Source organism: Tympanuchus pallidicinctus, unplaced genomic scaffold (assembly GCF_026119805.1).
Source record: "Tympanuchus pallidicinctus isolate F22 unplaced genomic scaffold, pur_lepc_1.0 scaffold1, whole genome shotgun sequence".
Taxonomy (NCBI): domain Eukaryota; kingdom Metazoa; phylum Chordata; class Aves; order Galliformes; family Phasianidae; genus Tympanuchus; species Tympanuchus pallidicinctus.
In genome coordinates this window covers 14,121,469-14,264,659 of record NW_026294618.1, presented here as the reverse complement: position 1 = coordinate 14,264,659, position 143,191 = coordinate 14,121,469, and the positions used below count along the sequence as shown (strand labels likewise).

Below are 143,191 nucleotides of genomic sequence, written 5' to 3'. Positions count from 1 at the left end.
GGACCATGCTGTAGATATTTTGTACCTAGCCACATTTCTTCAATTTCTTATGGTTCCTCTAGTCTTTATTTTTGTCTTCTTCAGTGAGGATGGGCAGCAAGCCCTTCTGGTGTATCTGGGTTTGTGCTGCATAAAACTTCTTTGTGACAGTCTCTACTTTCACTTCATTGTATCATGTATGCTGTTTACCTGATTTTTCTCCCAGTTGCGGTTTGTACTGCATTCCTTCAGGTTGCTGTTTGTGTGTGAAGAGAAAGAGCTGTGTACGTTATTCTAGACACTGGTTATCATTGCTTTTCTGACCGCGGATGGTTGAATAGGAGATTTCCTTAGAGATTGCTTCAGCAAACTTTCAATGTGGTCTGTGGTGACACTGAAGAAGATGCAGACAACATAATGAGCTCTAACAGTGTTGCTGCAGCTTCTGCTGTTGCAATTAAATAGTCTCAGTTTGTTATTCACTGTAAACAAGATGAGCTAGGTGCGGGTAAGACCCAAGTAAGCCTAACTTCTAATTGGTTTGCATAAGCACACCGAGTTCTTATTGTTGGAAATATCCAAATAATACATTATCATATAGGCTCCTACCATTTAGAAGGAACTGAAGCTGCTGACAGTGAATCTAATGGCCTGAAGACTGATAACTGTGGATGTGGATACAGTTAGATATTACAAATGTTGGTTTCAGAAGTGATACTAAAGGCTGAGATGCAAAGCCCTGAGCTTTTGCAAACAGTCTGTGATATGAGACTCCATCAGAAGAGGGGTGGCCACCAGGGACAGGGAGGTGATTGTCCTTCTCTACTCTGCTCTTGTGAGGCACCATCTGGAGTACTGCATTCAGGTCTGGAGCCCCCAGTACAAGAAAGACGGGGAGCTTTTGAAGAGGGTCCAGAGAAGAGCCGAAGATGATCAAAAGGCTGAATCACCTCCCCGTTGAAGACAGGCTGAGAGGGCTGGGCTTGTTCAGCCTGGAGAAAAGATGGCTGTGGGGTGACCTCATTGCAGCCTTCCAGTACCTAAAGGGAGCCTACAAACAGGAGAGGAATCAACTCTTTGAAAGGGTAGATAATGGCGGGGAAAGGGGAAATGGTTTTAAGTTGAAGGAAGGAAGATTTAGGTTGGATGTCAGGGGGAAGATATTAACTATGAGAGTAGTGAGGTGCTGGAACAGGCTGCCCAGAGAGGTTGTGGATGCCTCGTTCCTGCTCTGCTGCTGTACTCTTTGGAGGTACCCTGCTCAGGTACCTGTTCTTCTGGAGGTGCGACAAACGGGGTGGAAAACTCATGCCATTTTCCTTGTGAAGGTCAAGAAAAGTCACTCCTGAGAAACTGCAGAATGGGCAATAATGAAAAGAATAAAAGTAATGAAAAGAAAAACAAGCAAGTAGAGCAGGTGCTTATGAAACAAGAATGCTTTACCCTATGCCATCAGAAGAACCAAACATCTTTTGTCTAATAATGCAGTGGCAAACTGGCACTGGTAGGAAATGGTGTTTCCTTCCCTGTTGCTTGATGTGGGAATGGAGGGGAGTGGGGGAGGGGAGGTACAGGGTAAGATGACCTGGTGGGGGAAGGTCTTGAGCCCACACAGTGCAGTGGTCTTCACCTTATATCACTGTTTGCTCCACTCAGCATCTGGGTTTCCAAAAATTGGAACCTGTAGTCAAAGTACTGAAAGAGGCTGCACAAAGATATCGAGTAACTGTGCTGGCTAAGCATATATACGTAGTGCAGGAACATCTGCTGCTGTGGATTGCTGGCTGGGATTCTGTCTGGTGCACTGCAGCTGGGCTGCTCACAGATGAGAGTTACAGTACAGACAGGTGTGCAGTAGGACTGTGTGGGTGCAGCTGTTGTGCATTGTTTGGTTCTGCTACAACCCATCATTTCTGCCAGGCACTAAAGCTAACAGCAGAGAAACAAAGAGTAAAAAATGTGGCTGGCATATTTCCTAATCCCTCCCTCTGCCCGTAACTCTTTTTGACTGTAATTTGGGACAGTATTTCTTGTTGAAAATCTGCTCTGTTGTTTGCTTTAGTTCTTTGACTCGTTACTTGAAAAGCAGGAACCTTGGTACACTACTTGTTTGTACATGGCAGGCAGTTGATGAAGAGTTCTCCAAACAAAACTCTTGTTCCTCCACAGACAAATGAAGAAGTCCACTTAAATCCTTTCCTGATGTACCTCTTTTTTTTTTTTTTTTTTTTTTTTAACAAAGTTTCTTAAAAATATAGAATTTATTAAAATCATTGAATGATTAAGCTTGGAAAAGATCACTAAGATCATGTGGTCCATTGTCAGCTCATCACCCTATAAAATGCAGTGGGTCCTCCCCTCTCCTTTTTCTTTTTTTTCCTGGAAGCATTATGCAAATTCTGCCTAGACATTATTTTTTTTTCTCAGTTTCTCCAATTTTTTCACCACTTCTGTCCATAGATTGCTGCACTCTACAGCAACTGTTGCATTTCACTCCAGGTGGTTGCAACAAGTGCCTGAAAGCCTATAGGAGAAATATTTGTGCTTCAGTGAACTTGATTGCTGTTCAAACATCAACCAACCACGCTGTTTGTTTTAAGACACTATTGTTAGCATGATGCCATTAGCTACAAATGTGCCTGTTATGTTCTCAGAAATCTGAACGATCATCAAGGGGAGGTCATGAACTCTGGAGAAATTTATCTTCTTCATGTAAAATAGGGAGAGAAAACTGGTTTGGCAGGGAGAGCCGCAGTACCCAGGTGATGTCGGGATGTGGCTCTGGGCAGCCTGGTCTTGTAGTTGGCGACCCTTCACGTAGCAGGGGGGGTTGAAACTAGATGATCATTGTGGTCCTTTTCAACCCAGGCCGTTTTATGATTTTATGAAATCGTAAGGAAAATATCCTGTCTTAAAAAAAGAAGAGATGGGGTCAGGGGTATCCACCTTGTGAAAATTTGGCTGTAAATGGTTAAAGGTAGGAAGGAGCAAGCTTCCTTTGTTCCTGCTCTTTACTGAAAACACTTGCAGTGCAAGACAATAAACATGACTGAAAAAGGCAGGAATACTTCCATTAAAGCTATTTTTGTTAGAACTTATTTTTCAGAAAATCCTGACCTGTACAGTTGGTGGGTGGTAGAAAGCCAAAAATGCTTCTCCCCATCTCACCAAAGCACTACGTAACGCACTCAGTGTTTTGGAAAGCAGTAGTGGTGGGGATGTCAATGTGGTCATAATACACATCACCCAGATGGGTCTGTTTAAACATGATTATATTGCATGCATCGCTGGAGCAGTCACACATGTTCTGATTCTGCTCTGGATGTGTTCATGCTCTGCAGCTCCTCATAATATTTGGGACTGTGTTAAGTGGTGGGACTGACGTTCATCACACACTGCTTGTTAGTCTGTTCCTTTCTATGCCAAGATAATTAGACGTAGGAGGTTTTCACATACATGTCACATACATAACTAGAGGTCATTGGAAAGCCTTTTACAGGTTGAACTGAATGATTAGTTTCTTTTTTTCTTCTTTCCAGAAAATACTGTAGCCTAAATGAAGTTCTGTTGCAGTCTGTGTTATAGCAAAAAATAACTGTGCTGTAGACACAGTTGAAAGACATCCCTAGTTGACTACAGTAAAGCACCTGCATAAATCTATCCAGATTATTTACTGAGATACTGTGCAGCCTCAGAAGGAGAATTGTTATGATCTTTCAGCATCACTTTATCTGGGCTGTCTATTCTTTACAGTCTTGCAGTTTTTCCTCTGCTGTTGTATGTATCTGTGTAAACTGCTACACTATGGAGTGCCTGGAATGATAATGCCATGAATAAATTAACAGAGTTTTCATGAAAATACACAAGGAGAGGTTTTCATGGCGAGCTTGCTCTGCACTTACAAAAAAATGACATAGAACATGGTATGGCTGGAGAAAACAAGGTGCTGGTAGTGTAGCAAGCAAGCCCAGTTTGGATCTGGTTTTGTTTTTTGGGGGGGTTGGGAGGTGGGTACAAAAGGTGTGCTGTGGAGGTGGTTTGGCTTGGCAACATGTGTTGTCATCATACAGGCCCGTGCTAAGCATATCACTGCTCTGTGTAAGGCATTTCTTCTTACCCCTCAAACTTTGTCAAATATGACAGATTTAGAGCTGAGTCCAAACTAAAAAATTTGCTTCATTTCTATGAAGGCACAGATTTCATTGCCTCAAAAGAATGTAAAAGAAACTAAACTTCAGTTTGGAAATATATAATCTACATGTCTTAAAGACCCTTCTTCTCTTTAGGACCAAGTGCCACACTTATCCCTTTTTTTTTCATTTCCCTCCTGAGCATGTCACTGAAACAGTCTGAATGAGGTGGCGTTCTCACTTTTTTTTTGCCAAATACCCAAATTATTTAATCCAACCTTGACTTTCGTAGAGCACCCATATGTTAATGATACTGACTTTGCATTTCTGTGAGTCTATTGCATTAAGTAACACGTTATGGGATTTTGAAGGTCCTTGCTTTAAGATGTCTCCCCAGAACTCCATCTCTGGCTTGGAGCTGATCAACGAATGTTAGTGGTATAGGTGGAAGGAATCCAAATGTTTTATCTGATCTTCTCAGTTCACCTGAACAGTTAACTATCTGTTCTGCAGCATTTAAAGGATTTTCACAGTTCGCTTCTAAGCATACCCAGTCCCTTTTTTTTTTTTTTTTTATCTTTATACAGCAGTAGTAATAAATTGTCAGATCAATAAAAGGGGATTTTGAAAAAGGGTGAAAATAAATGTCATACTTCATAATTTCTTTCAAGACACCACTATCTTTATTATTGTATGTCACACCTACGCTTTGCTAAAAATAAGCACAGGTTAGAAGCTGGAGTAAAATTCATTTTCTGAAATGTCCTTTCCATGTGATCTCAAAGAAATATCTGAGACTGATATGCATCACTGCTGTGCCAAGTTATGTATCTTCAGAATCTCGGAGGAGATGAATCTTGTCCAGGCTTCCAGCCCAAAGGGATCATGACATTGTCACTCCCTGTGAAAACGTCTGTAAACCTTTCATGAACTCATATCCTCCCAGCAGAGGAACAGTTGCCTGATTGTGAATTTTGAGGGTGAAATTTCTAGTGTCTCTCTTGGATTTCCATCTATACAAATACCTGCTGGGGAGGAAGAGAGGAGTATAGAAGAGAAAACCGGGTTCTTTTCAGTAGTGCCCAGTGACAGGACAAGAGGCAATGGGTGTGAGTTAAAACACATGAAATTCCACCTGAACATATTTGTTTTGTAAGGTAAGGGTGGTGAAACATTGGAGCACATTGTCCTGGCAGGTCATGGAGTCACCGTCAGTGAAGGTACTCAAAACCTGACTGGATATTTCCCTGGACAACCTGCTCTGAAAAGGTGGGGTTGGAAGAGATGGTCTCCAGCAGAGTCTCAGTTGTAATGGGCTGAGCACCTAGGAAGTGTGTATGTATTGCAATGCTTCAGTACACTGACGTGTATAACACGTTTCAGCATCTCTAAAGTTGTGTTATTGCTGCCTTGGAAGAAAAGTTCACATCTGCCTGGGAGTCTCACAATTGCTCGTGGAATTTTTTTCCTATGAAAGATGCTGTGTATCTACCTTAAAGCTCACATTGCTCATACTTGAATAGACAAATATAAAGAAAGAAGAGGAATTCTTGCTGAGCTGCAAGCTTTATTGTGAGTAATAGTATCCTGCAGTGGTTAATGAAAGTAGAGGCAAGCCTCTTCCTGTCATGAATTACCAGATTGAACCCTTCATCTGTAAAGAGTAAAGTTGTAAAGAGAACCTGCAGAGGTTATATTAGAGTTATAAATTGAAATCCCTCATGTGACAGCTTGGTGTCTTTCAGTTTACAGGGGCATCTAATTTATTGCATCAGGATGACATTCCTTTGAATGGCTGTGATCCAGCTGCTGAGAAGTAGTGCAAATGTGTGCTTTAAAATGTTGTACGAAAGATCTCACCTAATTTAAGTGCTCTCTTGATATTAGTTCTGTCTTTTAGGGAGGATAGGTTACTGTTTGTATGTGGATGACTTTCTTTTATAAGTGCCCTTGCTATACCTCTTCACAGGGTATTTTACATGTGGTGGGGTAAATTAGAGTCTGATCAGTCTAAAGGAAAAACGAAGGCTACAGAAATAGCACTTACTGGTCCCTCCTTTATGGGTTCAATGCCTGCAGTCTCTCTGGGGACACTCCTGTGTTTTATAGCCTCATGGGACAGTTCCAAACCAGACCCTGTTTTTGCAAGTGGGATGATGGGGATGCAGGGTGTGACTTGGAAATGCCTAGGGAACTCTAACCAGGAGAGAGGAAGTCAGAAATGGGGAAGTGAGTGGGGGTTCAGGGACAGAGAGATTGCGTGGGGAGGATGCACCAAAGTGAACCTATGCCACCCGTGCTGTCAGATTATTTGTTGTAAGGAGAGGCTGGAGTTCAGCATGCATTAAAGCACAATAGACCTGTCCACCTCAACAAAGAGCTCTGCTGTCTTAGATAGAGGAAGCTGAGGGAATTTGGCATGTAGCAAAAGAGGGACTTTGAGATGTCAGAGTGCTCCCTGAGGGTGGACAAACAGTGCTTCTTCTCTGACCTTTTCAGTGGTTTAAGCTCACACTTTCTAAAAACTTGTTTGCACCTTCAGTAACACCGAGTTTAGTTTCCTCCTGTCACTGGTAACCATGTCTCATCCTTAAACACGTGGGTTTCTTAAAATGGAAATGGATGCTCCTTAGCTTCACTACCCAATCTGCAGGGCTGGTAATCATTTATTGGTGTGCCATCTTTAAACTATCAGATGTTTGTCCTGCTTATGACTTGTCCTGTGATGTATTTAGAAAGTGCAGTCATATTTCTTCTCACTTAGGGCTAGTAAAACAAGCTGCCATTTTTTGTTTTTCTGTGTAACAAGTTGTGGTTTCTTGCTCACTCTAGTTAACCTCTTTTTACAACAGCCCTGCTTTTAATCCCTCTCCCTTGTGTGCTGTGGGCAGAATTAAGCATAAAATTGCAGATTAGGTCTCATTTTCTGTTAATGCAGCTTTCTCATTCTTGCAGGATATGTCTGATGGCTTCCTAAATGTCCCTTGGACTCTGTTGAGATTAGTGGGGGAATGCAGAACAGGTGTCATAAGGCTGACATCAATAGCATAACAAAACAAAGACAAGTTTTGAAGAAAAGAAGAAAATGAATGGAATGAGGTATGAAGTAAGAATGGATCGTGCTAGATTAAGCCAGCCTATCCTTGGTAAATGAGACCAAGCACTGTGAATATGTGAAACTGAGTAGCAGGGAAAATTGCTAGAGAAGCAGAGGAGTCTGGTGCTGCTTGGGGACTGCATGAGGAACAGGCTCATAGGGAGACAGCTGCAGTGAGGATGGAAGGTTTGGCAGCAGGCATTTGCTGGAGGGCTTTCCCAGGTGTTTCCCTCTGGGAAATCACATGTTCATACTTTCATAACAACCTTGGCACAAAAATGAGTGTGTTAATGAACTGGGCTTTTTGGCACCACTAATAAGTAAGAATGAACGATCGTAGAGGAACAGACCTTAGGAATGAGTAAGGCAGGTGGGTGAAACAGAACCATACAAAAGTCAGGACTGCACTTTATGAGCATGTAAATATGCACGGAAGATTAAAGAGCCTAGGCCTGCTGGTGGTGTCACTCTACCGACACACCACTAAGATAACTGAAAGTTCTGATGGGGTGTAGGCAGTCTCACTGGCAGGTAGTAAGGTTGTGTTGCTCTGGTTTCTGACTGTAATACTTCACATTTCCTGTCTTTAAAAGATCTATTCCTTCTTAGGAGGGTATTCATACTTGTTAATATTTCCCAGCAAGGTGGTGTCTGGTCCTTACTTTAAGTCATTCTCAGGATGGTGCATCAACCGAAGTATCTTCTGCAAAGCATCACTCAAAAAAGTAGCTTGGGGAATTTTCATTTGCACTACAAAGTCATCCTGAGAAAACCTGGACATTTAGTAGAGGAAGGAGAGCTTGGAAAATAGTGTGTAAGTGCAGGTATTCTTCTTTTGATCTTAGATCAGATTCTCCTGCACTGCTCACCTGAAAAACATTCAGGTTGTGATTTCAGGTGGGAAACATGATAGGGAGAATGTGAAACATGCACATGTCATGTTCTTACTGGATTAGAAGGAAGGACCATTAATGGCTGCGAAAGCAGCAGAGACTTGCCATGAGTAGCTGCTAGCACTTTGATTTTAGCACTGGTTATGGTGTGTAGGACAGGACAAGACTTGCAGCGATGATGGGCAGAGACAGGACTTTAGGCAAAGGTTTAAGCAGAGCTGCAGAAGTGTCTGAGCAGTTCTGACTGAGAAATCCATGGGTGGCTGAGCCACCAGTTCACCTGCCATGATTCAGGGGATGGCAGCAGGTGCTTCGGGATGGATTCCTCTGTAATCCAGGGAACAGCATTGGAGGGAAAGGGAAAGGAAAAGCTTATGTGCTGAATGAGAACCAAGGCACAGCAGGGAAGGGATTCTGGCAGTACTCCACCATGGCTGCTGCTAGAAGGCTGAGGAGTGTGATTAGGGTCAGGTACAGATCAGGGAATGACTGATGTGCCCCTGAGAAAAGAAATACTTATTTCTGAATGACTCAGCCTGTAATACTGTTGCCCGGGGCTGTTTTGTTACAGTTTGTTTATGCAGTGCATTTGTATGCAGGGGTGATCTTAACAGCCACCAAGAGGCAAAGATACACCTGTAATGTTTTTTTTTTCCAGGATGAGTCAATCTTCCCAAGAGCCCCTATCTGGGATGACTATCAGCATGACTATTTGGTACCTGAAGGTGTCATTAACTCATCACCTTGTACCATACTCTTATTTCTGGATGTATGCGGGACAGTCTACAGGATCTTCTGTCTTAGAATGAAGAGGGTATGAAACAAACAGGATATAGACTGGAATCTAAGTGTCATTTTACAGTCAATAAAATGGCAGTCACACCTAAGTGATGACCATGGCACTGTCTTGTTTCAGCACCTGACGTCTCCTGACAGGAGAAGAAATGCACTTTCCTGTAAGCTAAGAAATCATATTCAGACCTGTTAAAACAGGAATAATACACTTTGTGCAAATTTTACATATTGAAGTATGCAACAGGGACACATGGTGATTCTGTTATCCTTTAAGATCTAAACTCTTACATCTTTTTACTAAGAAATGTGTAAATACAAAAGCTAATGATCTACAGATACAATGAAAGGATGCCATGGATTTTTCCACTATTTCTGTATAGGTCACTTGATGTGACAATAAATTGTAAATGGATTTCCCTACATTCACCACAGCTCAAGTCACACATCTTAGCAGGACAAAAACCTCAGAATGATGAAAGAGAATTCATTTTATTACTTCTTGAGCATATAGAAAAGTTAAGGCAAGGCACATTCAGTTGAAAGGTTGTTAAATGTTTTCTATTAAAAATAGTTTTAGGTGAAACTTATTCCTTGCAGTATTAAGTTCTTCAGGGATTTTTTCCCTTTCTTAACCGCATCCAAAACAATAGGGATGATGGACAGATATGTTATTGCTAAGTGCTATTACCTTTTTCACAGTATCCTGAGTATGTTCCTGTTATAGAAATATAGAATAAAACTGAGTTCTTGTGTTGAAATTTGACATGAAAATTGCATTGAATCAAAAATGATTGGAAAAATATTCATTTAATAAGCCACTTATTCATGTTTTCATTTCAACTGTGTTCATATGTTTCAGGAATCTTTGGATTAGGAGTCATTTGGCATTTTTATCTTCAGCTTCTAGCAGTCTCCACTTCCTGGAGCTGATCAAAGTTACTGCTTTCATTTCTGTTTGAAATTCAGCAATGAAGAGACTTTTTGGTATGATAACAGTCTTGGACAGATTATAAAAAACTGTAAAATATTGATTCTACAAATTCTGAGTGTCAAATTTGTTTGAATTGTCCTTTTAAAGAGCTTAGGTACTGATTCAATGTACTAAATGCCATTTTAAATAATAAATTGATCATCTGAAGAATTGTACACGTTAATGTAACTGCATGTTTGATGATGGTAGATAAGTATGTATGGCAGTAAAATGCATGCTCTATTAAGGGGAGTTCTTTAAACACTTTTAAACAGCACCTCCTGTTTCTACCCTATCTCTTGCCCAGAGAAGTGGTTGATGCCCCATCCCTGGAGACTTTCAAGGTGAGACTGGATCAGATCCTGGGCAACCTGATCCAGCTGTGGTGTCCCTGTTCATACAGGGAAGCTGGACTGGAAGACTTTAACAGGTCCCTTCCAACTCTAAGGATTCTATGATTCTACCCAAGAGATGTAAAGGTGCTAATAGTGAGCAGTCCTTTTAAGCACTACTTTCATTGGTAGTGCCAGATTCTCTCATTTCTAGCTCTTGCCTTCACCCAGTGCCTCTTTTTCTATCTACTACAATGTTGCTCCTTAAGCAGACAAAATTTTTTATTGAAGTGATATCTCAGAGTATTTCCTTTCCTTCTGAAGCCCAACTGGAATTTTCTTAAATACCCCTTATTATCAGGGCAAATAATAATCCTCCATGTCCTTCTCCATACGATATGACAGAACAATACCAAGCTGATAGCACAAGTTGTTCCTTCAAGTCAGCACGAGAGTCAAGTGAAGGAGATAAATTATTTAGTGCACTTCAGATTTACTCATGCAAGTAAGAAAGCTCAAAGCTTTTGATCCAAGGCTCAGAAATGCAGTAGCAGTTAGAGGGTTCTGCTGCCAACCTTTCTCTTCTAAAATCACCTTCTTGTTCCTCCCTGTATTCAGTGCTGCATATAATGTGAATTGCCTGGCAATAAAACACTGCATGCAAGGCTAGAAGTAGAACACAATGTGCATTACACTCTTACCGTGCACTTATGGAGATCTTTAAGGGAGCACTTAGATTCCTTCCTCTTGGAGGTAGTCTGGAGGAGATGCATGTTCAAATCCCACAGCTCCTCCATTTAAAAGGGGAAAGACCCTTGAAAATACTTATATTCAGTCTTACTACTGTTGTCTTACATTCTTTCCAAAGTTATAGATTTTGGGGACAGGAAAAATCAGGTTTCTGGATCTCAATAGAAATTGAGACATTGCAGGGAGTAGAGATCACCTTCCTGGAGTCCAGGCTTGAAGCAAATGCAGGGCAGTTAAATAAATCCCTAATAAAAGTTGGAATACGATACAAACTAAGATTCTCTCTCCCATATGGATTCCAAGGAGGTTGGTTAAGAAATCCCCCCAGTTGAGGGAAAGAGCAGGATTTTGAAGTCAAAGCAGAGATCCAGTAGAAAGGGAAAACAATGTCCAGAAACTATATAACAGACTGTTTGCTTACTCTTGCTAAAAAGTGAAGTGATTCATCCTCTGATTAGTTCAGAAGAGGCATTCATTTTGAGGAGCCCTGGGATGAAACCCTTCAAGATCAGGGACATGAAGTGTATGGAGCTTGATGAGTGATCAAGGAGACAGCAGCTTAACTAAGGAGGAAAATGAGATATGGTGCCTTGGACCCAAAGACATTAAAGCAGTTATGTGGTCACGAATTCCCAAATCTCATACCAATAGCATTTGCTGACAATTTAATCACAGAAAACAAAGGTAGTTGGGCAGCTACATCCCTTCTGAAGGTGTGGGCCAAAGTTTTTATTACCTCTTCACTACCTTACTTGGATGACATTCTAGTTTAATTCCAGTCTCATTTCAATTTAAGAGGCACAGAATCACAGCTGTAACTGCTGACATTTACTCTTCTTCACAGGGACACCAAGTACAGCGCTGCAGCTAAGCCCAAAGTTTGTCAACTTCTGAAGTTTTCCAAGCCCCAAGTTAAACACATGAGCATAGGCTGTGAGAAAGGGAAAATTCAGTGATGTGTGACAGAACCGGATAGGATGAGCACTTGACTGCCCACCTAAGCTTGACTGGTCCAAGTCATGCTTGTTTAGTGATGCTGAGATGTACGGCAGCTTGGCTGCCTTTGTGGAAAAGAAGGCATGTTCAGTCTCCAGAGGTGGTGCCTCAGTACTTTTTGTAACATTTAAATCATTTTAAAAGGTCTTTAAGAAGTTATAGTAAGCCCTTGAGTTCTTCCACAGGCCACAAATTAATTAACTTGCTCCTTAAATTCCAGCAAGCTAAGTGGAAATGCTTTAGAGGTTCCTCCCTTGGAAAACGTAAAACATCCTCTGATTAACTCCCCACTTTGTGATAATGATGGCCTGTGTTGCTTTAAAGAGCTTGATGTGATTTTTAAAATTTATTAAACTATCAGAAGAGGCTTCTAGTTAGTGCTGGAGATTAAACTTGTGCTCTACTTGAAGTTAGAGGGAAAGGAATTAGTTGGCCACCAGCAAGGATAGGCCCTTCTTCTATAAGAGAAGGAGCATCCAGCTCTGCCTGCTGGCTGAGGTGATCACAGAAGTCTGCAATAAAAAGCAACATAATGCTTCAGGCTGCAAATGGGGAAGAGCCCAAACAACTGCTCTCATACCCTCAAGGCAGCACTGTTTTTCATCTCTTTGGCTTTTGTTTCTAAGGTATGTTCTGCTTCGTGAATCCTCTGGCTGGCAGGTTTGAAGTGAGATCTCCTTACAGATGACAGTAAAGGAAAATAAATCTGTTTCTTAGGTAGCTGCTAAATGCAAAGGTCAGATGAAATCTTAAAGGACTTGAGAGACTACAGTGAGAGAACATGATCCTTGGGTCTGATAAAAACCATGTACTGCCCAGTCCCAGAGCAAAGAAATCATTCTGGAGACAAAAGAGTCAGAAAGGAGTGAGATTTCTTGCAGAAAGCCCAGTTCCAACTGGCCAGCTGAGGTGGGTTCTTTGCAGGCTCCTGCGAGTGGGTCCTGTGGGGCACGGACAACATAGTCAGAGAAACGGGGAAGTGTGACATTTCCCTGGTTCTGATGCTGAAATCTCTTCAAACGGGGCTTTGGAACAACTCATTGAGGGTATATTGCAGTAGGGAATTGCCAGCAGGTGCAGGACTGGTGTATCTGTGCCAAAATACACGCCGTCACTGAAATAGGCAGCCAAAAGCCGTATCTGATCCTAATGCCAGGGAGTGGCTTCCCACAAGAACTGGAGGAGCTGGCATAGTTGGTGCAGTTCAGAAATCAACTTTTCCCCATCACAGCACAGAACTCCCTGTTCTTGGATCCCCAGGACTAGCAAGAAATCTCCATGGCCTTCAGTGTTTGTGATCATTCAAACATTTCCCACACCTGGGGTTTCTGGTGCATTTTTACTGAATTCTCAACATGAAAACTTTCCCACTAAGTTCACTGACATTTTTCCTTTGTAAATCCTGAAATCCTTCAGGACTGAGAAATACTACACCTCTAAACTGGTGGTGTTTATTTTATGTCAGCACCTGTAAGCTCTGTAAGTGGGTGATGATGCCACAGAACGAGGTGCAGCACAGTTATGGCTGGCTGGACTTGATAAGCAATGGGCTACCCTACGATTCCTTAAGCACTTAGTGCTTGTGTTGCTCCACAAGATACACGAGTTCCCCTGCGACGTGAGAAGACTCATGCCTGCTGTCTGAGCTGCAGTTGCCTTCTGCCCCATCACTGTTTATTTCTCAGCAGAGTCCAGGGTGAGATGTCCCTACTCTGCTCTCTGCCTTCTCTTGTTGGATCCTCATCCCAGATCCCGGCTTTCTCACAGCATGCAGCTGCATGGATGGCTTGGGTCCAAAACTATGCCAACTCACAGAGATGCAGTATTTTCCTGAGGTTCCAAATCTTGGCAATAATTTTCAACCTTTCAAACAATGGGTGGACCTTCAGCAGTAAATCTTAGCTGCCTAACAATAGCTTTGTTTTACTTAGTTACCTTGTTTAGCCTAGGCAAGGCAAATCTTGATCTTGGCTTGTTAACTGTTTATAAGTGTTTGCACAGTGTATAGTGAGCAAGCACCTCTGCAAACTGTACTGCTGGTTGCACTGTTAGTGTACAGCCTTTAAGGTACAGTTCTAAAAAGGACACGTTTCCTGTGTCACTGGCTGCTCAGTGCTATGTCTCATTCCTTTTTGTTTAGTGCTTTATTCAACCAAATTTCAACTGAAATGGCTTTCTGTTTATTTCATATGCCACAATAGTTACAATTTGCTGATGATCTGGCTCATAAGGGTTGAGCAAGAGGAAAAAATTCTACCTGATCCTCACTAATATTTATATATTGAAGTATATAGGGGAAGTAAAATGTGCAGCTGCCTAGAGTGAAGGATTTTTGTGTTAGGGATTTGAGGGGATGGATGAAATTAAAATCAATTGAAGCCTGAAAGATGTTCCCATAGGGTAAATAAAACAAGTGTTTGAGCAGTAGGTTATGAAAGTCTGGAAGATGGCCAGATCAGCAAAGCATTTTATCTTTACTGGATGGTTGTTTCTTTGTTACAGCTGTTTCATAAAATCATAAAATGATTTGTATTGAAAGGGCTCTTAAGCTCATCCAGTTTCACCACCATGCTATGTACAGGGACATCTTTCACCAGAATATGTTGCTCGAAGCCCCATCCTACTTGCCTTGAATGCCTCCAGGGATGGGCTACCCACAGTTTCTCTGGGCAGCCCATGCCAGGGCCTCACCTCCTTTTGAGTAGAGAATTTCCCTTTAACATCTAATCTGAACTTCCCCTCTTTTAGTTTAAAACCATTCCCCTTTGCCCTATCACCATCAGGCCATGGAAAAGGTCTGCCTCCATCATGTTTATAAACTCCCTTTAAGGACTGGATGCTATGAGATCTTGTCGGAGCTTTCTCAGGCTGAACAAGCCCAAATCCCTTGGTCAGTCTTTGTAGGGGAGGTGCTGCAGTCTCCGGAGCATCTCTGTGGCCCTTCTCTGGACTTGCTCCGACTGCTCCACATCTTTCCTGTGCTGGGGGCCACAGACCTGGATGCAGTACTGCAGATGGGGCCTCATGAGGACAGAGCAGAGGTGGACAATCCCTTCCTCTCCCTGCTGCCCACTCCTCTTTTGATGCAGCCCAGGTTGCTGTTGGCAATGTGTTGGCGCATGTTGCAAGGTCATGGTGAGCTTCTCGACAGCCAGCACCCCCAGGTCTGCCTCCTCAGGGCTGCTCTCAGATTTAAATGCTCTCATCCATTATCCAAGTAAAATAAAGTAAAAATTCTTTCATGCTCTGAAGTCAAGATGTCCTGTTATATTTTTCCTTCAAAGAAGATATTGTGAAAAGTTATGAAGTAGAAAACATCTCTTTACTGCTGTATCAGCTCCCCTTATTTCATAACATAGGGCAGTATACAAATTGTGTGTTTCAGTGAGTGTATTATCTATAAAGATAACAAAAGCCCAAGTAGCTGAAAGCAAACTACTCAGCCTCTTTATAAAAGGAAAACTCGCAAAGTAAGCGTGCTACAAAAAAAGGCGGTTGTACAGTCTCAGAAAGTAGGTTAGGATACCCAAGAGACAATTTAAATGAGCTAGGAAGGAAAAACAGATGTGGGACTATTGTAAGACGTTCCTCTCTGTTAATATCGTAGGAATGAGTAAATCCATGGGAGAAAAAACTCACACTTCATATATACTGTTTCACATTGTGCTGGCTTTTTAGCACCTCGGTGAATCATCTGTATCTAAACTCTGCAGGAGGAGGGGATGCCAGGAGGAGGCTAACATTTGTGATCTGAGTAACAATATTATATCTAAGTTTATGGGGGAGGACTGGATTTTGTTTTGCATGAGTAAATGTAGGGCAATGCTTGGACGTCTTTGTTTTTGTCATGCATCGTATCTATCTGTGCCTAACTGTTATTGTTGCTGTCAACAAGCATGAATAAAAGTCTGCCCTGACTGGGATGTCACTGTTTAGAAACATATACAAGAGGAGTTAGCATGATTAATTGGGAGGGTGAAGGACAGGAGTGATTCATGGCACCAGCTGTATGAGGAATGTAACAGCAGCTCTGCGGCTGGGAAAGGCTCTTTCTCTAAGCACCATACCTGCGGCTCCAGCAGTGGTGTTTGACGTAGAAGCTCATATGGAGCCAACAGCAGTCCAAATTTGGCAAGTGGTGCACTGCAAAATATAAGGCACAAGTTTTGGCTCTTCCTAGTCATAGGCAAATCTTGATGCCTGAGATTGCTAATGGAGGGGGCTGCAGCCAGCCTTGGTGCAGCTGGGGCTCAGAGCATCTTGGTGGGTCTGACTTCTGCATGCTCGTATTTGGGCCTCCTGCAAAGAGTTGAGCCTCAAATCTTTTCAGTCAGTATGCTGCTAAATTCCTTCCTAATGTAGAAAGAATTCTCCATTTTAAGCACTGTAAATTACCGAGAGGTCAGAATAGCCAGTGGACTTAGAGCAGCTTTTATGCCTCTGTTCAATTACGCTCCAGTTGCTCCTTCAGCTGAGTACTTGCTGTAGGGGAAAAAGCTACTTATGCCATTCTTCTACCTTCATAGCATCCTCAGGTGAACAATGCTGTTAAGATATACTCACTAATACCTTCTATCTTGTTTATGACATGGGTCACTCACCTGAAAATAAAACCCTATCTGTTGCTAAAATTAGAAGCCTTTGTGTGAAGTCAAAATTATTTTTAGAGTGGTTTGTAGCTACTTTACTTATTTCATTTGGGATTCAGTTCAGTAATGTCCAAAGCAGTAACTGAATGCTGATGAACCTTACGCAGCAGAACTGCAGTTCTAACTTTATTACAGTCTATAGCAAATATGTCAGGGACTGGGGTAGAGCCAGGATTATAAAAATGAAATAGCAACAATACACAGATATTCCCAGTTTTAACTGTCTGGTATCATCACTAGAACAAAAGATAGGGTGTACCTATGCAAGTTTGCATAGACTACACAGATCCAGAAAATAGAACTCCAAACCTCAAAAGAATTATAGCATCGTAGAATCACAAAGCTGGAAATGACCTGCAAGATCATCTAGTCCAACTTCCTCCCACTACCATTGCTACCACAAGCCTCTAAACTGTATCTCGTAGCTCTTCATCCAGATGCCTCTTGAACACTGCCAGGGACATGAGAATCCTGAAGAAAAGAACATGTTTAAAAGCAGAGAAGGTGCCCCATCCAGCAACAATTAAAGGCAGACAGGCTGACTTTTCATTCCTCAGGATTTCCAGAATCAAGTGCTGCCCATAGTTATTGAAAGAGAAGAAAAAGACCTGAGCAGACTGTGTGTACTGAAGGAACCTGGATTCCTGTGGATTTGTCTGCCTGTTGAGCACTGACAGCAATGGTTGCCTTCTTTCTTGGGAATAGAGACCTCATACAATGGTCGCGTAGTTGGTGCTCAATGTGTGGGCTTGGGCTACTGCTTTTCCATTTGCCAAGGCACTTACAGTACACTTTCCATGTTACTTGCTCAGCCCCATGTACTCATTAAGCTTAAGGAACTAAATTATCACTGAGTCTTGCTTTTCATCTGCCAACATGTGGTTGAGATGAGCCAAAGGCTTCACAAGTTATTAGGAGAAGATGAGAAGACAGCGTGACTACTTTAAGCCTTGTTCCCATAGAAACATGTCTAAAAAGTGTATTAATCTTCAAATGGCAGGAACAGAGACCTGTAGGGGATGGCTCCCTGCTTCTGAGAGCTTAGCTGTGGGCAGGGTGAGATGTGGGAGCTGCTTGGTTTGTGTCTGCTTGTGCTGGATTCAGTTCTTTGTCTGAAGTTCATAACTGGGCAGTGGGGAGGAAGACTGCTTGATTGCCTGTTCTGGCTGCCGATTCCGGGTGAGATGGGAACGCTTTTTAGGAAAAGTGCACATGTACCCAGGGAAGGCGTATGTTCAGTGTGGTCTCCTGGAGAGAAAGAAAGAAGACAGAGGCATTGGGAGATTTGAGAAAAGCATGATCCCAGCTGGACTTCAAAAAAGAGGGAAAGTCGGTTTTCCTTAGGGCTCAGAGGAACTGCACAGGGCTGGCTGCAAACTGGGAGCACTCTGGAATTGACTAAAGGTCAGCCCAGCAGGTGGGTGCAAGGCATGGGTGGCAAGAAGGAGATCTGTTCCCATCCATTTCATTGAATCTTACCTGGCATATTTGAGATTTTCTACAGAAAAGCTTATTTTCTGAGTAAAGCTCAGCCTTAGAAAGCTAAGACTTCTTCAGTGGTTTTGAGTGTTCACACTGGATCCAACACCTATTTTTTGTGATAAACCAGCTGTCAGAGGCTCAGAAGTTTGCCACCACACAGATTCATGACAGCTTGCAGGTCTGCTGTAGCAAAAGCTGCTTAGTCACGATGCATGGCTGCCCTGAGAGGAGAGAGGACAGCTTTACTGCATTTTGGTGACAAGGAGCAGGCAGGATGCCATAGCACGGCAGTGCAACTTTTGCAGCCAAAGTTCTCCCATATTCGTTCTCCTAAGGAATCTTAACTTGTTCTGCACGCTAAGGATGGCCTTGGAACTCCTGGCCAGCTGCACGTCTTGTGTCAGCATGCAGAGTGACAGCCAGGCAGTGAGCAGCTGGAGATGCAGGCTGTCAGTTCTGCAGACAAGACCCTACTGGCTCTACACCACTGTGCAGTGTCCTCGCCAGTCATTTGATAATATAGCATAAGTTGTGGAGTAGGGAAAGAAAGGGAAATAAAATACATATGACATCCCTCAAAGGAACACTCCGTTTTGGGCTAACTCCATTGCTTTTGCTGAATATCTCTTTCTAAACCATATCTCCTACTAAACAATTCTGGGATCACATCCTATTCAGCAGAGCTCCTCTTTTTCACATCTTACATAGAATTTCAGCCCTTGGGTAGACTGTACTTAATATAAGTTGGCATTTCTGTGTAAATCCAAGCTGACATTCCTGTATGTGAGTGCTTACCGTGGTCATCTGATCTCCTTTTGAAATTAATCTTTGTCCTTAGTGAGCAGAGAAACTGAAACCTTGGAATTATGGAAATGAGATGCAGAAAAATAATTAAATGATAATAGGTATGGGTCTGGTTCATGGTTTGATGAGACTCCTGTTCCAACTTCGACACTATGATTCTGCTGCAAACACTCCTTGTCATCCCACTGGGACTGTGTTGTGGCCTGGTGATGATCCAAGCTGGCAGGGTGGAAGTGCCAGCCATTTTTACCCTTCTTAGTGGCAATCTCGCATCCAAGATGATGAATAGATCTTCTGTATGTGTATATGGAGATGTGGTCAAGGGGTGAGGAGTTAGTGTGCTGTTGATAATGCTGATAATGCTGAGCCAATTAAAGATAATTCAGGGTACTTAGATTCTGATTCAGTAATTGCAGGCTGAGAACACTCTTTGCAGAAAATGAATATATTCTCTTTCTCAACTGCTTGGACTCTTGTTACAGAAATTTGTTTTATATTTAAGGCACCTTTCTGAAGCAGTGGTCTTTCTTTTCCCCTCTGTCACTTGAACATGTTAGCTGCACATTTATTTGGGTAAGACAAGCCTAAGGGCAATTACTTCTTTATGTTAAAGTTCTCATAGCTTATTTTCTATTTGTCTCTTTGGAATTCTAAGGGTTTTTTTATTGTAACCAGTCTAAACTTGAAGATCCAATGAAATCAAGCAATTTAAATGTACTTAGAGCAGGATGGGGTCAAAAGTTTTGGCCTAGATTGTGCTGCTGGGTTTTTTTAGCTTACTTCCCTCTGTTCTGTCTTCTAAAAGATTAGAGTGGAAATCTTCAGGTTTTCAGAATTGTATTTCATGTGCATAATTCTTTTTTTAATGTCAACAGTTGTTTGTGGGTGTAGCTCATAGTTTTTGGAAAACGAGCTCCCTCTCTTCCATCAGAAAATGTCTTTATTATTGCATATACTGAATTCAGTAAATTGCACCTTCTGTGGTAACGTAGGCTGAAGTGAGATCTTTCCCAGACTATACCCAACTACCTTTCTGCACAAGGGACTGTTATTTCACATTTGTTAAATGTACTTTCTCTTCTCTCCCATGCTTCTGAAATTACATCTATACACATACTGACATTTTACAGAGCTCACAATTCTTTCTATTTTTCTCTCCACATTAGTATTTTGGGTTCACCACAATGCTCTTCATCTAATGGGTGCTCTTTGCTACCCGAACCAATTGCTTTGAAATTGAACATCCCTTACGACATGGTTAGTGGTCATGATGGTAATGGGTTGATGGTTGGAGTAGCCAGTCTTAGTGATCTTTTCCAACTCCAATGATTCTGTTTCTAAAGATCACGGAATTACAGGAAACAATCACTTCTGAACAAAACCAGGCATGAGTTCAACTTTGATGCTCCTGAACTGGCCAGCATTTCTGTTTAGAGGCTGACTTCTGCACTGCAGAAATTAGAATTACAGAATCACAGAATCCCTAGAGTTGGAAGGGACCTCTGAGGGCACCTAGTCCAACTCTCCTGCAATGAACAGGGACACCACAGCTAGATCAGCTTGCCCAGGGCCTGATCCAACCTCACCTTCCAAGTCTCCCGAGATGAGGCATTAACCACAACTCTGGGCAACCTGTTCCAGAGCCTCACCACCTCACATAATTCTTCACTTATATCTTAGTACCTCAGGGTTCCCCCTAACTGTGTCAGCATCAATGTAACCTTAATAGCAATTCCCTCCATGTTATCCTCCTCTGTTTTGGACTCATCCACAATTTTATGAACATCCAATAGCAATAAATGAAATGGGCCATGTAAGACTTGCTCATATTCCATTTACGTGCATCCAGTGGAATTGCCTCTTCAGTTATTAAAGGTATTAAAGTGCAAACCTGGATGGACAGCCATTCCTGCATTATGTCATGCTGACAATCTGTCATCCATGCTAAAACAGAAACAAAATGTCCTCTGCTCCACAATATGAATGTTTTGGAGAAACCAGATGGTTTCTAGAGGATATTTTTTGAAGAGCTAAGCCAAAGGCCAGTAAGTGAAATTTGGGGCTGTAGGAAACCAGTACTGCGAATTCGAAAATGTTGTTGAGACAACTTCTGAAGAAAAATATTTGAAACACTGATTTTAGAAGCCAGGCCACTGGAAAGGAGTGCTGGATACTTTGGTATCCATAAGGAACTCATGAGGAATAGGTTTCTGCTCTCCACAGCTGTTCCAGTTTTAAATGAAAATCACAGTCTCTAACACTGTAACCACTGGAAAGTTTCAGGGTACCACTGTAGTATCTTTAAACTCTATTAGATTAAGAATTTTTCTCCTGCGAGGATGAGAACAGAATGTCAGAACAATATGCATTTTTTAATTTGTTAGAAGAAATTTTAGCTTGCTGTAGCGATGAGTTTTCTTGTTCTTTTCTATTTCCATTTTCTTTTCTCCCTTCAAAACAAATGAAGCATTTCTAGAGGCACAGAATGAGCTTAGAAAATGAAGGCTGATTCAATTAGCCCCCGTATTCACTTGATTGTAGGTGCTCGACTGGTGTATCTCAGGTCTGCTTACCATCCTGTAATTGTTCCATTTCTCACTTTCTTATACGAAGTTGAATGAGAAGAAAGCATTTTCTTCCATTGCTGCCGCAGTGAATAAATTCTGAGGGAAAGAGCAATAAAAACTTCAAAGAAATAGATGGCAGAAATATCTTAGTTCTGCAAATGCATACAACATTGTGTTATTATTATTCCTGAAACAAATTCAGGCATTAAATTTGTGAGGTCCAGGGACGGTGTTCCCTGACTTCTAGCAGTAAAAATTTGAAAGCATCATAAATTATCTGATGGGAATGAAGGAAAAAAATACGTGCTAGAGAGAAAATAGCAGGAGACTATAGAAAGCCATGTCCAGAGGGGGAAAGATGGGCTCGCAATTAGGCAGCGTGTTGAGACTCCAATCTAAAATCAGTTCTTGGCACTGTCACAGTCCTTTTTAAGCCTGGGAAAATTAATTGGTTTCCATCCCTCACTTTCTAGTCCATAAAATGTCTTCAAATACCCAGCAGGAATTCAGGCACTATTGTTACAGGCTCTCTGTAAAAACTGAGATATTTGGGATTTAGACTGAGTTTTTAACAATATAGAAATGTTACCCAATCCATAATTCTTACAGCACTGTTGCCTCAAATAGTGCCAGGAGACAGCCTCATCTTTTCCTATATACTTCAGGAATTTTATTTGGACACCCCTTCTCTAGTGAGAACAAACAAAGGCCCAAATTTACAGTTCTAATTTTAGTTCATCTCTCTTACAAAGTCAGGATTTTCTGTTTCTTTTTTTTTTTTTTTTTTCTCTTTGTATTGTTTTTAATGGGAGTTCTTCCCATGATATGTCAATGGTGAGAGGAGTCAGATGTGATACACAGTGTGAAGGATGCAATATTAGCAGCCCAGTTATCCTAGTAGCTCATAACTGCAGAGCAATTAATAAACCCTGACAGCAACTGGCTGGGATGGGAAAGAGAAGGATGTGGTGAGGACACAATTATGTCAAAAACAAACAAGCAAACAGAAAAAAAACAAAACAAAAAACAAAACAAAACACAGAAAAGATGAAACAATCAAATAAACAACAACAAAAAAGAAGCCCACCAGCATTCTTGTTTTCCTTTAGGCAATCCCACAGCACTTGATACTCCAGTGCCTTTCTTCTGTAAGTAGCTTCCATTAAAAAGACTTGCAAACTTAAAATTATTACAGTTTGCAAAAAAAAAAAAGTGCTAAAATGAGATGACAAAGATTGAATCAATAGTCTACTGCAATAGCATGGGGTGGTTTAGATCTGTCCATGGGATGGAAGAATTAGGATGTTATTTCTTCTCAGAAAGAGCAGTGAGGCAGTGGCACAGGCTGCCCAGGGAGGTGGTGGAGTCACCGTCCCTGGAGGTGCTCAAGGGATGAGGAGATGGGGCACTGAGGGACGTGGTCAGTGGGCACGGTGGGGATGGCCAATGATTGGACTAAATGGTCTTATTTATATAAAATGCATAAATGTGTGGGTGTGCGTGTACGTAGGTACACCATTAGGTACCAAGCAAGAGTTCTGAAATAGAGAAAAGCCCTAGATTAGACTTTGGTATCATGGCAGTGTTAGGAAAGATGTGAGAGAGCTGAGTGGACAGAGCTATGTAATTATTAGAGAGCAGGGTCCAGATTTCAAAGGATTTTGGCTACCAAAAAAAAAAAAAAAAAAGATGCTGTGAAAAGTATGAGTCTGCCTTCCTCTGCCCTTTTCCCTAATGACTTTGCTGTTATTCTGACATGTCAAGCACAGGCACTGAACTTTTCTCCTTTTATTCTCTGTTTTCACTGAATTTTCAATGGCTTTTTGCTTTTTGTACCTGAAGTTCTTTTTTAATCATAGGTAAAGCTTTCTCGACCTGTGGAAAGAAGCTGACAGGGAGTGAAGGAGCAAGAGAACAGACGTCCTGCTGACAGGTTGAGGCTGAGCATTTCACTAATGGCATGGCATGGCTGCCTGAGCCCACGTATCCCCTCTGCCAGGTACTCCCATTAGTGGCTACAGGTCACCAAAGCTAGGAAGTCACATCCTCCTCCTCTCCCTAGAATAACAACAGCAGCAGTGGACTGAAGGAAGAGGTCATGTCGAGGATCATGGGTTGTGAATTTAGGTGATGCTACCAAATGAAGAGAGTTAGTCCAGACATTGTGCAAAAGCTGCATAGCTGCTGATGTTTTACAGCACTGCTATTCTTTGTTATCTGCTGTCACCTGGAAAAACTCCTCATACATATCAGCTGAAGCTACTGCCAAGCTGGGACAAGTTCTTGGATCCAAATAGTCCTACCAAGGCAGCTCAGTCCTATTCCTACCTTGAAGTGACTGGTTTCAGCCACAGTTTCCAACTGGAAAAGTTGCTGTCTGTATCTTGGTGTGCTTCTTGAGATGGTGGCATCTTGACAGGGTTGAGGACAATGTCCCTTCAATGCAAAGTTTTGTTGTATCATTCACTGGAGAGTTAAAATAGTTTTCTGATTAAGGGGTTTGCTTTGTGGTCTAAGTTTCTGACCTAAGAAAGCAGGGGCACAACTTACTAGCATTTCTAGCCACAGACATCTCTAGACTTCATTTAGAAATTGGAATTACTTAAAGACAGACTGTGAATACTGATTTAGTGATGTTATAATTACTGTACCAGACAAGGTGGCTCATTTTAGGAAGGGGAAAGTAGTTGTTACTAACACAGCATCTCTTAAAAAAGACTTTAATTAAGTCAAGAGGCAAAATATAATAACAATATACTTAATGTAGGTATGCTATATCAATGATTCCCAGACTGACTGAGATATTAAGTTGGTCATTGCTTCTACATCAGTGTAATTGTTGATTTCAGCACTTGACAAAATAAAGCCTGGGTCATAAAACAGGTGAATTCCCATACAGCAAACTAAGGAAAGTTTTCAGCACTTTTTTTTTTTTTTTTTAAATTGAGTTACATTCACAGCAAGTGGATTAAGACCACGTGCATTTGTATAATGTGAGATAGAAGATCTTCAAACTAATGGAAATTACCTAGATTCTACCTCAGTTCTTCCCAATGCAATTAAGTACTGGCCACACCTATTCAAATCTACAATGTTCTTCATTAACAGAGTGTGCTATTTGTATGTGCCATTCTTCACAGCAGCCTCAATGGCCTTTTCCTTATCCTGTGGATGTCCCTTAGTGGTGGCCCTATGTGCTGCCCCTCCCTGAACCCCAGTGATGACCCTAACCTCTGTGCTTCCCTGGGCTGGCTCTGCTCCCACCCCAGCTTGGAGCCTTCTCCTGCAAGGAAAGACAGATTGACCTTCTAATCCATCTCAGGATGACCTTTCCTCCTGCCCTACATCCCTGCAAGGCAGCAGGGCTTCTTTTCAGGTGGGGTGCAGTAACAATCTCGGAAGCAGCAAGTCAAATATTTTCATGACCTTCTGTGAGTAAGCAACAGGTTTCATGAGCTGGCAATGCCCTTCTCAGGAGCACTGAAATCACATATCCAAACAAAGACGACAGGGGACACTAATAATGAAATGCCAAAGCAGAGGGTAGATGGTTCTAGGTGAATGTAGTGGGTCTGAGGTTAAGCATTCAAAGGATTATGTATTTTGTTCTGAATATTGCAAGCACACTCATTTTTGGATTAGAGAAGTGCTAAAATAGATTAACTTGTAGTCCAATTAGTAGCCATGTACATTAATTTAAACGAGCCTTTCTGATTTTATTGATCACTGGTTCTAACTCCCTTGAGCTTTTTTTTCACTTTAGGAAATGATTATCTTTTATTGCTGACTATTGTTTTGCTGTAAAACCAAACCGTGAGAATTTTCTTACGGTTTGAGGGGAAAAGGTTAGTGGCTCTGTGCCCAAGACCAAGGTTTACTCCTACTTACAGGAACTTTCAGTTTGATCTGTTGTAATGAGTAAGGGCCCAATACCAGCTGCTGAGATTTCCTTGCATTAACATGATGCAGAATAGATATGATTACTTCAAAAGCTGTGGTCAATGATAATTGTTTTATGTCATGTTGGGTCTCCTGTGTGCTTTCCTCGCTGAATTTCATCCCTTTATTGTCTCAGCTACTGGAAGCCATAATCATTTTGTCTGCAGTACCTCCAACCCTGCAAGCAACTGATCTGTGCTCAATTTAGAAAGCTGAGGTGTGCTGGCTTGACCTCTAGCCACATCTTTGGAGCAGATGGTCCACCTGGGCTGGCTCATGGACATCCCCACTGCTTTCATGTCGCAGTTAAAGCCCCTTCTTTGTCCTGCTCTAGCATCAGGTGGGAATACCAAGAGCTAATGCTTAAACTTGTACTGTGGGCTCTGAAGGAAAGAATGGGCTATCAGGTACCTCTTGCTCTGTAGGCTTGTGCTGCCAAACACTTAAGACCCTGAACTGAAATCAAGCAGTTCCTACCTCTGCTGTAGATTTTTCTTTCCAAGTCAGATAGGCCCATGTCAGTAAAAATAGTTTTAGGAGCTCAACTCCACTAAGAATGTTATTTATTTCTGGTTTATGACAGTATGATTCAAGCATTCGAATTTAGGTCTTCTTTTGGGCTGGATATAAGGAAAGACATATTCTTCAAAAGAGTGGTGAGGCACTCGCACAGGCTGCCCAGGGGGTCACCATCCCTGGAGGTGTTCAAGGAATGCAGAGTTGCGGCGCTGAGAGATGTGGTCAGTGGGCAGAGTGGGCATGGGTTGGTGGTCTAGTTGATCTTAGAGGTCTTTTCCAAACTTAATGATTCTATGACTCTTAATGTCTGATGTTTGGCTCCTTTATCTTTTATTTCCAGAATCTGGTAAGTCTGTTCCCCAAAGAGCAAACCCTGTGCACGTTAAATACTTTATATAATAGGACAAAGCTACTAGCAATTTTGAAACTATTAATTTTCAGTAGAAGTGTGGCACAGATATAGTAAATGAGAGTTGAGAATCCCCATCTGCTTATACAGCTTCACTGGGAATTTAGAGAATCTGGTAGTACAGACTAGACTGTAACTCCCGATTATTTTGTTTGTAATGGTCCTTTTGACTGAAAGATATTTTGTGACTATTATTTGCAATCGTTCTATACTTCAGAGCCACCCTGCTATTCCTGACTGTCATTAATGGGGAAAAGCAGGCCCTTGGAATTCAAATGAGATGCAGAGAGCATCGTTCAGTGGGCTGATTCCACTTCTGTTGGCAATCTATCAGATATGCTGCCAGTGGGAGTCTGATTCCGCAAGATGAAGAGTCAAACCCGCTGGCCCTGCCGCAGCCCACGCTGTTTTTCAACCAGGCATGGAGATGAGTTACTAAACATCCATTCTCAGCCACAGCTGGTGGCGGGGATGGTCATGGCTGCCTGAAATTCTCTCCAAGGTAAGAATGTCTCATTGGCAACGGGATTGCTGCTAAAGGCTCCCGAACTGATGACTGCAACATCATCAACATTTTAATCAAAAAGATCCTCTGATAAACAATTGCCTCCACCTGTCACATTTCTGTAGCCTGTGTTGGTTTGGTTTGGATTTTTTTTTTGTTGTTTTATTTTTGTTTTTTATTCCTTGGGCTTAGTAACCTTTTCTGGTTTGCTGATTTCTTCCAAGAAGATTAACTTCCACTTAACTGTGAAATTACAGGGAGGTATTTGGCTTGCTTGTAGTCCAGAAAGTAGATTCCCAGGGCCTGTGCATTTGGGTGTGCTGTCTAGGCACAGCCTCACAGGTGGAGATGCTCTATTGGGACACACAGGCAAAGCCACAGTGCGAAGAACAGGATCAAAGAATGAATTCCTGGAGTCAGGAGTTCATTTATCTTTTGCCTGGAATATAAAGCAATGCGAGGGCCATGATGGACGGATGGGGAAGTCCAGGGACCTGCAGGTGTACTGAAAGGAAAATAAAGGAGATGACTTACAGATGAGTCAGCAGAAGGTGCCTTTCCCACAACAGTGCAAGAGGAACATCAGACTGCTTGAAAGCTCCTGGATGGACAGTGAGGCAAATAGCAGCAAATACAACCTGCTCTTAAAAACTCCCATGTGTTTTCTTTTCATAGTTAGGTAAAAGACACGTCAATGGGAAAACAGACACCAGCAATGCTGTTCTTGGATTTTTGATGTTACACTTAAATGCTGTGTCCCATCAGGAAGGCTGAACGTAACATGGGAGAGGTGTAAAGTTAATTGATAACAGTGTAAAGAGAACAGCAAAGAAAGATTGGAGCAATGCGTTAGAAAGAAACTCACACCACTGTGAAAGCAAGGTTGTGGCAAAGCAGAGGAAAGAAATGTTTCCTTATGTCTCTGTTCTGCCAACCACCGAATTATTAACAGCTGAATTATTTCTGATGGTGGACGGTCTTGTTCATCTGAATTGGTTTCAGCTGAGCAGCTCTTGTTTTTCAGAGCAAAGTGCAGAGATCAGCGCTCAGCCGTCTGTCTCCATGACAGCAAAACACTCGGTTTGTGGGAAGGGGAACGCTCGGGCAGATTTAAATCGAGAACCTTTTGGCTTATGGAAGCTTGAGGAAAAAATCTGGGTTTGTTGCTAGTAGTTGTGTTAGTTATTCTCTTAAAGGGAAGGAGATGTCTGCAGGGCAGCAGGGAGTGCTTGGGCAATGTGGTCCCACCAGCACAACGTGGCTGGAGGAGAGGGAACTGTGCCTCTTTCCACAAAGTGCTTGAGAACTGATGACCTCACAGAATCACAAGGTTGGAAACGACCTGCAAGATCATCTAGTCCAACCACCCTCCATTCCTACGACGCCATGGGCTGAATAGGAACCTGGTGATGTTAGGGCTAGAAATAAGGTGTTTAGGCAGAAAAAGAAAGAGATCGAGTCACTCAATCCTCTTTGTACCTTCCTTTCCACTTGGCATCCTGAGCTTGCTGTGCGCATCATGCCCTTTCATCAGTCACATCCTTCTGCAACTGTCTGCACTCCATCCCTGAGTGGCTGTGCCCAGGTAGGTAGCAGGCAGCATTGTGTTTCTATTGCATCACATTCCTTCAAAGCTGCTGCCAGATTGGAAATTTAAATAGAGCCTGTGTGTAGGTTTCCAGTCAAGCTGTAGAGGTGTCATCTGAATGCTAAATCTAGGGGGTTGGAGTGTGACCCCTAGAGAAGCTGAAATGCATTTTATGAGATGGAGTCAGACAGTGGTCAAGTATACTTACATTTTTAATGACTTCTTTGATAAGTGAGTCTTTTATTGCTAGTCTAGCAATCAGGCTAATAGATGGAGCTTTCAGATCACTTTCTGCCATCACTTGCCAATGCCAAATGCCCAAGAACAGGTTCTGTTTCTTCCAGTACCAGAATTAACTGAATTAAATACAAACAAATGTAAGCCTTGCTCGTTTCTCCTTAGGAAGCATTTCCTATTTAATTTCTGAGATATTACCAGTGTTTGCCTGGCTGTTCAAGTGCTTACTCTTGCCCTGATGACAATACAGCCCTTCCCAGAAATGCTGTGGTTTGCAGAGTACGGGAACAGTGAGCATGTGTCAACGTGTTCCCACCTTCTTTGCACCGTAACCTATGGCAGACATCCAGAGAGGTTTCGTAATTGGGAATTTTATGCATGCTCACCATTTCATCCAGTGTAGGACCTGGAGAGCATTAAACAAATGCTGGCTTCAGAAACAATCATCTCATCTGTCTTCCCTGTCCCACCGAGACTCTGCAGTTCTTCTGATCCACTGGCTTGTCCCATCTGAAGCCTTTGTCATCCTCTGCACCTCTCCCAGCTGCAGGCTATGGAGAGGGACACTCAAGTCATGCGCCACGTGCCAGAAGGAGACACTCCCTGCAGGGCTGCAGTCCCACAAGGACAATTGCTTTTCTGTTCTTTACTTCTCTTCTTTATCTTTGTTTCTACTTGTAACATCAAATCTGTTGGTTTTTTTTTTCCAAAAACTATCCCATCTCTTGAGCATATGGAAAAAGATAATTTAAAATTCATCGTTGTGTAGGATTATTTCCATGTGAGTCACTTTGCATTTATCCATAAATTAACCACCAACTTGCTGCCCAGGTGCTACTGATGTCCTCTTGAAACTCTTGACTCTCTTCTGTCATCTTCAGATTTCTCTGTTCTAAGTAGCTCTGTATCACCAGTAACATTTTTCACGCCATTAATCAAATTCTTTACATCTCATTGCATCTACTGTAACTTCAGGATCTTGTTGCTGGGTGGTAATGGTTTGCTCAGAAAATGCTGTAATAGAAGTAAAGCAAGAACTGTTCTTCTCGTATTTATTTATTCACAGTGAATTTAATTTGTCATTCTAGAAAAATATGTTGCTCTAAGAAACAGAAGACATTTATTTAAAACAGACATTTTTCATAAACAAACTTAAAATTAAACAATAAAGAAACTGATGATCTGTTTTAAGACATGAAACTATGACGAGTGCATTAAGATATAATATCTGAAAATCTACGTTGACATAAATGAAACATAATATTTAAGAATGACATTGCTTATTTCCAAAGTTTGCAAAAGAAAGAGCACTAAGCTCATAAAAGTCACTAGACAAACATCCAAACCTGTTTTTTGTCAAAATAATAAGACAGTTTTACAACTATTTCATCTCAGTGGGAATGCAGTGGGGTTTTTGTTTCAGCTCATCTAGTTCTGCTCAATGATGAGTTAATTGAAAGCTGAAAAATTGTTTGGAAATGGGAAAAGCAAGGTGTGATTTTCTGCAGTAACACAGAAGTAAAAGTGAGATGCTTAGAGTCTGGCTCCTCTAGTTTTATTGTTCCATGGACGCTGTGGTTAGTAATGGCTAGTTCTATTCCCTTGTCTTAGAAAACTGTGCTTGTAAATAAATCAGACATTTCTTCAATAGCAATCACCACGAGGATTTTAATAATTTAGTATTTAAAGAGTACACAACCAAAATAGTCACATATTAAATGTTTCACGCTTTGTATGCGTGTTTTTAGGCAAATACAGCTTGACTCAATTTGCCTAGGGAAAAGTCACAAAAAATAGGAAAATATGACCTACACTTATCCAGATGTACAAATGCAGTCCCCCAATTCTCAGGAAGTACCTTGTGTACCTTCATCTTTGTTCAAGTTGCAAAATGTTGCATCATAATGGGTGCCAGGAAATAAGAATTAATTTTTTGTTTGTCTGTTTGGTTTTGGTTCAAATAAAATATGCAAAGTGTGATTAAAATTGATTTGTTTCTATCTGCAGTTGGCAGAATTTCTTGAAATGGTAAAAATTGCAAGCGATCCAAGTCAGCTCTTTAGGAGCTCTCTGTTGCTGTATGTGTGTACTTCAGCCAGCAGCTCTGTGTGCACTTCTGCATGGCCAAGGCAATCAGACTAATTTTGTAATATTACTTCTATGTCTGCAAGCAAAGTATCAGAGTTACGCAGTCATGCATGTTAAGTGAAATGGAATGCTTAGATCTGGATGAATCAAGCAATGTATTTGGGTCCTATGCAGTTTATCAACCATTACAGGCATGCCTTAGCATTTATAATAGAGTCTTCCAGATTGGGAAGTGAAAAAGGATTCCTTTCTTGACAACGTCTCCAATGTACAATCAGTAGCATGGCTGAAGCTTGCAGGCTCCTCTGAGTCCACCTGGCCCAGCTCCTGCTCCAGCAGGGACACCCAGAGCCACCCAGAGTGTGCCAGCACCATGTCCAGGGGCTTTAGGAGACCTCCAGGGAGGAGACCCCGGTTATTGATGGGCATCCCACTAAAAGATGCCTTTTTGGGACCCTACATCAGTGAGCCTGCCCTGCCCTCTGCTCCGGGGCCATGTCCAATAGTGGGCGAACTCTACAGCTGTCCTAAGGGTGAGAGCTGGCCCACTGCTCTGAACTCACTCAGAAAGCTTCGTAATTTAGGGAGAGTCCCTCTTGACACTTCTGGCATCAGTCATAGTCATGTGCAGGGCAGGTTTGTATAGCCCCAAGGACTGCAAAGGAGCTGCCACAGACTCAGTCTTGTTTATGCATATGCCAGTCTTTTAACTCTGATGTAAAGGAAATGGTTATCACTCATGTTGATGATGGCCTCCCCCTTCACCTACCTTCTCTGTGCTATGAATTAGCTTTCTTGCTTCTTCTCTGATGAGCTAAACAGGGTGGCCCTCTCAAAAGAGGATTCAATTAACATGCAAATCTCCAACTGTATAGAAAATAGCTGACACCTCTGCCTAGACCTTTGTGAACTCGATTCACAAAGCACTGTAAGCAAAATAATTGCTTCTTTTTGAAGGCAGTAATAGCTGAGTACATTACATGTGGTGTTCAGGAAGAAATTATCAGTGTGCTATCAGACAAAAAAATCAGGAATTAATGGGCAACTCACCATTTTATGTCAAGGAAAAACAAAACAAGGTCATGTCATTTCTGCACGTAATTGCAGTAATGTAAGGCCTAATTCTGCAGGACCATGAAATTCACTCACTGAAGAGGAGCCTTGATCACGAGGGTAATTCAAAAGTGGGCTTCTTTTGAAATAATGGTTGTGAATAGCACTCCTAACTAGGTTTGAGTTAGTGTAACTCAGAGCTGCGGTAGGAATTGAGCTGCAGCTCAACACACATCAGATTCAATCATAAGATGCACATGTAGATAATGACATTTAAAAGTTTCAGGGAGCCAGCCACCTTGCTTTTATTCTGTGTAGCTTTTTAAAGCTAGCTATAAAAGACCGCCTCAACAGGGAGATGGATCTCAGTGCTGATTTGAGGCAGAGCGTTAGACTGGATGTTCCCAATCAGTGATCTACTACAATCAGGCAGATTTCTTTTGGCTGCGGTATTTTTGTGGTTCCAGACCAAGGAGGCAGAGCCAGTCTAAAAGCAGATAAAAATCACAGAATCACAGAATTGTAGGAGTCGAAAGGAATCTCCAGAGATCATCGATTCCAACCCCCCTGCCAAAGCAGGTTAAGTGCAGTATATGAAATAAATTGCTTTTTAGAAAGAAAAATATATAGAAAGCTGTGTTGGAAATGGAGCATGTTAGATGCTGAAATATGTAATGAACTTGTCTGAACAACATGTAAGTAAAAGGGTTATCGGCATCAAGACAGGGTTTGTATGGGTAGCGTGTCTCTGCAAGCTAGTGCAGTTCTCATGGGGGAGCTTAAGCAGTCAGACCACTGTCAGAATTGATCCTTCAAAACGTGAGGTGAGGAGGAGAAAAAAGACATCTTTTAGAACAGTAATGGCATGTGAGAAAATAAGAGAAAAGAACAGGTTCACTTGCTGTTCGCTGCCTGCCTTCATGCCTTGTAGTAGGTCAGCATGCCCCTCGACTGAGGTCTGCCCACGCAAGGCTCTTTGATGGAATTAATCATAGGATGACAGGATGATTGGGTTGGAAGGGACCTCACAGCCCACCCACCCTAACCCCTGCCATGAGCTGGTTGCCCAGGGCCCTCCCAACCCTGCTTTGAGCTCCTCCAGGGATGAAGCTACTGGGAAAGTCATGTTTGCTTGTGCCAGGCGTTTTTAGATGCACTCAAATGAAGGAAGAAGGATCTCCATTTTCAGGATCCACTTACTGTCTAAGTACTGCTTGCTCTTCCATGTCCTCCACTCACGACTTGGGGTCTGGTGGCAGCAGCTCCACTGTTGGGGCAGCTAAAACTGCAGCTTCTTGAACCATGAGACCCCAAGTCAAGGCATTTGGATACTAGCATACGTAAACAGCAGCACATGGGTGGTAGTTCATTACTTAAAATATTAGAGAAAGAAGTGTTGATACAGTTGTGAAACATTTGCCACCACAGTCTTGAACTTCAGCAGTGAACATCTCTGTGTGCATGCCACTCTGCACCTGGGATTATTGACAGAATTTTAATTTATATGTTAAATACAGTGTGCTCAGAGTAATGGTGTGATATTGCAGCAATCTGCTTATCTTTCATTATCAGCACCAGAATCAAAGAATACTTTATGCTGGCATCTGTATGAATTGTAAGATGTTTTCTTTGTTCATCACAATAATTTTATTCTCTCCTTTCACGTGCATGTGCAACTTATCAGCAGGGTTTCACCATTTCTCTCTTATTGTTTGAGATTAAATTTTTTTGAATTTTATTTTCCCTTCCAAATAAGACTGACCATGCAGTCTGATATTGCTTCTTTTCTGAGAGTATTAGATTTCTCAACAGATAAAATATGGATGCTATTAGATGGCATTGACTTTTTTAAAGCCGTAAGTAGTAACTGACACAATCAGTAACACAGACCATTTTAAGCAACCTTTCATCTTGTTCTGATATTCCTAATAATTTTTTAGCTCAGTCTGATACGGAAATTAATTTTACATAATGGAAGAAGACATTTATGGAGTTCTGAAAGAACATAACTTCTTCTGAGTTACTGAGGAGAGTAGCTCTATTGTCTTTTTGAAGTTTGTGTCATTCTTCCTGGTAAATGACTAATGATGCTATTGGGCCTACGGGGGCTTTGTGCAGTGGAAGAACTGGTTAATCTGGAGAACAGTTATTACGGTCACTCTACGCAACTTCTCCAGTTCTATGAGGGCCTGCAAAAGGAAAGGGTAGCTAATTCTGAGGTCCTTGGCTACTTGAAGGTGGTATTGGCAGGGGATGCTCTGGGCAAAAGCAACACCCTGACTTACAGCACTGACATCTCTTAGGGGAAGGCTGTGGTGCTAGAATGGCCAAGGGGCTGACGTGCTCCTGTGAGGCTGGGACAACAGCTGGAGAAAGTGTGTGTGGCTTGTTCAGAGTTGAATATGGGGCTCTGCTTGTGACAAAGAGGAGTGAGGCAGCCTGCAGCCTTAGGGTCAAGACAAGACCTGCAATTATTGCTGTGCTGGTAACAGAGAAGTAATTTCGTTGATTCGTCTTGTTGTAACACTCAAAGGACAAAGCCTGGGGCTCTGCTGTGTTGAGTGCTAGGTAAATATGTAATTGCCATGAGCAAATGGGAGCAAACATCAGCTTTGCTTTGAGGTGAGAACCCCTTTCTAATTAAGGGTAAGCCAAAACCTCTAACAGGACTGAATTACTTGGGTCATTTTCTGCAGTGTGATGCAAGGTAATGCAGAGATATATTTTGGGCATAATTAAGCAAGGGATTCCTGAGTTATAACGTGTGATCATGAAAAGCCTTCTTTCAGCTTGTAACTCAATCTTGCATTTTTCATTTTTCTGAAGTTTGAATTGGGTATTTAGGCACTCAAAATGTCCTCTGGGAACAAAACTTGGCAATTTTTCTGACATTTAATGGAGTTAAAGCTTAGAATCATACAATTATTAAGGTTAGAATAGACTTCTAAGATCACCAAGTCTAACCACAACTCATCCTCACCATGGCCCCTAACCATGTCCCTCAGTACCACAACTCCATGGTTCTTGAACACCTCCAAAGACAGAGTTCTTCCAAGTAGGTGGGCCTTCTGCTTGGCTGTGAGGTGGCTGTGCCTGGCTGGCTGCACAATGGCAGAAGCTAATGTCTCATCATAGAATCATAAAGTCATAGAATGGCCTCGGTTGAAAAGGACCACAATGATCATCGAGTTTCAACCCCCCTGCTATTTGCAGGGTCGCCAACCACCAGACCAGGCTGCCCAGAGAAGTAGGTCTCAGACCTACCGATGTGAACATACAGATGTAAGGATAGCAGCAGAGCAGGAGAGCAAGTGAGATTTTCTTGGTGGCAGAGGAAAATCACGGGTGAGGGGAGCAGAAGAATTAAGCTTGTGTAGTCTCTCATTTTGTGTGCTACTAAATATGAAAACTACTATGGATAATCTGTATTTCAACAAAGTTTATGTTTTCTCAATGCCTTAGAAGAGTTCTAGAAGAGAAGGACATTTTAAGTACCACAGCTGTATAGACTTAGAGTTACTCAATAATTTCCATTCTCATTTGGTTTTGAGTTGCTTGTGCCTTGTGAAATAAGATTGAATCCAAGTGGATTATGTATTTCATTGCTTGTCTCAGATGTTTGTTGGTTTGCAAGCTTCAGCAAAATTCAGCAAAAGAGCTTCAGCCTAATCTGATCCAGCAAATTTGGAAGAAGACTGACACAAACAAGTTTAATTTCCTTAAGTAAGAATTCTTGGAGTTCTTTTGCCCAAACTGCAATGCTTCATCTTTGAGCAGGAACTGAAACTCAAAAGGATTTGATTTGGACCTGGATCAATTACCTGTTTTCCCTCTCACCAAACTCTGACAAAGACAGAAACCTCTGAAAAAAACCCCCACTATTTCATATACTCTTTAGATATCTGGTAAAGTAGGTACATTCTTGGATGATTTCCTCTTCAAACCTAAGGCTCAAGCCCAACCTAGTCTCTGCAGTTCTTCCTTCATGATTGAGCATTCGAGCCAAGAGCAAAGAAATGCTACACCCTCAGCAGAAGCATATGCATGCATGAAGGAGAGTTGTGAAGAACAGATGAAGATAAGGCAAACTAGTGAGTAGAGAACAGATGTAATGATAGACAGAGGTGATCTGGGCATCAGAAATAGGAACAAGTTAAGAAGCATGGAAGGACCTGGGACACAAAGCATGAGGAGATGGTGGGTCTGCAACCAACAGGGCATGTGGCCTCCCAAGATCAAGTTCAGGACGAGTGGGTTTCCTAGCATGTTCCACAACAAACGGACTGGAAATAACAAGTAAAACATAGATCTGTACGTATATCAGAGGGAAGAGTCTTGCTGTCTCTGCTCCACTAGATTAATTTGAAGGGATTCACAGATCAAAACAGTATAATCTGGGTGAGGACTGGTGAAATCCTAGAGACACCTGAGGAGCTCCATAAATACAAGTGGCAACAAGCCAGTGCATCAGAGGGAAGCAGAAAAGCTTTGAGACATTTCAGTGGGAAGTCTCCTCAATTGCCACCACTGAACAGGGCTTCCTCCAAGGACCACAACCAGGACACTGAACTAAGAAGCTAAGGCCATGGTGACGGTGTTTAAGTAACACCATCAAAACACTGGCAGGCACGTTAAGAGTACTTTGATATCTGATACAATACCCGCCAAGGACTGAGTTGCTTTGCCAAATTTCATCACTGCAACTGGGACAAATTGGCAGAGAACACCACACCACAGGAAATGTGATAGTTCAGCAGAGAGAAGTGCAGGAGACAGCACATTGAATGTAATACCTTTCGCATCAACACTGCCATGCAGAAAATAGAGAGCACTGCATGTCTCAAAGCCAAACTTGAAGCAGTCCACTCAAATGATATGGTGAACTCTGACACTTACTGCTGTCTGAGATAAGGACTTGTCACAGAGAGGAGAGACAACTTGTGTCACACGGACAGGTCAGTGAAGGGTTGTTGGTGTTTGAGCAGAGTCTATGTAGGGATGCAATGAAAAGTCTAGATCCAGGCAGGCACTGAGCTCAGTTGTGCCAAGGGGTGTGGATTTCAGGATGCATCAGACCTACAGCTTGAGCATAGGCTGGGAGTGATTTCTGGGCTGGGAGCAATGAAAGAATAAGGAAGAGCTGGGGGATGGATGTAGCTGAGTCATGAAGGGAGGAGGATGGGGGTGTGTGGGGTGTTTTGCACTTCCATTCAGAGATATGTGAACAACAGCATTTCAGTTATGAATGACTGACGTGGGCTTGTTTGGAAGAAGCAGCTTTGTACCTCTGCAAAACATAAGTTGGAGGTAATATTTGCAAGAGGAATCTGTTTCCAATATCAGATGAGTGCTCTTTTGCCATCTCTGATGAGGGATGCCTTGCTGGGACTAAGGGGTGCACCCTCATGGGGAATGAGACTGGGAGACCAGTGGCAAGTGGGGCACATCCCCAGGAGCATCACAAGAGGCTGTTTGAGTGCAGTGGTGACAGTGGTACCAGGAATCATAGAATCACCAAGGTTGGAAAAGACTTCCAGATAATCCAGTCCAACCATCCAACCATCCACCTATCAGTATTTTCCACTAAACCATGTCCCCCAGTAAAATATCTAAATGTTTCTTGAACATCTCCAGGAATGGTGACTCTACCACCTCCCCGAGCAGCCTATTCTAGCACCTGACCACTCTTTCAAAGAAGAATTTTTTTCCTAACATCCAACCTGGATCTTCCTTGGTGCAACTTAAGGTCATTCCCTCTCATCCTATCGCTAGTTAGATGGGAAAAGAGCTGAGCCTCTCCAACCACAAGTTGTAGGGAGCGATAAATTCTTCCCTGAGCCTCCTCTTTTCCAGATTGAACAATCCCAGTTCCCTCAGTTGCTCCTCATAAGATTTATGCTCCAGACCCCTCACAGCTTCGTTGCCATTCCCTGAACCCTGAGCTCCGGGTCCTCAATGTCTTTCTTGTTGTGAGGGACCGTAACTCAACTGTAACTCAAGATGTGGCCTCAGCAGTGCTGAGTACAGAGGGATGATCATTTTTCTGCTCCTCCTGGCAATGCTATTTCTGACACAAACCAGGATGCCATTGGCCTTCTTGGCCTCCTGGGCACACCACTGGCTCATGTTCAGCTCAACACTGACCAAGACTCCCACATCAGTTTCTTCTACCCAGTCTTCCAGCCACTCTGCCCCAAACCTGTAACATTGCCTGGGGTTGTTGTGGTCAAAGCGCTGGACCCGGCACCTGGTCTTGTTGAACTTCATCCCATTGGCTTCAGGATCCCTCCATAGGGCCTTCCTATCCCCAGTGAGATCAACACTTCCTCCTAACTCATTGTTATCTGATAACTTACTGAGGGTGCACTCAATGCCTTCATCCAGGTTGCCAATAAAGACACTGAACAGAACAGGCCCCAGTACCAACCCCTGGGGAGCACCACTCATGATCAGTTGCCAGCTGGATTTAACTCCACTCACCACTTCTCTCTGGGTCCAGCCCTCCAACCAGTTCTTTACCCAACAAAGAATGTACCTGTCCAAGCCACAGGCGGCCAGCTTCTCCAGAAGAATACTATGGGAGACAGTGTTGAAGGCTTTGCTGAAGTCTAGGTAGACTGCATCAAACAGCCTTTCCCTCATCCACCAGGCAGGTCACTAGATCATAGGAGATTAGATTGGTCAATCAGGACCTGCATTTCATGAATCTGTGCTGGCTGGACCTGATCCCCTGGTTGTCCTTCACATGCTTTGTGATCTCCCTCAAAATGATCTGTTCCATAACTTTTCCTGGCACCGAGGTCAGGCTGACAGACCTGTAGTTCCTCGGACCTTCCTTACAACCCTTCTTGTAGATGGAAGTCACATTAGCAAGCTTTTAAGCCTCTGAGACCTCCTCAGTGCTCCTCTAAGCCCTGAGCTTGGCACTGCGATGGAGGGCCATGCCATGGCCGCACTGTCAGCAAGTGTTTTTCCGTAAGGCAGCTAGAAAATAAATGTGAAGGATTTGCAAGGGTAAATTTAAATAATTGGGTTTACTCATTTGGAAATTTTTCCTAGAGCCCAGTTTGACTTCTGCATGCTTTTAGCATGTGCATGTCTTATAAGTGCCAGGAGAAATTCTCTACGCAGATCATGAAGTAGAACTTTGGATGGCCTCTCAGGGAAATGTGGGGATATTTAAAACAGGACTGAAGAATTACTCCTGTGGGGCATTGCTTTTCTGGCAGAGAGATGGCTTCCTTGGCTACTTTGATCGTTGCATCAACATGAAAAATTATTTCAGAGTCTTACTTTTAAAGCAGAGTAGACTCCAAAATTCTCAAATCTTGGATTTAGCAGAAATGTAACATTCAACAATTACATGTAAAAAATATACTATCATATATTGCATATTGAGGGCTTCTTCATCCATGATTTGCACCTAAAACAAGGCACAGGTCTGTGGTCCATCCCTTGCAAGCTCAGTTCCCCAGTCCACAGACTGGGGCTGCCCTGAGAGTTTCCTTTCCATGGACAAAGATAGTTGACACCCACCCCTATCCAAGCACTTGAGTAATATTTGGGTTCCTCTGCAACAAACAGAATCTAAAATGCATAGCATGCATCACAGCTGGCTTTTTCTTGCCCTGCAAAACCCTCATAAAAGAAGCTGCCCTTGAAACACTTTCAACAGAAGAAGAATGTGCTCAGCAAGCAGGGGCAGCTTCAGCTGTGTGCATAAAGTCCTCCTGGAAACAGCTTTAAGGGGACAGCCTTTCAGTTACTGTTAATGATTTACCTAGGATAGGTAGTTCTGTAACTCTACTACAGCTCTCAGTATGTGTAACAGAAGATAAATTATGTGCTTCAGAATCTGAGTCAGTGCAAGCTGGTAACATCTGAGAGGGTTTGCAAACCGGTTCTGGTGGTGGCTGCCGCATGTTTCTATAAATGCTGGGTTCAGTGCTGAAACCATCAACACCATGTAGGTCTACTGCAACACCATGTATCCACAGTCAAAACCACCAGCATGACTTTGGAGCTGAAACTGACTTTTTCCTCTTCTTTCAGGTTCATTGTTTTTTGTATCGCTCATTTAATTCTTTGGTCACTCTCCAGGAGTTCCTATGGGGCATTTTGTCTCTTCCTTTTTCTGGGGGAAGGCTACACAGGCATTTTCCAGCTGTGCTCTAGTGCTGTGCAAATATGAACTTTAAAAAAATCCATCTTTTTAAAAGGTGAGAGCCTGGCATCCCTGCAAGGAGCTGTGGGAAATGATGGATGAGGATTGGAAGCCTGTTACGAACGCGGGTGGTTCTGCAACTTGATCTATTTGTTTTGTACTTAATTGTTGCTTAGCTTTAAATGAATCTAAATGCCAGAGCTGTCAATCTAGAGCAGAAATGGTGCAAAATCTGGGAATCCAACTGCAAAATTCACGTTGCTTGAGGCAACCTGCAGTCATGGTCAGAGGAAAAGGTATCCTGTCTTGCTGCTCCTACAACGCAGTTAGCTCTTTGCATGATGTATGTGCTGCTTTCTGCTGTAAGTGTTGGCGATGCTTTCTGTGTAGAAAATGCCATCGGTGTGACAGATATTCTCTGCCAACACATTGAAATGGAAAACCTGCTGCAATCCTAATAGAAATATCCTGGGAGATTCTCAGTTGTGTTGAATGAAGGAAGAATAGATCAAATATTTTTTTTTTTCTAAGCTCAGAGCTCCACCAGAACAGGACACAGCTGTGAATCTCTTAAAGGCAGCACACATTCTCTGCCAAGTTAGAAGGCAATTATTCTTTGTAAATCTGTCTTTTTAAATTCAAGCAGATGATTGTCTCGTGCATCTTTTCCCTAAGCAGGAAGGCTCTCTGAGTCCCACCTCTGGGTACCTTGAGTACTGGGTGCCCTGCTTATCAGGGGAGCTGCACCATGGGGTGATGACAATCCTGTCAGTCACACATACCTTGTATAACAGTGGATGTAAGGGTGTGTTTAGATTTGAAATGTTGTAACCAAAAAAATTCCTGGCTTGTTGTACCTGACATCTGTGCCAAAAATAAAAAATTAAGAAAAGAAAAAAAAAAAAAAAAAAAAAAAGAACGTTCCTAAAAAGTGACTGTCTATTTAACAGGCAGCAAAGAGCTGTAAGGAAGGCAGGAGAATTACCTTGTTCTTATATCATGGTTGCATCAGAGTTGTGCTCACTTGGCTTGGTTACAGTCATCCCCTAACAGCCCTGCTTTGCTACATCACCCTGTCTGAATGTCACAATGGCCCCTGCCCTTCCCAGTGACCTGCCATCACTGCTGGGCACTCAGCAGGAGCAGAGAAGCAGCACATGTCTGGTGCCATTGTATGCAATGGCTGCATTACAACATGTGGGAGTTGGGTTGTGTACAGGGCTGTAAGGAGCTCACTGTGACTTGTGTAAGGTTTGTCTTGATGTTTTGCCATTTTTTTTTCCAGATAGGTATAATGTCTTTCATTCTTTGTAATGTGTTTTTTGAGGCTGTACTGATTGCACCACTACCACGGTGTGTCTTCTCTGGCTGCCGTTTGGTGGATTTAGTAAGGCCCTCAAAAATCAATAAACACCATGAGAAGGGGAGAGGAATTAGCATAAATTGTCTTCTCCCACGCTGAGGTGGGACTGTGTCATTATACATAATTCATTTACTCTCCGTGGTAATAAAACAAAACAGGTAATCAAGATATTTCTCCTTGTCAAGCTGTCTTAAGCCCAGCAGCAGAAATGACCCAAGGGATTGGATGTGGTTTGAAACGGATCCAGCAGAAAGTTCTGGCTTGGCTGCCTGGGGGCACTGGGTAGGACTGGGGCAGCCTGGGGATAAATGACACTTGTTGCACACTTTTTCAAGTGAAAAGGTATGTTCTAGGTATTAAGAAGTATAGAAAATTCTGCTGGCATATGGGAAAGTCCTGTTTTACCTCTACTGGCACTGTAGAAGGGACCTCTAGGGTCTTAGTCCTGCTCCTGCAGTACAACTGGCCTCAAAGCTAGGTGTTTGTCTGGGACCATTACTGCTGATACTTAAGTTCTGCAAAAACTGGGAAGAAATGCTTGGATATTGTTTTCTCAGCTCCTGAATGTGTCTTGCAGGGGTGCTCCAGGCATGGCTGGAAGTCACCTGACTTGGACAAGAGTGTCTCGTTTATCTTCCAACATCTTCAGTGCAGTGCTAGAAAGCTGAGCTGCATTTAAACCCTACAAATACGGGAAATTGTAGCTGTGAATCCTCTGATAAATCACAGCAAAACAAGGCTGGAAAGATTCACTGGGGCTCATTTAATCTTTTCTCCAGCCTCAAGGCAGGTTGTACTACTTTATCATCTCTAACCACCACTTGTCTGACCTGTTGGTAGCTTGATGGAAATGTCAATCCCCTCCAGCCGTCCAGTCTGGTGGTTTAATGCCCTTACCTATAGAAATTTGTTTCCCTGTGCAGGCTCTGATTCCTACTTGCTTTAATTTAAGCTCATTGCTTCTGTTCACTGCAGGCATCCTCTTCTGCTTAAAACAACACATTACCACCTGGAGGAGGATGTTTCCCTTCCAGTTTCTCATCCTTCCAGCAGCCAGCCCCTGCTCTCAGCTTACTTCCCACCATCCTAGCCCTTCTCCCCAACTCTACAGTCACCTTGATGGGTGTGCAGAGGTAATTTCACATTTCACGAGCTTTTCTCCTGCTTTATCTGACTTGTAACATCTGGCATTTCCACAAAAACCATGGCACTTTTGATTCTTGCTGTTGTGCAGTCCACAGCCGTTTTTTTGGCAAAGCTGTTGCAGCTGAACCCAGTCTGTGTTTGCACAGCTGACCGTCCCTGTCTGCCCGACCTGCAGCTTTACTGAGCTTCAACTTTTTCTCCAGTTCTCTTCCCCAGCTGCTCATAGCATGTATCTTCTTTTAAGCATTTTTTAAGTTCAAGGAATGGCATGGGCGTGTAGGAAAGCCTTTCACTTTGAAGGATGCTTATGCTCTTAATAAACAAAGTATAAAGGAAGTCATTGCTCTCCACTATGGAAACAGCACTTGTTTAGAGCAGTGTGCTATGACTACACCCAATAACTTCATACAGGGAATGAATGTCACCTCAAGAGAGAGGTCATAGAAATGTGAGCTGACAGAGAACAGGAGGGTTAATGAACGCTGGCCATCATAAAACTGGCTTGAGATCTTTAATTAGCAGAGATGATTCCAACTTGTCTTGACATCTTCTTGCCTTGTCAATCCAGAAAACCTAAAAGCATTCTAGAGATTATCCAGCCTGGCCCTCCATCCAGAACTAGCTATGAAATTGCTCCCAGGCAGCCACAGAGCTTCTGTGGCAAAGCAAAGTGTCACTGGCAGCACGGTGCTGCTGCCAAAGGTGACAGGGCAATTATGTCAAGAGACAGCTGGGAGAGTGCAGATGCTCCTGCTTGCTTGTCCTGAATCACTGAATCAGATAATGGCTTAAGCTGGAGGGGACCTTAAAAGTCATCTAGTTTCAACCTCCTGCCATGGGCTGGGGTGCCAACCACCAGATCAGGCTGCTCAGGATCCCATCCACCCTGGCCTTGAATGCCTCCAGGGATGGGGCACCCACAGCTTCTCTGGGCAGCCTGTGCCACGGCCTCACTGTTTTCCGAGTGAAATGTTTTTTAATATCCAATGTAAGCCTAATTCTTTTAGTTTAAAGCCACCCCCTGTTGTCTCATCACTATTAGACTGTGTGAAAAGTCAGTCACCCTTCTGCTTGTAAGTTCCTTTTAAGGACTGAAAGGCTGCAATGAAGACTCAGAGCCTTTTCCTCTACAAGTTGAATGAACCCAACTTCCTCAACCTTTCTTTGTAAGAGAGGTTCTTCAGCCCTTTGATTGTCTTCCTGGCCCTCCTCTGGACCATCTCCAACAGCTCTGCATCTGGGGGCCCCAGACCTGGATTGCAGTACTCCAGATGGGGCCCATCAAGGACAATCCCCTCCCTCTCCCTCTTGGCTACTCCTCTTTTAGTGCAGCCCAGGACACTGTTGGCTTTCTGGGATGCAAGAGCACACAGCTTTTCATCCATTAGGACCTCAAGTCCTTCTTTGCAAGGCTGCTCTCTCTAAGTTCCTCTCCCAGTCTGTACTTCTATTTGGGATTGCTTTGACACAGGTGCAACACCTTGCGCTTGGCCTTGTTAAACCTCATTAGATTCTCATCTTATTACTCCTGGTGTAACTTCTATTCATTACCCCTTTCTTTCTCCATGAGGTTCACCTGTCCTATTTGTGGCTACTCTTGAGTACTGGAATGCTCTGATGATGTCCCCCTGAGCCTTCTCCTGTGTGAAAATATCCAACTTACAGAATCACAGGATTGTAGGGGCTGGAAGGCACCTCTGGAGGTCACCTAGCCCAACCCCTTGCTAAAGCAGGTTCCCTACAGTAGGTCACACAGGAAAGCATCCATTCTTGAATGTCTCAAACCTCTGTGTTTGCTTGCTGGTGGCTCAGGGTTTCAAACTTCCCAAGCAAAACACAGGATAGAAATATAAGTACTTTGAAAAGGCCTGTGCTCTCAAGTAACACATGAATTCCAGCATATGGAGCTTTAAGAAAGCCCAAACACAACAAGTTTGTGAAACAGATTTTGTTGGGACAGTTGTAACACAGTAGATGTGATAACAGAGGATAGGAGGTGAGGACACTTAAAGCAGTGCCACAACACATCATGGCAAGGCACTGGCACAGACAGCCCAGGGGGGTAGTGAAGTCACCATCCCTGGAGGTGTTCAAGAAACATGTAGATGCTGCACTGAGGGAAGTGGTCTAGAACAGTCACAGACATGAGTGGACTAGACGATCTTAGCTGTCTTTTCCAACCTTACTGATTCTATGATTCCATCATTCTATGATAACAAAATATTTTGGAAAATATCACTTCCCATTTGCAGCTGGAGCACGAATGCTAACCTGAAATAATTCCAGTCATGTCAATGCTTTCTATATTAAGAGGTGCTATTTTTGACTTCTGCTTGTTCCTTCCATCCAAATGCAGGGTCTGCCTTTACTCCCTGAGCTGGATCTGTCCCTGAGGAGCTCTGCAGAAGGCTCTGCTGTGCTGCCGAGTGTGAATTTGACCTACTGTGCTTGGCCGTCCTACTAATACGTCTGTCTTGGGTCCAAGTGTTCTCCCCATTTGTGCTATAATTATCCTAAAACTAGATTTTTCTAAATTCCATTCCCTCATAGCTTTTTATAGTTCTGGGATTTAATTATTCAGAGCCATGGAAGTTCTCAGCAGTGCTTTTTCCTGGCATTTATGGGGAGAGTGCATTTGTCTAATGCAGTGCACTTCAGGCAGAGACGAAGGAATGGCTTAGCGTTCAACATGCTGTGTTTGGTGCGTTCTTCTCTGAGAGCATCTTGTTGAATCTTTGGGTGGCACTGGTGGTCTCTGTGCCCAGTAATGATTGTGTCTACTCCTTGCTGTTCATGTGAGATGTTCATGTGCTGTTCACTGAGATGGGAATGAAGTGAAGCAGGGCTGCAGGGGAGAACGGGGAAGATCAGCAATGCCAGTGGGTGGCAGGGGGCTCCAAGCAAGACCCGCTCCCCTGCACATGGCTTTGCAGAAGCAGTGCAGCAGCAGCAGCAGCAGATGAGGCTGAGCCTCCCACATCCTGCTCTGGTGAGAGCAGCGGGTGTACTTTAATTAGCGATGATACATGAGGGAGACAGGAGATGAAGCAACATTCAAATTAAGTAGCTGCAGAGCTGATGAGAAGGCAAATAAGAGCTCTCATACCTGGGGGATTATTTTTAGTCATGGCCAGCCCCATGCTCTCCCCAGGCATTTGCCCAGCTGGGGGTGTCAGGGCATACTCTTGCCCCATCACTGCACACACCCCTGCTTGTGCCACGAGGGTGTAACTTGCAGCATTGCACTTGTGTCCTGTGTTCTCTGTATGACAGTTTTGCTTGCTTTTGTAAATGATGGAGTATTTAAGCATTGGGTAACGGCTGCAATATGGCTTAAAGTGTGTTTCAAATGGGTAAACACCAATTATTCACATCCCCTTTGCTGTGATGTCACTAAAGGCTGCTCCCAACAGAAGCCCAAGGCAATGCCACGTTGATTTGTACTGCTGGTGGGAGGGCATGTCTGCGAGGCAGACACGTGCTCTGTGCAAAGTTAATCACCCAGCGCTGCAGTGCTTTATGCAGAAGGTGACCCTGGGCAGCACTTGTTAGGAACTCATCTGGTGACCTTTATTACTTCTTAATCTGCCAGCAAGAGGGAGCAGAAAAGATTACTTTGAAGGTCTCTACTGGAATTAACACAGCTCAGATCCTCCAGCTTGGGACAAGCAAGCAGACTTGTTAAACTTGCTGGAGTATCACTTTAATGCTCAGGACTGCAGAACTGGGACATCCATGTGATGACATGGAGGATCTGGTGATGATTTAAATGTGCAGTCAGTGCCCTTATTTAATTATTAGCGGGCACTTGTCAAACACCCAACAATGTGATTGTCCTATATAAGTATTTTCTCCAGGCATAAAACATCTTTTTAAAACAAAAATTACTTTTTTCTTTTTGAAAAAAGTTATTAATTAATACTTTTATTGTCCTCCCCTGTGATTTGTTTTCCCTTAATTACCAACAGGAGCAATACAAGAGCACTCCATTGCTGGTGCCAAAATTAACCTGACTTCCTCCACATTGCAGTGAATGATTCACATGGATTTGCCTTTAGATATGGACCCCAATTCCGTGAGAAATGGCACTTTGCTGTGAACCTCTGATCTGGGGGTGGATCTGTGCATCTGGGAGAAAGGTTTCCAAAAGCAGTAGCTCTCTGGGCAAGAGATGCAGCCCATCATCCTGCCACTGCCCTGCTGGCTCTGGGCAGCATCCCAGAACACACAGCATGGCACAGAACTGAAATAGCATCTTGTTGGCTCAAACATAGCAGAAATCACTGCTGGGTTTCCTCCTCATCCTCTTGCTCAGCAACATAAAAAAAAAAAAAAAAAAGCAGTTTCAGCAAAACTGGAAGTCACAGTGAGGAAACATCAGTTTTACTATATTATTATTTACTGTCCTGATTGAATTAAAATGCTTTGTTTTGTTTTGCTTTTTTTTTTTTTACAGCTGTTGTAATGCTGGCCTAAATCATTGATTTCCATTTAGATACACTGGTATTCTTCATGGTTAATTGCTGGCTTTTTTGTTTTCCTGAAACAAAGAAAATAAACAAGCAAGTTATTTTCTGCTGTGTAGAAATACACAGCTTTTCTTACTCTTTCCACCTCTCTCTGCGAAAGTCTGATGTTTTGGACCACCAACACTAAGTAAATTCCGTTACATCTCCTGTCAGTGAGTCCTGATGTGGGCGCTGAAACAGGTACTGTTTCCTGTGCATGCATCCATGAGAGAGCTATGCTCTGGTAGGTGCAGCTGGAAATAAGCACACACGGGCGATGGAGCAGAGGAAATTCTGTTGTTTCTTTTCAGTAGGTGTAGTTAAGACACCACCATCCCACCTCCCTCGCTTTGTTTGATGGCACATCTCAGCGTGACCAAGCACTGCAGTGCAAAACTAACATAAAGCACCACAGAGAAAAACTGTGCTTTTACATTTTCCCTATTTAGCAGGTTTTACCCATTCTGTGCAAGAAGCCTTTGTATTAATACCTTATCTGAAGCATCTAACTTTAGTGTCTAGCATAGCAACTGCAGCCTTGGAGGCAAAATGAAGTCCTTTTTAGATTCCCGTGTAAAAGACTGGTAGACAACAGTCGATGAAATGAAAATGTGCTGGTTTAATTCGTAAGCTCTTCCCCTCTATTTATTTTTTTTCTGTTTTCTCACTCAGTCCTTCTGCTAGCTGAGAGGAAGATCACACAGCCAAATGTCTTTTTTATTGTTTAATCGTTGCTCTCTCTGACTTAAAGAAGACACCAAGTGTTCTTATATGCATAAATGTGCCTGATGCCTTGGCTGTCCATATGCTAAGTCACATGTAGGCACTGTGGCTATCTCCAGAGCAACTTTAATACAGCTGTAGGTAGGAAAGTGTGCTTTTGTCTTAGTACAGCTGTACAGCTTACATCTGCTGTTCCCAGCCTCACTGCTGGTCATCACGGCTCTCACTATTCATTTTTCTTCAGAGGAGAGGAAAGCAACTAAAACAAACTCTTGCTAAGGGGAAGAAGAGCAATGACACAGTGATGGAATATTGCAACTATTTTTTCTTTCACACTGATGGAGTATTGTAACTGGTTTTTCTTTTGCATCTATCTGCTTTTACTGGCACAGCAGCAGGCATAGCAAGTATGTTGGAGAGGAAAAACCATGCAAAAACTCCATTATATATTGTGATGTAACTACATTTTCTGAACTTGCAGTTGTTCCGTATTACATCATTCAAACCAGACAAAGAAACTCTCAAGGGCATGGCAAATATCACCATCTCATCTCTCCTCACCCTCCAAGGTCTTGAAAACAGGCCAGGAAGATACTGCAGAGAACAAGCTTCCTTTAGCAGTGGAACACACTATAAAATCTGACCTGCTCTTTTCCACCTTCAGATTCTGTAATCCAGATGACTGGCAAAGCCCCTTGCCTATTTACTTTGGTAGTACATTAAATACTGGCTCTGCCTATCAAAGCAATTCTCTTGTCCACAGATGGCATTTCTCAAGCAGCCCAGGCTGGGAATGCAGTGGAAAGGAGCACTGATGGATGAGACTGATGCCTGCAACAACCTGAGCCCCAGCATCTGGTAGCAAAAATTGTGGGGCTCAATAGATGTTTGCAGTGGAAGCAAATCCTGGCACTTGTAGCTCCCATCTGGCCTGAAAATGGTTGGAACAGTCAGCTGCCTTCAGAGAAGGAGCTCTGGGTCCCCACAGCCATCACAATTATCAGGAGATCCAGAGGGAAGGAGCTTGAAATCCTTGACAGCAGTTTCCTCTGATAGTTTTTGGGTAGAAGTAAGAGGAGTTGAAATCCCCAGAAACATATAGGGCTCCAGGTCTGGCTGATGAACTGCTCAAAAAAGGTAAATATTGCTTTAACACCTACCCAGAATCAATCACACCAAACCCAGCAAGGCGGGTAATAGCTGGAGATTAGCAATAGCCTTAATGCTACCACCAGAGCTCATGTTATAATGGCAGATATTTAAAGAATAGCAGCGTGCCACACATCTCGACTTTCGCCTCCACCTAATCCCTTGGTGATTAAGCACTGGACAGCAGAAGGAATTTTGCATGGTAATTTCAGATTCAGCAGAGCTGGAATCATCCAGATGAATCTAATTCAATCCCTCATTGTTTGTCTTCTGATTATAGAAACAGAATGAAAAGCAGAAAGAAAATCAACTGAAAGGTGAGATGCCAAAGCAGCCATGGCACCATGGTTGGTAAAGACCCGCACTAGGTGAGTGCAGGGTCTTTAAGCCAATCTACTAGATTGGCTTAATAAACAAGGAGAAATGGTTTTAAACTAAAAGAGAGATTTCGATTGGATAGAAAGGAAGAAGTTTTTTACAGTAAGGGTGATGAGGCACTGGCACAGGCTGCCCAGAGTGGTGGTGGATGCCCCATCCCTGAAGACACCCAAGGTCAGGCTGGATGGGGCTCTGAGCACCTGATGGAGCTGTCAGCATCCCTGTTCGTTGCAGGGGAGTTGGACCAGATGGCCTTTAAATGTTCCTTCCAACTCAAATGATTTTATGATTCTAACATAAAGCATTAAACAAAGAACTTCACGTAAGGCAGACACATCCAATGGGCCCAGTCTTGCACAACAGGACATGAAGCTCTTACGTAGGTGGGCTCAAGTATGTTTAAGCATTGATAGGAGAAACCGACTATGAACATACTAACTTTAACTTCCAAACACAGGGCTTGCTGTCCATGTATGTGGGTTTGCAGCTTCTCCTCATCACACAGGGAGCTGTGTGCAGCCAGCAGCTCTGGGAGGCTGTCCTTCCTTCCCTGGTGTTTCCCAGGAGACTGTTGTCAGTCAGATATTGCTCCTTATCAGGAATTAGTGCTTAACATCCTCCAAAGTCTTGGTGATGACTGTTTGACTAACATCTTGTTTCTGGTGACAGCTGGAAGGCTGCAATCATTGAAAAAAAGAAGTTGAGTATAAAAGAGTAATGCCTCATTTGGTTCTTGCTATGTGTTCCCCAATAACATCTGAAAGAAAATTATTTCAAGTATTTCTGCAGTTAATCACAGGTTAATATACTGAATACTAGAGGGATCAAAGAGAGGAAATGACTTTTGTTGAACTGAGCAGCCACGGGTGCTTCTTGAAGTAGTTACCTACTGACAGCAAAATGCCCTGGGTCTCCCAGCATGGAGAGCTCCTGACTGAAACATCCTAGCGCTCTGCCACGTGAGTTCAGAGCCACATCTATCAGCACGCATCTCCATTCTCAGCACCCCATGGATCAGCCCAAGTGTGCTCACAGTCCCCGAGCCCCAGAGGTGTGCCCTGACAGCCAGAAGGGCCAATTGTATCCCAGGCTACACCGGGCCCAGAACTGCCACTGGGCAAGGGAAGGGGTTGTCTTGCTCTGCTCTGTGCTGTGTGGCCTCACCTCCTGCACTGTGCACAGGCTGAGGGCCACGGTGTAAGAGGGACATAAAGCTATGAGAGCATCCAAAGGAGGGCTGTGAGGATAGGGCTGACAGTGAGGCTGCCTGCCTCGTGTGAGCCACAGCCCCAGCACCTGGCAGCACTCACCCAGGGTGTGCAGGGAAACCGAGGGGATTACTCATGTGTAACCACCCCCCGCGAGGAGGAGCGGGCTGCAGGCGTGTGAAGTTGGCAGTGACAGTGGTTGCATACAGTTTTCCATTCTGTGTTCCTGTTCGAGTTGCTTCTAGTTTTAACAGTGCAGGTTTGCCAGTTTCCCAGCTTGTTTTTGCCTTGGGCTGACTTTTTTTTTAATGTATGTATTATTTTTTAAGTTGGCAAAATGGTTTAACTACTCTGAAAGGGGCTGGAGAAAGTGGTTATTGCTGAGTAACACTTTCAGCTTTGCATCAATAGTTTCAGTGTATTCCATCTTTGCAATAGAGGTGAAAGGTGTTTTTTTTTTTTTTCTTTAATTTTCTGCCCTCACAGAAATCTGCAGACGAGGTATAGAGATAAGCTTTGAAAATCTGCAGCTTGGAGGCAGTGGGCTTTTTGTGCCTCCCAAGGTTTGTTGCTGAAATCTCTCAATATCTTTTTTTTTTTTCCTGGTGTGGCCCTGATTGCAGCTCTGCTCGGTTCTTATCTCTTGCCCGCACTGAATATGCTCGCCTGCGCTCCTACGAGGGAAGGCAGAGTGAAAGCTGCCGATAAGGCACAACGGGAACGGTGTTCAATTCTCCATATGTTCCTGACTCGAAAGTGTACTGGGCAGGAGATGAGGGAAAAACAGAAATCCTGAAGGAAGGATTCATTCCCCCGTGCGCTCTGCAGGCCTTAGCTATGAAGAAGGCTTCCCATGACCTCTCTCGAGAAGCAGCTTAGCACCGAGCCCTCAATCCCCTCCATTTTGTGGCGGGGTGCGCCGTGAGGGCAGCTGTCCCCGGCCAGCGGCACCGCACCCGTAGGGATCCACCTGCCCGGCACCGTGTGACACGACTGGGACGGGGAGGGGGGGAAGCGCTGGCTGCGGCGGCAGAACTCGTTGTAGGGCCTGCGGCAGAGCGCTTCCTTGTTCGCACTGGGGTTAAAAGGAAAAAAAAAAAAAAAGGAAAAAAAACCAAAAAATAGATTAAAAAAATTATTAAAAAAAGAGAATTACAAAAATAGAAAAACAGAGAGATAAACTTTTCCCCGCCGCCCCGCACTTCCTGCCCCGCGGCGGCCGGGCGATACCAAGTGGCGGCGGGCGGGCGGGCGGCCCCGGCGGGGCGCGGCGCTGCGCAGGGCTGCGGGGTACTGCCGCGCTCCGCCCCCCGGCGCCGCCGCTGCCCCGCGGGGAAGTTGCGCTCCTTGCCTCGCTTTCCCGCTCGCTCCCTCGGCGGCGGCTCCTTCCTCCCCCTCCCTCCAATGCGCCTCCCGCTCATTTCCTCTTTTCCTCCCCGCTCGCCGCCGCTCCGCAGGCGTGCGGCTCGCCCGGGCTCCGCCGCGGAGTTGTAGCTGCCGGGAGGCCGCCGCGGGACCGCTCCGCAGCCGGGTGAGGGGCGCGGGCTGCGGGCGGGACGGGGGGCGGCGGGGGCAGCGCCGGGGATGCGCGGCCGCCGCCGGCCGTGGCGCTGCGTTTTCGGTGCGCGGTGCCGAGCGCCGTGCGGCTGCTGGGAAGGACGGACGCGGGGATCCGCGCGTTCCGCGTGCGTTAGGGGGATCTTAGACCTGGCGAAGTTCGCGCCGCACGAGTCAGTCGGCTCCCTAAAATCTTACTTCCTACTGCCGCCTCCCGAACCGGCCCTGGCGGAACGCCGTTGCTGAACGACTCCGCTTCGGTTGCCTCCCCGCCCTCTCCCCCCCCGGAGCCGGGGGCAGCGGCCGATGTCCGCGCGGTGCCCCGCGCCGGCTTTGCGGGCGCTCCGGGAAGCGGAGGGAGCAGCGACCGCAGCGGGCGGGGGCTCACGGGCGGACTGCCGGGCGGGGAAGTTTCGGCTCAGTTTGGGAGAAGGCGGCTGGGTAGTTTGTGTGCGTATGAGAAAACGCCGGTTTTATTTCCGCAGGAATATTGCTAGGCGAGTGGTGGAGCCGAAGGCTGTACTGTAGTCCCATTCACAAATGTAAATGTGGCAGAGAGACGGAGTTTTCTTTGCGGGGAAAACAAACGGAGGAGGCAATTGTTCCGTCCCCGACGCGTTTTCTCAATGGGAGCCGTTTTGTTGTGGCTGTGGGTACAAACGCACCCGGCGCCTCTCGGCACAGCCCGGCGGGCGTTCGGGCAGCAGCCGCCCTGGGTGGGTCCCGCGGCATCGCGCGGTGCCGAGGATGCTGCGTGTGCCCACGCACGGGGACCGCATCGCCGCCGGTGCTGAACCCCGGGGCCCTTCCCTTCTCCGCACGCGAGCGGATCGCACAGTAGCTGCGTGCCTCGGCTGTCATCTGGTGCGGTGAGGCTCGCGGAAAGGCAGTCTGTGCGCATCTTTGCCTACGCGAGATGGGGAGATGCCAGCCGGCAGCGCTGCCTCTCGACCACACCTGCTTTCTTCTGGTCTTCGCTTCTTGCCTACAGTGTAATGGTTTTGTCTGGCTTAAAGTGTAGGAAACTGTGTAGTGGAGGAAAAAAAAACGAACCGCTTGCTGCTCTCGAATGGATGTCGCAATGCTGGCAGCAGTGCTAGTCTGCTGTCAGCTACCCTGGCAAAAAAAAGCGCTTTTTGTTGGCGTGGCTTCATCTTCTTGGGGAGCCGTGCTGGGTGGGGAGAGCTGTGCCAGCTGCAGGGGCTCTCTGTTACAGCTGGGTGCAGGGCTGGCACCGGGTTCAAGAGACAGGCACAGACCACTGGTTCAGGCTGATGTAGCCTGAGCAACAGTCAGCTCGGGGACTGTGACTGCAGAAGAAAAAAAACACAAAAACAAAACCCAAAGAAATCCGACTTGATCTGTGATTCGGAATGGTTGTGATTAAAAAATATTTGTGCAGCGTCATTTACTGTATTTTTGAAGTTGCGCGATAGTTTCTGATGTATTGATTGCCTTGATTTGACAGGGATGGGAATGCTGATAAACCAAGTGGGCAGTTGAGTTAGAATTCTACTGTAGGGATTTTTTCTTGCTCTCAGTGACACGAGACTGTAAGGATTGAGCTTGTGCTCTGTGTGTGTGTGTGTGTGTGAGATGCGCTGATGCTCGTGGGAAGGGGATCTCTCTCTTGCGGAGCTGCTGCTCCTTCATTCAAACCTGACTCCTTGGTCGGCTTCAGTAACAAATGCCAACAATTTCCAGCAAGTGGAACAAAAACTGACTATTTTTCCTGAAATGTTCTCTTTCCCTTGTTCCTGGTGTGCTTCCCATAGTGGTTGTACATGGGATCGGTTTCTTTGTTCACTGTATCACAGAATCTAAACAGTTGCAGTGCCCAAATTGAGTACCTTCATGAGGCTTAACTCAGAGCGAAGCTGCTTTCTGTTGGCAAGGGGTAGCCCATGCTGGCTGCGTCACTGCATCATGTGGAATCCCACGCTATGAGTTTTGGGAGGCTTTGCTCTTGCAAAATGCTTGGGGTTTAGCTTTAATGAGCAGAAAATGTTTTAAATCAATGCCTGAAATTTCCATCGTTCCAATAATCCTCTGCCATCCCAGAGAGTATAAGGAGTGCAAACAATTATCTCCACTTTATCAGTCTTCTGGTGAGTAAAAGCCGTTACGGTTGGTTGTACTTTGCTAATCTGCTAATTAACCCATTGATTTCTTCTTTGCCTGACTTTTCCATATAAATGTCTGCCTGTTGTCACACTCCAGAGGCAGTGATCCCATGAGCCTTAAATGGTGGGACTGCATTCTCCACGAAGGAGCTCCAGGTTCTTTTAGCAGCTGGGAGAGTGAGTTCTTCAGCTGAACCTTCTGGAAACGATTCTTTTCTGGAAGTCCAGTGCAAATGGCTGGATATATAATAGGATGGGCTGCACAATGAATGATGCACTCCCTTGCACTGTCTGTGCTGCAATTAGGAGGCAGGAGCCAGGAGGCTGCATCCAACTTGTAATGTGAGAGATGTTGCATGTCTCCTGGGCTGCACAGCACAAAATGTGCCACTGACAGTAAAAGATGCTGCTTATAATTAGGGGGTTTATAGGGACTTGCAGATAACCAGTGCAGAAGTAATGGCAAATGGTTCTTTGTGCTGTTCCAGCATTGCTTGTTCTGTAGGTGTGTTTCTCTTTAAAATCAAAGAAAGAAGCAAGGAGTTTAAAGAACTTGTGTTAGTTGAGCTCTGTAGAAACTGACATTGGCAACATTCGGTGCAAAAGATACCCTCTACAACCCGATCAGCTTTTCTCTTCACTTGCACGCTTAAACATTTTTCCTGATGACTGAACTACCTATATAGAGCAACACGGTCAACTTGATATCTGTCTGGCAAAAAAGCAGGACGACAACCTAGGCATAGCTATAGTTACGTACAGCTAACACACCGTCCTTTGAGACCTGCCAGTTTTGTTGATGACTTCTACAGACACGATTTTAGGAGGCCATCTTTTCTTTTCTGCCTAGACCTTCGTAAGGAAATGAATGCACTTTATGCAACTGAGAGAAAAAAATGATGTCTGCTAGGATTTCAGTGGCTGTGATCTTAACCTCATCAGAAAGGTGTCTGGCTGATGGTAAACCTTCACAACTCCAGCTGGATTAGAAAGCACTGGGTTTGGCTGGCAGGGACAGCTGGAGACCTCAAGGGCGGGAGGCCAAGTCCCAAAAGGCTGCTTTGGCCTCAGAGATGCTCACTAGAAGCAAGGCATACTGAAATCCTGATGCTTGTGCCAGGAGGATTGGCTAAGCTGAAGCAGCTGGTTTTGCAATTAAACTGAATTTCTGTTTCAGACAATGTGTTTATCATAAGGAATTAACCGGTGTGCTAGTCAGAGTAGCAGAGGTGTTTGTTTCCAATTCTGCAGCCATGCAGCATGCCAGCACTGGGAACGTGCTTCCCACAAGTGGAAGTGCAGGAAGCATCTCAGAGAGAGCAGTGGAGTAAAAGGGATGTGTGTGTGCACTTGTGTGTGCTGGTGTGCAAATACCAAACTTGTGTTTTGAAGGAATTATGAACCTTGCTCCTGGCTGTGATCATAGAATCAGTCATTAAAGTGAAAAAGACCACTAAGATCATGTTGTCCAAATACAAACCCATCTCCACTCTGCCCGCTGACCACATCCCTCCGTACCACATCTCCTTGTTCTTTGAACACCTCCAGTGACAGTGACCCCACAGCCTCCCTGGGCAGCCTGTGCCAGTGCCCCATCAGTTTTTCTGGGAAGAAATGTTTCCTAATATCCAACCTGAACCACGTCTGAGACAACATGAGGCCATTCCCTCTCATCCTGTCACTGTTACCTGGGTGAAGAGGCTGACCCCCACCTCACCACAATCTCCTTTCAGGTGGTGATGGATAGTGTACAGCTTGGGCATGGGCTTGGGAAACAGATCTTTCTGATGCTTGGGAATTGGCACGTGGCTCCTGCAACATCATTTTGCATAGGCAAGGGTGGCTGTGGTGGGAGGTAAAAAAAAAAACAGAAAAAGCCTTCTGGTGGCCGTGCCTTCTGTGTTTCTAATTCACCTCTCTGAATGTGCCTTGTGCAGAATGGATGCTTTTTGCTGTGCTGAGGTAGTAGGATTTTTTCTGGGTTTCTCTAAAGGGCACTGTGAGCAGGATTCTCTCTTCTTGGCAGTTCTTCTGTTGTGTGAAGGGAGAGAGCTTGCTGCTACTGATCCTGCTGTGCTAGCTGCTGTCAGAGCAGTTAGCACTGGTAGGGCAGTGTTTGCCTTTCCCCTTTATCCAGGCTTTTTTTAAACAAGTAAATAGTTTCTCAGAGAGTATCATTTTGCATTTCTTAGAATGAAGCTTCTCAAGGGGCAAGGGCAGCAGTCTGCAAGCTGGCAGCAGGGGTGAGCAGGGAGGATGCTGGGTGTGCATCTCCAGCAGCATGGAGCTCAGTTATTAAACTGCGTGATCGAAAGCAAACATACAGAAAGCAAGAGTACTTCATGGTGCTTAGGAAAGGGCCTCGGAGCAACATCTGTTAAGTCTATTAGAAGACACTGGAAAAACCTTTATCCCCTCCACCAGAGCTGAAAAGAGCACTGCAACTTAAAACTTTGGCTTGGAAGCAGCTGCTTGGAAGGAGCTGTCTGGCTCACTGCATCGTGGCTGCTGCATCTCGAAACGCTCCCAAAGCGCAGCCCAGAGCAAGCTCCTGCTGCTGCCTCTTTTGCTCCTGCTGTTGCCTCCAGCTTGCAGAGCAAGTGTCTTCTGAAATGATTTGTCCGTTTTGTGTCACTGCTTGGTTTAATTTCCTCTTGCTGCTTTTTGTCCTTCTAATGCTCTTGTGAAGAGATGGCTACAGTTAATGTACAGTAGAGAGAAGAAAGTGGAATCAGCATAAAAGCTCTCAGTGATTAGGCACTGCTTTGATTTCCACTGCACTGAGCTGTGTTGTTCTTGAGCTGAAGTGTGTGAGGTTTGTGGTTGGAAATGCAGATACTTCAGTCACCTTTTGTGACCAGTCTGAAAGCCATATCGACATAAATGAGCAGGAGTTTCTACATCAGCCCTCTCCCCGATCTTTGTGCAATAACACCTCAGTGGCTGCATCCTGCAGTGGAGCAAGGCCCGGAGGGGTGATGAGCCAAACCTAGCACTACAAGGAGCCCAGTACTTCAAAGCCCACAGCAAACACAAGGAGACTTGTTCCTCTCAGATTAGGCTTGATTTGGAGCAAACCCACTGAGATGGAAAGGCGTTGTCAGCTCCTTTCCCTTGGCTTTCTTAGGGACTGTGGCTGGATCCATGCTCAGGCTGTGGGAAGCCATTCTGCCAGGCCGAGCTGGGGCTTGCTTTGATTGTCAGAGGATACATCAGAAGCTTATTATGGTTTTATTTTATTTTTTTTTAATGGAAATTGGGTTTCCTTCCAGCTGAGGGTAATTGGAGCTGTGGTAATGGTTTAAAAGCAAGTAAGAGTGAGCTCTGAAGCCTCCTGCCACAGCTTTCTGTTCTCCTCATGTCATGGTTCTTAAAATGGCGTTTGTTCCTGAACCTCACCATTATGTGCCCTTACAAGAGCTGCCTTTCCCTCAGGAGACACACAGGGTGAGGGAGGACTGCTCTTCAGCTTGAACCTCCCCCCAGCCCTCCTCTCCCGCTCTGCAGGGCTGTCTTGATGCTGCAGACAAGCATGCACGGCCAGGCCCCAGTCGTGGTGGCACTGAAGAACCTGTCCTTTTGTCATGGCTGACATCTACTGAGGTCCTATTGGATCCTCAGAAGACACCGACAGGGGCACCGTGCCAAAACGGTTCGCTGCAGGCAGGTTTTGTCACATTCAAGCCTTTTAGCATTGCTAAAGGTGTCTTCTCCACTCTTGGCTCTCTTGACACTTGCCTGTGTCTTTCATCGCCTCCAGCTGGGACTGTCAGCAAGCTGTTTGCAGGGCATGCTGCTGCTTGCCAGAAGGCTTGTCCTCTCAGTGAAGTGCGCCATTACAAGCTGAGAGCACCAGCAACAAGTGCATTTATCAGGTGCTGATTTTTATGGGAGTAATTCAGAAAGACAGCTTTGATTTTGCCATTTCCAGAGCCCTAGCTTGCTACAGGACACAGTCAAGAGTCCAAACTAACTTGAATTACTAAATCTAGATAAGAGGAGTTCTCTCAGGGGAGATCTTATCGCTCTCTACAAATGCCCCCTGAAAGGAGGTTCTGGTAAGGAGAGGGTGAGCCTCTTTTTCCAGGTAATAGCGGTAGAGTAAGAGGTAATGGCCTCAAGCTGTGCCAGTGGAGGTTCAGACTTGATATTAGGAAACATTTCTTCTCCAAAATAGTGGTCAGTCATTGGCACAGGCTGCCCAAGGAGGTGGTGGAGTCACCGTCCCTGGAGGTGTTCAAGAACCGTGGAGATGTGGCACTGAGGGACGCGGTCAGTGGGCACGGTGGGGATGGGCTGGAGGTTGGACTTGATGATCTTCAAGGGCTTTTCCAACCTCGGTGATTCTATGATCTTCTGCCTTGACAGTTGGTGTGGCCCTTGTCTCCTGTTTCTGGGTGCTTCACAACTAAGGCCCATCTGTAGTGGGAGTTTGGACTTTGGCTGCTTCTTGTTGTCCAGCCTTGTTTGTAGGTGCGTGTCCCATGGCTGGCACTGGGGTCTTATGGGTCTCTTTCTTGACCCCACTGACACTTCGTGGTGAGGCACATTTGTTTTAAAAAAATAAAAAATAAAATAAAGTAAAATAAAATAAAATAAAATAAAATAAAATAAAGAAGTTCTTCATTATTTTCTCAAGGGGGTTTCATTAAAGCTTTGCAAAACCAGTTCTACTGTTCTTTTGCAGGTTGAGCTGTATGCATGTAGGCTTAGCAGACTAATATTAAAGTCTCCTCAGGGACTTTGAACACGCACGTGTGCTAGTGTAACAGCAATTGTATGGAAAGACAACACATCCTGGCTTGACGTATCACCAGAGGTAGGACTGTGTATATCACTCTCCACGTGAGCTTGCTGTTCATCTTCTGACCTGTGCCTGGAGAGACTGCGACAGGAGCAGGCATGTGGCTCACTGTCACTTAGGTGTGTGACAGAGTTTGTGCCATGCCCATTAGTCTGTTTCATGTGCCAAATTTGGCTTCACATGGCTTCCACAAAAGCACCCTTAGTGCCACCCTGCTACAGAAAGAAGGGACTTCCAGTGGTGTCACTTGAATGTTGCTGTGGAGCACAGATTGCAAGGGCTTAAAGCAAGCAAGGAAGCCCATCAGCCTCAACTTTGGCTGATATTTTACAGTCTGTAAAGCAGAGATTGAACTGTACGGGCACTTTTGCTTTTAATGCTGCTTCCCCAGCTCTCTGGAGGGTTAGTAGGAAACTAGAGCCTTGTTTTATTGCTTTGCTTTCAAGATGTTTTCCCCTTTGTAATTATAAAGTCAAGAATGTGTTATTTTTTTAATGAATAAATGATCTGTCCAGGAACACTAGTTTGTGATGAACTCATTTTAAATTCAGCAGCGTATTCCACAGCCAGAGAGTGCAGAGAATCCACGTTTTCATGTGGCATAAAATAGTCTTAATATACAGAGAGGGTTAAGGTTACTTGCAGCAGCTTCCTGATGCTGTAACAGCACTGATCACTGTAGTTTTATTTTTTAGTACGTTCATGCTTCAGTCAGTCCTTGGAAACTGAATTCTTTCAACTACTGCTCTGTTGTGTCCTTCCACCTGATAACCTTAGCAGATGCAAATTTGCAATCTCTTGTTAATAAAAAGCAGTTGACACTATGCCCTCTGTATCTGCTAAATTAAGATTTGCTAGGCAGCTACCTCCCTTCCCACGACCTCCCCTTGTTGCTCCATTCCTCCCCAGTCTGTGTCGTGTAACTTGAATATAATGTTTAGTTTAGAGCATCCTGTGAAGCAAGGAAATGCAAATGAAAAGGAGGACTGAAAGGGGAAGAGAGAGATAAACTTCCTGGGCAGTGAATGTACAGTGACATAATTTTGTTAATTGTACTGGGAAAAAGTTGAGAAGAGGAAATAGAGTAAATAACGGGCACTGTTCTGGCCTCAGCTGCCTGTATCCTTCTAAATGGCTGATCGTGTGAGTCTGAGCCTGACCTGGCAGCGTGTGGCATCAGTCACTAGTCTTTCTGGAAAAAAAGAAACCCTGCAGTTCAGTAAGGGAAAAATACTTAATTGCAAATAATTCACCTTGTTCTGACACTTTAAATTAGAATTAATAAAATCTAATGTGTTTAGTCACAGTGGAGTACTAAATTTCCATACCTTTCTTCCCTTCTTTTACACACGCACAGCTTCTATCGGAATTGAGTGCAGTATGTGCACTTACATGTTTTACTTTGGGAATCAGGTATGTGATAACATCAACTTACCCAGCTTGGCGTCCAGTATGAAGCCCTGGCTCCGAGAAAGCCTTCCTCACCATTGTTTGCTTGCCCTCAAATTTGTAAAGCTTCCTTATGTCATTATGCTTTCCTTTTAGTTGTTTATGTAGAACTCAAGTTTGGGCTGTGTTTAATAAGCCAAATTGCTCTGCTTATGTGAAACTGGGCTGCAAATATTGATTACTCGCTTAACTTGGGTGGAGATGTTTGTATGGCATCCTCACCGTCCTGATGTGGGTACAGTCATCCCCGGTGGCCCGTGTTTCTCAGCCAGCTTGTGAGAGTCCCTGGCAGGATGTACGTAAGCCAAATGTGACACATAATACAAAAAAAAATGCAGTCTTCAGCTTTGGCTGAAGTGAGCAAAGCTCCTCTGAAGCCAGGAGAATTGTGGCTGTGAGATGGATCCAGTGCCATGCAGCCTGTGGCGTTTGTTGGCATGCAAGTTTTCCCTTTGCTTGGGTATTTTTCTGTTTCTGTTGGTTCCCTGTTGTTTTCCTGAGCCTGGCATGGATAATTGTTTGTGTTGTGACAGCATCAGCCAAAGATAAGATTCTTGTACCACACACTTCAGGCTGTTCTTCACTTTAACCGCTCCAATGAAGCTGTCTTCAATAAATAAACCTTTGGGGATGCTCAGAGTGCTTTTTGGAGATGGCGCAACACTTACTCTAGACTTTATCTTCTACCAGTTTAGGTGCAAGCTCTTTGAATTATCTGGGAAATGTATCTACTCTGATAATAGCACATCGGTGTGGCAGGTATGCAACAGAGCGTGATGGCATGGCTTATTTCCTAAAATTTCACCCTGAAAATGGAGGGATTGGATCTAGAGTTTTGGGTTGTCTGGCCCTGTTTGCCCCAGTGCATGTGTCCAGGTTGATGTGTGCAAATTTAGGTGTGTTTTCTGTTCATAGTGACTGCTGAAGCAGGTCTAGGACCTATGGACTCTGCTACTGGGGCTAGGATGAGAGGCTTGAAGTTACACCAAGGGAGGTTCAGGTTGGATGTTAGGAAACATTTCTTCTTAGAAAGAGTGGTGAGGCACTGGCACAGGCTGCCCAGGGGGGTGGTTGAGTCACCGTCCCTGGAGGTGCTCAAGGTCCGTGGAGATATGGCACTGAGGGATGTGGTCAGTGAGCATGGTGGGGATGGACTGAACTAGATGATCTGAGTGGTCTTTTCCATCCTTAATGATTCTGTGACTCTTATCTATGATTTTGTGATGGAGTTGCAGCTGGGTCAGTGACCTGAGGGAGTGAAATTCAATCCCTGACTTAACCAGATGCTTCTGTGATACTCCTTGAGAACCTGTACATCTGCTTCCCATTCAGTGCTTAGATTATTGTGCACTTCTGGGGGTGTTGTAGGCATATTGCTGAGGTGAAGTGGTTGTAGGAGAGGTACCATGGGCAGCATTCAAAGCAGAGAAAGTAGGGACGGCGCTTGAATCTGGTGAAACACAAGGCATCTGTCTAAGCACTACTAGCCCCTCAGGGGACATACAGCTTGAGATGTACCTGCACTACAGTCAGAGCAGGATGCTGAATAGAAGACTTGAATTAGCTTTTAAATTAGCCTAGATCTGTAGCTGTAGCAGCCTAGAGCATGGTGAGGGCTGCAAAACCTGCCCAGGAACCAGAAAGAATTAACCTGCAGGCTAGCTGGGAGCCACAGGCGTGCCAAGTGATGCAAGTGATCTGCTGGATTTAGGCGAGCTGGAAATGAGCCTGGGGAGTGAAAATCCTCTGACAGACAGGGGAATGCCTGATGCCTCTTCCCTCATTGAAAGGCCTTGAGGAAAACAAAGCAACCTGCAGGATACATCCCTCTGAGAGTTTCTTTGTGCCATGGGTAAGAAAAAGAGGAAAAAACGCCCACATTTTTGTGAAACTGCAGATTCCAGATGAAAAAGAAATTGTAGTGAGGAAGCGTTGCTAACAAAGCACAGGCAGCATCTAGCGTTGGGGTTTATTTCCAAAGCTGCACACAGGGATTGCAGACAAGTTGCACTGTTCTCAAGCACGGCAGTGTCACTAACAGAATTCATTTGACCTAGTGCAGTTACGAAAGCTGGACTTTGGAAGTGTGGGAGGGCCTTACTGGTAGTCGGCATTGAGACTGATCAAGAGAAATATCAGCCTGAGGGAAATAAGTGGAGGCTGGGATGGAGCAGGGTGAAATGGCTGCCCTTTGAGAATGAGAAGCACCAACACTTGAGGCTTCTCCGTTGTGTACAAAGAAACTACATTTAATGTCTGTGACATGGCGCAATGGAATGGGGCTGAAATCATCTTGGAAAATGAGAGCAAAAAAGCATTTGTCACCTTCATTTCTCTTACCCGTCAGTGAAGCTCTTTTTCCGAGGAATGTCTTTACAAATTGTTCTTTGAACGCATCTCTTCCTTAAGCTTTCTGCTAACAGAACTGAAAATAGTAGATTGATGCACTCTCCTCTTCCTGCCCAGCCTCCAAAAGTTACTGACATCTCTTCCTTTAATTCTGCTTTGTAGTTGAATTTCTGCCGTAAGTTGCTTCTGCTAATTCAATTATACCTTACTTTTAATTGGCAGTGGATTTGAATACTTCTTGTGCTGTTAACATGGAGATTAACATGTGCTGGCCAGTTACCCTCTACTCCTCAGGCTGGAGCAAAAGTTTTGGATAATTATAAGAATATAGGCAAGGTTTGTTTTGTTTTGTTTTGTTTTGTTTTCCTAAAAGTTTTGGAATGCAGAAATATAGTTGAGGACTGGGAAATGGCTTTTTGTTTTATTAAGCATATAACTACAGCCAAATCATCTTGATGTGCTGTTCTGTAAGGTCTCCTGAATGTGACACGCATGGGGAAGGCACGATAATTTGTACCAGTGGCATAGAACAGAGATGAGAAGTGCTTCTGGTTTGCATTTCCTCTTTTGCTGGTGACCCAATTTGGTTCTGACGTTGTCTTTCCATTGGGTTGCATTGGTCAGCAGCCTGAAGCGCTTAACATCCGTTCCTGTAAAAAACGAGAATAATGGGTTTTCTTCTAAGAAGATGTTGAGGCTGAAATTCTCTGTTTAAATGCCTGCGTTGCTGCCAGTTCACAACTGTGAGTTCCTGCCTGGTGATCTTGGGAGTAATAGAAACTTTAGTAGAGTCCTGATCTTCCTTCCTGTGAGCAGTAGACTGATGGAGTTCACATCTGCACCGAAGAGGGAAGATGCTGGCATAAAATAGGACGAGAACCAATCAGGGAGCGCTCACATAAAGGGTGTGGGCTTCTTTCCCTTCTTTATTTTTCTTTCCAAATTCTCTGGGCCTTGGGAAAAGGTTTGTATAACACAGTCCCCAGCTGCTGGGAAGATGTGCGCAGCAGGGTTGGGTCTTTGGTCAGAGCCGCTCAGCCAGCATTGCAGGCGGTCGGGGCAGAGGGCACCTCATGGCAATTGTCTTCTTCTGATGGTTTGTGTATCAGCCTGATTTCAGCTGCCTGCTTGACTTTGGTGTGTTTCAGTTTCTCCTTGGTGATTATTTCTGAAAACATGTAGAAAATTATGGAGGTTTCCGTAATGATGTAAAAGGAAAAATATAGTGCTGAATGTTTTAAATGGGAGGAGATGGAATTACAGTACAGTCTGACTTTTATTACAGTATTTTCCTGGAAGTTAATAAATTATTTCCCACCTAAGCATCTTCCGGGTGCTTATGAGTAATAGGCAGCGTGGATTAATCTGGAACAGATTGTGTCAGACATGCTGATTTCCTTTGATAGCAGGGCAACCAGTTGTGTGCAAGAGAGCAGATGATACCATGTGCTTTGATCTTAGCTGTCTTTTGCTACTGGTGTTCTCAGAAGGAAGCTGGAGAAGAAGAATTTTGGTGAAACTCTTTCCTTATGGATGGTGCAGAGATGTGCTAACTGTACTCCAGGCTTCTGTCCAGTACTTGGCCAAGTCATGTGTGGTCAGTCTCCATAGGCTGTTGGTAGGGGGTTGCAGAGATGGGCCTGCTTGGTCAGTCAATTTATCAGCATTGTAACTGATGCTTTTGATAAAATACTGGTTGAGATTCAACAGGTAGTGTCACAGTGGGGAAAATGGCTAGTGCTTGGGAGGAGGGAGATTCCAAATCTTTGGACACAATCAGAATCTGTATTTGGAAGGTTTGTTGTCTGTACTGGAGGTGTTGACCTAGGCTTGTGGTTACCTCTGGTGAATGAATTGGCAGTAGGGATACTTCAGGGTGTGGTGGAAGGGTTTGAATGTAATCACAAAAGGAGGAATTCCCCCTTGTAGGGTGCTAGAAGTGACTGTTGGATGGCTTGTTGCTATCTGGGATCTCTGTGGCTGGGTTTTTTTGTTGGAAGGACCAACTACGTTACTTTGGGATGGAGCACTGTGAGGGTTTTGTTGCAGAGCTGTGAGATTGCAGCATCTGGAGGCATTGGGCTGGAGGCAAGGAGCAGTAGGGCGAACTGTGAGCAGTTCTGTGGGAGGATGGGAACTGGAGCAAGTTAGTTTCCCAATTTCCTTATCATTTTCGATTTCCTAACCACAAACTTTGAGAGATTATGAATCGCAGGACCAGGTGAGCTCGCTCCTTGTGCTCTTGTCTGTGACTCTTGTGCTGATGAACCTTGGTATTCAGAGCTAGCAGATACTGAAAAGATGCATATTATTATATTCTTTTTTTGAGTGTCGTGCTCAACTGATAGAGAACTGATTTCTGCCCTTTGAAAGCAATGCTTAATGGCTCCAGAAATCCTGGAACAGGCCTTGTTATATTCCAGTGCTGTTTCTCCTGTTTTTGGATGTTGGCATAGCAGTATTCTAAGGCATAAATCAAGCAAACCTTTCCACCACGGCATTTTGATGCAATTTGAAATTGATTCTTGCTTATTTTGGAAGTGTGTTTTACAAAAAGATGTAGGGGTGGTTTCAGCAGATTTTTGAATGCCAGAAGAGATCACTGTGCAAATTCAAGAGAAATCTGTGTGTTTTTCAACATGGGTTTTGATTTCTCTTTCAGGACAAATAATCAAAAGCAAATGCAGAGGATGAAGTAGTAGTTGTCGCTCAACTTAGAGCAAGAGCTGTAGCAGAGCTTTCATGTGTTTCGACAAATTCTGATTTGAACTGGGAAAATTTGTGGAGAGGAGGCCAAAAAGAAGGAAGGCTGTCCCTTAGAAGAAAGCTGTGATGTAAAGCATGTTTGTTTTGTTTTCTCCTTCAGGCAATTGAGCTCTGTGGACTTTTCCTGAAGAGGTTCCAAGATAGGTGGTGAGTACTTCCCAGATCCTGCTTCTTTTGAGCTATGCATTACGTGGGAATGGTAGGGCAGCTGGTGCAGGAACGTGCATTGTCTCAGCTTGTGGCACGTGTTGAGAGCTGGCTGGCTGATCTTTGAACGTGAAGTTGCCATCAAAATGGGAGGCTTTACCTTTGCACCAGAGTGAGCTTGCTGAGACTCGATAAAGTTAAATGAATTTTATATTTTCTTAAGTATTTGACTTAAATCATGGAAAGTCTGTAGCTGGATTTTGCACAGAAAGCCTGTGCAGCCTGGCAGGCAGTGGTTTCTGTGTTGAGGAATAGCCTTGTCCTTTTTCTCCCTTTTGTTCTGACCATCTGTGTTAATCTGAAGGAATGCAATTTCCAGTGGTTCAGATGACCTGCATAACTCGTGCTAATCTCTGCCGCGTGTGACCGGTTCTGCCCTGGCGGGTACCCAAAGCTTCCGTGTATTTCATTTGTCTGCACTTCATTAGTTTCTTATTTGTAAGTAAATGAAACATGAAATCAGAGAAGAGCTACAGGAACACAGAGTTGATCAGAAACACTGGCAGCCAGGGAGCCAGCTCAGGCACTGGGCATTTCTCTGCTCCTCCCTGCAGCCAGCCTCTGCCAGCACTGCCCCAGCCATGCTGCTCTGCAGCACCCTTTGCTGTTTGCATTTGTTGTTTCTAGAGAAATCCACACCCTGTTTCCTCTTTCAATTCTAGATTCTTTCCAATGAGATTAACGAAATTATATCATTATGCATTAATTGCTCAGGAAGTTTATTCTTTAGTTGCATTTCCCTAGTGCACAGGATACAAGCTATTAGAGGTCTTGTGTGTACAGACTGACTAATGAACCACAGCTGAGTGTCCAAAGCCTTTCATGGACTTCTCCATCTTTTAAATAAATGTATTTTCAATAGGTAAGGTGCCTTTCCCCACGGATGATGCCAGGCTGACTTGCTGTATCTGTACAGAGTATGGTTGAGATGTGGCAGGGGGGAATGGTATGCTATACTGAGTTCATGTCCACCTTAAGTATGTGTTCGTTTTGGCCAGAAAACAATTACTTTTATTTATTACTCCTTTAAATTTATTTGTCTCCAATTACATCTTTTATCAACAAATTATCCCTTACTTAATAAACGATGTTTTGGTACTTTTGGTATTTTTTTAAGGGGAGCTCAGTTAATCCCTAACATTCCTACTGAGGCATACATCCGTATAACACGAGTCTTACAGGGCCCAGTTATGAATCCCCTGCGCCTTTTGCAAATGTTCATGTGAGTAATAGCTTACGAACTTCTCCTGTCCCCCACGCCTGCAGCTGCCATGAATCTTCATTATAAACCTGTGTGCTCTTTGCACTAATAATTACTATATTGAGACCTGAATCATCAGTTGATCTTTTTGAGATGTTGAAAGATGAATGAAACTTTCTTCCTGAGGGCAGAGTGGAGCACGGGGCTGCTGGCTGTAGCACTGTCTTAAAGGCTACATAATTTCCTGCTGCCTGTTTGCATTGAACTTACATTGGGTTTTCTTTTGCTGCCGTTTAAGGTGACACTTATATTGGTGATAGGTACAAAGCTTGCTAATACTTCAAAATAGACTTAGCATAGTTGTTGTTTTTTCTCCTGCATTATCCCTTTGGGTAGTGCTCTCAAAAGCATGAAAGCCGTGTGGTCTTCATGAAACGTGGACTTTTATAAAACAGAATTTGAAGCTTTGGGGTGTTTGTGCATTACAGTTTTGCTGCTGTTATGGTCTGTGCTTCTCTTTGCCTTTAAAGTTCAGATATGTTATTTATTCTGATTTGGGAATTTAAATGGTCCGTGGCAATATTAAGGTAGTTCTAGGACATGCAGCAGTTTCTGTTTGGAAGTTTATGGCATGTGGTGAGACATGGGCAGACAGATAGGCTTGAAGTGCTGAGACCACTGGGCAACTTTCAAAATACAGCATGTGGTCTGTGGTGTGGGGGTGGCTTCAGAGCAAGGGGAGCACCATGACAAACATGAAAGTGCCTGGCAGTAGCTTGGATCTCACTCACAGTGAGTACTCTTGGTGTGGAGAGTGCACAAAGTAGCCACTGAGGAGGGTTTTGGGAGCCTCATCTTCAGCTGGGTGCTTGAGTGTGGTGGCCTCAGCCAGGATGGGGTGTTGGAGCATGTTGCTTCAGTGCTCTCCTGATGGGGTACTGCAGGCTCTGATGGAGCAAGCTCTTTAGCTGCAGTGCTGCCTGTAAGCAGATAAGCAGCTCTGAGCACAGGCACTGTCCCAGCCAGAGACTGCATGTGATGGGAGCATGTTGAACTGGGGCCACTCTGTGCAAGACAGCCAAATTGGAGCTCTGGTGGTTCTGCTAGGAGGCTGTGTATCCTGGGTGCCAGCAGGATAGCAGTACCCCAGCAGTGACATTGGGTGTCTTCTGCATGGGGGTCTTCTCCATCTGGGGCATGAATTCAGTGGCTAGAGCTATATGCTTTTCTTCAGGGTGGCAGCAAATGGAAAACAAAGATGTGTAGGAGAGGGAAGATGGGATGTGGAATGGGGTGAGGAACAGACAAAACTGCCTGTCATTTGCATGGGCATGGGACTCTATGGCTGAAATGGGGCTGTGAGCAATAGTCCAGGATGGGACATCAAGATCAGCACCTGCGAGGACATCAAGACTTCAATCTTAAAGTAGAGAATTGAGTTTTTGCCACCAAAGATCTGTCCTATTCAAATAGCTTGGAGAAACATTTTATGAGTTTCCCAGAGAGGTGGTGGATGCCCCATCCATAGAGACACCCAAGGTCAGGCTGGACGGTGCTCTGAGCAACCTGATGGAGCTGTAGGCATCCCTGTTCATTGCAGTGGAGTTGGACTAGATGGTCTGTAAGGTTTCCTTCCAACTCAAATGATTATTTCATTCTGTGATTCTCAAACTGGAAATTGAGCTGAAACCTGTGCAAGCTTTGTTTCTGGGGGAAGGTAGCACCCCTTGAATGGAGATCTCACAGGGCATTGGAAGTTGGGCTCGTGGAGATGCCTGGGGACTGCCTGCATCTTGTCATGGAAATCTGAGTGCTCTTGCAATTGGTACTTGGGTATTTTGGGGAATACTCCTGTCATATAGATCAGGGCTGGGGTGATCCCTCTGCTGTTGGTGTGCAAGATCTCCAGCACAGGGACCTCCTCCTTCACCTTGGAAGAGAAGGAGGAGGAAGTCATAGAATCATAGAATCACCAAGGTTGGAAAAGACCTAAAAGATCACCCAGTCCAACCGTTCACCTATTCCCAATAGCTCCTACTAAACCATGTCCCTCAACACAACATCCAGCCTTTCCTTGAACACCCCCAGGCTCGGTGACTCCACCACCTCCCTGGGCATCCATTCCAGTGCCTGACCACCCTTTCTGAAAAGTAATACTTCCTCATGTCCAGCCTGAATCTCCCCTGCCGTAGCTTGAAGTCAAGGAGGCTAGGGGGAATTGAGGCTATTCTCCCTCATTTGTGGACATTCTCTGTGCTACTGCCTTGGAAAGCCCCCTGGCTTCTCCTGCTGGGGAAAGGGATACCTTTCACTGGCATTAGCTTATTCTCTTACCTTTCCCCACAGTTTGATAAAACCTTCTGCAGCAGGCTGTGAGGGCCAGATGTCTGCTATACGCACGGATATATTGCAGCAGGGAAGAACAAATGTGCAGTGAATTGGAAAACTTGTCTTAAAAAAGCACAAATGGGGAGCACAATAGCAAGTGAAGTACCTTTGTGTGAGTCGCTTATGTAACAGCATAATTGAGAAGAATTTATTATGGCTTAAAATGTGTCACCAATCAAAGCTTACGTTTTTCTCCTCTTCCTGCAACCAGCCTTAAAAAGTGATATTTGAAGCTTTCTGTTCTTCTAGGTTCTGTTATAAATGGATCTTATTAGCATTTCCACTGTTGAGGCATTTCTGTGTTGTATTGCTTCTAATGTGTACGGTTTGCTCATTCAAGGATATTAAGGAAAAAAACAACAATGAATGTGCAGCACTGCTATTCATCTGTTTTTGTTTTTATGAATGAATCAGAAGATTCTGAGCTCTCACAGGCTTCCTGATTGCCCAGTTTGGAAGAACTTTGAAAATTTAAAGATTTTACTTGATTCTTTACAGCAACAGGGAAAAAAATTAAAAGCAGGCTTAATGAGATAGCCAGGATATCAGAACTGGAAGATAGTGGGGCGCAGCCTTAAAAAGTGGCGTTAGTATTTTATGCATGTTATATACATGTTATTATAGAGTTACCCCTTGATAGCTCTGTCTTCCTCTCTGTGTGCTGTGCCTCCTCCAACCACCCCTCACCTTCTTCACTTCGTATAAATGTCACTGTTCAGCAAAGGGAAAAGGAGCATTCCTCATGCAAGTATCTCGTGTTGATTCACTGCTATACAAATGTTCATCCTCTAATAGTGCAGGATTACAAAGCATTATCATCCTCAGATTGACTCAGGTAGTGCTATTTTTATTTAATCTGCATTAAGGTATCATTGCGAATCTTTGGTCTTGCAGCATGGGGATAATACGATTTACTATTTTTATAAAAAATCAACATGGCTGTGCAAATCCTGCCCATACCAAGAGCTGCAAAGATTAGTCATGAGCTCAGCACATCTTTTTTTTTTCTTTTTTTTTTTCTACATTTCTTTCTTTAAAGTGCATCATTAATTCTTGAATTTTCTTGTGACCTCAATCATGTTGTCCAAGCTTGGAATAAAATACAGTGGCATGTTGGCATGTAGCCCTTGCTGGGAAAAGCCTTGCTTGCTGAGATTGGAAAGGAGCTATCCATTCAGACCTGGCCACTTTGTTCTTCTCAGGGAGGAGGTGTCTGATGTAGGAAGAATAGGATCCGTGCTCTCATGCTTGACCAACCAATTCCAGCAATTACTTCTTGTGGGTGCCATTCTTGTGCTGCCCACATCCCTTTGCCTTGCTGGCTTTGGGGCCAGCTCTGCCCCATCTGTAAAACACACTGAAATTTGGCATCTCCTTTTATCATCCTGCTGCAGCTTTTGCCCTGATAAAGCCAAGAGAAAGGCATGTCCTACAGTTGAGGTTAGCCTGAGGGTGCAGTCAGTGCTATCTACAGGCAGCACATCCATCCATCTGGGTTCCCGCTGGTCAGGCAGACAGCACCCAAACCACTGCAGAGCTGCTCTGTTTTCCTGTGTTTTGCTGTGTTTGGCCTTTATTGAAAGGAGAAAGCAATAAGAAGCAAGGCCTGGTTTTTCTGAACTGGAACAAATATTCACACTCTGGAGTTGACCAAAATTAGTTTCCTCATTTCTGGTTAAGAGCACAGCAGGCAAACACTGGGAAAAGCTACTGTGAGCTGGCACAGTTGTCTCCAACTCTGAAAGGATGCAACCACATAGGTATGCAGTGGGATTCAGGACATTAAAAAAACAGAACCATCTGGGTTGGAAAAGCCTTTCAAGATCAAATCCAACCGTCAACCTGACCTACTGAGTGCCATCACTGAGCCCTTTGTGCCCTAGTGCCATGTGCAAGTATTTCTGCCCCCTTCAAGCTGTCTTCTTCAAAGAAGGAGAACATCTACATCTTCCTCATTAGTCATATACAGAAATGCCTGTCCTTTCAATGGCTACATAATTGTTACTTCACACATTTCTAAAATGATGGTCACTGTGGCTGTAGTGTTTCGTAGTGCTGACTGGGCAGTGCAATCTGCCTGTTGGAAGGTGTGTTTGACAGTTGTAGGTCATGAGGATGCTGAAAGTTTTCTATTGGAGCCCTTCTTCCAAAGCCTTTCGGCTCTGTTCCTGCTAATGGTGAGCTTTTGAGGCAAGTATGGGAGCCAGCTGGTAAAATCTGACCTGTTCTGTGGCTTGTAGGGTTGGTGAATGTAAGCTGTTGGATTGGCTGTAATAAAATAAAGTGAATAATTTTGACTTGGGGTACATACTGGATTTAAGAACAGCTAGGCATGAAGGCAAGAAGACATTTCTAAACACTAATTGAAAGATTTTTTGAAGACCCTCCCATCTTGAAGTTTTGACCTACCTAATGTAATTATCCCTTTAAAAGAAGAACATCCCCCAATTTGTTTTACTTCTTTTACTTTTAGCCTGTGTTTGGCATTTGGGACTACCATTATTTCATGAAGCAGCGGCATTAAGGCATGTATTAATCTGCATCCATCATCTTTCATTGTCTGTTGTGTACTGCTGCTACCTATACTTACCTATAGAATAGGTAATTATATATCATCATTTATACTTGAGTCATGAAGGCAGTTTGTTTTTAGGTCTCCTTGTAAGTTACAATATCTTCTTTCTGAATTATGATGAAATATTTTAACTCTAATAAGGAGTACAATGGCTATGTTAATGCAAGAGTATGAAAATAGAAACTTCAGCATGCAGCAGCTCGAACGGATTGCTTTCAGAATGCACTGCGGGTGTCTTCACTGAGTTTGTGTGTTTTCTAAGTATTTTGAATCCGAGGAAAAGAGCTTTTTCCTTTTGTTTTGCTTGGGTTTGTGTTCTAGTTGTTTCTGTTTGAAGATGGACCAGATATATTTGATAAACTCCGCTCCTCACTCAGACACTCGTATAAGAGGATTGAATGGTCCCTCTTCCCCACTATAAGGAGAGTGGGAGATGAATTTACCTGTAAAATGACAACTGAATTGAGGACTGAGGGATGATAGTGTGTACACAAGATGTTCCAGAGCTGGCAGGTACTAACTGTTGAGTTTTGTGGAGTACCTGGAAAATGACTGCAGATTGTCCTCTTGAGCCATAGGCAGGATCTCAAAGGAAAAGAGTTTGATTTTTCATTTTTCCAGGCTGTCTGCTTCTTCAGCGATTTCCAGACTGCTCCAAGCTCTGTGGTTGCACTCACTTCCAACCAAATGCTTTTTCTGCACCCTAACTTAGTAGGAAAGTTGACTTTACCATGTTCTTCATCCTTCACATGATGATGAGGGAATCGTTCTGTTTTTAGCTAATCACAGGTCAATTTGACTTTTATTTCTCATCGCATCTCAAGCTTCCTTCCCTTCAGCCTCCCATGTTCTGTAAGGTGCTTGGGCAGTGCATGGCATGGTGCGAGCAGGGATAGGTTCTCCTCTGTGGTACTGCCTGTTCCTCCACATCCAGGCAGAATCCTGGGTTTATTAGGTCTAAATGCAAGTGAAGACCTGTAAGAATTGTTTTAATAATGGGAATGTCAGCAGACTCCTGAGTACAATGATGCTGCAGGATGCTTTCATAAATCTGAGGTTATGGGATGACAGTTGTAATGGGAGTTGCATTGGGAGGATGTGAAACTGCAGTCATTAAGCAAAAATGGGCTTTTAAACTAATGGCAGATGCCCAAAAACAGTTTTGCAGTGAAACCAATTCCCTTAGGCCACCGTTCTTCAAATTATGCGGGTCCTGTTGACTTTTAAAAACAGGAAAATATTTTGGTTTTGGTGCTGTAGCAGTGCTTTACATTTTTCCCAGAGGTCAGGCTGCTAAGCTTTTGCTAGTTTTTAAGCTGGAGGTGTTAGAAAATGATGAATGGCAACAATTCTGGATAATGCATTCCTCATCATTCCCCCAAATTAAGCCACCTGCGATACCAAGTGTTCACACCTGTTCCTGGCTGGATTTTCAAGCCAGTGTGGGCGTGTTTTCTCTATCCAAAGTCAGCTGTGTTTAACCCAGTAGGTAATTCTGTACAATGCCTCCACTACACAGAATTTTATCCAAATATCTCCATCAAAATCTCATTTCAGCTCATGCTGCTTCAGAATGATACACAATAAAGCAGTGTGTCGCCCTGTCTGCTCTGAAGCCATCATTCCCAGCCTAAAGCAGGAGGTGTTAGGATGCAGGTATTGCTTTCTCCTTTGCACCTGAGGGATCCCAATGGAGGAGTGCTCCCCACCAAATGAAGCACATTGGCCAGTTCCTTCAGGAGGCGTTGGAGGAGTGTTTGGTGGTTGCAGAAGGCCGACTCTTTATCAGCCATCTGCTTTCACAACTTTTCCTTTCCCCTACCCAGCCTTGGCCTCTTCCTGGAAATAACATGCTTGGGCTCCATATCCCTTCACCCTTTGTCCTTCAGCTTGATCAGAACTTGTCATCTTTTTGTTGTTATTTTTCCTTCTATTGCATGGAATAGAGGAGAAGGGAGAATAACTCTGACTGTGAGAGCATGCAGAGCAGAATCTGGTTCTTCATATCTCTTCATATCCTATACAGCTAGAAGCCCACTGATTTCCTTGTGAACCCAGGCTCAGCCTTGGGCTGGCCTTACTTGCTTGTTGCTGAGAAACTCCAGATGCTTATATTTTTAAACATACAAACATACATATATATATATATTTACAAATATGCACATTTATATATATAACTTTAAGGAAACAATTCCATTAGATACATATATGAAATCCACAGAGACCAGCTGTATTTTACTTGGAAGCTCTCCATGCTGGAAGATGACCATTTAACATGGGATGTTAGGTTTCTCTAGGAGCCCTGCAAGGCTGAGTACAGGTTGGGAGGGAGGGACAAGAAGTACCCTGAGACACTGGGTGCAGATTTCAGCGCCGTGCGAGTTGTCTCCTGAATGCCACATGCAGTCCAGGCTCTCGGTAGGTTTTGACATAGTGCTTCTTTCCACCACTTTGGTTCTGACCCTTGCTTTGTGGTCTGCCCTAGCCAAAAATGTGTTTTCTGTGCGTAGAGCTTTCTGGAAGAAGAGAGAGAACTGCTGTGACTTAGGCGATATTTTCTCCTTTCTGAGGAGTCAGGAGAGGAGAGTGGAAGAAGAAAGGTTAAATTAACAAGAGCATGAACATTTGAGCAGATGGCTGACCTTTCTAACACCAAGAACCATTTAATTTTAGAAATTTGCAGGCTATTTTAGGTTTGTCATGTTCTTTGCAACCAGCTGAGTGCAGGTCTGCGATATGATTTATTAGCCCACCACCGGGCTTTGTTGCCTAATTTCCCTTCTGTTTGCACCACTGAACTCTGGGTGGAATAAGCAAAAAGGAGAAGCACATGTCTGCATTATAAGAGCATTGATTCAAAGCCCTGGATGCTGAGGGAGGAGGGACGGTGCTCATCATGCTGCAGGGAGCCCATTCCTGCAGACCCAGGTGCTCAGTCTCACTTGCTGCCCTGAGCCATCCTCCCCAGCATGATGAGGGATGTGGAACAGTTAATTGTGGTCAGGGAGGAGACAGATGATCATCCTGCCCCAAATCACTTAAACGTCTTAAGGGTCTACCCTTGTCTGCCTGGACGAGCCAACTAATCTTACAGCGAGCTGCACAAGTGGGCTTGGAGCTATATATGGGACCCAGAGAGAAAGGGCACAAAGCAACCAATTCCCCTGTCCTACCTCTCCCCAAAAAACTGCTCAATGTACATCCCGTTGCTGCTTAAGGAAAACCACAGCAGATCAGCTGTTCTCCAATTCATGCTTTTTTGTGAGTTGACAGCAAATTGCACTTTGGAAAGTTGTTTGGCAGTTTGGAAGAGCACACATCTGCACAGCAGCCAGCCACAGGTGATGTCCTTAGTGGGCTCCTGGAGAGCCGCTGGGATAAGTGCTGCTCAGGGTCCTGCCTGGGGTTTGGTGACACTGATCAAGGTGGAGGAATGATCAGGGGACACCCTAGGAGTGGTGTGTAAGGGATGTACCATGTCGGCCTATCGGAAGTGGAAAACAAAGCAAAGGATCTCTACCCAAGCGGCCCACGTTTCTCTTACAGCAGCCGAGCATTTCGCTGCAGTTGGCTTTTCTTAATTACTGCTAATGCTTCTGCAGGCTGTGCTGCTGCAGAGATGGGATGTGCTTGGCCCCGAGTCAGGGTGAGGAGACTGGCCATCTGCAAGGCTGACTTTTTTTTTTCATTTATCGTCCCTAAATGCAAACGTGATGCTATGAGAATGTCTGTTGAACCCACTGCTTCACCCCACCAAAGCTACCATTTTCTGACTGTTTTGGAAAGTTGTGTTTGGCAAATGGCTGTTTACTTCATTCCTCTGCTGTCACTGTCTCCTGTCCGTGAGATGCAGATCTGTGTGTGCAAGCTTAGCTGCAGCTCAGTTTGGAGAATTCTTTGAAGCACTGTGGCTTTCTGCACTCTGTTTTTTTTAGCATCACTTCTCTCATCACAGAAATGGGCAGCTGTCCTCCCTTCCCCCATGTGGTTAAGCTTTTAACGCCCTTCCTATAACACAGGGTTATGAGATGCTCTATGCGAGGGCAGCAACCCATGTCGGTACCCCAGGTGCTGCAGGCACAGATGCTCAGCTTCCAAGGGAGGCTTCTCTGGAATTACTTCCAATGAGATAGGTTTCTCAGGACCACTTGGGAGGATTAGCTTTTGTCTGTCTGCCTATCTATCCGTCCATCTATTTATTTTGAAGAAAAGTGATTTTCTTCGTCTTGTTGTCCTTATTAAACGCATACTGTTCATTATTTGGAGCAGCTTCCTCAGTTTTTCTTTTCTTTTTTAAATGCTCCTTCACAATAGAACTCCTGGCAAATACCACCTGGAAGGTAAGAAGGAGGTGTCTCTCCATGTTGAAGGGTGTTAGGGTGTTAGGAGCTGCTAAACTTTAGACTGGCCCTGGCAGGGTGAGCTGAAGGGAGGATGAAGTGCTTTTCACATGGTGACTGCTCTGTAACCCAGCATTGGCTACCACAGCCCAGCAGTGGGAGTTTGTGGAAGAAAGTGGAGCACAGAGACTGGAGTTACAAGGGGAAACACAATTACTGAAGCAAAAGAGCAAGCGGTCATTCATAATCTATAAAGATCGATGCTGGTTGCCCTCGGGTTTGCCTCCGTTGTCTGAAGATTTCCTCATTAGAAGTGGTTTCTGTAAATGGCATCTCTTGGGGAGATCTGAAGGGGTTGGGCTGGAGTTGCATCTGGGCGGTCGATCAACTTTCATCTATGAGCCTTTTTTTCCCCTCAGAGTTGGTTCTTTCTGTAGCAGAGAACACGTCTGAAGCAGATGTAAAACAAAGAGTCAGATTTGACTCGAATCACTATGCCCTCTTATAATTTTGCAGTCTGAATGAATTCCAAAACAATTACATTTATGCTAAGTGGGCAATAAATGATTAATCTGCCAGCAGGCAGCCAGTGCATGAGTGTCTTTGAAATAAATTTTGAGCCTTTTTGCTGCTGTTCTTTCCCTGCAAGTGTGATGCAAAGATAGAACAGTGTCAGTGAAACAAATCATGGTTTGTAGCCTGGTTCTCTTCCAGTACACTTTTCTTCAGCATCATGCTTTTTTGCACTGGAAAGCATATAATGAAAGGGGTATGAAGTATGCCCCGAGCCAGAAGAACATTCAATCTCCTATTTTATTTTGGGCATGTGCTTCAATTATCATGGGGTCGGATGGATTTATTTGTGCACTTAGATACGTGTTTCATCTGAGTCAATAAAGATGCCAAGAGCCTTTGTTGATGGGAGGTCACAAGTGCTCTTCATTGTTAGCTGCTGGTATCGTGCAGAACATGTGAAGATCCTCATCAGTCATCTCTGTACAGCCTGGAATAGCCCTTAGAACAGGATAGCTGCTTACATCTTAACTTTGCCCTCAGCAGGTCTCCAGCGGAAAGCACTGCCCAGTGCTTGGTGATGGGCACAGCTGGATGTAGGAAGGTGGCTAAACGCTCTGCAGTGCAATGATTTGTGAGACAGAAGGCAAGGCAGAACTAACTGTAAGGCTGCAGAAAAGGCTTCAGTTTGGTTTCTTAGGCATTTTGGAAACTTGTACGTTTTTAACATTTTTGCAGCTCGAAGTCACAGTGCTACTTACTGCATTGCATCAGAACAACTGACTCAGAAAAGCCTCATGTCTGCTCACGCTAGAGACTTGCCTATGTGCTAGCTCTGGTTTTAATTGTCATTCTGTTGGAGATGTCCCCCGAGCATTTGGCAGGTTGAAGGTTAAGCTGTTTTTCATTACTTGGAATAGCAGTGATACATTCAGCCTACACCCAGTCGAGCTGGCTGGGAGGCGATGAGCAGCAGAGGAGCTGGGCATAAGTCACACAGTTACTCATATAGCTTCTTACCCTTTCTTCAAGTTATTCTGGTTGCTATTCTTCCAGCAACACCCATCTTGTTTTCCTGGTAAGCTGGACAAGAATAGGTTTGTGTGGTGGGAGCAGTGCTGTTGTGCAGGCTGTGACTCCCAATGACCTGCAGCCACGTGGTCAGTGCCAGTGGTGTGGTTGAGCACTGTCTTGGTGCAGCACTTGTTGCAAAGAAATTGGTGCTGCTCTGTGGCAGAACTACAGCTCTTTGCTAGGGATATTTTCTGTTTCCCTGAAGGCAGCCCTGTGCTCTGATGGTGACGCTTCAGTGCTGGAGGTTTTACATCCATTTCATGCTGTGGTTTTTGGTTTAATCCCAAGAAGAGGCAGCTCTCTCAGGTAAATGAGTCGCCTTTCTCTTGATTGCGTGTGGCAGAGGAAAGGAGTGCTGACAGTGCTTATCAATGATGCAATTGGCTTCTGCTCGGGTACCAAAGTTGGGGAAATGAGCTCCAGGCAGACACCTGTGTGACATTAGGGTTATTCGGGGCAAAGCTTGTTTGTAGTCTTAGCCTATTTGCTACCAAATTTGGGTAAGTAAACGTGAGCCAGACTGCTCTTACTCCACAACAGCTAGGCTGGGTTTGGTCTGCCTTTTGTGCCTGTCCCCGAAGGGATCGGATTAGTGGCAGCCAGAAATAAACACCTCCTCTGGGCTGCCAGGTGTGGGAGCCTCTGCAGCTCCTGCCAAAGGGATCAGGCAGGGGATGCACTGCCGAGGTCAGAGACTGGATGTGAAGGCGCTGAGGAGCGCACCTATAGCAATCCTGTCTGTGGGTGCCGAAGGATGAAGCTGCAGGTGGCAATTAATCTCATTTAATCTTATTTTTTAAGATAGGTTTTTCTCCTTGCATCAAGAGACTCTTTCAACAACCTGCTGTGTCAGTTGCTCTGTGAGCGGGTGGTAGTCAGCACTGCTGGAAAGAGCAACTTTTAGTAGCCATGCTGGTGGCACAGTCAGCTCAGTGCTGCTGCGGGGGGCAGGATAGACTTCCAATCCAGAAGCCAAGGGGGTCCTCTCTGGGTGCTTGCCATGTTGGGAGGTGCCTCACTTCCCTCCCTGGTAGGAAACTGCCCCACTTTCAGTGTGAACTTACAGGCTGTTATAAAGGTTTGGGGTTTTTTTTGTCAGCTTTGTGGGTTTTTTCTTTCCACCTGCTGTTCGCTATCCTGAGGTGCTTTCAGTTTTAGAAGTATCAGCCAAGTTTGCTTCTTTTTTTTTTTATTTGTATTGCTGAAGAACATTTTGATCTTTGCTCTTTATTTTCGTTGGCATGATCTAATTCAGCTTGACTTTGGCAATTTCTCTTTACCCCTTGGCTTCCCGGCCTCTGTGACACAGCTGTCTTTGCTGCGTTCCTTTGTGTTCCTCGTAGGCGCTCTGATGAGTCTCAAGTATCCCTGTTTTGGTGAGTATTTAGTTAGTCAGATTGAGAATTGTTCCCAGCAAGTCTCCCCTACTTTGCTTGGGATACCAGCTTGTTTCTTTTCTTTTCACACTTTCATCTTTACTGTAAGAACACGTGAAGCTCCTTACAATTCTACCCAGCTTACTTCCCTGCTAAGTTCCTTGGACTCCTCTAAGCTTATTAAAATTGAAAATGTTAATGTCTGTGTTTCCAGTCAGGGTTTCCTTTTGCTTACTTAACCCATTGCTCCATGCTTGTGTGAGTTACTTTCTGTGAGCACTTACAGCTACTTACAGTGTCTGAATTAGCATCACCCTGTTCTACTTCAGCAGCTGGAGGGCTAAACCCACTGCCTGCTGCTTCCAAGAATACCTGTGGTCAGTTCTTAATGTTATGTTCTTTGCTTTAACATTTGGGACAGTTGCAGTTCCCCAGTATGTGACCCCTGCTGGCACCTTTATCTCCCTGTGGGCCTTGTGTTCTGCTGTGCAGTCTCACATGAGCACTGTGGGGCTTTCACGTCTCTTCTGCTCCCCTCTCCTGGGCTGCTTCTCCTCTAACGTCCACTTCTGCTTCCTGGCTTTTCCATTGCTGGCTCTTCTGCTGTATTGCCCTGGCTCCCAGTATCAGTATGTTAATGCCTGCTCTTGTTTCTTACTCATCATCTGCCTAATTATCCACCATCCTATCTGACTGCCGCTGTTGATGTTAATGTGCTCTTTGTTCTCCAGAGTTTAGATGACACTATGTGCTTTTTTGTCCACATTTACCAATCTCCCCGTCTGTTTATTAAAACCAGATGTGGGAATTAACTGATTTTCCTGATTATCCTCTCTCTAGAGGATTTTTTTTTTCCTTTAGTTTAAAATTCTCAGCCGTGCCTGCTGTGATCACAGACGGCCGTACCTCCTCCACTGAGAAACATCCTTTTTCCATGCACACTTTCTGGAGGCAGAACATCCTAAAACTTCCCTTGCAGTATCAGTTCTTGAACCATATGGATGACATTAACTTGTAATGGCTTTTCCTTCCTTTTGTGGGGTTGAAAGCAGGCTCCTGGGGATGGTGTGAGGAGGCTCAGCCTGGTCTCCACAGGCTCCCTGTAGCCCAGAGGGATGTGGGCACCTCCAGGGAGCATCTAAAACAGGCTCCTGCTTTCTCCGCTTCATCTCCTTGGGCTGCTCCCCCCTGCTGGCACAGGGGCTGTCCTGTTCTGAGCCAAATTTAGCTCTGTTCTTGAGCCCCTGGGTGAGTTCTCTGCACACTGAGGACACTTCATATCTTACCAGAAAACCAAAAGGAAACACCTCAAGCAATGAGGAGCTCAAATACTCTAACAACAAGGACTAAATATAGTGGTGAAAGTGAAAACAGAGAACTGAAAATAGTATGGCCAGAGACATGAGATGGAAAAGGAGATGGAGAAGCAGGGCGCAAGGGAGGAAAGCCAGCCCCAGCAGAAGCTGCAGTCCAAAGCAGCTGAAGGATTCCTTGCTGCACACTCATCTTGCAGCATCTCTCTGAGCAGGAGGAATGAGTCCAGATTGCTGTGTCTACAGTGAGTTCTTGTTTTATTTTCCATCAAGAGGGTAGACTCCAAATCAGATTTCCACCCTTAGTTGCTTTACATTTTTAGCCTGTGATTGGATTGCAAATGCACATTGCATATTTACATTTCTGGAAGCAGGCTCTGCTGCTGTCTTCTTAACCAGAATCCAAGTTAATTTGCTGAGCTTCCAGATGGGAGCCATTTGTTCCTCTATTACAAATTTGCAGGAACGCTTAATTTAATCTAGATTTTCTAGCTGAGGAGTTGGCCTAATCTAACATTCAAGCATTTTCCCTGCTTCCCATTCTGCTTCTTTTTTTTTTTTTCCCCCCCCCCTCCCTGAGCCAAATTAGCACTTGTACAGAATGAAGCAAATTGATTTTGCAGTGCAAGCCGCCAATCCGTCATCCATCCTGCTCAGCTCTTGGGGAGCAGATTGCCTTTCCATCTCCTGCAGAAAGGCTCCTGAGAAGAAAGCTGGGCATGAGGTGTAGCCGGAAGAGCGTCTTAGCAGCATTTTGCTTGGTTTGTTGAGGCCTTTTACATTTTACTATGTTCTTTGTTTTAAACTCTTCAAGGATCACCTGACTGAGCTCGTACAGCTGCTGAATAAAAACATTGTAAAACGGCTGTTGCAGGTAGATAAGTTTATTTGCAGGGGAAGGCTCATAACTTTCCTTAGCAACGTTCAGCCTCCAGTGAATCGAGTGATTTGTGATTGTATTATAGCCGTTTCTTTAATGAAATTTTAAACTACATGCCTCTTTACAGTCACTTCTGCCCAGGGTTCCTGGATATCCATTGAACACTGAGTATATGATTTCCGAGGCGTGCAGTGCATGCTGAAGAGGCAGATGCAGAGCAGGCAGGTGAGGTTAGCTCGTGAGCTGGGCCCTTTCTTTGCTAATGCATTTTCCATAACAGTTGAGATTGCGGTAGGAAAAAATGATGCGTCACGTCTTTGCTACTTTGGTTTCAGAGTGAGTGCATTGAAGCAGCTTGAGGTCAGTTTTATTCTTTCTTTTTCTGTGTTATAAATTCCCAGTGCTTCCAGTAGCCAAACCTCATCCCCAAAAAAGCCCAGGAGTGCTGCACACAGAGACGGGAGCCTTGCAGGTGCCACATGTTTGGAGCAACGAGCTTGCTTGTGAGCACATCCTGAGCAGACTGGGTCAGCAGCCTGCAGCATGTAGCAGTCTGCAGTTGCCCTACCTGGTCCTGCACAGGTGGGCACAGGCTTGGCACCACAGCTCAGCCTCGGGACCGGCAATCAAAGGGTCAAAGCAGGACCTGGGCCAGCTTCTCAGCACCGCTAGCAACTGTGAAACACCCTGAGACAAAGGCAATGTGGTGGATGTGGTACAATAAAAGATTATTTAAAAGATTATTTGTTTGGTTCCCAGTACTCAGGTTAACAGGCAGTAACCCAAGCAGGGAGGGATTTATTTGTTAGGAATACAAGCAGTGTAGGAGTGGTTTAGATCCTTATCTTGGACTGTTTGGATAAGGTACTGACTCATTAGAGAGAATTGGTTTTGTTTACTTACAGGCAGTGAGATGACATAATGAGCCAGTGCAGAGAAGCAATCGAATATTTGAAATTATATGAAGGATTCTATAAAGCATATTTTATTGGAGCATTGTTTTCCTTACTCTAGGATGAGTAGAAAGAAGTAGCATTTGTCACAGAAACAGGAGTATCTGTGACCTAGCCATAGGATAAGCTCATTATTTTGAAACTGCTGCCTGGAAGTTTTTTTCTCCCCATCATGCTGCACATGCACACCTCCTTATGACCCTTCAGGAGTTTCTCAGGATCTTCTCTTGCTTTAGCCTGAATGCAACACCAAAAACAAGTTTGTGCCCTGCTCTCTCTGCTTTCCCAGCGCACAGCTTGTGAAAATGCCGCCACACCGCTTGGCCAAGCTGCCCTGTGCAGCCAGAACTGGTTCAGGCTACCCAGCAAATCCTATTAAGTCGGGAGTGTCAGTGCAGCATATAAAACTTAGGTTCAGAGGGGGCTATTTATAGCTGCAGTAAGAGTATTGTGTACACGGGTTTTTCTTTCACTCCTAATCTGGGACCTTGGCAGGTTTGCCATCCCCTTTACCTGTGCAGCAGCTCGGGTGCCAGACCTCCAGAAACACTGGTGTTCAGCTGGAAGTCCTGGCCGTCCTTTAAAGCCAGTTGAGGGCCTGTGTGGATGTTCTGCCTGCCTTTGTTCAGCATCTCTCTTCTCTTGGCTCACTTGCTTCCTGGTGAGCCAATGGTTTGGCTCTTGGGGTGTGAAGTGCCTACAGCCAACAGTGCTCTGCTGGAGGAGAGGTGGGATGTGTGGGAGTGATTTACTTGAATTTCTCAAGCTCTTCTCTGTTACGAGAGAGCTTTCTGAAACACAGGACTAAGAACAACCCAGGTTTGGAACAACCTTGAAAGTTCGTCAGATCTGATCTTTCCTGGGTAAAGAGCCTAAATGAACTTATCTAAGACTCAGTCCAATTGCCTCTTGAGGACCTCCATTGATGAGTATTCTGTTATGTCCCTACGTAGTAGTTGTCTTGGGGTAAGATGTGGTTGTGTGTGTAGGACTTGGATTTGGAAGGACCAAATAGAGCAGAGCTGCAGAGGAGGGTAGAAAGATTTGTTTGCTTTTCACGGGAAGACCAATTTAAGCATCCTGTCTCTGATGTCAGTTTGTGGTTATGGGGTGGGACGGCTGGCTGAGTAGATAGAAAGGACTTGCCTCATAGCAGTTGCCAGCCTGGTTTTATCCAGCAGTGGAGCAAATACCTTTGTAAGCATCATTTCAGTTGGCTTTCAGCTCAGACTTTGGCACTGTACAAGTGCACTAATGGTATGTCAAAGAACTGCTGCTAGTGATTGTGTTTTAAGATATCACATTGCTCCTGGAGCACAAACAGTAGTGACCAGCAGTACTGCTATGTGGGCAGACACTTTGTGCCCAGGCGGGTGTCCCCCTCTGCACCACCATCCCCAGGATGCTGTCACAGAGTGCAAACAGATGCGTTGGTAAAGTGTGTGAGCTTTCTGCATGCTTATTGCATTACATCGAGCTACATGATTACAGGGATTGTTTATTTTATGGCTTTTTTTATATTCTTATTGGGAGCCATTTGTCAGTCTGCATTGAAATCTGATTAGCTGAGAATTGCTAGCTTTCTGGTATGTGTTGACCTATAAAGTGAAGGATGCAGCAATAAACACAGTCCATTAAGCTGCTGCTGGAGTAGTCTGTATGTTTCACTGAAGGTGGGAAAGAAAAGAGCTTGATGTGTGAGTGCCAAGAACTTAAATACGTGGGCATTCAAGGAACAGGAGGCACAGGGGCACATGATGGAGCTTCCAGAAAGTATGCCTTTTTATTGCCACAGATCAAATCATTTCCATTTTTAAGCAAGGTGGTATCTGGCTTCTTGGCTGACCTTGGCACTGCATGCTGTGCTGCATTTCCAGAGAGTGCTGCACAGGCACTGTGCAGAAGCTGATAAAATACCAGCAAGGTGACTAATGACACCTGAAGCCTTGCCATGATGTTTGTTTTAAGTCATTCCATCTCCAGTACAGCAAATGCCGTGGGCAGCTATAGTCAGTGTCCTCTTAGTTTGCTTCTAATTACTGTACAAAGTTTTTTGGTTGGTTGTTTTTCATTTTTATATATAACTTGCAAGAAAACCTTTTGAAGGGAAAAGAAGGGAAGGAAAGAAGACATTGTTGCAGTTCTGAAGAACTTTGCTCTCCATGGTGGTGCATTCAGAACATGCTTCCAACATCATGTGGGGCGAGGAGGTTTGAGGCAGAAGACTGTGCTGCTCGTGTCTCTATCTGTTGGCTGGAGGGCACAGCTGTGCACAGCTGATCCATTTCCTTCTGGGTACCATGGAGCACTGACCTGCTTGGAAAACCCAGCTGGCTCAGAGGGCCAATAGGGTTGGTCTGGAGTAAAGCAAAGAGTGTTCATTAGCTAATGTCATCTGCTGCCCTAGAGCCTTTCTGCAAGTCTACCAGCTTGGCTTTTACCACAGGTTTGTTGATTTGGGCTTGGAGAAGATATTCGCAAGTCACCTCTGCTGCTTAAAATGTACAGGAATATTTGCCAGTTATAACAAAAGATTCTTGAATTACTAAAGGTACCTGCAAGGCTGTGCTAGGTCTATTTTTTGTCCTAGTGTGGAGGACCACTCATCGGCTGAGGTGTCCTGTCTTAGCTTCTACGTTTTTATGCTCTTAGATATAAGTTCATACTAATAAGTAGTGGTACCCATTAATTTTGTATTCTGAAATATACATAATTTGACAAGTTATTGTTGTTGAGGTTCTGGAAGCAAAGCCTGTGAGTCTGATGACCATTTGGAGTACGTGAAGGTGCCCAGTCCTTCTCTGAGTGCTCATACAATGGCATAGCTACTGTGTATCCCCTGTCCCAGAGGCAAAAATCACTAGTGAGATACTAGAAATGATTCTGATGCCTTCTTTCAGTGTCACGTAGTTCAGATTTATGTTTCAGGGGAGGGTCAGGTGGGATTAGGGAAAGGGTCTGCACCAGAAGGCAGTGGGCATGGAACAGGCTGCCCAGGGCAGTGAGAGCTGGAGTTCAAGGAGTGTTTGGACACCGCTCTCAGACACAGGGTTTGGATTTTGGGTGGTGCTGTGTGCAGATGGAGATTGGACTCAGTGATCCTTGAGGGTCCCTGCCAACTTGGGATATTCTGTAGTTTCAAATGTTTCCTTTTATTTTACCATAGAGGGAAGCTCAGCAGTGTACCAGCAGTTCCCATGGTGGGTGTGTGACCCATTCCCCTGGCTCTGAGATACAGCTAACAGTAAAGGCCTTGACCGCTCCAGGAACCTTCAGCCTGTGCCTCTGAGATGAAAGCCTGGGGCCCCTGGGGGGGGCTTGCCCTGTGCCTTTTGCCAGGTGGAAGCCAGGTGCTAGTTTCCACAGCACCACTGCCTGCAGTGCTCTCTGCAGCTCCTCATTGGAGACGTAGCACTGTGTTTCAAGAAGCTCCTGTTTTTGCCAGGATAGAAGTGGACATTCTATGTCAGGTGATGTAGGCAGAAGCGATGTTATGGTTTCTTCCAATTTCTGACTATAGGAAGAACATAAAGCATGAACAGGGTGAGAGTGAACGAGTGGCTTGTGTGTGCACGTTTGGCTTTGTGCTTTAAAAAAAAAAAAAAAGCAGGATCTAAAAATAAGCTCCCCACAAGCCTGCACTTCCTGATGAGTGGCAGCAGCCAGGGCAGCTCAAGCCATGGGGCCGTAGGGCTGCTATGCCAGCCTGGGGACAGACGGGAGGAGTGAGCAGGACAGCAGGCATCCTCCTGAGCTGTGCTGGGGTCAAACAGGTCAGGAGCAGAGCAACAGCAAGGAGATCAGAGGTACATAGAATAAACCAAAAATCAAACTGCAGCCTCCAGTGGACTTGCAGTGGGCACGCAGATGCCGATAACATTCTCAGACCAGGGAGCTAAATGAGTTTTCTCCATGCATTGCTCTGCCTTGCTTCTCTCAAATCCAACAGCCAGTGATTTAGAAAGATTGCTCTGAAACCCTTTCTAAGCTTAATCAGCATTTCTCATCCTAACTCAGTTTCTACTGGTGTATATATCATCTATATGTTTAGGTGGCACTTTTCTACTTCACAGCTTGCTGGTTCTTTGTGGGCTGTCTGCCTCTGTCAGGCATCCCCACTGTCTGTTGCATTCTGCAGCACTTTGTGATGAACAAGATGGTGAGGTGGCTTTGTTCAGAGATCCACCATCTCATTTCTATAAATGGTTCTGAAGTCTTTCCATCTTGTTTCCCCCTCGAAAGTTCAAGAGAGTGTGGCTTTGTGTGCTGCCCAGCCCTGTGCTTCACAGGGGTGCATCTACCCATGCTGGGGATGCCCCAGGCTGGGCACCAGCACATGGGGAGATGGTCCCTTGGTGACTTGGCTGGGGACATTGGGATGGCTTGGACACTTTTGAATTTGGTTGGAATTGCAGTCCTGAGGTGGGTTTTTATGGAAGGTGAGTTATTCATAGAATCATAGAATTCTTCGAGTTGGAAGGGACCTCTGAGGGCCATCTAGTCCAACTCCCCTGCGATGAACAGGGACACCACAGCTAGATCAGGTTGCCCAGGGCCTGATCCAGCGTGGCCATGAAAGTCTCCAGGGACGGGGCATCAACCACATCACTGGGCAACCTGTGCCAGTGCCTCACCACCCTCAGTTTAAAAGACTTTTTCCTTATATCTAACCTAAATCTCTTTTTTCCTGTTTGGAAAGAACCAGTTGCAGCATAGGGATGCTCTTAGGGTATCCAGTGATTTTAACTCACGCTGAACTTGTGTGACTAATTGCAGTCCAGTCTGGTGTACAAAGCCAGTGCTACATTCACGTGAGGCACTTGCATGACAGGAGGGGAACAAAGTAGTTTTCGTATTTGGTTTCTCTGGAGGCTTTTATCCAGCCAGTCGGACCAGTCTTCTTGTTAGTCAGTTGTTGTCCTGATATTTTGGGGTGTGTTGCTCTTTTCGTTATTAAAGAAAAGGCTACGTAATAGCTCTGTGCCTCTTAAATGCCCTGTAATTAGTCTGAGGAATAGACTATTGAACTGTCATGGCTAAAGCTGTGAAAAAGAATAATTTTAACTCCTGCTATATGAAAAGTCTTTTTTTTTATGCTGTTATGATGACTGCCCATTTGTGTTTTAGCATCTGTTCCGGTATATGAATGTAGAAGGAAATGAGCTGGCTCAGCAGAAACTGAAACCCAGACTAATCTCATGCTATAATAAGAGCTTAATAGCATCATTGTCCGTAGGCACTTCAGCAGCAAACTAAGCAAACAAAAATAAATCAGCGTTAGAAAACAGATCTCAGTGAAAGCATCAGCGCTGTTTGGGGGCCCACTGTGGTGGGGCGGCTGGTTCCTGCCAAAGCTCTTTATCAGCTTTTGGAGGCTCGCTGCCGTCCGTCCCGCAGTGTCCTCCCGTTCCTTCACCCCACGCTTCCCCGCTTACATAACTGACTTAGGCATTACCTTCCCTGCTCTCCTTGACGTGTCTTTAGCCCCATTGCATCACTTGGCCTCTCTGCTTCGATGAAGAACTTCCCCAGTAAAGCCACTGCTTCGTAGGGAAGGAAGGAGTGGTGCCAGGCAGAAGCAGCAGGTTTATATTATAGCATGTTTAATTTTGCAGATCTGTTTGGTTGCCTAAAATCAGTAGTATATAGTATAGAATATATATATATATTATATGCTATATATATATATACTATATTATATATAGTATATAAAATATATATACTATTCTATATATATAGAATAGTATTTCTAATTATAAAAAAAAAAGGTCCCTGGAGCATTTGAATTCTTGAAGCTTTCTCCTGACAGAAACTGAAAGTGGATTTTTTTGGTGTTATTATCAGGCTGAGAAATGTAGAGATTAGCAGAGTGTAAACAGGAGGATGCACAGTTATCCTCAAGTGCACTAATGATCTGGGTAGCCAATTTGTTTAGTGGGAGAGTTGTGACTGAGCCTAAAATTTGGCACTTATGCTTCGAATTTGTTAAATAAAACTAAATAAAGCGTGGAAGTGGAGTTTCTAGACATGAAGCTGCAGCTTTGCCCTGTCACAGAATGGCTTAGGTTGAAGGCAAACTTAACAATTGCTGAGATGCCCAGGGCCCACCCAACCTGGCCTTGAGTGTCTCCAGGGTTGGAGCGCCCACAGCCCTGTCAGCCTGCTTCTGTCTCATACATAAGGACCATGGTCTGTGCCCATGCGCCAGCTCTCTCCGTGGGCTGCTGTATTGTGCTTTAGCTCATTTCTGTGACATCAGGTGCCAAAGTCTGTACTTGCTGGATGCTGGAGGCTGTGATGATTCGTAGCTGCTATTTATACTGTGCATGAACAGGTTTTGGCACCGCTGCTTGATGAAGGTAAGCAGAATTCCAGTATCCGGAGAGAGAGAAGCGTTCTTTGAGTTTAAGACACGACCATCTAGTGTTGTTAGTCTGGGTGAGCATACCTGTACATTGTGAGCTGAGAGGCAATGGTAGGAAAGAAGTCCACAGCCTCTTGAAGCGGGGGAAGTGGATATTGCATTCAGCGGTGCTATCTGTTGCCTCTCTTCATCCCTGGCTCCTTCCCTGTACCTACCAGGATGGATTTGGAGGCAGCCTGTAGCCAAGTGATGGCAGCGGGCGCTCAGCACCTCACCACACCGTGGGCTATTTCTACGTATGCATTTTACAAAGCAGCACGCCCAAACGTGTGGGTTTTCAGTTTGGTTCAGGAGGCAGCACTGCTGGAGCTGAGCCACTCTGTTGGCCTCTAGCTTCTCCTGGCCCAAGTGTGGTGCCCACATGCAGGTACTGCTGCTGGGTTTTTGGTGAACAATTGGACCTGAGGGTACTCCTGCAGAGGGTGTAAAGTGAGGTTGCTTTTGTTGCTTTTGGGGAGGGTGTGTGCCTTTGCTACCACAACTCAGCCACGGGGAGAAGCAGCAGAGAGCACATTTTGGCTGTCTGCTCTCTTCCTGAGTGTGTAAGGGTGTGAGCACCTGCTGAGCTGTGACAGCAGCTCTGGTCACACTGCAGCCTGCTAGCAGTGCTCAGTAGTGTATTTCCAACAATCTTTGTCTCTTTTGCTGCTCTGGTAAAGACCAATTTTAATTTTCTAAGCGAACCATTCTGCCTAATGGCCTCTCAGGTTTTTACAGCTGTTCCTCTGCTGGGCCAGATCTCAGACTCCCTTCAGAAGTTAAAATCAAAGCAACAGCTGGATGGCGTATAGAGTACAAATACGTGGATGCAAGAAGCTGCACTTGCTGAAAATGTTTTCCAGTACACGTATCCAATTCCACAGCAAACAGAGAGTGATTGTGGTCTCCCATCGTTAAGGCTGTGGTTAGATTTGTTTGTTTGCTTTTGTACAAGGCTGAGTGGGTGTTTTTTTATGAAACAAATGCAGCACTATTCCCTGCCTGAGTGGGGTGGGTGGCAGACGTGTCCCTCCTGATCACTTGGAGCAGAGACTGACAACTCCCTACATGCCCTGCAGTGGAGATGGCTGTGCTGGTGGAGATGTTCCAGAAGCAAACTGGAACATTTCTTTCTTACGTTGTTTTTCCACTGAGCTTCTCATCTCTTCCATTCGACCTCACTGGTTATCGGTGTAGATGCATCTGGGAATGCAGGAGCAAATATCTGATGCCACAGAGTTGCCATTTGTCATTAACATAAAAGAAAGTCAGGATGTGGTTTTAGGATGATTAACCCTAAGGTGGAGGTCAGAGAAATGGCACAGGATTCAGGGGAGCTCTGTGCCACTGCATTAATGCACCCTTATCTATAAGGAGGGGAGAGGATGCTCCATGGTGAGCACGGGGAGCAGCCTTGGTACAGCCAAACACAGATTGACCCGAAGCAGCCCTGGAAAAGCCAAATCCCCTTCTTGGATGGGTTCCCAGCACAGATAAGGGAACGCAGTGTCACTGTGCAAGTAGGGGCAAGGGCCTGGTACAAGATGGTGTGGGTGGTCCTGGTGGCCAGAGGCACAGAGAAAGGAAAAAAGATGTCTGGGAGGGGATGGGAAGCCAGTCAGGAAGGGCACGCAGGGAACAGTGGTGTGGGAGTGATGCTCTCTGAGATCCTCAGTGTTTGTAATAGGGGCAGATCCCCATAGGACTATTAAAACACTGTATTGCAGGATCACACATAGCACTGTGTGGAAGCCATTGGCACTCAGGCACCTTCATGTCATTCACCCTAGCCATGAATTTGGCATTGCCATGGGTTGTTCCTTGCTGTGCTTTGTCTGACTTCAGCAGAACACAGCTGCTTCTCAGCTGAGTGCTCACAGTATTGCCTTAATATGAATTACTAGAGATAAGCTGGCAGCTTTATAGCAAATGTACGTTTACCGAGCACATTTTGTTGTCCATTGAACCCAGAACCTGGCAGATAATTGCTATGACAAATAGTTTGGGCTCCTTCACTCCTTTGTAAAAGAAAGGAGGAGCTGATCTCTTAATCTCTCTCAGTTTTGGAACAAGTGCAGTTTCGATGGCTATCTCGGCAGGTTGAAACCACAGACGTCTGTTCCAAGCCAGTGGGTAATTGCTTTGTGCAGAGCCATTCATGAACTAATTTTTTCCTCCAGGAAGCTGAAGTTTGTTTGTTCAATAGCATTTCAAAGTAGTGCCATTCCTTACCAGAGAGCATGTGTGCGCAGTTCTGCTCTTTCTGACCTGCCTATGTCTTTGGTTTTGTTTCTTGAGTATGATTTGGAATATATTTTCCCCACATTGCATCTTAATGTCTCCAGCCTGCTGTTTTCCAAACCTGTGGTTTCCTTCCTAGTCTCCCTCATTTTCCGTTATTAAATCATCCAGCCCACTGCAAACTCCTGAGATGTAGATTTAAACAACTTAGCCGCAGTGCACATTTTCCTGTATTGGGCTTACAGGCAGACTGTGCTCCTCCAGTACACTGAGTGTGTTGAAAAACAGCAAGCAAGGCTTTCTTCACAAGAACTAATGCTCAAGGTAGAGAATATGGCAGGAAAGAAGTGCAGCAACTGAATAATTGCATTTAAAATGAGTAAATCACAGGGTCACGGAGGGGTTGAGGTTGGAGGAATCTTGGGTCCATCAGGCCCAGCCCTGCTCTAGCAGGGGCACCCAGAGCAGGGTGCCCAGCATCACGTCTGGGGGCTTCTGGAGAGCGCCAAGGAAGAGTGGTGCTGGGGCCCTGCCATTTCTTTCAATGGCAACCCTTTAGTGTTCAGCAGTGCATTGGAGCAGTGCTATTTAAAGCTGTGGGCTGTAGGATATAGGAAGCACTTCCTCCACGTTGATCTCTATCCAAATTCTGCAGACGCTTTTGTCTGCTTCCTTGCAGTCCCCACCCTCCTTGGAGTCACTCCAAAGCCCAGGGCAATGCGCTATTGTTTGGCAGGGTCATCCTTAGCTGGGTCTCCTTTCCTTTTCCAAAACAAAGTACTGCTGCACCAAAATGGCCAAGACTGGAGGCATGGGCTGGAGAATCAGAAGAAATGTCCATTTGTCTGCTCTTGCCTTGCCACTCCTTGTGCAATTGGAGACACCGGTGTTGCAGAGAGGAAGTACAAGGGCTGGCCTTCCTCAGGGAGCACCATGGATGTTTGCTGCTGCTTTTGTTGTAGCTGTGAATCTGTGGGGGATAGGGAGGTCTCCAGAACAGCTTTGTTCTGTCTTCTCTGCGATAGAGGGTTAAGAAGCTGAAGTAAAGTTTTCACAAGGACGCGAGCGCCTGAAATTCTTTTAAAGTGTTGCCTATTCTTATGTGGCGCCAACTATTTCCAGCAGCTTTGAAGCTGGCTCCCCTGGCCGTGGAGGTTGTATGTTCCCTTTTCAATAAGCACAAAGTGTGCTTCATGGGCTCCAAGGCTAAGGGAAGTGGCCTTCTTCATGAATGCTGACAAGTGATGTCGGCGCATGCTGGGAGAGCACACCACGCCAGAACCTTCCATTTAGCACCTTGTTCTCCATCAGTGTACCCCTCCTTTTAATCACCAGCACATCCTTTAAGCACTTTTTTCCTGTTTCTCCATAGAGGAAAGAACTAAATGATAAATTATGGCATTGGTGTTGCGCAAATGGACTGCTGACGAAAAAGTCTTGTTGACATGGTTCCTCACACAGGATTCCTTCTCTCCACGCAGAAAAGTTGCCGCACATTTCTAGGAAAATAGTTGTGCCATCCTTGAGAAAGGGATATTAAAAAAAAATGGGAGCCTGGTTGTTAGCATGGATCTTGGTTTGTGAAAGATGAGAAACAGGTAAAATGTTGAGTTCTGTGGGATTTTCTGCTGCTCTGTTAGAAGTGGGGCTGCCCAGGCACAGCCTGGAGTTTCTTCGGTGACAGCAATGATAAAGGAATAGAGAAAAGAGCAGCTGAGGATTGTGCCTGGACCCTCAGAGGTCAGCTGAGGGCAGTACCTTGGCACAGCCAGACCTAGAAGACCTTATCTGTCTGCAGCCTGGCACGGTAAAGCCTTACCGGTTACGTTCTTTTTCCTTCACTAAAACAAAGTTCATAAAGATAGCACTATCTGAAAGTGAGATCTTAAGGTGGTGTCACAAGTGGGGCTTTTTCTCCCCCCCCAGCAATATCCACCATCCACATAACCATTCAGAGCAGACCCCGTTTTCCTGTTTTTCCAGCCGAGCCCTTCACCGATGCGGCACTGAGATGACAGGGCCAGGCTGTGCCCCATGTGTAGTCTCAGGGGGAGGTCAGCTCTCCTCATTTCATGCCTGCTGGGGGCTTCCTGCCTCAAACCCAGCTCATCTCCTTCCTGTCACCGTACCCATTTAGGGAGGAAAATACACCCATTTGGCCACCACTGGCATCACTTAGAAATAAATTCAGTTAGATTTGATTTTCCGCTTGCCGTCTTTTGCAGCCTGCTGACAGATGCAACTCCAGGCAGCCCTCCCCGCAGCGATTGGGAAAGCACATTTGATGTGGGTATTGCTGAGATAGAGCCCCGGGGTGGAGGTTAATGAGAAAAGTGATGTCTGGGCTGGGGATGGCACGGTTTGCTCCTGAGATGATTTGCGTTCAAGTATTGAATGCCGCACAGAAATGCCAGAGGAGGGAATAGATTGTCCCACAGCTGCTCTTTGTTCCCCTAAAAATGTCATCGTGCGCCTGGATGTGTCTGCAGCTGTCCTCTGCAATCTGGTTTCAGTACAAGGTGCTGAAGCTATGATCTCAAGGCACGAAAGTTGTGCTGACCCTGACCTGTTCATAAAGCTCCCAGCATGGCACTGCCCTTTCCTGCAAGCTGGGTGCTGCATACACGGCTTCCCTGTAAGGAATAGTAACCTCTTACCTTCTGGCTCCTTGCTTATAAAAAATAAAATAAGATCTGACATTAGCACAGCCACCTGCACAAAGACTGAGCAATGCCCTCCTCCAGTGCAGAGCTTGGGCTGGTTTCCAGCACCACCATATTGGTGGGATGCTCCTCTCACACAGTTATTTTACAGAGCTGTTGTTTTACAGAGTTTTCTACACCTGTCGTGAAAGAAAAAACAGTGCAAAACACTCTGTTTGCTTGTAGGTCTTCAATTTAGGCATTTGTTTCATTCAGCAAACAGGAAAATAAAGGTGTGAAGAAGTAATTAGATTACTATCATTAGTAGTTGCACCGAAGGGGAAAGGAAGCAGTGTTTTGAGGAGAATTTTGTTTGTGGCTTGGTGAAATCTATTTTTGCAGGTGAATTAAGTGGTGGCTTCTGTCCGTTATTAAAATGGTGATACATAAAAACAAGCAGTGGTATAGAGAAGGTCTGTGTAGAAAGCTAAGTGAATAAAATAGAGATGTAGTTTTGTTCTGTTTGAGACTTTGGCAACAAAATATTGAGTAGCAGTAGAAATTGTTAGCAATAATTGTGTATTAGGTCAATGAAAATGTTAGTTGCAAACCATCTTCCTCTTTTCTTTCTCCCTTGGTGTCTCATTAAGCATCTAAACAAATGGCAGTTCAATTTTTGAGGTTGCTGGTTGGCGTACCTCCAAACCCACATTTTTGATCATCTTACTAAGCACACCTTTGTTAAGTAAGGCTTCCCTTCAGTTCCTCACCAGTCTTTGAAAACCATCCCAGCCCTCCTCCCTGCCAGAGACAGCTCCTCTGGGATCCCTGGTTCCTCAAAGCCCCCAGTCTCAGCACCATACGTGCAGCTGGGAAAACAGTCATGTCAGATCTCTTTTTTTTTCCCATTTAGACATTATTAGCTGTGGTAACGGTCTCACAGAACAGCTCCGAGGGCTGCTTATCGGCTGTCACTGTCTCTTCTCCAAGTGTCTTTGTCCCAGACTCTTCATCTTCCCCACGTAAATGGCGCTGGTGCTGTGGGCTCTGCTCAGTTGGCTGGCACTTGATGCTGCCACGTTTTGGTAATTCTTGTGATGCAGAAGAAATAATTTGGTTCAGTCTCCTTTTCCCCAAGGCTGTGATTATTCTGCGGAGAAGGCAGATATGTAAAAAGTAGGAAGATGGCATTTGTTGCTCAAATCAGTACATGTCTATCCTTTAGTGCAAGCAAACATGACTTTTAAGAAGTCAGTAGGCCACTGAACATCCTGTAACGCTTTAGGGACTTTGTGATGGAGACTCAGCACACCAGAAGGGGAAAAGAGACCAGTGTGTTGCCGCTGTGTGACTGTAGCTGGGCACTGCTCAGTTTTTTGTTCCTGAAATCTCAGATGTAATAAAACTGAATCACAGAACCACAGAGTGGTTGGGTTGGAAGAGACTTCAGGCTGCCCAGGGCCCACTCCACCCGGCCTTGAGTACCCACTGCTCTCTGGGCAGCTGTGCCAGGGCCTCACTGCCCTTTGAGCAAAGAACTTCCTCCCAACGTCCAACCTAAATCTGTGCTCCTTTAACCTAAAGCTGTTCCCCCTTGTCCTATCACTGTCAGACCACGTAAGAAGTCAGTCTCCCTCCTGCTTATAAGCTCCCTTTAGGTACTGGAAGGCCGCAGTGAGGTGCACCTGGAGCCTTTTCTTCAGGCTGAACCTGTGCTGCTTTCTGTCCTTTCCTTCCCTCTGCCCTTTGGGAAGCACACAGAGTTTCTGTGGTTTGCGCTCACGGAAGATTGTTTGGAATCACATATCACAATGGTACCTTGAATTAAAATGACATGAGTTTTTCCTCGTGCAACCCAACCTGCTTGGAAAAAAAGTCCTTGTATACTCAGACATTGTGCTGACATGTTTTCCTTGCCGTGTAATACTGTGTAAACAAACCAAACATTTTTTTTAAGCCTTGCCAACCCTGCACAGCGTCCAGCAGCAGAATGAGGCTGCCTGCTTCTCCCTTGCTTTCATTAAAAAATAAGAAAAGGGCAAAGGGAGGAGATGAGGAACATCCACTCATGGTTTGCTTTTCCTGTCTCAAATGACAGGCTGCATCCCTGCCTGATCTGCTCCCACCCAAATTAACCTAATTTCCTAATTTGTTCAAAATATTTCTATGCTTTTCTTATTGCATTGGGAATATTTGCCCTTTACAGTAATAAGCTCTCCTCTCTGAGTTGGAAAACGCTGTAGAGAGCTCCCTGAGGAGCTGTCAGATTTTCTGGCCCTTGTGCAGGTCTCCAGTGCCCTGTTTTCCTCATTTGCAGCAGTTGGTGCATTCAGGATGGGTTTGGGAAGGTTGGCAGGGCAATGGGGAAGGGGAAGCCCCACAGCCAAACTGTGCAGGGTGCAGGCTGGCAGCTTGCACCCCAAATGGCTCTCAGCTCTGTGCATCGATGCTCAGTGCCTGCAGACTAATTAATTTCCTGAGTTAATCAGGAATACAATCCTGAAGAAAGTGGCAAATAGGAGGAATCCAGAGCCCTCTAAGTGAATTTCTGAGGTTTCAGACATTGTGTTTGGCTCCATGAAATCAATGTGCCATCTTGGGGCATTCCCCTGACATTGCTCTTGGCAGTATTGGAGCAGTGTAATTCTGTCTTTCTTTGGAGAGCCGGGAATGGATGCTCAGCTACACCTGTTGGTCGTTCCCAGCCATAGAATTGGGATTTTTATGATACTTTTCTGGTGCCTGAGTGCATGCTTATGGTGCAGCTTTCCCAGGAGTGTAGCCCTGGGGACATCTGCATCTTTCTGCATGGTGCTCAGTGTACACACTGATATGATTCCCAGTTTTCTGCAGCAGAGACTGAGGCTGATACAGGTGGGAATCACTTCCTTCCAAGCACTTTTTTATTGAGCTCTTGAAAAAAGTTTAACTTAGAATCATAGAATCATGGAATCCCTAGAGTTGGAAGGGACTTCTGGTCCAACTCACCAGCTTGACAACAAGTTTCAGGTAACCAGTATGAAATCAAAGCAGGGTTAATCCTTGAACATAAAGAAAAGAGCCCATTTCTTTATTTGTGTTGTTTGCTCTGGACTTGCTAGATTTCACTTGGCTCTTTCTCCATGCAGAAGAACCTGCAGCTCCTGCAGCCAGAGCTCGCATCCCTGCTCTGAAGGCTGCAGGGGATACTTAGCATTAGGACTGAGTTTGTCCAACTGGTTCTGTTATTAACTGAGAGATGCGGAGAGGCTCCTTGTTGCTGTTAACTTTGTCACGAGGTGTCACTTTTGAGGATGAGGATGCTGCCATGCCATAGGAGTTCACACAGACCCGATATCTACAGCAGTGTACTTGTGTATCCTGTGACTTCTCTGGTGCAGTGTTTGTTGCTGAGAATACTGCTATTAAACCATGTTAGAGAATCTGCTCTTCACTGCAAAGTCTATGATCTTCCCCAAGCCTGTGTAATTGGACATTTCTCCTTGCAGCCTAGGTCAGACCTGATGCCCATCTCCCAGAAAAGCATTATGGGCCATCTTTATAGTCCTGGTTTGCAGCACTATTTGCTATGTGACCTTCCTGGGTGGAAGGGACCAAAGCTTTTATTTGGGCTTCCTGCCCTTTTTTTACAAGGATCAAGCTGCAATAAAAGCCAACCTCAGATCCAGCTGGGTTTTTGAGGGGTGGCTGTTGCTGAATTGCCCCCTGGAGCACATCTCCATTGCCCCATGAAGCACATCTCTGTGGCTGCCATCTGCACCTGGCTGCAGGAAATGGGATGCAGAGGCTGTGATGAAGGCACAGGCTGGCTGAGGTTGGTGAGGACCTCTGGACATCACCTCATCTGACCTCCCATCATAGTGCAGAGACATAGTTCAGAGAAGGGTGCCCAGCACCACAGCCAGGTCTTTTGGAGACCTCCAAGGAGGAGACCCCACAGCCTCTTTGGAACCTGTGCCAGTCTTTGTCACCACTGCTGTAAAATAACATTTCCAAGCAGAGCCTCTCTTAACAAAATGCTCACAGTATCCCTGTGGGCTAATTCTTTTGTCTCCTCTTGTGCACCCCAGGGCACCAGTGACAGATCCGATGCTTTGGCTGTTTTAATAGAAAGTCTTCCACCCCCGTGGGAGCCTTTCTTGCATTTTAGCTCACTTCAGAGCAGTGGAACAGCACTGGCTGCCTGCCCTACGCTGCTCCTTGGCTTCAGGCTCCCTTAGCCCCAGGGGCACCATGCTGCAGGTTTGGGACCATTGTGAATCTCAGTTCTGTTCTGTGAGACAAGTGGTGCCAGTTTTCCCCCTGCAAAGCATGCGGCTGAGGTAATATAGAGTATTTATTGTGTGCACTGTGCACTTTCTCTGCTAAAAATCGCTGCTGTCTCACATTCAGGCATTTCAGGTCTTTTCCCCCTTTTATTAATGCTATATCCATACTCAAGGAGTTTTGCACAAGGAAGTGCCTCTCTAAGGTGCCATTCTTCTTGCAGTCTTAACTGATGCCATGGGAACCTCCCTTCAGGAGCTCAGGTCAAAGACAATGCAGTGAAAAAGCCAGCCTGGTCCTGGTGTAAGCAGCGCCCTCTCCCACCCATGTCAGTGTGTACAGCCGGCCCTGAGGCAAGGGATTCAGATAGCACAGGCTCTTAAAAAGAACAACAACGTGCAAACATCCCAACTACCCGCAGCCCTCATCACAGCACTGACCTGAGCATCCCGAGCCCCCTCCCTGCAATATCCATTAGCAGCTATCCTCCAAGTGCTCTCGCAGCTAAATTGGCCAACGAGTGATCTGCTGAAAGCAATCGAATGAAATGTCAGTGGGGTGCCAGCAGCAGGGGGCTCCTACCATGATTAATGAGGTATTTAGGCATCGCATTTTGGAGGAGCTACCTGAAACACAATGCACGGCGAAGGTGGCTTTGAGATGTGCTTTAAAAAATTAATGCTAACATCGGTTGTTTAATTATTCTTCACAAATTGGTTATAACAGCAGCAGGGTTACATTTGGGTTGAGCACATTATGAAGCCTTTCAGAAAGCTCGTATGCAGAAAAGGGTTGTGTTTAGATCGCTGCACATTACTTTTCTGACATAAAATCCAGAAGAGGAGGAAGGGTTGAAACAACCTGTAATTTGATGAACGCAAGGATGATGGGGATATAAAGCTTTTGAGGCTGCGATTAAATGAGCATCCATCCAAAGAATAGAGTACATCTTACTGCTATCAGAAGTGTTGACTCCAACAACTAAGCTCCTGCTGTTGAGGGACCTCCCTTTGTAAGGGAAAAGGAAAGTAATGGCACTAAACATTTCCAAGCGTCCTTCGGCCATCAAGTTCCAGCAAGCAGAGCCATGCAGAGACCTGCAGAAAGCTGCCATGCGGTGGGCAGAAGTAGAGTTTCATGCCTGAAACACAGCTTTTATGGTGAAGAGTTGTGCTGGTGATAGCAGAGCTTGCTGCATTGAGCTGGGTTCTGTCTCCAAGCATTCAGCCACAGGGCACAATGTGCATTTTGTACTTTGCTGAGACAACACACAAAATAAGTGGAATGCAAATAAAATCAGGTTAAATTCAGCTCTCTGCTGCACAGCCCTTTATTTTTTTTGCTGACCTGTAACATTTTTGCACGTTCTTATGCATCACTGGGATGTTTACCTCTGGGAATTGCTCAGCCCTGGTATATTTTGTGGTGTTGGTGTCTGCATGCCTTGCTGCTCAGCGTTTGTTCTTTTGGCTCTGGATAAGCGTGATGGGGATGCAAAGCAGGGCAATGGCACGCTGCTTTGGTTATTGTGCACTGTTACACTTTTTGACAGAACAGAAGGTGGTTAACAACTTTTTGCCTGTGGTAGGGAATACTGAGCTTACAGAAGGAGTTGAACAGAACAGCCTACCTACCCAATCCCTGCCATGGCTTGGCTGCCCCCCACCAGCTCAGGCTGCTCAGGGTCCATCCCACCCTGCAGAGATGAGGCACCCACAGCTCTCTGGGCAGCAGTGCCAGGGCCTCAGCATCCTCTATTTGGGCTCCTTCACTCCCATTGCTGTCTCTATACCAGTTCCAGCTCAGTCATTGCAGTGGATCAGCAGTTTTGGAGGGGTGGAGGTCAGGAATTGGACCTGGGCATCGCAAACTACTCTAGGGGAGTGTTAGCATATCACAGAGATAACACAGATGCTCTCTCATTGGCAGCATTTGAGCCAGGCTCTGGGCAAGGATGGGGAAGCAGAACAGCAAGCTGCGCCCTGAAGTGCTGCAGGACCTGCGCGAGAACACCGAGTTCACGGACCATGAGCTGCAGGAGTGGTACAAGGGCTTCCTAAAAGATTGCCCAACAGGCCATTTGACTGTGGAGGAGTTCAAAAAAATCTACGCCAATTTTTTCCCTTACGGCGACGCATCGAAGTTCGCTGAGCACGTGTTCCGCACCTTCGACACCAACGGCGACGGGACCATCGACTTCAGGGAATTCATCATCGCGCTGAGCGTCACCTCGCGGGGCAAGCTGGAGCAGAAGCTCAAGTGGGCCTTCAGCATGTACGACCTGGATGGCAACGGGTACATCAGCCGCGGTGAAATGCTGGAAATAGTGCAGGTGAGCCACTGCCTCCGGCTTTATGTTTATTGCTGTGACTTCTAGACTTGAGGCTGGAGATGGTGTGTGGTGCTGGGACCCATGATAATTCTCAAGGGGTGGCTTGGGGCCATGGTGGGACCTCTGAGGTGCAAATGAGCAAAGGTCCCGAGAGATGAATGCAGCTCTATGCAACGGGCCTGCAGCCAAAGTCTTGCAGCGCTCCCTAGAGATTCCTCAGTGGGGTTTTGATGGGGTCAGAAAGACCTAAATGCAAATTTTGCTCTCCTAATTGACCTCAAGTTCAACACCATGGGCTCTGAAACTTCAAATCTGAGTCAACACGAGCTCAAAATTAGAAGACCATATCATATTCTCATCCCCTGAAGGCTGAGTCCCAGGTCAGTGGCATCCACCCTGATGGTGGGAAGCTCAGCATCCTGAAGCACGAGAAGGTACTTCTGAACATCAGGGAGCACTTCTTGCTGTGCGGGTGGCCAAGCACTGCAGCTGGTTGCCCAGAGAGGTGATGGAGCCTCCTCCTTGATTGATACTCAGAAACCACTTAGAAACCACTTAGAATAAAATAATCAGATTATCTGATTTCAAGACCATCGAGTTCAACCACCCACCTGACCTACTGAGTCCCATCACAGAGCCACAGTGCTGGGCGCCCTGCTCTGGGTGTCCCTGAATGAGCAGGGGTGGGAGCAGATGGACCCAGAAGTCCTGCCCACCCAACCACCCTGCGACCCTGTGGTTCAGCCCCTAACTGCATCCAAACAAGCATCACACTTGGTGTCCCCAGTGCGTTTCAACGGGGTAAAGAGGTCCACCTTTATGCGCCTTCCTGTAAGTCTGAAAATGAATGTGAACGAGCAGCAGCCTCCCTCAGCCCCTTGCAGAAGGCAGATTCTCACACTGGCACTTCACTCCTCTATCCTGACTCAGACCTCCTTGTACATTTATCTCAACCCTGATTTTCTCTTAACCTCACCCAGTGGCGTGGGCGCTTCTTTGAAGTGCGAATGAAGACAGGAAAGAAAAATAAAAAGAAGCTGCAGTCAGAAATTCCTGTTTGTTTTGGTTTATAAAGTCCCTCATCTGCCTTCTGGGGTCAGCTGTCTTTTTATTGCTGCAGGCTTAAATTATTTTTCTCAGTCCTGAAGCTTTGCAGCTCGGGTCATGTTTTTCCTAAAGCTTTTTATTTTTTTAATATGCAGGCCATCTACAAAATGGTTTCATCAGTAATGAAAATGCCAGAAGATGAATCCACTCCAGAGAAGCGAACAGACAAGATCTTCAGACAGATGGACACAAACAATGACGGTACGATCCCCTTCATCCTGCCCAAGGGAGAGATGCTTGGTGGGAGTGAGGGTTTAGTTCTAGTGTTGAGGAGACCTATAACAATGTGGTTTTATGTCTAGAAAGGCTATTTTTTATTTCAGAGCATTTTAAGGCCGGGTTTTGGTGTCTGCTGCCACAGCCCCAGGGCACATTCCCAGTCCTGCTGTGTTTAACCCTTGACTTCAGCAAGAACATTGTTGGCAACTTCTCCTTTGCTCTTTGCTTTAAAGTATTGCAAGGAAAGGGAAACACTTATAAACTTCCTTATAGTCATGAGTGTTCTTTTTCAGACCGGCAAAAACTTTAGAAAACCCTTTTTTGGGTGATTTTAGCCTGAAGCTAGGATGGAAGCATGCCATGGCTTCTTAGTCTCTTGCGTTGTTTCACCTGGCTTGGGTGCTGCACCCAAATGGAGACCTTTCCCCATTCCTGCTGTGGACTGAGAGCGTCCTGAAGGGAACCAGTGCTCCCAGCTGGTGACACCAGCACTGTGCGTCTGTGCCTTGTGGCCTATGGCAGCAGCCAGAAGCACAGTGCCTGAGGGCAGCTTGGGCCATGAAATGGGTGTCCTTTGTGAATGGCTCATGCCTCAGTGTCTCAAATGGAAAAGCCCTGGGGGAGTGGGAGGGAGGTGAGGGGCTACGGAGAGAGCAGGGCTGCGCTGCTCACCCCCGACTGTGCAAAGCAGAGATGTGGGGCATCAGGGTTAAAGCATCTTAGCAATAGGAACATCATATTCAAAGCACAACCATAGTCAGTACCGAGCCCTGTGTTTGCGTTATTTGTGTAGCTCAGCTCCATGCAAACTGCTGATGACATTAGAACGGTTGATGTTTCTTTTGGCAGCGCTTTTTTAAGTAAGAAATGACAGTTTTTATGCAGGATTGTTTTGCAGAAGATGCATCCAGGCTTAAGGGCTTGAGCAGGATTTGGCTGCCGTGCATCACGCTAAATTCCCCTAGATGCATTTGCGATAGATTAGATATATGTGCACTGCTTGTGAGAAGAGGGCTTTTATTAAGCTGCAGAGAGCGGCGGCGATGAATGACTTCTTTTCTGTTTTACATTTCCTCCTTTGAAGGCAAGCTGTCCCTGGAGGAGTTCATCAAAGGTGCCAAGAGCGATCCCTCCATCGTGCGGTTGTTACAGTGCGACCCCAGCAGCGCGAGCCAATTCTGATGAGAGCGGACAGTTTGCAAGGAGAATCTCAGCTTGTCTTACAAGCTTTGCTCGCAAATGGATGCCTTCTCAATCATTCCTCAACAGTTAGTGGATAAGATACCATTGCCAGATTGTGTGTGTCCGAGTGAAACAGCCCTCGCCCCTCACTAACACCAGTGCAGCTCTCCTTCGGCAGCTCCATTTCTGCTTTCCCGTAATGTTTTGATTCACTCTGCACGCCTAAGGGTAACTGAAAGGTGTTTACATGCAGATGCAAAGAGCTGAATCTCTGCTGGGGTGTCCCGTTCACTTCAGCAGCAGGGAAGGGGATGCCCCATAGGCTTGGGAGGACGCTAGGTAGGACTTTGGCCCAACGTAGCAGGTGGCAGGTAACTTATTTCGCTTCAGAAGTGACTATGTGAGAAAAAACATGTGGACTGAACAGAGTAGAAAGCTCAAATTAAAAATCAAAAACAAAGAAAAAAAATAGTAAAAAACAAAACAAAAAACAAAAAAGCAGCTTTCCTGGGCATGGTTCCAGTTTTCTTTTTGAGGAAAATTGCTTGCACTTATCTAATGGTCTTTACTTTCTTTTAATATATATATAAATTATATATATATGGTGAAGTAAAATTTTAAATATGTAGGTCATCTATTTAAGGCATAAAATAGACTCCAGCTTTGTTTCTTCTAGTTGTCCGTGATTTATTCCGATCTTGGAGATGATTGTTGGTTTTGTTTTTGTTTTTTTTTTTGTGGTATTTATGCATTAGCAAATTGCTGTTCCAAAAGAAATGCATGAGTAGCAGTTTGTGGGTAATTTCACTCTGTTTAATTCCCGAATGCAAATATTTGTTCATTTTTACTGTCGATCGTTCCGGCGTTACTGTATTAACGGGAGGCCCGAAAGGAGCAAATCCTCATTTTGTATTTCTCAGTGAAGTCCTACGTTCTGGTGGTCGCTGCGTCAAGTGGCTTCGAGTGACCTGAGGTGACGTGAGTCGCACCGCTGTCCTCCACCTCGCTGCACCTCTCCCCTTGCTGTCGATACGTTAATAGTCTCGTGCATTCCAGTGTTATTTAATATCTGCCTAATGCCAAGAAATATTCATTGAAATAAAAGACTACTTTTCTTGTCCATTCCCGTCTTCTTTTTACCCAAGTAAAAGGCTGGTGGATGTGGTGGGGTCACCGTGCCCAGAGGTGCTGAAGAGCTGTGGGGATGTGGCACTGAGGGACGTGGTGGGCATGGTGGGGGTGGGCTGGGTTGGACTTGATGATCTGAGCGGTCTCTTCCAACCTCAATGACTCTACAATTCTATGAAAGTAAAGCCGATCAGGAGTCTGCATTTCCTGGGTAATCCAAGGGGGAAAAAAAACCACAAAAATATTGGGAAAACACAGGAACATGGTGCCTCCAAGGGGACCGAAGACTGAGATCATGGCTGCTCTGCGGGGTCTTAACATGAGCCAGGCATGTTTTTATTCAAGCACTGCACAATGTCCCTTTCTTTATATACTGAGGATGGAAGAGCGAGCTTGGTGTAGCTTTCAGACATACATCAAGTCTTCTCCCATCATTTGACTACTTCTGTAAGCGGCCCTTCTTTTGTATGTTCCTGCCATCCCTCCTCATCTGATTTCTACTTCTGCCTTTGGTGAATAGCAAGTTTCAGCCACTGTTTGACAAAACCCCAACTGTTCTCACCAGAACCCAAACCAGTCCCAGGTTTGATACTTTTCCAGGCTTGTTTTCTCCTCACCACGCCCCTGGTAGAGTTTCCTCCTAACATCCAACCTAAATTCCCTTTTTAGTTTAAAACCACTTCTCTCTGTCCTGTCACTATCATACCATGCAAAAAGTCTCCATCTTGTTTATAAGGTCCCTTTAAGGCTGCAACGCAGTCTCCCAGGAGTCTTTTCTTTCCCAGGCTGAACAACCCCGGTGATCCCAGTGGATGGATGGAGCCATGCTGCTCATCAGCTTCAAGACAGTGCCAGCTGGGGAGGGCTCTGCATTCTGCTTCTTAAATAGTGTCCAAGGGCTTAGTGGGAAACTTCAAAACTTCAACTTTTCCAGCAATTTAAGTGAGTATTTTTGCAAATTACATGTTTAGTAAAAAATCACCTAACTTAGTAAAAGTGGATTTTGGAACAAAAAAAAAAAAAACAACCCACAAAACCACAGGTCCATTTTTACCTGGCTGTATTAAGCCATGTAATTATTCTTTCATCATGGAGATATCCAGCATTCTGAAAGCTCCAGCTAATTACTTTGTCAGCTCAGACTTCTCTGTATGAATTGCAGCTCCTGTTACACTCATTCCATGTTGTGTCATTGCCTTCTAAATGAAGTTAGTGCCTGCCTGCTTGAGGCTCAGCAGCAGCTGTGGGAGCAGAGGATGTGCTGGGCTGGGACCTGCCATGCTTCTGAAGGGTTATGTCCCTCAGTGCCACTGCCACGCATCTTCTGAACACCTCCCTGGATGGAGCCACACGACACCTTGTGCAGCCCCTTCCTATGCTCAACCATCTCTCCATGAAGAAACTTTTCCCAGTACCTAAGTTAAACCTCCCCTGGTCCAACCTGGGATATCTTTGGTGTCTTCTCTGCTTGGTCCCCAGTGCTGAGGGCTGCAGCACCATCCTCCCAGGCACATTTGGTAACCTTTCCTGCACCCCTCAGTGAGGCATTTCAGCGCCTTCCTTGGCTTTACACTGCGATCTGGCCCACAGCAGCCTGACGCTGGGCATTAGTGGTAGGCCATGGTGCATTGCAGTGAACATGCACATGACAGAGAATCATAGAATCATCAGGATTGGAAAAGACTCTAAGATCACCTAGTCCAACCATCAGCCCCTTGTCCCTCAGTGCCATATCTACCCTTCTCTTGAATACCTCCAGGGACAGTGACTCCACCACCTGCCTGGGCAGCCTGTGCCAGTGCCTCGCCACTCTTTAGGAGAAGAAATGTTTTCTAATATCCAGCCTGAACCTCCCCTGGTGCAATTTCAGGCCATTCCTTCTTGTACTAGGCATCCTGCACAGATGTTCCACCAGATTCTGGTGGTTCCTTGGGATCTGGCTCATCCCTCTTCTGCCCCAGCTCCTGGGATGGGTGTGCGTTGCAGAAGACAGCAGAACCCTTGCAGTCCCACTCCTCCTCTTCCTTCTTTCCAGCACTTCCCTGGTCCCCTTTCAGAGTAATTCATGGCTTCCCTCCAGAGCTGGCAAGCAGGCACAGTGGTGGCAGCTCGCTCCTCGGGGAAAGGTGGGCACAGCACAGCTGCCATGTGCCATTAATAACCAGAAACAAAACACAAACACTGTGTACTCTTTCCTTGGAGAAAATAAAATAAACTCAGCCAATTCAGATGTCAGTGTTGCACGGCTACAGTTATTCCTCTGTTGCTTCCCTTCTGAATTATTGATATTTGCAAGCAGGCAGCTCTGGTGCTGCTGAGGGACGTGGGCTGATCTCAGAGCCACCTCTCTGCAGTGCCATCGGCTGACACCAGTCCCACTGCCATTGTCCCTACAGGGCTAAGCAGTCCAACAGAGCACTACTCCCCTGCCAGGATCTTTTCATCTGAACAGATTTACCTCCCTGAGGTGCTCTCTGTTCCGCTGCAGTGGTGGAAGGGCTGTAGATGGGCAGAGCAAGAACACAGCAGGTTAGACAGACCTCTGGCAGCAGGGTGCCCAGCACCACATCCACTGGCATCTGGAGAGCTTAAAGGAGGAGACCCCAGCATCTCTGGTCAGGCTGTGCTGTCACCCACACTGCACAGAAGTGCTCCTGGTGCCCAGAGGGAACCTCCTGTGCTTCTGTTTGTGCCCACTGCTTATTGCGCTGCACCACCCCCACCATACGTGGCAGAGAACATCTGCACAGCAGTGCCAACTCAAAATGCCACAGGAAAGGTTTACAGCTGCCCATTAAAGGGAACAGCAGCAAACTGCTGGAACCTGGAGGTATTCACTCGAGTGTACTAAAAGAGCAGAAAGATGAGAGTGTAACCTCATGCTTATAGCAGCCTTTGGCAAACAGGATCCCAGATTATTGTATTTTTTAAATTACTGCAGGGAAGCACAGGAATGCCACAGCAGTCAGCCTGAGGTTGGAACCAGAAAACAAGAAATAGAAGCTACAGTGATGTGCAGACATTGCAGATCCTGGGATAAAAGTGATACATTTGGGAAAATATAGAATGGGTTGTTACAAATGGGAATGATGCATCGTAAACCTGTGAGCAGGCTTTGCAGTAATGCAGCCATAAACCAGCTGAAAAGGGGCAGAGGGAGAGACAGTGAGATAGGGGTTACTATTGGAATGGACCTGTCTGGGGCAAAGTGCTGCAGGAGGGCTTCTCAGTGCTGTGACTGAGCAATGGGAATGTCATAGGGTCACAGAAGGGTTTGGGTTGGAAGGGACCCAAACCCACCTCCTGCCATGGACTGGCTGCTCCCCACCAGCTCAGGCTGCCCAGGATCCACCCAATCCAGCCTTGAGCACCTGCAGGGATGGGGCATCTGCTGCTCTCTGGGCAGCTGTGCCAGGGCCTCACCTCCCTTTGAATAAAGAACTTCCTCCTAACTTCTAATTTTAGTCTTCCCTCCTTTAGCCTAAAGCCATTCCCTTTATCTTATTACCTTCCTGATAAAGACCCCTCCCCATCTTTCCTGTATACCCCTACAGTCCTACAATCCGTATAACCTTGAGCCATAAACAGCCTCTCGCCGTTCATCCCTGTGGTACCGGGAGTAGACAAGCCTCAGTTCTCAGCCACACGGATCTCCGATCGGGCCCAGGTGTTCACTCTGCGGCCACCGTTTGGAGGGCGTCTCAGAGACGGACTCAGCAGTGCAGCGAAGGGCAGCGAACGCCGCCTGCGCGCTGGGACTGCGAGCGGCTACTGCCCCCTGCAGCCATCCATCCCCCCGCAGCCATCCGTCCCCCTGCAGCCACCCCCCTGCCCTACAGCCATCCCCCCAGCAACCCCTCTCCTCTTCTCCCCTTCTCCCCCCCCAGGCTCAGTTCATTTTCAGTAGAGTCAAACGCAGTGATTTAGGTAGCTAAGGAGGAATGTGAATGGAAGATATTTGTAATTCTGGTACAGAAGCCAAAGCAGAGCCAGGGAGACACCCACTGCCTTCAGAGTGCAAATACAGCAATGTCTGGAAACACCCGAGTTGCTCCTGTACAGTGAGTTACTCTTCTGGTACCGATCAGTGCTTATTTCAAGAGAAAATTAAATACAATTTCAATTGCAGTTATTGATGTCCTTTTTCTTCTTGACAATCACATAACATTCATTTGAGATCTTCACGCAATGCTTTCAGAATCTCAGAATCATAGAACGGCTTGGGTCAGGAAGGACCTCAAAGATCATCCAGTTCCACTCCCTGCTGCAGGTAGGGAGGCCACCCACCAAATCAATCAAGCACAAGATCAGGTCACTTGAGGCCTATGCCAACCATAGAGGGATAAAGCGCTCCCCACCCTCACTGGTGGGCTCCCACTTTTCCAGCTGCCAGGATGAGGGGTGCAGTTTTAGAGGATCAATTTCTCACTTCTATTTTTTAATATGAAACCCCATTTGCACCACAGAATGTCAGTTCACTTCCAGCACAAGCCATCTATAGTTAAAGGTGGGTTTATGGAAGGAGTCTGAATTTGTTTCACATCCCAAGTGGCTTCACCACTCAGAGAGGAATGAGGTGATGAGAAGTCATGCCCTCATAGGTTCCCTGACCAACCTGGTGCCCTTTTCCGATGGCATAATTGCACCAGTGGACAAGGAAAGAGCCAATTATGTAATATATCTGAGCTTCAGTAAGGCCTTTGACATGGTCCCTCACATCATATCCTACTCTCTAAATTGGAGAGATGTAGATTTGATGGGTGGACCGTTGGATAGATGAGGAACTGGCTGCAGGATTGCATCCAGAGAGTGGTGGTCAATATGCCTGGATGGGGGTCAGTGCTGGGACTGGTTCTCTGTAACATCTTCATTAATGTCACTGACTGTGGGATCAAGTGCACCCTCAGCAAGTTTGCAGATGTCACCAAGCTGTGAGGTGCAGCTGACATGCCTGAGGGATGGGATGCCATCCAAAGGGAGCTAGGCAGGCTGAGCAGTGGGCCCAGGTGAACCTCATGAGGTTCAACAAATCCAAATGCAAGGTCTTGCACCTGGGTTAAAGCAACCATCATTATCAAGGATTGAGAGCAGCCCTGCTAAAAAAAGACCTGGGGGTAATGATGGATGGCACGCTGGACATGAGCCAGCAATGTGCCCTCACAGCCCAGAAAGCCAACTGTACTCTGGACTGCTTCAAAAGATGTGTGACTAGCAGGTTGAGGGAAGTGATCCTGCCACTCTACTCTGCACTGGTGAGATCTCACCTGGAGTACTGCATCCAGATGTGGAGTCTGCAGTACAGGAAAGACATGGACATGTGCATCTAGAGGTGGGCCACAAAAATGATCCAAGGGATGGAACACCTCCCCTGTAAAGACAGGCTGAGAGAGCTGGGGCTGTTCAGTCTGGAGAAGATTCTGGAGAGACCTGAGAGCGGCCTTACAATATCTGAAGGGGGGCTGTGAGAAAGGGACAGATGCTTTAGCAGGATCTGCTGTGATAGGATAAGGGGAAATGGCTTCAAACTAAAAGAGAACAGATTTAGATTGGATATAAGGAAGAAGTTTTTTGCAACAAAGGTCGTGAGGCACTGACACAGGTTGCCCGGAGAGGTGGTGGATGCCCCATCCCTGGAGACATTCGAGGTCAGACTGGAGGGGGTTCTGAACACTTGATGGAGCTGTGGGCATCCTTGTTCATTGCAGGGGAGTTGACTAGATAACCTTCAAATGTCCTTTCCAACTCAAATGATTCTGGATTCATCCTGGGGGGATCTTTGTATTCCGCTGTGGTATGAATATTTTTTCCTTTAGTGATCCCAAGAGACAGGCACTGTCACCAATGAGCAGTGACCATCTGAGCAGCAGTACCAGTCTGCACGTGTGCCAGCAAAGCCTACGTGTTCACGGTGTGATAGCACTGTACAGAGCATGATGAGCTAGAAGAGAGCTGGAAAACACAGGCTACTCTCTTGATCAATTAATGGGGCAAAACTGAGCAAAAGCTTTGATGGCATAAGTCTTGGGGAAGGGAAAGCAAAATAAACCATAACCGTTTGCTACTTTATTAGATCATTGCTGTGCTACACGGTACTCCTACCAGTGCTAGCCATCAGCTAGCTGGTTTTCACATGAAAGTTGTACAGGAAGGCTGGCTGCTCCCTTAAAGTGCTAGGTGTTCTCGTCAGACACATCTTATGGAGCATGAGCTGAGGCTATGAAGTACCTGCTGTAAAGAAAGATGGTGAAGAAGAGCTGATGTCAGCTGTATCTCCTCTGGGGAACGCTTCTGAGTCCATCATAAAGCTCATCACGTTGCCATGGTCCTGGCCTCCAGCTGAGAGAACCACATGGAATTTTGAGACAGAAGGCACTGGAAGAGCTGAAACAGCAAATTGAGTTAGCTGCAGCTCAAGGAACTAAGGGCAGCCTGCCAAATTCCTCTCAGGCAGCTTCCTTCTTAGCTCCCACACCCTACTGTGCTGATGCTACCTACTGGGAATGGCCTTCCCTGGCAGGGAGCAGAGGAAGCTGGATGGCAGTGGCTGCCCATCAGGGCAGAGCAGATCTTGGCACCAGTTGCTGTGCAGATGTAACCACCCAGGGTCTCGCAACAGCTGTGCTCCCTTCTGGCCCAACCATCCCCACACAGACAGGCTTGCCCATGTCTCCTTCAGACACCTGCAGGCTCTTCCAGCAGTACTTCTGTATTCCTGCTAATTTTCTTCTTCACAGGTCAAACACAGTTGTCACAGAGCAGCATTTAGTTGTGAAATTGTCGCACTACAAAGTTTTGCTTTATGTTTGTTACTTTTGCTTTCATATTAAGAATCATCAAGTTCCTATTAATCCATAGAAGCTATAAGCAAACCCCTAGTTTGGCTGCAAGGAGTTTGACATGAGATGTAAGCTATCACTCACCATGTGCACGTTGCTGCAGTTTGCAGCAAGGTGGTCCAGCAGCCAACAGACAGTTACTGCATACAGGAGAATAAATGCAAGCACTATTTCAGTCACAAGTTTGAAGCTAGGAATGAAGTAACTAAAAATAAGCACTTGCTGCTTCAGGAGAATGAGGAATGTGGAATCATTGCCTCTGTTTATCCAGCTCATTCAGCTGTGGGAGAGCTGAGGCTCCACTAAAAGCAGAGGGTGAAGATTAAACATTGTTTTACGCAGCTGCTTTAGCAGCAGTGCAAGCCCTTGGATGACCTCTTAAATTTAAGCTAATTTGGAAGATCAACTTACTTCTTTCCCTCCACGGTACAGAGGCTTACTAAGGTATGCCTGCAGCTCAAGACCGTCAGGCAAACTGAACAGAGCTGGGACCTGTAGCACGTTAGAAATACTTTGCTATTTTGGCCCAAGTGGCAATAAACGAGCACCAGGTCAGCTGGAGGTCGGAATGATCTACCCCAGTAAGCATTCCTTGCGTTAGCTCCTATGGTTTACTTAGTTATTACATTTACTCTAAAAACTTTAGTTCAATATTTCCATAAGATTAAGTAAAAGCTGTAATGGTATCACATGCATAATAGGCCGTGTCTCATCTGCAGTTCTGCATCCAGGCCTGGGGCCCCCAATGCAAGAAGGATGTGGAGATCTTCTAAGGGGTGCAGGGGAGGGCCACTAAGATGATCAGAGGGCTGGAGCACCTCTCCTGTGAGGAAAGGTTGAGGGAACTGGGCTTGTTCAGCTTGGAGAAGAGAAGGCTCTGGGGAGACCTCATTGTGGCCTTCCAGTACTTGAAGGGAGCGTATAAACAGGAGGGAGAACGGCTGTTTGTGAGGATGGCAGTGATAGGACAAGGGGGAATGGTTTTAAACTGAGATGGGGAGGTTCAGGTTAGATACTGGGAGGAAGTTTTTCACTTACAGGGTGGTGACACACTGGAACAGGTTGCCCAAGGAGGTTGTGGATGCCCCATCCCTGGAGGCATTCAAGGCCAGGCTGGATGTGGCTCTGGGCAGCCTGGTCTGGTGGTTGGCGAACCTGCACATAGCAGGAGGGTTGAAACTAGATTATCTGGAACTAAATGAACTAGGTTGTGGACCTTTTCAACCCATTCTATGCTTCTATGATAGATGAGACATAGAATCACTCAGCCATTTGACATGGGTCAGGTACTGCCTTGCTCTATAGTCAGCCCCACCTAAGTTTCAGCCTCTTTTCTCCTTACTTACTTCAACCCTTCTATACGTACCTTCTGTAACAAGCAACTTGTCAAATGCAGCCACAGAACCTGTGCTATATCTTCATTAATAAGCAGATATGCTTAGTCAGAAGCTTACAGGAATTGTAGACTAGTATAAAAAAAAACTTGCACATTTGGCTTACACAGTGCAATGTTAGCCATGTAGAAAGACATGCAACCCCCATGGAACTTCACTACTACAGTTGTCAGGGCTTGTGACTAGAAAAAGTTCTGACAAGTTGTTTAATGGTAAAGGGTTGAAGAAATGGCTCATGTAGTTTGTAACAGCTCTCCAGGAGAGGTGAATTTGCTACAGATCAACCAGCACAGGACCAGTTATTTCAATATACTTTTATTTTAAAACAGGTAGGTCACAGAACACTAAGCTTAGCCCATTCTGCCGTACACAAGCTACAAATACTTGTTTGACAGGTGAGGGTCAGACTTTAGTAGCATACATGAAAAGTGAATAAAAATCCATATAAAACAATATTCAAATAGTTTCCATAGGAACACAGATAAATGTGACCCATCTCCTAGTCATTTTTTGTTGCGTTTATGCCAAACCTAAACTTTTAAAAAACACTTAAAAATTCTAGCAAGAATTAAGTTAATGGTCCCCCAAATGCCCTAAATTCAATGACTAAACTTGCAGTTAGTTTCTAAGTATTTATTATTTATACATTAATACTAGCTGAAGCACAAGTTGCTGGATACTCAATTCCACTTTCACAGGCACAGGAGAGGGGCAGACTAGCAACATCCTGCTCCTCCACTTCAGCTAGGAACTCCTGCTCCTTTATCTGTTGCATTAGTTGCCTAGAAAGAAAAACAGCAACGGTCAAAAGAGTATTTCACTACAACATCCTGGAACAGACAGATGAAATAGTTTAGTTACTACTATGTAGCTACCAGAACCTTAAATTGATGGTTTATAATCCAGACATTAGTACTAGAGCAAAATAGCAAAGCAGAATAGAGTCTGCACATGTCATCTGCAGTCTTCAGTGTAAGTGCCAGTACTAAGCTGTTTCACTGTTTCCAAGTAGGATCTCTATATCTGCAGATACAGATATCAGGACCTACATTTTTATACCATGCACCATACAGGTTTCATGACTTAGAAGTCATTCCAGAATGAATTTCATTCTTCCTTTCCCACAGCATCACATTCTCAGATGCCTTGAATTTCAAGTGAGGTTAACAGCAGGAATGTAAGGGAGTTGGCAAAGGAGAACCACAACTCCCTTCATCCTCAGATACTGTACCAAAACAAGCTCAGTACAAAAGAACTTCAGCTAATAGTTTTTGACTGCTTATCTTACACTGCATGCAAAGTAAAGTTGTGTTACTGCATGGTTGCCCACATGATATGCACTCAGACATAGATCATCCCCTACACATTCTGCAGCTAGAGCTATAAATACAGCTGTACACTTAAACATGTAGAGCACATATCACAAAAGCTTTTGTCTGTGCTGAAAAGACATGCAGCACAACCTCACTAATTATATCTCCCTCAGATAAGGGTTAGCATATGCTAGAAGAATTTTCTTGCCCCCCCCCAAAAAAAAAGAAAAAAAAAAAACCTCTAAGAAGGGGTGAAAAGAACTGTAGCCTTGGACAGTATGGCTCAGCTCAAATATTACTATCTTAACTGAAGTCTATAATGAAGAAGTTAACAATTCCACAGAGTCATTTTAAGTTTCAGACAAGTCTGAAGTCTAATGGGAAGCCTAAGGCTTTAGATGACACAGCAATGCTTCACTTGACTGCAGGTGTCACTAAAGGTGGGGGAGGGAAAAGCCAAACAACAGTGCAAACTTTGTTTATAGGAAGGCAAGGCTAATAAGAGAATGAAGGAAGCCTCTTTTACAGCTAGAACTCTCCCAGATTTAAGAGTTTACAGTAAATCTCAGAACCTAACGCGACTGAGATGACCTCTGTGACTGAGATGATCAGGGGGCTGGAGCACCTCCACTATGAGGACAGGCTGAGGGAGTTGGGCTTGTTCAGCCTGGAGAAGAGAAGGCTGCGGGGTGACCTCATTGCAGCCTATCAATACCTGAAGGGAACCTACACCCAGGAGGGGAGTAAACTCTTCAAAAGGGCTGACAACAGCAGGACTAGGGGAAATGGATCCAAGTTGAGGGAGGGAAGATTTAGGATGGATGTTAGGGGGAAGTTCTTCACAAGGAGAGTGGTTAGGCCCTGGAACGGGCTGCCCAGGGAGGTTGTGGATGCCCCGTCCTTGGACGTGTTCAAGGCCAGGTTGGACGGGGTCCTGGGCAACCTGATCTGAATGTGTATGTTTGGTGGCCCTGCTAGGCAGGGGGGTTGGAACTACATGATCCTTGAGGTCCCTTCCAACCCGGGTGATTCTGTGATTCTGTGAACCACCTGATCGTAGCCAAACATGCTAATACTGCTGCCCAAATACTTTCTACCATTTTAATAGGCAAACTTCAGTAGAGATAAGGACTTCCTCTTCTATAAAAGTGGGTTTTTGTGTAAGTCCATTAACCTGCTTTGCAGATAAAAACATCCAGATTACTTTTAACTGTTGTTTAAAGATGCAGTTTTGCAGTATTCTGGTACTTAAGTGACCTTGCTTTCCTCCTCTATTTTAGGGTTTCCTGTGGAGATCCAACAGACTGCAGCAAGCAACAGTCCAGAGCTCAATTTACGCCCACAAACAGCTCTCAAACAGAACATACTGTGAAGCTGCACAGTTAAGAACTGTTCCTCCACATTCCTGTCCCTTACAGTCAGGATTCACTTTCACTAGGCTTTCCATTTACAAGATAGCATAATATCAAAACGGTGATTGATTTGTCTCTGATCACTGGCCAGAGAAGCTAACTGTAAAGAATCTGTAACTACCCTGTGTTGTGCAAGACTGAAAGACAAGCTAGAAACCCAGGTTAGTGAATGGACTTGTAGCATTCTCTCTTTAAAAGTGCTTCTAGAGACAAATACACCAGAGCAAAAAATTAATTGGTAATGTTATGATTTTCTAAAAACATGCAAAGACTACCACAGATGTCGCTTTTCACATTAAAATATGTTTTTCCAGACAATGCAGCAGCTCAGCCATGGCACTGTTTGATACAGCACAGTCACAGCTGAGAGGCTTTTCACCAGTTTCACTAATGAGAGCACTTGGCGGATCAAGTTATTACCATATTTAAGTTACTAACCATGCTGGTCGTGACATCACATAATGTATTGTTGGCCTCTGGAATCCATTGAAAGTAGAAGCTGCCGCAACAGTATAGGCACCCATGTTTTCAAACAGGATCCAGTCACCAACTTGCAACTCTGGCATGTTACAGCGCTCAACGATACGATCCAGGCCATCACACGTTGGTCCCCATATGCTGCAGGAGTAGCAGCTGTCATCTGGTTTAGGCCGCTATGGAGAAGAGTCTAATTAGTCTGACAACTGAAACAGCTTCCAGGAGTAATGTCATGACTGATGTATGCACAGCACTCTGCCTCTTCTCTAGGAGGAGGAAGAACCGGTTGCAGGTCTTTCTGCACCCTTGGCTCTGAATTAAGTTCCACTGCACGCCTCCTGTCTTAACATCAGATTCTGGCTATGCAGAGGGAACAGTGAACACAAGAGACTGCTATGAGAAGGGCAGCTCCCCTATGAAGACAGGCTGAGAGAGCTGGGCTTGTTCAGCCTGGAGAAAAGAAGGCTGTGGGGTGACCTCATTGCAGCCTTTCAATACCTAAAGGGAGCCTACAAACAGGAGGGGAATCAACTCTTTGGAAGGGTAGATAACTGCAGGACAAGGGGAAATGGTTTTAAATTGAGGGAGGGGAGATTTAGGTTGGATGTCACGTAAAGTTCTTTACAGAGAGAGTGGTGAGGTGCTGGAACAGGCTGCCCAGAGAGGCTGTGGATGCCCCGTCCCTGGAGTGTTCAAGACCAGGTTGGATGGGGCCCTGGGCAGCTTGGTCTGGTATTAAATGGGGAGGTTGGTGGCCCTGCATGTAGCAGGGGGGTTGGAGCTTCATGATCCTTGAAGTCCCTCCCAACCCAGCTGTTTTGTGATTCTGAGGGATTTGTCTACAGCCAAACTACCAATGTGCAATACTTGTGAAATGTACCTTTTGCAGAACTGGTTTAACATGTGCATGATCATACAAGATGCAATTGAACGATCCATAGACACCATCATTCACGTAATACATGAGTGTTTTGTCATTCACATCATCTTCATCTGGAAGAAGCAGAGACACCAGTAAGAGAGTGCTTGAAAAGAAATGTCCAGTTAGGCTAGAGGGAAGACCAAGTCCAGATTTACATACCATCAGAACCTGTTTGCTCCTTTATTACAATTTTTTTTGCAATGATATTGACTGCCAGCGTGAAGGCTGATGCAACATAGTATCTTCCTGGCTCTGCAATAATAGTTACTTCAGAATCCAGAGGAAAGTACTTATCCAGTGCTGGGTTGATTACACTTGTGATCTAGGAAGTAACACCAGTTGCAAATATTACTACTTCAGCAGCTACCCAGATACTCTTTTTAGTCAGGGATGACTCCCATGCTCACAGTAATGTACTATTCAAACACACAGATTAGAATACAGAAGTGGCTTACTGTATCATTTGCCTTTGCTTTATTATATTTGTGGAAGACAAAAGCAGCTTAAAAACTTCAACATGAGCTGTTTGGTCACTTAAGTCTCAGCGAAGTCACCCTTCCTAGCCTCATTAAACCAGCATTAGTGCCCCATGTGTCAACTCTCTTCAATTCCTGGTCTGTTTCTCATTCTAATAATAATGCAACATCCTCCAGTTTTCTGCATCCCAGAGAAGTCATCTCACAGGATTTTAAGACTACAGAAATCTTTGTCATCATCCCTGGCAGTGTTCAAGAGGCGTCTGGATGACGCGCTGCGTGATATGGTTTAGTGCTTGTGGTGGCAATGGTGATGAGGAGATGGTTGAACTGGATGATCTTATAGGTCGTTTCCAACCTTGTGATTCTATGATTCTATGATCTTGGAAACTGTTGTCTTCACAGCTGCCAAATTATCAGTGATAAAGCTGCCTCCAACCACTGCATGACTGCCTCATGCCACGGAGCCCACTCGCAGCATCATTTGCACTTGATATTTCATATAAAGCCAGTACAACACTAGGAAAAGTCAGCTTTCATTAACAGGTATAACAAGCAAGGCAACATTAGGCCACATTACAAGCAGATAATTCACTCTGCGGGACTTATTTGATGCCTCCTTGTGTAAACACATAACACCATTTAGCATCACTTTAGACTGGCAAGTGTTCTGACAACACTGCCCTACTAAGTCCCCTTAACAGTAAGCCACCTTTTCTTCTGAAAGTAGGTATTTCTATGAAAGCAGACTGGAAAACTGATCAAACAAAAACCCATACACTCCTAACACTAGTTATAAACCAGATCACTTACTGATCTGGTGCTCAAAGCCACTCAGACCGTATGGGTGTTCAGGGTTTTCTTATCTCATGTGGAAGCAGCATCAATTCATAACACCTGAAGTAGACAATCAACTGGAAGAAGTTTATGCCAGTCAGAATCAAGTCTGCAATTAAAACCTGCTATACAAGTTCAGCATCTCCACATACTTATGCATTCATTTAGCTCTATCTTGCAAGATAATCTAATTTTCCAAATACAGGCTCCTCTTTTCTTCTCAACTCCATTTCTGACCAGACGTTCTGTTATCAGCGTGCCTTTATACCAACAGAAGAGCTAGGTTTTAATACAGTCCAGCATTCAGAAAGACACCACAACCCAGAACTTCTTAGCAAAGCTATACCTCTTCAAATTTAAGCTTGACGTCTTCAGAGCCGGGGAAGCCACCTCCAATATCAAGCAGATACATACTGAAGCCAAGTTCAGCCTGAAGTGAAATCAAGTGGAATAGTGTTAAGAAAAGCCTTTGGTTTATCATTTTAGCTATAAACAAATAAATAAATCAGTAAGTCATTCTATTAAGATTTGAGAACAGGGCTAATTCACTGGGGTCTTTTAATAGTCATCTCAGTTTGAGCTGCTAATTTTATTGAAGAACTGCTATAGTAAGCCACCAAGACCTCAGAAACGCTACCATGAAATGAGCAGCTTCAACTTCTAACCCTGTAACAGTTCTATAATTGATTCAGTTTTGCCACAACAGTTAAACAGGAGTTTAATAGTTAAATAGAACTGTACTTACTCCCATATCAAACACGCAGCGGGCATCGGAAATAGCCTGAACAAATGTCTCTGGGTCTGTACATCCACTTCCAACATGGAAGCTAGAAAGAGAAACAAAATATTAGCTGGTCTTTGGTAAGTCAGTAAGTTCACATAAAACATAAGTCACAATACACAAATGCTTATCTGTTGTCAGCTACATCACTTAAATCTTATTCCACGTGGCTGCATTTTGAAATGGAACGCACCTAACTCCAACAATGACAAGGTCCAGCTCTTTTGCACGCTCCAGAAGCAGCCTGCTTGTCTTAAGAGTAGCTCCAAATTTAACACTGAGACGACAAACTGCTTTGGAGTCATCAGTTGTGATACGCAGCACTAACCTGGAAATAGGGAAGAAACCAAGTTTTAGAATAAGACATCATCAGGAAGGTAAGATTTTAAAATGAGATCAACCTTAAACATACAAGCTTTCCTGTCTGCCTCCTCCTAACGTGCCAGTACACAGGCTTAGATTTCAGTGGCTGAAGTTGGCTTATTATCTCATAATTTCACATCATATCTTAAAAAAAAAACAAACAAGTTGCAACTAACAGCAAGTGTTTCAGTAACTTGAGAACTCGAGCAGGAATTATGAAACAGCTAGGATAACTTACTTGGCTTTTGGATGGGCCCTTGCAATTTTCATTAGTTCTACTTCACTATCAAATGTCATCATCTGTACACCGCTGCTAGCAGCATGTTTGATTTGAGACAGTTGTTTGCAGGGATTTGCATATATTATTCGCTCAGGAGGTACCCCAACGCTCTGAACCAGCTGTATTTCCGTCTAGAGAGAACAGGTTACAGTAAGGATATATCAAATTAATGAGAACAAAAGTGACAGTGCGCGCTTATGCTTAATTGTACACAAACACTTCACAGCTGAGCATGTGCCAGCACCACAGATCAGAACACAGACGAGGTCTTACCTTACTGGCACAATCAAATCCCGCACCAACAGCAGCGAGAGTCTTCACTACAGCTTCACTGTCGTTACATTTGACGGCGTAGAAGGGGGTTACTCGAGGAAGGGCTTTATGCCACCGCAAGTGCTTCTTTACTATGTCCCCGAGGTCAGCAACATAGAAGGCATCCTTATCATCCTAGAGCAAACACACATATTGAAGTTGCAAGCCACAGATAACAGAATAAGTTTGGTCAGCACTTGAGGAGGGAGTTGCCTTGCAGAAAATCCACAGAGGCAACTTCTTCCCCTAGTTTATAAACCTGCAGTGTCACCAAATGCAGTCATTTTCTTCTCATACTTACAGAAGATGACACTTCATTTATTTTTTGGTCAAGGATATCCTTGGCAGTAAAGCCCTCATCAAGAAAGGTGAATTCAAGTTCTTCTTTGCTGAAGCTACCCATGATTCCTGACATTCCAAGTTTAGGTGGAAGGACTGGAGTGTAAGCTGTTGATACAAAAAAAATAAACAGCCCACAGACAAATGTTATTTCATTTGAAGTCATACAGCTCACATTCACTGTTTCAAATCCATGCAGTCATTACATGGTGGTCATAGAATAGATAGCTATGATTCCTACAGTGGTTGCTGACAACCTTAATTAAACGGGTGACACATTAGGTTTAATCAGAACCAACAAGACTCTCTATAAAGCAGCCATGTCAGATTGAAGGCAAGCTACCCTCTGTTCAGCAAGTGAATGATGCACAGAATCTATCAAAACTAGTAATAGCAGATACTATTTAACTCCATGAAGTTTCCCTCATCTTTTCCTTTGCTTCCACACCAGTTACTGTTAATGTTATGGCTAGTACTGGTTTCAATGTAATTACCACTTTTCTTAAGCACTACAGTAACTCAGCAGCTCCTGGGAGAAAGTTTCCAAGTTATTTTTGACATAATCAGAACACACTGCTTACCTCTGAGCAGTAACAACTCTCACTAATTCAAAGGAAACAGAATATCTGGCTCTATCAGTGGTTTGGACTTCCCTGCTCTATGCACAGCCTTCAAGCTACACGAGAAGAAAACCTGAGCTGTCAAGAATGGAGATACAAACCAGCACAGCAGTTTGTGATTGCAGCCCGTGGGCATAAATTGAGTCTTGTGAGTAATTCCAATTAACACTTTATAACCAGACTTCACACAAGTCTGCAACAGCTCTCCAAAGCTAACAAGGAGCCAACTAGAATCAGAACAAGGAGCCCCTGAGAACCAGAACGAGAAGGCAAAAGGACATTCCTCTGCCACCCAAAACCCGAGCGCAGGGCAAGTTATACAGCTCACTCTAAGCGTGGAGCCACACACAGAAAGGCAGCCTGCTGAAGCACATCTATCTGTGTCGCTGCTTTCTAAAGACCTCAGGGCCACAAGGCTGCCAGTGAGTCACAGGGAAGATTGGGTTTCATGTAACCCCATCCAGCCCCGGGCCTTCCCTCAGCACTTTCCCACTTTATCGAGTCACGCAGATGAGAGCCAAGGCTTTCTCGGCTTTAAGTTACCCGGTAACCTTCAGCTGCACCGCTGCTCGCCGCTTACAAAAGCACGATACCCTTTACAGCCTTGCTTTCAGCTAGCGATCCCTCGGGCCGTCCATCCCACACACGCCTTAAGCTTCAGGCGCTAAGCTCCGAGAAGCGACTTCAAGCCTCTCACCTCCGACAACCGCACGTCCCCCCAGCTGCTGCTACCTGGGACCACTTCGCGTTACTCGACCGTTTCTCACTTACGCGACGAACTGGAGCTTCGACGCAGACTAAGCTCTAACGAAGCCAAACGCGGCTCCCGACCTCCACCCACAACGTTCGCTCCTGCAGCGCCCGGCACGGCCGATGCCCCCACGTTCCGCGCACACGCCAACCCGGCGCTGCCGCCCGCCCCCCGCAGGGCCCGCCACGCACCTGCCGGCGCCACGCCGCCAACGCGGCCCCGAGCCGGGGATTCCCCGGGAGGAAGGAGGCGGAGGGAGGCCCCGCGCCCGCCGGCGGCGCCCGGCTTCCCGCCCGGCCCGTTGGCAGCGGCCCCGCAGACACGTGGCTCCGCGCCGGCCGGCTTCCGCCCCGCTCCCCGCTCCTCACCTCGGGCAGCTGCCGTCGGAGCCCTCCGGGTGCCCTGGCCCCCGCCTCCTCGGAGCCGAGCGCTGCGGAGCGGGCCGGGAGGCGCCCTGCCGCCGGAGGGGAGCGGCGGAGCAGCCGCGCGGGACTGCGGGCGGAGCGGGCGCCGCGGCTGACAAAGCTTCGCCACCGCCGCGGCGCTTCTATTTATAGGGCAGCCGGCGTCGCCATGGCGACGCACCAGCTCAAACCAGCCGCGATCGGCTGGGACCGGGCAGGGACCGCCGCCAGCGCTATTGTGACGTCAGCGGAGAGCACGAGCACGGAGGCCCCGCCCACTGAACCCAACGCCCCGCCTGCTGCCCCTAACGCCCCGCCCACCGACCGTAACGCCCCGCCCACCGCGGGTGCGCTGAGCGCGTCAGGTCTCTGCGCAGCGGCCGCCTCCGGGGCACGGGCTCGCAGGGGGCGCTGGCTCGCACGGGACACGAATACTGCAGCGCAGGCTGGAGCAGTTTTTCTGCATCATGGCAAAGCAAATCGTGCATGCCTATCTTTATCCCCCCAGCAGGAGAGCAGCTGCTGGGGGAAAGTGGGGACCTGCTGCCCTCAGTCATCCTCGTGGTGGGGATTTCACTGCTGCTCTTGTGGTGGGAACCCATCTTCTGCAGCCACCCTCATGTGGGTCTGCTCTCAGCTGCTCTAATGCTGGGACCTGCCACCCACAGCCACTCTCTCACACTTGGGACCTTCTTCCTCAGCCACTGTCATGGCTCAGACCCACCGCTTCAGCCTCCCTCACGTCAGGGCTGCATGCAGCAGGGGCAGGAGGGACGTCCAGGTCACAGTGTCCTGGTCAGGCCTGAACGTGGCTGTAGACCCAGCAGCAGACCCTGGTGCCTCCACAGCTCCCTACATGGCTCCATCTGACTCATGCAAAGCACTGCATGGGCCAAAGATGCTTTCCAGAAGAGGGCACTGGAAAAGCATGCGTTGTCAGGAGGCTGAGCCACATCTTCCTGCTGTTCCCCTCCCTGGTTCTCTCCTTCTCACCTGCTGCCCACTCAGGGCTCTGGCTGCCGTGCAGGGACAGGACAGGGATTGCACACCAGCTGCTATCTTATACTTGCACGTGTCCTATACCCTGCATGGCAGCAACCCCGCCGCTGTCCATCTCCACGTGTGCAAGGTGCAGACCTGCTGTGAATTGTCCCCACCACTCAAAGAATGTCATGAGAGAAAACCTTTCCAGAATTCACTTTGCCGCCTTTTGTGACACACTTCCCGGGTGTCTGAATGCAGCTTCTTAACCTTTGGCTGCTGCAAATGCTCTGTGGCTGGGCTTGGAGTCGGAGCAGCAAACTGAAATAGCTCCTCTCAGTGGCAAGGCCAAAGGAGGTTGAGCCACCAAAATCCTTGTAAAGCTGCAGAGGTGTCAACGGTTTTGCTTCCCAGGTTGCCTTGCTGAGGTAGGTAGGTAGTGGGCTCCAAAGGAGTCACCCACAGGCAAATGAAGTACATAACTCTGACATTATAGAAAATATTTTGTGTTGGAGGCATTTGCAGTCTTAATGTTTACAGATTAGAGGTCAAAAAGGAATGAAAAAAAATCCAGCACTCACACACATCATTGAACAGACAGTACTGCAGTACCTCTGCCAACCTCTGTATGAGCTCAGCCCCCACCAGAGGACCAGGCCATGAGCCTCAGCTCCAGTTCTTGCTATATATATATAACACAAAGATTCTGCCTCTGTTTGATAGGCAGTGTATCATGGTAAGGCATGGGCTTTCTGAGTAAATTGTGTACATTCTGATGGACCCAGGTTGACTTTGTGTGCCCAGCCAGGTGCTTGTAGCAGCCAGTGAGGGGGAATGGCCAGTTCTGCAGCACAGCCCCAGAATATGCAGCTCATTGCTCATAGGGGGAATCGATAACATGCAGTGTAAAAGAGGATATATTGGATAATGCATCAAGTCTGTATCAGACTGTTTGGAGGAAAAGAGAGGTAAGGGTGAAATTTAGAAGATTATAAATTCAGGAAGTGTTAAATTTGACAAATGCTCATTCTCTTCTGTGACAATAGGAAGTATATGCTGTAGCCAGGAGTTTCCCAGGCTATGAGAACTTCTGAAGGTTTCCACGACAGAGGAAGGGAATAATGCAGAATCTGATCAGACCTTTTATTTCTGAAAAGGCTTCCTCACAGCAGGAGCATTGTGAGGCTACACGTCAATTGGTAAAAGACGTTGAGGAGGTGGTGTGTTGGCTCCTTACCTTTAGTCCACCTTCAGGGACATGTAAGAGTTGTAGCCTCACCTACACAATGCCCACAGAGACATTTTACATCTCTCCCAGTGTCATTAACTGCAAATTGTCGTGAAGCAACATCTTCCCATTGAAACTTAGACTGTGATTGCAGTTTAATTCAGGAGTGTTTTAACACGGGGGAAGAGGTGTTATGATGGAAAGTGGCACACACAGCCCAACAGTCCTGCCTTTGGTCTGTGTTTCAGGTGTAGGTGGTGAGTGAGACAGATGGATGCCATTGCAGGAGGTTTGAAGCTGAGGTGTTGAAACAGAGTGAGGTGATTTGCTCAGTCCTTTCGTTAGCAAGATGGATGTAACTCCCGGCAGCAGCAGCTTTATGGAGTGAGGACAGAACTCATTTATTTCATTGTGAAGCCTGAAGGCTCATAATGGTCTGCAACTCAGTGTTGCAGTTGTCCCATGCACAGGACCTGTCTGAAGTGAAAGGGAGCTCCATGCATGAAGTATTAGAGCAGAAGGAAGGATCAAGGCCTCAGAGGTACATTTTCATCATAATGTTTGAAGATTTACGTGTATAACTACGCAACTTAGGGTGAGACTGTGCCTCTAAGGCAAAACATATGAGCTCATATTAAAAAGTTATCATTATAATAACAATTTGCATTTCTATAGAACCTTTGATCTTAGGATCTCAAAGTGCTTAACAAACACAAATTAATTAATCCTCACAACTCTCCTGCAAGGTAGACATGTATTATAGAGAGATGCTAGCAGCTAGCTTTCCATTATAAGTCTCATTTTAACTACCTCCTTACTTTGCCAAAACTAAACCAATACATACAAAAATTTCACAAGCATGATCTTGTCTCCCTGGGTAGGATCTTTTTAGAAATTCTGGGGCAAATAGGATAAGATAGTTTAAGATAAGTAGGTTAAATGGGGAGACCAGGGATATATATCCCTGAATGAACTAATGCACATACTCGAGTAGTCCAGAGGGGAGGGAAATGCAGAATTTGGGATAGACACTTGCTTCTCCATAATTTGACAGCATGGAGATTCCAAGGTGATAAATGGTTATTCATTACCTACAATGCTAGTTATTAAATCAGTGGGCCAGATGAGTGCAGGAGGTGGCCTGCTTTTCTAAACGGAAGGGTAGCTCTCCAGGAGCTGCATTTAGCTACAAATATAAAATCACTGAGAACCACGTATTATCTCCTTCATGGAGCTACTCTTTAAAATAGAGGGGGAAGCCAGACGAGCAGACCCAGCATCCTAAAATCACCTCCAGGGTGAGCCTGAGCCTGGCAGTACATTTGCACAAGGGATGGAGAGCGAGAATGCATGCTTCCCCAAGGAACAATTCCTGCCAAAAACCTAAAAATAAAACCTGCCCAGGAAAATCCACCTCGGACTATGCAGAGCTACCCAGAAATGGGGCCCGGATTTGGAGGAGCAAGCAGGAGCCTTTCGTGCTCCCAACCTCCTGATACAAGTGGCGTAGGTGGACAGCGGGGTGGAGACTTGTCCCTTGGCCGTGCGGTGGGGTTAGAAGTCTGTTCCTGCAGGTTTCTGCCAATAGCAAATTGCTGCCACTCCCAGGAGGAAGGAGGAGGACAAGGGATTATGACTCAAGTGTCTTTAGGGTGGTACAGCCTCCAGGGACTCTTAGTGAGCTGGTAGAGCCTTTGCCCTGAGCTCAGCCCTGATCAGCATCCAGCCCCTGCAGAAGAAATGGGTGCAGAGCACAGGCTGTGCCTATTGCTCTGCTTACCAGCTGCAGGCTTGAAGCAGCCTCTAGACTGGAGGCAGTGACCAAGAGCCCACTATGAGGGACAAAGTCTGCACCAGGACAACAGGCATTCAAATTGCAGGGATGCAGCTTTGTCCCACCACGCTCTGCTGCCTAGAGAGTGTGAGCTTTGGGTGGCTTGCTTAACGTTGTGCTTAAAAAAATAAAGCAAAGTCCAGAAATGACTCATGGAGGTTTTGTAACATCTCTGTTAATGAGCTGGTGGTTGGAGTGTTTTTCAAGGGTGGTTAGTATATACAGCAGATAGCGTGTGCAGCGCTGAAAACGTTGTTCATCCTGGGTATGAAGTCATCTGGGAGATCCAGCAGGAACTGGCTATTAACAAACAAGGAGATTTTATTCAAAATGGAGGGCCAGGGAAATTCTGCTCCCAGCACAGAGTCCGTTGGATAAAGACAAAAAGAAAAATCCCCTTCACTAAAGCCATCAAAGCCTAAAATGAAAAGGGAAGAGGGCGGTAGAAAGAGAACATTGGCCACGTTTCCCAGGCAGGCAAGTCCTGGGGCACAGGCAGACCTGAACCACCCGAGGTGTTCAGGTATGAATTATTTATGACTAAGGACAACAGAAGATGGGTATTGTTGGCTTTGCAGCAGTATACGATCTGATGCCAGTGCTCGGCTGTAACTGTGCTCTGCCATTAGCCAAACTCTTGATGTGTTATCTTCTGCTAAGTGTAAGCGGGTGACCTTGTCCTTATGTGGGTAGGTAACATCTGCCCCTTGTTTTCATTACATTCAGAGCTTTGCAGCAGGTACAATGTGGCCCATTGCTATCAGCGTTGTCGCTGTGCTGTTATCAAGGGGGAGCAGAAGCATGCTGCAAGGCTGAAGTAGTTTTCGGGCTTCTGAGGAATGAAGACCTTGATTCCTCTGTTCTTACCCATGTAACATTGTACCTTACTCTCAAGCTGGTTCCAACAGAATGGGAACGGTGCTACTATCATGTCTTACTGAATTTTAAACAAGTCCTTCAGCAGCCACTAACTGCACATACAAGGGCTGTTTCATGCAGAAGTGGACAGAGCAAAAAGAACACAATAAAAATGAAACACGTGGTTTACTTTCTATTAAACTTTTGGTTAGTGTGGCTGCACTGCTTGCGTCTGGAAGGGTCTCACATATACAGTGATTTCAGGCTGTTCTAATGAATGCTTTGAATACAGCCTCAACCTTAGGATGAAACCCAAGAGAAATACTCTGAGTTTTAATCTATGAGCACCAACCGATTGAAGCAAACAGTAGGAGAGGATTACAGTGTAAGCAGCTTTGCTTGTCCTGTTAAACTGTACTGGCTGTTATCTAGCTGCTGTTTCCTCGAGTCCTTCTGTGTGTGACAGTGACACACGTCAAATTGATTTCTGTCATATGACAAAGCCTTGGATTTATCTTCAGTTATTCTTTCAACTTCAGAGCCTGGTGACTGCAGGGCACACCTACAGGACAGGATAGTGAGATATTTCTCAGCCTGAGGGAGAAGCTTTCTCATTCCTGCTTTCCTAGTTCTCATGCCTGCTTGCACAATTGTGGAGGTTTCTTTCTGGTAGGTAGCTCAGCTCCACCATGCCTCCTTCACTCCTCCTCCTCCTCAAAAGGACATGGGAGAAAATAGCATGAAAAAAAGAGGTAAGGCCAGGCATATAGCTCACCAGTTACCATCGCAGGCAAAAAGGACTCAGCATAAGGAGACTAATTTATTAACAATTACTAAGAAACCAGAGCAGGTTTGCTGGCTGCAGTCTAAGTGGGTTTCATAGCCTAAGTCCTGTGGGGGGTATTTTAGGAGTTTGGACGCCATTCTGTCTGCATAAATACAAAGCAGATACAAAGTCCTCTCTAGGTAGGTATGAGACTCCTTTATTTACATGTGCCTACATTTACATTTATATTAACCTTGACGATAGTATAACTGGCATGTTCTATTGAAAGCCCTACTAAGGCGTATGGAAAATAAAGATGAGGTGATTGATAGTAACCAACATGGCTTCACCAAGGGCAAGTCATGCCTGCCAAACTTAGTGGCCTTTTATGATGGAGTTATAGCAACCAGTGGATAAAGAAAGAATAACTGATGTCATCTACCTGGACTTGTGCAAAGACACTGTTCTGCATGACATCCTGGTCGCCAAATTGGAGAAAAATGGATTTGAGGAAGGGACAACTCACTGAATAAGGAATTGGATGGATGGCTGCACTCAGAGTGTTGCAGTCAGAAGCTCAGTGCCCAAATGGATACCAGTGATTAGTGGCATTCCTCAGGATTCGGTGCTGGAAATGGTGTTATTTAACATCTTTGTAGGCAACGTGGACAGTGGGATTCAGTGCACCCTCAGCAATTGTAGATGACACCAAGCTGAGTGGTAAAGCTGGCAGACTAGAGGGAAGGGATGCTATCCAGAGGGACCTGGACAGGTTTGAGAGGTGGGCCCATGCCAACCTCGTGAAGTTCAGCAAGGCCAAGTGCAAGTTGCTTCATCTGGGTTGGGGCAATCTCAAGCACAGATACAGGTTAAGTGGAGAATGGCTTGAGAGCAGCCCTGAGGAGAAGGGGTACCTGAAGGGTACCTACAGGAAAGCTGGGAAGGGACTTTTTAGAAGGGCATGTGGTGACTGGATAAGGAAAAATGGTTTTAAACTGAAAGAGGGTAGATTTAGAGTAGATATTAGGAACAAATTCTTTACTGTGAGGGTGGTGAGACTCTGGAACAGGTTGCCCAGTGAGGTTGTGAATGCCCCTCTCCTGGAAGCATTCAAGGCCAGGCTGGATGGAGCTGTGAGCACCCTGGTCTGGTGGGAGGTGTCCCTGCCTATAGCAGGGGATTGGAACTAGGTGATCTTAAAAGTCCCTTCCAACCCAAAGCACTCTATGATTCTAAGAATTGGATGAGTAACTCCATTATCATCTATTTTAAACATCATGTTTCTGAAGTATTTCCTATGTGACAGGTCACAGTATTTAAAAAATACTTAGGACAGTGTCTCCTGGAAGAAGTGTCATGAACTGTCATGAGTCTGTGGAGGGAATCATGTACCAGAAGTACCCGGGGAAGGTCACCATAATAGGTTGGCTCATACTGTGGATGAAGTCACTGCCAACACTGCTGCCACCAGGAAAGGCAAAGAGCAGTCAGGCAATAAGGGAAACTCTGGTGATGTTAGCACTGTTTTCAGATGGGAGGAGATGAATTAAAGGAGGTTTCCACTACCAACGATGGTCATGCTTCATAAATGTTCATGGCCAGTGGCTGGTGTGCAGTGCAGGAAACAGAGCAGGTTGTCAACTGCCTGAATTTCTTTTTGTGTCCCATGATGCCGTGGATCTGTGAAGGGAACATGTCAATAATGCTCTATTTCCACCTCATGTCCCAGCTGGCACACCCCAGGCCATGGACAAATACAGCAATACAGCAGTGGCACCTGGAAGACCAGGTTTCTCAGAGGAGGTAAAACATACAGTTTGGATATGTAGGAAAGCAGAGCTGTGGAGTACGGTGAATACACTTTTGTTTCTATGATTTACATTCTATTACATCATGCACAGGCAAGCAGAATTTGCTCTACCACAGACTGAGCATTAAATCTTGTCTATGCACAGAACCATGCTAGCCTGGCAACACTGCTAATGGTGGAAACACGCTGTCATCATTATTCTGAAAAGTAAGAAGGGGAACAGCAGAACAGTGGGGATCAGGAGATGAGGCTTTGTTTTGTGCTCTGTCGATGAAGGGGTAGCAGTCCTTCATTCACATCTAACTGAATCCACAATAAGGCACCAGAAGTCTCCTGGATGGACATCCTCTGTGGGAGTCACCAAGAGGATATGACTCTTCCAAAAAACAATTCATATCTGCTTCACATACCTTTCTCACTGCCTTCACTGACGTCAGAAGGATTCTAGATGCCTAAAGTTAGAGGGAACAGCTTGGCCTTTGTCTTTTTTTTCTCCAACAATAAAATGAGGATAATTATACTGACCTTTTTAAAGAGCTTCTGACATTCACAGTTGAAAAAAATAAACTTGTAAGAGGCTATTATTATTTATATATAATTTTGGATAGAGGCAGCAGTGACGTTTCTGTAATATTTTACAATCCAAATGAAATACTGCCATAATAAAAATAATGACAAGGATGATCAACAGAATATACTTAGTTGTGGTACTTGGCAAAATAATAATTTGGTCTACATCTTTTCTTCTGTGTTTCTTACAGCAAGCAAATAAACGAACAACAGCAGCAGCAGGAACAATAACAACAAAACAGAGAAGAAAAGAACGATTAACAGACACCTCCTGCAAATCCTGAGAAATCAAAACTCCTCTGAATTCAACATGTCCAGCTCATAAAGAAAATACACAGGTGAAGTTATTTCAGGAAGAGATGTTTGGAGAACACTGTTATTACATTGGTAGAGAGCTGGAACTGAGTATGAGATTTGTGTTCTGCAGCACAGGATGCTCACACTTGACTCTGGCCTTTTGGAGCAGCGAGGATTGCAAAGGTCTCACGGAATCAATTAGAGTGGGCTCTGCTTTGTGTTATGTCTCCTTCCCATGCACACACAGATCTGGCACTAAGCACAAGCTGAAAGAAGGGGTTGGGAATGAGGATGTGTAAAAGGACATTAAGTTCTTTACTATGAAAGTCGTGAGGTGATGGAACAGGCTGCCTGGAGAGGTTGTGGGTGCCCCATCCCTGGAAATGTGCAAGGCCAGATTGGATGGGGCCCTGAGCAGCCTGGTCTAGTATTAAATGGGGAGATTGGAGGCCTTGCATGTGGCAGGGGGTTGGAGATTCATGATCCTTGAGGTCCCTTCCAACCCAGGCCATTCTGTGTTTCTTTATTTCTGTGACATGAGGTGTCAGACCAGTGGTCCACCCAAGCACTGCCTGAGGACAGCAGAAGGAGATGCTGTTTTAAGAAAGCATGTGACTGTGGTCATATTCTGTGATTCATATCCCTATTCAGGCCTGCAGCCCCATTCAGTCATTCTAACATCCATTCTGGGATCCATCACCATGAGGTCATCAAATCCCTTTTTGGCCCTGTAGATTCTGCCTGCCTCCCAGGCTTACTATGGCAGCAGGTGAAATGAGTCTCAACATTATTGGTCCATGGCCACTTATAGCACGGTTCCACTTTCCAATCCTTTTTAACATTCTTTTTTAGCCATCTTCATTCCCTGCTTTATAAGCAAGTGTAGCTAGTCTGAATTAGGTTATTAAGAGAGCCATGATGTTACCAAATCTTGACACACTTACATGGCAATGGATTCCACTAATGAGGTTTAATGTTGTGCATGATCACAAATGTTGCGGCTGGAGAGAAGGCATGACAAAAGGTGAGTGCCATGATGAGTCTCATCCTTCTCTAAGACCATATGGCAGAAACCTCTTAGGAAACAGGAAACAGAGGAAGACCATGGATAAACTAAACATGAAATTTAATATACATATAACAGACTCAATAATATTCAGTGATCTCTGTTATATCACTACCAGAAGGTATCAGAAAGGGTGCTGAGATTAAATTTTGCCATAAAAGCTCTCATAAAAATCACTGCCTTCGAGTCTAAGACTCTGATTTATCCCCTGACATCATCACTGAATCCTAGCTTAAACCTCACCCTAGGTTTCATTTTGTGTGCATGTGCGCTTGTCCAGCCACAGCAAGATGGTGAAAGAGGCAGCAGAGACTTTGGAATGAGGCTTTCCAAAAAATTTGCCAAATTAGCACTGCACTACCACTTTCCAAAAATTTTACTAACACAGCCACTATCACCTTTTCCAGATGTGGAGATGAAGACAAGTAAAAATGATGGTGAGGGGGAGCATAAAGGAATAGACATTTCCACTGCAGTGTCATCAGCATCTTCTGTGTTAGAAAATTAATGGGGCCATGGGCTACTTTTCTGTCCTGAGGCCAAGTGAGGGCAAAATTACTCAAGTCTCTGAAATAGGCAGCCTGCATTAAGAAGGGAGGTCATTGCATAGGAGGTGATAAGGGAGAGAGAGAAAACACAAGCCTGGAAGGAGACTGTTAGTGACAGTCATCAAAAGTTGTTCCTGAACTCCTTTGGTTTGAGTCTTCCCACTCTCCTCTTGCTTGCCCCTACCAAAGATGGATCGCCTTGTCCCTTGGGAACAACTTTCCCACACTGCATCCTACCCTGTGCCCCAGGACAATGATTTATAGTCACAGAATCAAAGCATAGTTGGGGGGAGGGACTTCTGATTCCACTCAGCCCAGCCCCGCTCCAGCAGGGACACCCAGAGCAGGGTGCCCAGCACCATGTCCAGGCAGCTTTTCAATATTTCCAACCAGGGCACCCACAGCCTCCAGGCTGCCTGTGATTCATCACCCACACTGTGGGTGCTCCTGGTGCTCAAGAGGGAACTTGCTGTGCTCCAGTTTGTGCCCACTGCCTCTTGTCCTAGACACTGATGGGATCTCCCTAAGTCGCCTATTCTCCAGTTGTTCATCCCCAGGTGCAGGACTCTGTACTTCTTGCTTAACTTCGTGAGATTGCTGCCAGTCCACCTCTTCAGCCTGTTAAGGATCCTCTGGATGGCAGCATGGCCCCCTGGTGAATCAGCCACCACCCCTAGTTTTGTGACATCTGTGAATTTATTGTGGGAAGTGCCATAAAGGAATGTGCCATGGCTGAGAGGACTGTGAACAGGGAGTGGCTGTGAAAAAGAAAAATATCATCCAGGAATGGCACAAGCTAGGTATCTCCCAGTCCTGTGTCTAGTTCATTCTGTCACTCTGCTATGCCATGCCCAATGTCCTTCATGTTACAACTGCCCCATCCCTGTTCATCTTCCCTACAAGCAAAGCTACCCCTAACAGCATCACATTCTTCTTCCTTGCCCTTTCCATGCTTTCACTGACATCCCTCCTGTCCAAGTATCTGTACAACCACCAGACATAGACCTGGTGCAGAAGAGCACTCAGCTCACATTGTTTTTGACCTTGAGCTCAAGACCTTTGCACAGTTCTGAATGCTGGTTTAAATCGGGTTCTTTGGATCTTTGGATTCTTACCTTCATGATCATTGCGGAGAGATTTGAAGCCTTTTTCCCTGGACAGTCACCTGCAAGAAAGAATCACAGCTGGTCATACAGAGGAGCTAGAGCAAACACTTTCTGGTGGCATACCCAAAGCGAGCTTCTGAATGAACATCTTGCACTGCCTTCTTTCCACTGTTACCCACTTGCCATCTGCTTTACAGCAGATTCCCCCTTGGCCTTGGCCTTGGCCTTGCAACCAGAAGTGCAGCAGAGGCCCTGAAGCACAACTGTGCACACCCAAGGTCAAGTGCACAACTTGGGCTGTAGCCCAGTGTTGGAAGTTCAGGGATTTTGTCGTTGGGGAATTCTGTTTCCTACTCACACATCTGCAGGAGCAGGGCCCTTCCAGTGCCGCGGAGATTAGGATCAGGTTCTGTGTGGTATCGCTTGCAGGCCCGCACCCAATTCCCATCACACTGTTGGGAGCTGTGCACTCACCAAAAGGAAATGCTTGTCTTGGAATGAGCTCATGCAGCTCCTGTTCTGCATGTGTCAGCAGTTTTGTGGACGCTCATGTATGCAGATTTGTGAATTATCCCTTGGCAGATGGCAAGCTTCACCCTCCTCTATGTACGCATGTATTTAAGGTGAATGTAAAAGCGCATTTATTACCGTAAGCTTTTCAATTATGTTCTTATTCATTTAGTTGGATAAGAAAATAGACTTACACGTGCATCAGCACCGGCAAATCATTCTACTGGGCAGAAGCAATGAAAGGAGAATGGATTGGTGATCTTCTGAGGTTCCTCCAGCCCTGTAACCCTCTGAAAGACCAGCAGCAAAGCTGGCCTCATAGTACATTCAATCATGTTGTTTCTATTATATAAACCCCTTACTGTATAAATCAGACAATGTGGATTTTTTTCATATTTGTTACAAAGGCAGCAAACATATGTTCTATCATCATACACAGATGGCTGTAGGTAAAGGCAAACACAATCGGCAGGTTGAAATCCTACCACTTACTGCTAATTCTGCAGCCATACCCAACTTGATAATTCACTTGCTTTCCTTACCACAGGCTATAAACATGTTTGTTCTAATGCGTATTTGTTTATTCATTAGCCTACACAGGCTGGAGCCACCTTTGGAGTCTGGCTTTGTCACACGGTGCTTGGAGCTGCTGATGCCTCTGCACACACTGAGGCTGAGCCTCAGGTCCCACCATGACCCCGGCGGGGATGTGTGAGACCAGGAGGTGTCCTGGGCCGCGGGGCACCCGCTGGGTGCGTGCAGGGTGCTCAACCGCACCCCGGCTGCGCGCACGCAGAGCTCAGAACACACACCCAGGAGTGCCTCCCTGAGCCCATTAAACTGCTTAACAGGGGAAAAGAAAAGCCTTTAAACCATGATGCATTAATGACAGATTAATCCACCCAGAACAGTCATAAAGTAAAACAGCATATAAAATACAACACATCATTAAGTACAAATGGAGTATTAAGTAATAAGGAAGGAAATACGGGGTACTGCGTGTGGGACTGACTAGTGCCCTCATCGCCCCACACCATGGGAGCAAGTTTTGCCTCTGTCTTCGGAGGCTTCGCACCACAAGGGTCCCTTGGCATGGAGAGAGAAGGCTCCAGGAAGGTCTCACTGCAGCTTTTTTCCATTTGAAAGGAGATTATAAGCATGAAAGGAAGCAATTTTTTGTGTGGTCTGATACAGACGAAAGAAGAGGAAGAAGGGGAATTTTAGCTTATAAGCTAAAAGGGGGAAGATTTTGGTTAATTTTTGGAAAAAAATTCTTTACTCAGAGGATGGTGGTGAGGCCCTGGCACAGCTGCCCAAAGAAGCAGTGGGTGCCCTATTCCCAGAGGAGCTCAAGGTCAGCTTGGATGGGTCCAAGGCAGCCTGATCTGATGGGAGGCAACCAGCTCATGGCAGGGGGTTGGAGCCAGGTGATCTTTAAGGTCTCTTCCAACCCAAGCCATTCTGTGGTTCTCCAATTCTCTGTGATTCTCTGATTCTACGAACGCAAAGCAAGGATGCCTATAGTGAGATAGGCTGTTGAAAGACAGGTCATCTGAGCTGCTCAGTGACTACACATGGGACCTTACTGCTCTGACTGCAGCTTCATGAACATCCCTTCCTACCATGACACCCATTTGTATGGTCTTCTGTCCTGTCCCTCCAACTGCACCTCTACAATTGATACGTGGTGAAAAAAATAAGTAGGTGAAAGGCCATTTCTTTCCTGCTTCTTTTCTTTTTGATCAGGGAAAGAGGGAACAGTTTAGGGGCCCTGCTTCCAACATAGAAAGAACTTGAAGGAATTACACCTTGAAAAGAGAGAAAAGTGAGAGACCTGCAGAAACAATGTAGTGCAGAATTTATGAATGCAGAAAGCTGTGGGTGTTAGCAGCATGTTATCATGTAAATATATATTAGTAAATATATAGTACATGTAAATATACAAGTTGATAACACTCACAGATCTTTGCATTCATAAGTGAATGTAGCTTACAGTGCTGAGGGATGGAAAGGCTCTGGGCTCTTTATTGTTTAGGAGTCACACAACTGAACACCTCTGGAGGGGATCACAGAACAGGAAAGGTGGCTGTGTGCTTGTAGGGACCAAGAGCAGCAGCCATATCCCTAGATTGATACCCCAATCCTGTGTAAACACCACTGTGCTATGAAAGCAACATTAGCAGCTGCACTTATCTTGTGTACTTGCTGGATTTTCCTATCTCTCAGGAAGCCTGGCGTTGCAGAAAAGCAAACCTGACCACATATTTTCTGTGATTCAACTGCAATTCTCTTTGGCCTTTCCCTTTTTTGTCCCACTCAACCCAGTGGTGGAAAGAAGCTACAGACGTTCAGAACTCCATCATTAAATCTCAGTCACTGAAAGTTTAATTGCTAACTTCATTCCATCTACAGGAACATCTCCTTTTCTCATCAGCACCTGTGTGAACCCCCCAGCATGATAGCACTGAGTCAGGTCCCAGGTGGTAGAATCTGCCTCCTAGATTTGGTGTTGATGGTAATGATGCACTTGGCAGTGAGAACTCAGCTGAGTTTTGGGAAGTGAAGCCAAGCGTGCTGGAAAGGTGTTAGTGGATGACAGTACTTGTAAATGTAAATCCAAGCAAGCAGGGTGGTGAAGTCACTGAGACCTTTTGAGAATGAATACTCCCCAAACCCTACAGTGCTATTTTTGGAGCTGTATCCTAGATAAGAGCATAAGACCTCTGTGTGTTGGACTGGCTCTCATTACAGACATGTATTTACCCTTCCATAAGACAATTCTAGTTCTTTTTATTTATTTATTTTTTCTTGTCAGTCTTCAGGCAACTAGGCAAGAGATCAAAAAGGCTACACCTTGTGGAATAAAAGAAATCCGACTCTTTTTATTTTGATCTGCAAAGATGTCTGTCCTTGGTTCTAGGTGCACTGGAAAATACTGTAAATGCAAGGTGGGATTTTCAGAAACATTCTGTATCACCTGTCTAGCTGCATCCGATGACATCTACTTGTGACTTTTTGCTTTCTGCTTGTGATACCATACGTCTCCTGTTTCAGAAGCAGACAGACATCCAGCTCTTTCTCAAAACTGTGCTCATGCATCTTTCCCTTCCACAGCATTTCTGATGGGGAAATTGAGTGTATTTCAGAAGAAACCAGTGGAGTAAGTTGATGTCTGAGCTATCCTGGCAATACTTTTGTGAAGATGACTGTTTCCAGAGGCCATCCATGGAACCAGCTGCCAAGAACAAGGCCTTCATGATGGCTGGTAGGCTCATCAGGAGCCCAGTTCCATTGTCACCTCCTGTCCTACCAGTGCCACACTGTGCACGAGGATGGGACTGCTCGCCTGGCACTCAGCTGGTCAACATACAGCTCCCTGCAAGTATGGCCTTCCCTTGTACAGCTGCCTTGCCATGCCCTGGGAAAAATGGCAGTCAATGGTAGAGACCCCCCTGGCTTCCTCATCCTGCATCTCCAGCCCTTCCCACTTTGTCATGCCCTACCTGCTCAGCCACATCCCTCTGGCAGTGATTTGATGTTCTTCCTACTATTTGGCAAGCAGATTTTCAGAGACGCAGAACTGAAGATTCATTGGGTTGGAATGGACCTCTGGAAATCATTGGGTCCAACCCCCTGCTAAAGCAGGTTGCCTGCAGTAGGTTACATAGGAAAGCCTCCGGGTGGGTTTTGAATATCTCCAGAGAAGGAGACTCCACAACCTCTTTGGGCAGCCTGTTCCAGTGCTCTGTCACGCTCACAGTAAAGAAGTTCTTTCTTGTGTTTGTATGGGAATTCTTGTGTCCCAGTTTGTTCCCGTCACCCCTTGTTCTGCCACTTTGCACAATCAAGAAGATCCTGGTCCCAACCATTTGACTCCTGTCTGTTAGATATGTATAGGCATTGATAAACTCCTCCTTCATTCTTTTCTTCCCCGTGCTGAACAACCCCAGGTCTCTCAGCCTTTCCTCATCCAGGGATGCTCCAGGACCCTTATCATCTTTGTGCACCTGCATTGGGCTCTCTCCAGAGGTTTTTCCTGTATTTCTTGAATTGAGGAGCTCAGAACTGGACACAGTACTTCAGATGTGGCCCTACTAGGGAAGAGTAGGACCTCCTGAGGTGTTTCCACAAAGGCCAGAAACCTATGCCACCAGCAGGCACAAGGGAACTTCTCAGCAGAATACCAGTGGGGACAACAGGATGTCTCTGGCAGAGGCCCATCCTCTAAGCAGAGGGGAGGGAGTGACAAGGCTGAAAAACATGGCTATGAGGGCACTGACAGAGACAACAGCACCTTTAGTGGCAACCATTGGGCCAAAAATAAACATTTGGAAGAACGGTGAAGGTAGGGAAAAAAGTAAATTCCACTTGGTAAGAAACAAGAATTCAGCAAGGACACATCCCTCTCACCATCCCTCAGTTTTCACAAAGTGTTCCACATGCTGGCTCTCCATCACCTAGAATCACAGAGTCACAGAGCCACAGAATATCCTCAGGTTGCGTGGAACCCACAAAAATCACCAAGTCCAACTCTCAGTTCCACAAAGGACCATCAAAAATCAGACCATAGTACTGAGTGTGCTGTCCAAACATTCCTTGAACTCTGACAGCTTGGAGCCATGACCACTGCCCTGGAGAGTCTGTTCTGTGCCCACCACCCCTGGTGAAGAACCTTTTCCTAATACCCAGCCTGACCAGCTTGGCCATCCCCTGACGCAACTCCTTGCTTTCCCCTTTGGTCCTTTCCCCAAAATGATGGGCCCAACAGAAGGCAGAGAACGGGACTTATCCAGTGCAGATGGAAAAAGGATTGGGCTCTCCCACACACAGTCCCCTATTTAATTGATTGAGCCTTATTTGATTCTCCTCTTGACATGGAGGAGAAAACAATGCAGGATGAAAATTATGAATCAGCTGACAGGTGTGTGAATGCCAAAAGGGTGGGTTATGGTGAGTCACCATTACAACCTATTCCTCAGCTCTTCCCCAATCAATCTTTTTGTCTTTTGCATCTTGACAATGAGTCATTCTTCAGCATGCCCTTGTAGTGCTGCCATGCTGCCTGCCAGCCTCCCGCTGCTGTTCTGTTGTGGTGCCAACAGAGCTTAAGAAATGCTGCACCTGATTGCCACAGGAAGACTTCAAGACATGGAACAAATTGTGCCAGCAATAATGTAGGTAAATAATACAGTGGCTCCAAGATGCGAGGGGCACAGACTTGAGAAGTATTTGGTGCAGTTCTAAAAACACCCTTGAGCACAGCAGAAGGGATGCCAGCCAGTAACACCTCATCTCAATGAGCCTTGTGGTCCGTGGGCATCCTGATGCACCTGCTGCTGGTGAGTCCTGCCAGCTGCGGCTTTCAGCAGAGTTCTTGTGTTCTGGCTAGTCTCTGGACTCTGCTCCAGTGCTGCCATGCAGATTGGTGTGCTTTGTTGATTTGGTCTTTCTACAAAGTGCTGCCACTTGCTCCTTTTGTCCATTCTTCAGCAAGGCTGCTCAGCATTGGCAACAGCACCAAGTAGATCCGAGACTGACAGCAGCCCTTCTTGTCGCATTACTCAACATAATAGCACACTTGGTATAGACTTATCCAGATTGCAGCTAATTCAAGGCTTTCCATGAGCTAATTCAAGTCTTAGAATTTGGTGCTCCTGCCATGGCATGGGAAGAGACAGCGGTATTCTAGGCCAAAGCTCACACAGAACTCACATATCCCTCCCTGCTGGCCTGGTTTCCAAGGACACCCATAAAAGCAGAAGGGATCGTGAATGTTCAGACATCATTTACCTGCAGTTTACTGTCCAATTCTGCCAGCTCAGAGCCAGCTCTGAGTCAACCTGGCCTTAAAAACAGCCCAACTCCGGGCCTGCCCCACTCTGTGGTTGTTCCCTTAATGGAGGAAATATCTTTGATCTTCAGACTGCAATTTGCTTCTGTCTTTCTTTGTAATTTGTTTCATTTCCATCATGCCATGTAGAGAGTGACAAACCTACTCAAGAGCTGTTTGTGTAACTCTTATCTTCAGACCCAGGCTGAGATCAGAAATCTAAAAGTGACATCATCTGCTCTACAAGTGCCATGCACAGGCCAAAATAAATGTTTACTACACTCTTCCTCTGGCCAACGTGGCAAAGCCAACCTACCTGAGCCAGAGTAATCTGAATTACTTTCTGACCTATATTTTCTGCAGAATCATTTATTTCTTTGTCAGTGAAGATGGAAACATAAACACCAGGAATGAGAGGGGACACCCATTCCCCAGTGCTCTAGCAAGTTTACAGGAATTAGCTGCAGAAAAAATGCTATTTTATTCTATGTGCAAACTGGCAAAATCAACTTCTTATTAGAGTGTCTTTGCACCAGTGATGGTCATCATCATCACATTTCACTAAGCCACTCTGGTTTTTTTTGTCATTCCTGCTACAGTCATTCCTTATGTTAAGTATTTCCTTCTAAGTTCTCATCCTGCGTGGAGGGACTTCTCCCTCCAGCTCAACAGCTCCTGTTCAATATATCTGGCTGCCATCCTCTTTTTCACCAGTTCTTTTCCACCCTGCTATGGTTAGTACTATCCTTTTTGGTACCATAACAAAGACTTTACTGTAGTCCACGTAGGATATATCTATTGCAGTTATCTAATGTATCATTTTTAATGTATCATAAGTTGGCAAATTATTTCTTTAGTGTTCACCTTTAGAAAAATCCCTGTAGTGCTTTTTCATTTCCATTTACCCGCATGACTTTAATTAGTCTTTTAGTTACACTTTCTTTCTAAAGCCTATATAATTCTTCATCAGGCTGACTCAAACTTTCCAGGTGGCTCTTCATTCAAATGCACGTGATGATTGCAATTCTCCAGCCAGTGTACCATTTGCTAACCTGCTGCCTTCTCACTGGAACTTCAATTTCATGTGGCAGCACTTCAATATTGCCAGTGACCTTTGGTTTATTCACAGCAAACCCTTTGGATTATGTTTCTACTATGCATTGTCCTTTCCACATACATAGAGACACTCTCACTAAACACATTATCTTTGCCCATAGGTTTTAAGCCCATGTCCTTATGAGAAAATCAAGCAAGATACTTATTTCAATTTGGAGTCAAAATGATGCTATCTTTTATCTGTACTACTTTTCACTGCAAAGCAGAACAACTTATTTTGCCTTGTTCTCTTTTTATGTATAGAGTAAAATCATCTGCCGTTGGTTTCAATTCTACTTACAGGGTTGAAAGCAGTTTGATTTTGGCAGTTGTCCAGGCACCAGTTTCCTTGCTGTTCCATGCTGTCTTCGACGTTTTGCAAGCTTACTGCTAACTCCTTATACCATATATTCCACCTAGTCTGGCATCACACTTGACAGTTTAGTCTGGACACTTGTTAAAACTGGCTGTCAAAAATAAGGCCCAGAACAGTTTATGTGGCAAGTCAGTGTGCTTTGCTGTTTTCTGAAAGCATGAGACAGAAGAGCAGTTATTGTTATCAGTGCCAAGTTGTATAGACCTCCTTTTTTCCGTGCAGGGTAAGTCGTAATTTTTTTATATATCTTCTTGTTCTTCCTATCAGCATGTTACTCACTACCTCCATTATTTCTTTCTCTCTGTCATGTCATTATTATCTACTTTTCTCCAGCTCTTCCTTTCTTGCTTCTTGGAGTCTTTCTCCTCCTTGCCTTTATTATTCACAGGTACATGCCAAACATATGGTCCTGGATAAGAAGGATAGATGCAACATCATTACATGGAAAAAAACTATCCTATGTGGTTTGGTATGAGCCACAGCTGTGGAAATAGATTTAGAAATGGACTATGGACACAAGGCATTGAAGATGAAAATCACACCTTCATATCATTGGTCCAATCCTGTCCTTGACTTCAACTCTCTGTAGATATGAAATATCCTTAGGTCTTCTCTTTCATTAATCAGATAGCATTAGTAGCTTAAGAGTTTTTGCCTGTTAAAGCATAGTGTATCGACAGTACCTTGCCATTTTGATTGTTTTCCATCTTTCTAAGATCACATCTCAGACTGTCTTAGTAGTGACCACTAGTTCTTCTCAAATGACGTGTCTTCTCTTTTATTATTTTCTTATTAGTTACATTAATGGTTATGATATTGATGCATTCAATACAAGAAAGTGGAATTAAGATTTCACAATATCAGTCATTTGCCGGGCTTAAACATTTAACTGTGGAAACACAGCGGTGTATAGTAATTCCTATAGGAAAGAAACACCATCAAAATCCAGCAGTTCTTGAACTACTGCAATAAGAGAGCAAGAACATGAATGGGATCCTCATAAAATTATGGTAAATAATTGTTTTTCATTACAGACAGTTAGCTATAGCATCATGTCTATAAAGTATGAGAACACTACAGTCCAACCAGGACAAAAGTTAGTGTAAGCATCAGTTCTTCTGACCTTCAATCAACTTCTGTGCTCCCATAATACATTGGCTTACGGAGACAGGTTCCACCCCGCTAAGGCAACAATTATGCCTTGAGATATTGGGGCAAGATTGAAGCAAAGGCTTTTATCTGCCATGAAGGCATTTTTGTTGGGGGATGGTGGGCACTTGACAGGCGAGTGGGAGACAGTTCTAGGAAAAAAGGTGTGGATGAATGGTGGTGCCAAGTCAGCAACAAGACACAAAGCCAAGGGAGTGGTTGAAGGGAACAGGTGAGTGTGAGGAAACAGGATCAGGCAAGAGTGTGTGCCAGTGTTGATCCCACTGACATGGATTGATAGTTGCCTTAGAATTTCGTATTTGGTGACAAACTTAAATTCTGCTGTGAAATGAAACAGAACAGAAAGTCATCTCTAAAACATCTGGTTTCATACTTTTCCAAACATAGCTTGGATATGCCAATGAGATCAATGGCTCCCAGCACCTAGAATACAATAAGAGATCTTACAAAACTGCAGGCGCTCAGTTTTGGTGGTCTGTCCTTATTAACTTACCTGCGGTCCTTGGCAATCCTTGGCCAGATTTCACATGTGTTTTAGTGCTGAGTGGCACAAGTGGATAATTCAAAAGCAGCAACTTCTCTTCAGCATGCTGTTAGAAAACAACAGTATTCACCAATCTGCTTCTTTAGGTACCTAAATAACTATGAAATGGCCTCAGGCTTCATTTCAGGCATGCGTAATTGGGAAAAAATAAAAAGACAAGTTTTCTTCAGATTTATTTTTCTTACAAATGAGAAGTTTTCTGGGTTTAAAGTGATGTCCCATCTACTGGGAAGCTTCTGAGTAGCCTCATTCCCAAACAATCAAACTGAAGTGAACATTCTTATTTAGCTGCTCCTAGATATAAGTATACAGAATGGTTATGTTTTCCTTTAAATGTCAAAATCTACCTTGATACAGATACACTCCTCTCCTAGCACATCCTTGAGGACTGACCCACATTCACTTCCAAGTAGCATGAATTAGCACAAATCTTACTGTTTTAATGAGGACAAGAATGTGCCATCAGCAAACACATCCACCAGAATGGACATGTCCCTGTGGGACAAGAGAGAACAGGACAAGGGAGAATGGGAAAAGCCAGTGAAAATCTGAGTAATCAATGCAAGCTTTGACTACATGATCTCTTCGGGGTGATTTCAGGGGAGAATATGTGTTTCTACACTTCAACAAAACATCCCATCAGTTTCATCAAATGTAACGATTGAATACTAAACTTTAGAACACTAAAGCATCTCAATAAATGACCAGTGTATACACATGGTTTTGGCAATACTACTAAACCTAGAGGGTCAGTTGAAAAGAGAAAAGGTGAATGAGTTCCCTGTTTAGTGTCAAGGTCAAGGAACAAGAAGTCAGCAGTTCTTTACTACCTAAACACCACGTGAGTGAAATCCATTTATTGGTTTTATATTAAGAGCTGTAGCAGAAGGATTTCCTGAGCTTTCCTACAGCATATCTCCAAGGATTTTCCAGACTGATCTGAAAAGGGCTTACAGGAAATCTTCAGTAGAATTGCACTTGAGTCAGACATCATATTTCCTTCACTTATCTGCCCCATTTTTCCCATTTCCCACTGTGGATGTACGTACTGCTGTGGTTCCCAGAGAGGCTAAAAAGCATAGCCTGTGGAGATGCTATGGATCTAAAAGCAGTTATAATCTATGCATCTTCACTCTGTAATCACAAATCCCGAAGCAACATAATGCCCACAAAAGTGCTTTATTTGCATTGCTATATGAATACAACCTATGGCAGTTATTCAATTCCTGTAATCTGCCAGAAACATCAACACCTTGAAGGCAAGCTCAGATAGGAA

The 143,191-nt window shown here is 45.1% G+C and overlaps 2 protein-coding genes and 1 long non-coding RNA gene across 6 annotated transcripts; 2 read left to right on the top strand and 1 right to left on the bottom strand.

Moving 5' to 3' along the window:
- Window positions 1–7,067: 7,067 nt before the first annotated feature.
- Window positions 7,068–9,973, top strand: LOC128080678 (uncharacterized). The gene is made up of 3 exons (XR_008206846.1): window positions 7,068–7,208; window positions 8,758–8,913; window positions 9,016–9,973. It is a non-coding gene; the product is annotated as an uncharacterized LOC128080678 (long non-coding RNA).
- A 41,750-nt stretch (window positions 9,974–51,723) lies between these two features.
- Window positions 51,724–103,803, top strand: HPCAL1 (hippocalcin like 1). Of its 2 annotated transcripts, none has more exons than XM_052679734.1 (5): window positions 51,724–51,952; window positions 65,570–65,613; window positions 99,771–100,173; window positions 101,376–101,481; window positions 102,584–103,803. In XM_052679734.1, exons 3-5 carry the CDS (start codon window positions 99,796–99,798, stop codon window positions 102,679–102,681), a joined length of 582 nt encoding a protein of 193 aa, XP_052535694.1. In that variant the 5' UTR covers window positions 51,724–51,952; window positions 65,570–65,613; window positions 99,771–99,795; the 3' UTR covers window positions 102,682–103,803. The 2 variants fall into 2 exon arrangements, with proteins under 2 accessions (XP_052535694.1, XP_052535684.1); XM_052679724.1 differs by having other exon boundaries at window positions 65,570–65,616.
- Window positions 103,804–112,338: 8,535 nt separating this feature from the next.
- Window positions 112,339–121,450, bottom strand: ODC1 (ornithine decarboxylase 1). 3 transcript variants are annotated; one of them, XM_052685144.1, is made up of 11 exons: window positions 121,291–121,450; window positions 119,514–119,659; window positions 119,174–119,347; window positions 118,859–119,031; window positions 118,451–118,585; window positions 118,222–118,303; window positions 117,823–117,906; window positions 116,323–116,485; window positions 116,122–116,234; window positions 115,203–115,417; window positions 112,339–112,821 (listed from the first exon to the last, which is right to left on the bottom strand). In XM_052685144.1, exons 2-11 carry the CDS (start codon window positions 119,625–119,627, stop codon window positions 112,680–112,682), a joined length of 1,395 nt encoding a protein of 464 aa, XP_052541104.1. In that variant the 5' UTR covers window positions 119,628–119,659; window positions 121,291–121,450; the 3' UTR covers window positions 112,339–112,679. The 3 variants fall into 3 exon arrangements, with proteins under 3 accessions (XP_052541104.1, XP_052541113.1, XP_052541119.1); XM_052685153.1 differs by lacking the exon at window positions 121,291–121,450 and adding an exon at window positions 121,114–121,233; XM_052685159.1 differs by lacking the exon at window positions 121,291–121,450 and adding an exon at window positions 120,943–121,032.
- Window positions 121,451–143,191: the final 21,741 nt, after the last annotated feature.

What these genes read in the sequence shown, in the direction of transcription:
- HPCAL1 (XM_052679734.1), top strand. Translation starts at nt 99,796, where the DNA reads ATGGGGAAGCAGAACAGCAAGCTGCGCCCTGAAGTGCTGCAGGACCTG. An exon ending in AAATGCTGGAAATAGTGCAG is followed by an intron (nt 100,174 to 101,375) that starts GTGAGCCACTGC and finishes TTTAATATGCAG; the next exon opens with GCCATCTACAAAATGGTTTC. An exon ending in GATGGACACAAACAATGACG is followed by an intron (nt 101,482 to 102,583) that starts GTACGATCCCCT and finishes CCTCCTTTGAAG; the next exon opens with GCAAGCTGTCCCTGGAGGAG.
- ODC1 (XM_052685144.1), bottom strand. Translation starts at nt 119,627, where the DNA reads ATGTCAGGAATCATGGGTAGCTTCAGCAAAGAAGAACTTGAATTCACC. An exon ending in GATTTGATTGTGCCAGTAAG is followed by an intron (nt 119,032 to 119,173) that starts GTAAGACCTCGT and finishes TGTTCTCTCTAG; the next exon opens with ACGGAAATACAGCTGGTTCA. An exon ending in GCTGCGTGTTTGATATGGGA is followed by an intron (nt 117,907 to 118,221) that starts GTAAGTACAGTT and finishes ATTTCACTTCAG; the next exon opens with GCTGAACTTGGCTTCAGTAT.